Below are 144,179 nucleotides of genomic sequence, written 5' to 3' on the forward strand. Positions count from 1 at the left end.
TTGACATCTTTCCAGATGCCTCGGGTCATGTTGCAATGTCTTATAGCTTATTCCATTTTTTCTATTGTTTCCCTAATAAATTACTGCAAATTTAGTGGCTAAACGCAATAACTATTATTTTATCAGATTCAAAGTCCAAAAGAAGTCTCACAGACATTAAAATCTCAGTGTCTATGTGTGGTGGAATGAGAAGGCTATGCCAAGGTGGCCACTGGCAAGTGAGTGTCAGTTACTCAGGAATGGCTTTGAAACCCACCTGGCAATGGAGCCTGCCTGGCAACAGGCTGTGATTGGTTGGGGCATAGACCGCCCCTTGACCAGATTGGCTGGTCTTGGCTATATAAGATGTTGTTCCAACTGTAATAAACGAGTCTGCAGGCTGCTCCCCTCAAGCCTGCTTTCACCCGACTCCCGAGGTCTGTGTGGTGACTCCGCGCCTCTTGCCCCCACCGCGCTGCTCCTCTCAGAAACGAATCCACTGCAACATTGTTGAGAAATCAATGGCAACATCTATGGATCTGAATTCCTTACTGGAAAATTTTCCTTAAAACATTATTTATTTATTTATTTGAAAGGCAGAGTGACACAACAAGAAAGACAGAGACCTTCCATCAGCTAGTTCACTCTACCAATTACTGCCACATCTAGGGCTGGACCAGTCCCCAGAACTCCATGCTGGCCTCCCATATGGGTGTTAGGGGCTCAGGTACTTGGGCCATCATCTGCTGCTTTCCCAGGTGGGCTGGCAGAGATCCAGATCGGAAGCAGAGTAGCTCTCATTCAAACTGGCACGGCAGTATGGGATATCAATGTTGCAAGTGGTGGCTTAAACTGCTGCATGACAATGCCGGCCCCAATATAATGATTTTTTGAGTGCAAGGTTGAAACTGTTCCTTCTGTTTTCCAGGTATTTGGGAATATTAGCAACTCAGAACTGTTTTTTTTTTTTTTTTAGATTTATTTATTTTATTTGAAAGTCACAGTTACACAGAGAGGAGAGGAGAGGGAGAGAGAGAGAGAGAGAGAGAGAGAGAGAGAGTCTTCCATCCACTGGTTCACTCCCCAGATGGCCGCAACAGCCGGGGCTGAGCCAATCCAAAGCCGGGAGCCAGGAGCTTCTTCTGGGTCTCCCACATGGGTGCAGGGGCCCAAGGACTTGAGCCATCTTCTACTGCCTTCCCAGGCCATAGCAGAGAGCTGGATCAGAAGTGGAGCAGCTGGGTCTCGAATCAGCACCCATATGGGATGCTGGCACTGCAGGCGGTGGCTTTACCTGCTACTCCACAGCGCAGGCCCCCTCAGAACTGTTTTAAAATAAAGTTTCAGATAAGCACCCTCCCACTCCTTCCCACATACTGCATTGAGACAGGTATTTAGACATGCATGGTTAGAACTGTTAATGGAGATTTCATCTCCTCCACCTAGTATATGGTCAAAACATGAAAGTTTCCTGGATGTTTCCCTTCGAGGGGTGATTCTTTTCTCTAGCTCACACTGACACTGAACATAGTCCTTTGTGATCCTAACTCTGTGTAAGTTTCCACTCAATTCCTGGATTCCAACCTTGTCTCCTACCCCCACTCCCTGTGGACTTGTTAGAGGGATGTGCAATTCCCACTTTCAGTTCTTGTTTAAATCTCTGGATCCTTGCTTGTGCTTCATCTTTCTCTTTCAAAGACTTCTGTGACCTTCTTGCGGTTCAGTGATGTGTGTTGCACAATATTTGTTTGTTGTTGGGCCTCAAAAAGGTTCTGCTCCCCTGGTATCTGTACCATGGTACTATCAGCAAGGAATGCCTCTTCATTCCTTTCTTTTTTTTTTTTTTTAACTTCATGTCTCTTTTAGGCACATTAAGAGTCTCACATTGATAAAGGCATTTTAAGTTTTTAATCATAAAATGCTATCTTGATTGGTATTTTACAGTTTACTCTGATTAATCTGGTTTTGTCTCTACAAAGAGGTCTTATCATTTTCATACTGTGTTTCCCAAACTTATCTAGACAATTTTTGCTCAACTAAAGTGTTTCATTTGGGAATTTGCTTCATAGCTAGCATTACCCAGAAGTAACATTTTCTTTTATTATTTTCCTTTTTGGTTTATGGTAAAGGCATAAACTGCCCCAGTTTGTGGGGTTTTACCCTTCCTTCCTTCCTTCCTTCCTTCCTTCCTTCCTTCCTTCCTTCCTTTCTTTCTTTCTTTCTTTCTTTCTTTCTTTCTTTCTTTCTTTCTTTCTTTTTTGACAGGCAGAGTGGACAGTGAGAGAGAGAGACAGAGAGAAAGGTCTTCCTTTACAATTGGTTCCCCTCCAATGGCCACTGCAGCCGGTGCACTGCAGCTGGCGCACCGCGCTGATCGGAAGCCAGGAGCCAGGTGCTTCTCCTGGTCTCGCATGGGGTGCAGGGCCCAACTCCCGGGCCACAGCAGAGAGCTGGCCTGGAAGAGGGGCAACTGGGACAGAATCCGGCGCCCCGACTGGGATTAGAACCCGGGGTGCCAGTGCTGCAGGTGGAGGATTAGCCTATTGAGCAGCAGCGCTGGACCGGGTTTTACTCTTTCATTCCTGGTAAAATCCCCTCTCCTACTAAAAATATAAAATTAAAAAAAAGAAAGAAAACATTTAAGTTAAGCCTCCACTTGCAATGCTGGCATCCCATATCAGAATGCTGGTTCAAGTCCTGGCTGCTCCACTTCTGATCCAGCATTCCTACAAATGAGCCTGTGATACAGCAGAAGATGGCCCAAGTACTTGGGCACTTGCCACCAATTTTGGAGAACCAGATGGGGTTCTAGGCTCCTGGCTTCATTCTAGTTCAGCCATGGCTCTTGCAGGCATTTGGGGAATGAACCAGCAGATGGAGGATCTCTGTCTCTCTCCTTCTCTCTCTTTCTCTCACTCTGCCTTTAGCTTTTAGTAGCACTCTGACTTCAGAATAAGCCCTTAAGGCTTTCTGGTTTGGCTGAAAAGCCCATGAGAGCATTTCAGGCATGGAAAAATGTGGCAAAAAATGTCCTGCATGAAGGACCTCCGTGGGTGAGACCCTATTGGAAATAGCTGGTCATCAAAGAAGGAGGTACTTTTCCCTGAAGGGAGGAGAGAAGTTCACTTTGCTTATGGCCCTGTCTAAATACTGATGGAGTTTGTGGATTCAAAAGGCTTCCATAGCCCAGGCAGCTCATGTCAAGGGCCTTGGGTGATCACTGACGTCATATGTAAGAGTGTTAGTTGTCATATTAACAGGAGTCACTGTGTACAAACTTCCCATGCAGGACCTCTGTCCTCAGAGAGTTATATTATAATTATGTATACTATGTATAAGTGCTTGCGAAAGATGTATCATTCTTGGGTGCTTCTTTAAAGTTACTCAAATTTCTTAAAAAAAAGTGAAATTAACTTCAAGATGCAGTGACTTTGAACAACTCTTGAGTGTTGAGGAACAGTTTTGTGTGTGTGTGTGTGTGTGTGCAAATTGTTGAAATTTTTTACTTAGTATAGAGTTGGTCTTCTGTGTATAAAGTTAATTGAAAATGGATCTTAGGCCGGCGCCGCGGCTCACTAGGCTAATCCTCCGCCTTGCAGCGCCAGCACACCAGGTTCTAGTCCCGGTCGGGGTGCCAGATTCTGTCCCGGTTGCCCCTCTTCCAGGCCAGCTCTCTGCTGTGGCCAGGGAGTGCAGTGGAGGATGGCCCAGGTGCTTGGGCCCTGCATCCGCATGGGAGACCAGGATAAGTACCTGGCTCCTGCCATTGGATCAGCGCGGTGCGCCGGCCGCAGCGCGATGGCCGCGGCGACCATTGGAGGGTGAACCAACGGCAAAGGAAGACCTTTCTCTCTGTCTCTCTCTCTCACTGTCCACTCTGCCTGTCAAAAAAAAAAAAAAATGAATCTTAGTGGAGAATGGGACTGGGAATGGGAGAGAGAGGAGGAGGTTGGTGGGAGAGTGGGTGGGAGGGCAGGTATGGTGGGAAGAATCATTGTATTCCTAAATTTGTACTTATGAAATGCTTGAAGTTTGTATTCCTTAAATAAAATATCTCTTTGGGGGAAAATAAAATAAAAAATAAAAAATAAACAAACAAAAAGAAATAATTCTTCACAATACTCAAGCAAAACAATAAAAGTAAAAATAAGTCTTAAAAAGGAAACATTTACCCTGGTAAAATCTAAACATTCATGAAAAGATAATATTAATGAACTAAACCAATAAAATTTTGGAACAAAAGTATACTCATAAAGCTACTCATCTGTTTAGCTACAGCAGAGGCGGAATAATCTTTAATGTGTAATAATATGTGTTACAATATACAACCAGAGTGCCAATAATGTTAATTAGTATTACTGTGCTTCCTTGACTTCCAGGGGAAAAAGGCGAGGATAAAGCCTTGGACACCAAGTCAGATGAAAGCTGCACACATCTGACAGACAGCAGGTCTGAATTCTGGAGATGCCTACGAGAGCATTAGCAGCCGGGTTGAGTGAAGGATTCACCTATGCCTGCGGGGCCTGCCAAGTGCTTACATGAGCAGACAGTAAATAGGCACTTAGTGAAATTGCTACTATTATCTAGACAGATCCAATTCTAAGTAAGATACTAGAATTTAAAGTGACAAAGATTTCTAGTTAACCTTTAAGTAATGATCAAGATAATAACAAAAACACTATCTACCACAGGAGTGGGAGGACAAAGATCTGTCTTTCTATTTAGGGTTGCCTTTTAGAAACTTTCCAAGACAGTATACAACCTTCACACCAAAGGAACCTGAGGACTTTGATGCAAATGGAGCAAATATGAAATGGGTGTTGTCATTTTCTATAAGTCAGCCAAACAGAAAGATGTAGCAAGAAATCTCGACGGCTCGATTACACAAATTTTGACTAATATTTTTCTTGTACTCAGCTGGCAGCTGTTAGAAAACTCATCAAAATTATTCAAGGTGAATTACTCATATTATTTTCCTGAAACCAAAACTTACTCGCTATAATTTGTAAAGTCATTTTATTTTTCATAATTAAAATGTATCCATCATATAATTCAGCAGTGATAAACTGAATGATGAGAAGAAAGCAGAAATGTAATCAATATTATGGATCATAATAAGCGTGTAACCTATGATAGGGAAAAGAATAAGTGAATATCATAAACACAGAAGATTTACATGAAGCAGAAATATGATAGTTTAGGTTTAAGTGGACACATTTTTCTTTGAAAAATAATATTGTATTAACTAATTAATCAACAAATAATGAACGTGAATAATTATTCAGAATACATAATTTTGAAAGAAATATAATTTTAAAAACCTCTTTATATTTTGCTTTTAAAATATTTAATTGGCACACCATAGTTGCACACATTTATTAGGAACAGTGTGATCTTTTGACATCTGCTTACAACGAGTAATGATCAGATCAGGATAACTGGAATAATCAGCACCTCAGACATTTACCATTTCTTTGTGGTGAGAACATTCAAAATCCCTTCTTCTACTTGCTTTTAAATAAACAATAACTTACTGCTAACTTTTGAAGAATAATTGCATAAATAATCTTATCTGCAAAAAACAAAGGAAGTAGTTCTGCAATGTATAGGAAGATATTTATGAAGATGAAAAATATCAAAATTTTTTGACCTTATCTTCCATTTTATTTTTATTATGAGAATTGCTGTGATCTAACTTCTCTGTCTTTCACTATTAGCTGTATTTTACTTGCAGTCTATATCTTTTCGTTTCACATAATTTTGCAACACCTGTAGACCTTACTCTTTTTCACATCCTGAGTGCTACAAGGTTGTTCTCCTTTTATTTGAATATTTGGGATGTTTTCTGTTGCTGTTGTTGTTGTTTTGCTTTTTGTTTGCTTATTAGTGAATTTTATCTTTTGTAAATATGTTACATTTTAACTATTATTCTTTATTTCCCTCTGATGTTTTATTCAATGTTGATAAAATGGAATTACATGACTTTTTCTATTTCTGAATGTAGTGTTAGTTCGTTTAATTTTGTACATTTTCTTTTTATAAATAGGATGTTATGCATTTCTAAAACAAAATAAACACAAGTTGTTTGCACATACATAAAAATGTGCTAACAGTTTTATAGTGTTTGGTTTTCCTTTCTAAATATACTGTGCAAATAGTGCAAATCACAGCAAACTTTATCAGCATCGGTAAAAAACGTTTCTCAGTGCCCTGAAGTCATAAAAGAATTAATTATATTAATTTACCCATAGAATCAAGTAGAAATTAATACTTATCAATTGATTTTCTAGTGGATTCACATAAAATTTTTAAATTACATACTACTTTAAATTTTCATACTGTACTAGGAAGATACTTCAAAAATTTGTGGAAATGGAATTAAAATATAAGTTTATTTTGGTACAAAAATATTTGACATCCATGCGATTGAGTGGGGTCTTCCAAAAGTTCATGGAAAATGCCTATCATAATAAAAATATACATAGATTTCATATATATGTATATATATTTATGAAAGTACTCCAATTAATAATCCAAATAGAAATGTACATTTCATTTGGATTAAACCATGACTTTTGTGGTTTAGCAAACTCACTTGAATAACTCTACAGACATGATTTATCCAAGTACCTAATTAACAGAGATATTTTATTTTCTAGTTTTTTCTTTATGGTAAGTTTCTGAAATAATATATTGATACTTGAAATGTTTCACTGGACACCAATTGTAAGGCAAAGTTTATGGCCAAATCTCAGTGAAGATCAAGTAATAAATTATACCTACTTCAGAGGAAGCAAGATGCAGATAGTCCCTAATCAAAATTCAACCATCTGCTGCTCACTGAAGGCCGGTGGATGTTCTGTGGTTGCATTTCATAAGAAAAATGGGCTCCAAGTCTAGACGGTAGGTTTTGGATGTTTCTGGCATCACAGTTGGTACACCAGATCTGATTGAAGGTATCACCAGTTTTGCAGAACCACATTTTACAATGAATGCCTAATGGTTCCCAAAAGTCACCATGAAATAGAACTTTTGCTTATCATGGTATCGTCTGATTACCAATTATAGGAGCCCAAGAAGGGTAAGTGTAGAGGTCAAACATGGGTACCATCCAGGTGGATATGCCAAGCATTACCACTGCAACACCCACAATATTAACACCAAGTCCAGCTTTAACCTAGAACAGAAAGAACATAAATGTCAGTCTCCCAAAGACAAACCTAAAGAGGATTTCAAATGCTGTTGTAGAAAGCACATGCCCATTTGACAAGCATTCTAAATGATTAGCAGGAAGTATTTTCATTTCATAAAATCAGGGGTTCTTCCTTCATTCATGTCAAATGAAAATCTGTCTCCAAGTACACATCATTTGGGAGGACAACCTCAGGGAGATTCCCCTTAAGAATATTCCTAGATCATTCTGATTATGGAAAATTCTCCTTAAAAATCAGTCATTTCATGTTAAATCAGAATGAAGATTGGGAATGGGAGAGGAAGGAAGAAGAAGGTTTGGAGGGTTGGTGGGAGGGAGGGTAAATCTGTATATATGAAATACATGAAATTTGTATAACTTAAATAAAATTTTAAAAATTCAGAATTTGAGTTTTGTGGTTTTACACATTTTAAGATTCCATATAATAACTGTATTCTTCATAATCTCAATGATATTATTGGTTTATCCCCCCAGTACTGTTATTGAAACTTCATAATGTCATTTCTATTTCTCTTATTTTTGGGGGGTTGTCATTTTTATAGCTCTTGCATTAATCAAATATTCATTAAACAAGTTCCAGACTGCTTTCTACCCATTAAAATAGAGATTGCCAAGCTATGGCCCATGATCTGTTCTTGTAAGCAAAGTTTTGTGGGCCCAAAAGCACACATATTTGTTTACTTTTGACTTCCTTCATGGTAGAATGGCAGAGTTGAGTAATTGTGACAGAGACTGTATGATCCACAGAGCCTCAAATATGAATTATCTGGCTCTTTATAGAGCAAGTTTGCTTACTCCCTCATTGTCTGTATTAAAAGAGAGAGTCCCAAAGCAAATGGAGGCTACCTGGCCATGATGAATATAGCAGCTCTTCTCTGTCCGCTCATTTATTCCAGAATCCTCTTTCTATTCTTTTCAACATGAGGGACTTTCAAAAAATTTCATGGAAAATATGTATTATTTCTAAACTCCATTTCCATGAACTTTCTCAAGCCTCTTTACACATCTACATAGGGCTTTGCATTCATTGTACTAACTACATTTTGTTCATCAAAAAGGCATTGTATGACTTCTACAGAGAGGAAATGCCACAATTTTTCTTTGTTTTGGTAAACATGCAATAATCGCACATATTTATAAGGGTGCAGTGTGATATTTCAGCACATGTGTACAGCATGTACTGATAACGCTGAGATGATTCACATTTTCATTTACTTATTGTTACTTTATGTTTGGAGGCTTTTAGCTCCTCTCTTCTAGTTCTTCAGAAAATAGGAAATGTGTTACTCTGAAGTGTGGTCACCTGGCTTCTAGTGAACTGTGCTTTGGTACCTGTTATTCTTCCTCCCCTAAACCCTTCCCAGCCTCTAGTAATCACTTTTTGATGTTCAGGCACTTTATTTAGCCTCTACATATGAGAAAGAATATGTATTTGTCTTGCTGTGTCTGGCTTATTTTACCTACAAGATTTTCATTTTGTAGGGAACAGCAATCTCTGTGGAAGGGAGAACGCCAATACTTACCTTATAAGTGCATTTGTACATCAAGGTCATTGAATTTACCTTGGTTACATTCTTACTTCGCTTCATTTAGATGTTGGTAATGAATATTGGGAGGGAAGACTAGAATATTCTGAAGCCAGTTTTTAATATCACTACTTCTGTAGTTGGCCAAAATATGCACACTTCATCTCTCAAATTTGCATCATTGCTTATTTCTCATCAGGTGTCAATATTTGAATCATATGAAAAATAAAGCTTTTTCAGTGGGCAAGCATGGAGCCCAATGTCCTATTCGAGGAATGTTGGCTGCATAAATATTTGTGCTAGTAAAGCGTAGTGTTGTTTTGATGGACACATTTCACCCTTTTGCCTAGACAGGCTGGATCCTGATCCTGACATGCTAAGTTTTAGCTGTTTTGCTCCTCTCCTTCTTCTGGAGAATTACTGATACATTTGAAAGCTCTATATTTGTGACTATATATATATATATTCTAATGGCTCGTTCACTTCTGCCTATTACTCTGAAAAACAATTCTGTGGCTATCCACGCGCAACTTTAGAAACAGAAGTCAAAGGGATACAATTGAAGACATCACAAAAATTGTGCAACGTATGTGACAGTATTCTTTCAGCAACTCACCATGTCAACGACTGTGAGATGGCCATATGAAAACACAATGGCATTGGGTGGGTTTGCTACTGGTAGGAGAAAAGCAAATGAAGTGCAAAGAGTAGCCGGCAGCAGAATGTAAAGAGGGTTCACGTGAATGGCTTCAGACTGTCATAAAAAAGTAAAAGGAAGAAAAGTAAGTGGTTGAGGGTGGGCGTCAACCATCAAAGTGAACAAATTTATATCATAAACACTCCAAAGAAACATAAAATTATTCAGTAGATGCAGTTTTAATTTGAAGAACAGTTTTCAGAGAGTGTCTTCTTGTTTTTCTTAATATGGCCATTGTTCCCTATTTAAACAATGGAGTCCGATTTATTTAAGGAATTATTTGTTTCAGGAACAATGTTTCAGAAACAATGCTAGGTGCTGTGGTGCCTGTTCATATATTTATACATAATACATTGTTATAAATTATAAATAACTCAAATACATGTTATATAAATATTTAAATTTTCACAATAATCTTAGGAGATGACTACTATAGCTCCAAATAACAGATGAGAGAACTGAAGCTCAGAGAAGCTAATAGAACTGATCTAGGCACACAGCTGATGAGCTGCAGAGGAGCTTAGAAGGGGTCTCACTGCCTTTCTCACTCTGGCATTAACTTTCTTGCCTCTGAGATGTTTACTTTAACATTTCTTTAAGGAGCATCACAGAAGTGTTACCACTATCCTTCACACAATTTTCTAACTGTTTCATCTTGAGGGAAAAAGTAGAAAGACCCCAAATGATATTTTACCAATGTAAACAGCCTACATTTATTTTTCTAAATTGAAGCAGCAGCTCAAGCAGACCCTTGAGCTGATGGCAGAACAATTCCTGGAAGACGATCCTTCTTAATTTAAAGTGTTTTCCATTCACCAAGCTCATCCATCCCAACAAGAAAAACATTTAAGCTAAAACTAACTGTTTCTTGTAATTGCTGTTGAGGTGGGGAGGAAAGAAGACAGCCTTTCCCTGTTTCTTCTAGGAAACACACTTCTGACTTTTTTTATTTGTCCCTGGCAGTGGAGAACTCTGAATAAGCTATTTAAGGCAGAAGTGCACGTTTAGCTTTCCCTTCATTTGCAAATCACTTCTATAAAGCACAACTCAGAAATTTGATAACAATCTTACTGAGGGAAACATGTTAGAGATTTAAATATTAAAGTTACCAGGAAATATGGAACCCCAATTCTTACTGTTGGAATTGTGACTCTTTGATTTATTTGCAAGTGAAAAAATTGAATGGGGATTAGACAAATTGTTCACTTAAGAGTCTGCCTCTTGAACATGGTAGAAAACAGTTCTCAAGTCAAGATTTCCTAAACAGATATTAATGCAAATAAAAAACCATTCTGCAAGTTTCTAATAGGAAGTCCACTCAGGCAAAAAAAAAAAAAAAAAGAGAGAATCAGAATTCCTAAGTCAAAATCTACTCTTCCGATGAAGAGAATATAAAAGATAGAAAGAACGTAAAAATCGATTAAATGAGTACTCACCAGTGGAGCTAATATTGGGAAGAGGATGGTAATGGTCGCTGGATTGCTAGCTACCTCTGTCAAAGATGTGACGATCAGAGAGGATATCAAAATTATCAGCCACACTGGTAATGAACCTAGGGGAGATAACTTATCTCCTATCCACTTAGATAGTCCAGAGGCCTAAAAAAAAGCAAATTTGAGAATCTTGGTATTCATTAATATTTTATTTTAATCAGATATAACTTTAATACATAGACAACATTATTTGCTCTTAGAACTGTTTCTAAACTATAACTTTAATCTCTCATTTTTCTGTGGTTTTATAGATCCAGTCAGTTTGATGTGGAAGTGCCACTGCTTAGTCTTGTTTTGGCATTTTCAACATGAATTAGGAAATTCAAATTGTCTTCCCATATTTCTTTTCAATGAAATTTTAATTTTATCTAAATAGAGAATATATGAAGCTTTAAGAAACAGCAGCCAATCTGGTTCACCTTTCCCAACCTCTAAGTTATGTTCTTCAGACAAAAACTTTAACTCTTACTAGTTATGAATAAATCTAAGTATAAAATTAGGTAATTGTATAGTTATCTTTAAAATAATATTCTAATCATACATTTTCCCCTAATTTTCAAATTCAGACATTATTCAGTTCACTGACTTCCTAACATGTTACATAAGGATTCGGGTTTTTTTCAATACCCACCATAATTTTAAAAGTTAGTAGAAACACGATTATAAATTTACTTTAATGAAAAAAAGGTTGACATCCATGCATAATTTTACATAATATACATTTTCAGCAAATGTTTTGATGACCATTATGTTTTCTGTCTCTTCATTCCCTGACACTCACATACCAACATTTCAGATTAAAACAATATTTAAGGGTCCAGCACTGTGGCATAGAAAGTTAAGCCTCCTCCTGCAGTGTCAGCATCCCACATTGGTGCCAGTTCAAGTCCCAGCTGCTCCACTTCCATTCTAGCTCCCTGCTGATGCTCCTGGGAAAGCAGCAAAAGATGGCTCAAGAACTTTGGTCTCTGTATCCTCGTGGGAGACCCAAAAGAAGCTCCTGGCTCCTGGCTCCTGGCTTTGGCCTGATCTGGCTCTAGCTGTTGCAGCCATTTGGGGAGTGAACCAGCAGTTGGAAGATCTCTGTCTGTCTGTCTCACTCTCTGCTTGTCTCTGTATCTCTGCCTTTCAAATAAATAAATAAATGTCTTTAAAAAACAATATTTAATGTTTATCACTATGATTATCTGAATGTTGTTCATCATTGAGTCACTTAGCATACTATTATCATGTTTAGCTTGTTTGTTTTTTATTTGTATGCTTTTGCATGAAATATTTGCCTCATTCTTTTGTTTGCTTAGTTTTCTAAGCATCTATTACTAATTAATCACATTCGCCAGTAAAAGTGGAAAACGCCCCCACGAACAGGCAAATGTATCAGGTAATTTGTTTCTAGGTTCCCTCTCAATGATGTCTATTCTGAAATAGTCCCTTCTCCTCCATCCAGACTGGCTGCTCTTTATGTCTACTCAGTTGAGACCTCTTTTTGCTGTCACCTTCCTTGACAAGAATTCTTCATTTACTCTTTTTGTTGGGAGAGTACATCCATCCACAGCCTTTTGAGGACTGATGCATAAAAAGTAAATTGTTTAAATCTCTTCATTTTTGAAAATCTTGTTTCTTTTAAAAATATTTGTTTTTTTTTTTTGTTTGTTTTTTTGCAAGCAGAAATAGAAGAAAGAAGAGAAGAAGGGCGGAAAGGAGAGGAGAGAGAGACGAGAGGGCGAGAGTGAGAGAGGGCAGCAGTCTTCATTTTTTAAGATTCATTTATTTATTTCAGAGAGAGAGAGAGAGAGAAATGTCCTCTGTCCACTGGTTCACTCCCCAGATGGCCGCAACAGTCAGGGCAGAGCCAAGCCAAAGCCAGGAGCCATGAGTTTCCTCCAAGTCTCCCATGAGGTTGGGGAGCCCAAACAATTGGGCCCTCTTCTGCTGCTTTCCCAGGCAACCACCAGGGGGCTGGATTGGAAGTGGGGCCGCCAAGACTCTAATCAGCACCATACGGGTGGGATGCTGGCATCCCAGGCGGCAACAGACCCTGAGTGAACACTCTGTTGGTTTACTCCCCAAATGTCAGCAACAGCTGGAACCGGGGCAGGCCTAAGCCAGGAGCTGGGAATTCAACCTGGGTTTCCCACGTGGGTGACAAGATGTACTTGATGTTTTTGGGTACTTGTGACATCACCTGCTACCTCACAGGGTACAGATTAGCAGGCAGCTGGAATTAGAATTAGATCTGGGACTCAAATCCAGGCACTCTGACAAGGGATGTAGACTTCTAAAGAGCGGTCTTAATCACTGTGCAAATGCCTGCCCCTTTTTTATTTTCTTTCCACACTGACATGATAGTTCAACATTCGCAGAACTCTAGAACTGAAATAATTTCCACTCAGCAGTTTTAAGTCATTGTTCCTTTTCTAGGGGCTTAAGTTTAATTCAGTTCTTTAGAAACCTATTTCATTGTACACAGAGTAGAAAAATTGGCTGCAGTCAGATTAGAAGTTAAGTTGTTCTGTTTTTTGCACCGAATGGAGGGGAAACATTCTCTTTTGGTGAGATATAAATGAGCTGCTACTTCATGCTCATGAAAAGCTAGGATTGGCATCAACAAAGCTCTAATTATAAGCAATATTTCAGGTTGTGCTTATATATTATATATTATATTACATTAATTAATATATACTATATATTATATAATATAACTATATTATATATTATGTATTATAATATATAATACATATATTGTATATTATGTATAATTATAATATATTATATATTATATATAATATTATATATGTTGATTTGCGTTTATATATAGAGATTTTGCATAAATTTATATACATTTAGTCATTTTTTTTGGATATGACCTTGGGTGAAAAAATACTGTCTACCTTTTAAGCCACATTGAAGACAAACTCATTCTAGAATACATATACTTTAGGAGTGGGTTTTATCTATGTCAGATCAGATGTCGGAAAGATTATATCATACATTACTTTCCCTCTCAGAAGGTCATTGGAAGCATTTCTTCATCCCCAGGGTTCCAAATTCTACATGAAGTACTTTGATAATGGGCGCTCAGTACCTACCTTAGTTTAGAATCTCTAAGTATTCAGTTATAGGAATGATTTTGTATTTTTTTTAAATGTCTGTCCATTCTTTTTCCTCTGTTTCTGAAATTCCATTTAGTTGAGTATTGGATATTTTGGATTGATGTCCTAATTTTCTTATCTCTTTTAAACATTTACCTTCTTTTATCTTTTTGTTCTATTTCTGGAATATTTCAAGCTTCATCTTCTAACACTACTACTGAGTTTTAAAAATTTCAATTATCATATTTCTAATCTTCAGGGACTTTTTTCATATTCTCTTCATATTTGTTTTTTAAAAGCAACATTCTATTTTAGCTTCATGCCCAAGATTTCTAATATCTTTTAGAGATTTCAATGGTAAAACAAAACTTTCTTTTGCTTCATTTATTTTCTTTGCTTTATCTGTGTTGCTTTTCTATTTGTTTTTCTGTTTATTTTTCTAACTAGCTGTTGTATCTAAGGTTTTCTCAGCTGTCTGGCAAGCTTGCACTCCCTACTCATTTTAAGAGGGAAACAGTGAAATGATGATTTAAAGCTTTTTATGTCTGGGTAAGGATTATTGAAAGACTGAGCCATGAGCCATTGTTTCATTGGTTCAATTTTGCTGCAGAGTAAATCTTAATTTTTTATAAGGGAGGAGAGAGAGCGAGCAGCTGCTTGACTGTTACTGGGGCAAGTATCTGGGAGGCTCACAGTTCATTGTACACTTCGTAAACCTTCCTCGAAACTCAGGTCTGCGTTTATTCCAGCTTGTAGAGTTAATCTGCTGCTCCAGTTTCCAAATTTCTCCACGGACTTATGAATACATCTTATTGGCTCTTCCTCTTGCCCGCATACAGATTTCACCGTTCATTACTTTCTATACTTGTTCAAAGCCAGTTATCCCTTAAATATCTTCTATCTTCTAAGTGTTATCAGTATCTCCTGATTTTATTGACTTTGTCATATAAACCTTGCCTTTATGGATTGACATTTCTGTTCAGTTCTTGCCATTTTAGTGGATATATCAAAAAATATAGTGCTAACCCTTCCAAGAAGACAATTTTTGAGGAATGTGTGAAAGGAGAAATGCAGCAGTTATTCACTGTTAGAATTTTTAGAGTGACTACTGGCTCCTATGAGATCAACCACATTCAACTAAAATGGAGAGGGTTTGAAATAGAGGTAATTGCCATGAGGTGAATGGCATGATAACTACCACCTCTATTCTCAGAAGGGTTATCTGCTTATGGATAACTGCCAGAAGTTTTGAACAAAATGTTTATGATTTAATTTTTTTTACAAATCTTTGTAAAACCAGGTTGCGGGGGTATATTGGTTCAGCCCTATGGCGTCAATCTGGTCACTTAGGGGTACGGTAATTTTATGTGTCCTGTGGAGATCTGGTGTTGTGTGCGAGGATTTTGGAGCAAGATAGGCCTGTCTCCTGGTTTACCTAATTTTCCCACTGAGAGAACCTGGTGCATCAGACTGTGTCCACATCTTTTTATTGCCTTAGATTTTGCTACTCTAAAGTCTGGCCAAGTCCACAAGTCTATGGTCCAGTCTAGACAGATATTCTGGGGAACAGAGAAGAGCCAAATTCATAACAATGCTAGACTTGCTGATTCTGAGTTCCTCACAATACATATTAGCAAATAAGAATGGAAATCATCTATTCTGAAAATCCATGTCATTTCTTATGAAAAGGTAGAAAAGAAAAGTATATTTGTCTTATATTTCTACCACTCTTACTTGGACAGTCAAATGAAGACCTAAAACAATGGGACACTGGGAACTGAGACAATTTCCAAGATTTTTTAGCTATTATTACAGACTTGTGCTGAAAGCCCAGTATCTAAATATTATGTCGAACAACACAATAAAGTTGAAAGCAAATAATAGTTTCCTGATAGGTTATGAAGAAGAGGAGAGAAGAAATAGCTATTTATCTTGAAGCATAATAATTTAACTTCTTCCTTCAAGAGCTGGGCACAACATCTTTTTTGTGGTTCTTTTTCATTTGATGGTTAAGGAAATGAAACAGCCAAAAGATTTGAGCAGTTTGCAAAAGGCTGCAAAATCCAGAAATGAGATGCTTTTAATTAGTCTAAGAATAAAGGATTTTTATGGGGCTTTTGAAGATGCTTTTCTTCTAGCAGTCCTACAATGGCCAGTGCAATGACAAAGGAGAAGGACCTCCCCAGGCTGCTGTGTTATATTAGTTAGATAGGGAGGTCAAAGAAATAGCTAGCTGTATTCCTCATAGTGTTTCATGTCTTCCTAATATAAAACACAATTAATTTATTGACACAGTTATGTAAAATTTTCTCTATTCTTCATTCAATAAATATTTATTAAATGCTAGTATTATTTCTAATTTTCCTTTGATAATAGAAGAACAAGAAATTTTAGAATATTAGAGTTACTTATATTCATCAGGAAATAAAATAAAGGTATAAACAAATAAAAAAATTCCATGGAGCCACTTTGCGTATTCCTTTTATGCAAGATTTTTCTTACTGAGCTACACTTCTAATACTATTTCATGGATTAAAATGGTTAGTCTTTGCATTCATTCTTTTCTTATGTCAGTATACCTTAACTATTATATTGTATGCTTACAGCCTGTAAAAATTCTTGAACTCTGAACTTGCCTCATCTGTGTGGTATGTTCACAGCACAACTGCTAAAATCTGCATCATTGAAATGACAGGATAAAGGTGAACATGCCAAAAGCTTGAAATATCCTTGTGTTCTTTAAATGGTCTAGTTAATTGTTAGATGTCGTATACATAGAGTATTACCTCACAGCCATCTGCCAGGGCAAACCCTCCACCAACAAGAATGGCTATATCCCAGGGCATGAAAGTCTGGAATTCTTTCCAAGTAATCAATGGAGAGTAATCAAAAGCAACTGTAAAACAAAATTCTATGGTTAAATGTTGCTTAACATATCACAATGTGACTTTATTTCACCATCCTATATAACCATCTCACAGAAAATTTGTAATATGCCTGTATTATTTTTAAAGAGGACATTCTCCAAGACTTTGAGTGATATCCACCTGAACCAGACGGAACATTACACAGCAGTCCCTCAGTATCTTTGAGGGATCAGTTCCAGGAGTTCTGCATCTCCCTGCAGATAGACAAATCTCCAGTACTTTATACAAAAAGGAATTTTCTGGGGCAGGTGCTGTGGTGTAAAAGGTTAAGTTTCCACCTATGGTGCCAGCATCCCATATGGGTTCAGATTCAAATCCAGGCTGCTCCATTTCTGATCATACTCCCTGCTGATGGCTTGGGAAAACAGTGGAGGATGGCCAAAGTGCTTGGACCCATGCACCTGTGTGGGAAAAGAAGATCCTGGCTCTTGGCTTTGGTTTCAGCCCAGCTCCAGCCCTTGTGTCCACTGGGAGTGAAGCAGCAGATGGAAGGTCTCCCTGTCTCTGTCTCTCTCTCTCTCGTTCTCTCTCTCTCTCTGTAATTCTGCCTCTCAGATAAATAAAATAATATTTGGAGAAAAATAAAAAAGGAATTTTCAAAAACCTTTCGACATACCTCTCTATACTATAAAGAATCTCTGTTTCACTTATAAGACAATACCATGTAAATGCTTGTTAATAGTTGTATTCAGGGCCAGCGCTGTGGTGTAGCAGGTAAAGCCACTGTCTACAGTGCCGGCATCCCATATGGGTGCTGGTTTGAGTCCTAGCTGCTCCACTTCTGATCAGCCCTCTGTTATGGCCAGGGGAAGCAGCAGATGGCCCAAGTCCTTGGGTCCCTGAACTCCTGTGCACTCATGTGGGAGACCCGGAAGAAGCTCCTGGTTTCTGGCTTCGGACTGGTGCAGCTCTGGCCGTCGTGCTAATTGGGGAGTGAGCCAGCGGATGGAAGACTTCTCTCTCTCTGCCTCTGCCTCTGCCTCTCCTTCTCTCTCTGTGTAACTCTGACTTTCAAATAAATAAATAACCCTTTTTTTTATCCAAAGTATGCTTTTAATTGTATTTTTAACAAATGTCTTCTACATATTATTCATTGTTTGAAAGGCAGAATGAGATACAGATGAAATGGAGATCTTCCGCCCACAGGTTCACTCCTTTAATGTGTCTAATATCCAGGCCTGAGCCATGCCAAAACCATGAGCCAGAAAGTTCATTAATGTCTTCCATGTGGATGGAAGGTACTGAAGTACTTGAGCCATCATCTGCTGTCTCTCAGGTTGTGCATTATTAAGAAGCAGGAAGGAACTGGAGGTGGCACTTGATCCCAGACATTCTAAAGGGCATCCCATGTAGCTGCTTAATCTATTGTACCACAAAGCCTGCCACTAAAGTATATTTTAAACCAAAAGTATAAAAATAGTTGTTGTATCCCATTGTTTAGGAAGTAATGACAACTCAAAATGTCTGTACATATTCAGTACAGACATGGTTTTTGTTTTTTTCTTTTCCAAGTGTTTTCTATACATGGTTGATCAAATCTAGGTATGCAGAACCCATGGATACAGAAGGCCAATTGTATTAAAGAAAAGAAAAAAAAAACTTATATTTTAGGGGAAATCCTTTAGTTAATATTAAAAAACACATTTATACAAGGTATAACACTGTCACTTGCAATGCCATTAATCAATTCATTCTTTCATTAATTCCACCAACATCATTGCTTAATATGAATAATAGTGCATTGGACCATGCTATTTTTTGGTATGCACAATGTCTGTAATATTTCATTGTTTCCAACAGTATTGATGTAACATTTTCATTATTATTCACTAATATTTTTCATGTTTTATATCATTTTTAAATAATAAAGAGGGTCATAACAGATTCATCAAGATTCCAGTTTAAATGTAAATCAGAGTAAATAACAAGTATCATTTGTGAGACTCTTGAAATGCTCATAAAATAATTTTTGTAACTAGTTTTCTCGATATTTGAGTGCTGAGCTCTCCATTGATTTGTTGATAAATAAGTTCATTTAAGATCACATTATGGCCAGCTCCGCAGCTCACTAGGCTAATCCTCCGCCTTGCGGCGCTGGCACACCGGGTTCTAGTCCCGGTCAGGGCGCCGGATTCTGTCCCAGTTGCCCCTCTTCCAGGCCAGCTCTCTGCTGTGGCCAGGGAGTGCAGTGGAGGATGGCCCAAGTGCTTGGGCCCTGCACCCCATGGGAGACCAGGGTAAGTATCTGGCTCCTGCCATCGGATCAGCGCGGTGCGCCGGCCACAGTGCGCTGGCCGCGGCAGCCATTGGAGGGTGAACCAACGGCAAAGGAAGACCTTTCTCTCTGTCTCTCTCACTGTCCACTCTGCCTGTCAAAAAAAAAAAAAATCACATTATGTCTACTTAGCACTTGTATGTAATAGACAAACTTCTATATGGTGAGATTTTAGGATTCCTAATAATCCTGCTTCCTATTTCCAACACCTAAACCCAAACCAAACCTACTTTTTCTCTGATTACTGAAATTTTGATACCAGTTTCCTTCCTTGCGTGAAGGCTATATATCTTGTTAAAACATCTCTGTAAAGCACCTCTCATCTAAAATTTAGCATATTATGTTTTTTATTCTTGAATTTTATTTAGGTTATACAAGTTTCATGTGTTTCATATACACAGTTTTAGGAACATAGTGCTACTTCTCACCCTACCCCCAACCTGTGCTCCAACCCTTCTTCCTCCTCCCTCTTCTATTACCTCTCTTAAGCATGTTTTATCTGATTTTTAATGTAATATGACTGAGGTTATCAGAGAGAACATGTGTCGAAAACTGATGAGAGGCCGGTGCTGTGGCATAGCGGGTAAAGCTGCCCCCTGCAGTGCCAGCATCCCTTATGTGCGCCAGTTTGAGTCCTGGCTGCTCTACTTCTGATCTAGCTCTCTGCTGTGGCCTGGGAAATCAGTAGAAGATGGCCCAAGTCCTTGGGCCCCTGCACCCACGTGGGAGACCTGGAAGAGGCTCCTGGCTCCTGGCTTTGGATTGGCTCAGCTCCAGCCGTTGTGGCCAACTGGGGAGCGAACCAGTGGATGAAGACCTCTCTCTCTTTCTCTCTCTGCCTCTCTTTCTCTCTTTGTGTAACTCTGACTTTCAAGTATATAAATAGATCTTTAAAAAAAATGATGAAAGAGAAACATAAAGAGACTCAAGCTCTTTCTGAGGGAATCACATGGGAATCAGGGACGTTTAGCTAAGCATTGTTTCCCCCAATTCTTCCTACCGCCAGGCCTGAGGGCTTTGATTGCAATGGTCAGAGCCTTCAGTCTAATAGAAATCAATGCTTCCGGCCCGCGCCTCGGCTCAATAGGCTAATCCTCTGCCTGCAGCGCCGGCACACCGGGTTCTAGTCCCGGTCAGGGTGCCGGACTCTGTCCCGGTTGCCCCTCTTCCAGGCCAGCCCTCTGCTCTGGCCCGGGAGTGCAGTGGAGGATGACCCAAGTGCTTGGGCCCTGAACCCACATGGGAGACCAGAAGCACCTGGCTCCTGGCTTCAGATCAGCATGGTGCGCCGGCAGCAGTGCGCCAGCCATGGCAGCCATTGGAGGGTGAACCAACAGCAAAAGGAAGACCTTTCTCTCTCTCTTTCTCTCACTGTTCACTCTGCCTGTCAAAAAATAAAAAAATTAAAAAAAAAAAATCAATGCTTCCTAGATGCAACATCTTCTTAACACACACTGCGAGCTCTTATTTCACACGAGGATCAGAAATCATTTTATGATACACTGCTCATTCATGAATTTGACTCAAGAAGTCAGAGGGGCCGAGATGAATGCATGAATGCAAGTTTTACCCCAGTAAACAGAAATACACACACACACACACACACACACAACTCTATTAGTCCACTTCCCAACAATTATAAACCATTTGCCCCATATTGACAACAGAGACATGTGACCACTCAAAACATGCTGCATGGAAAGGATTCTGTATGGGTGGGGGGAGGCTGGATTTCCTCAAGCACAAATGCATGCTTCCTTCCTCATATCTTGTAAGTGAAGCGAATGCTCCCACTGAGTACTTTTTTAAATAGTGACTCTACATTACGATACAGGGTTGATTTACGTTTGCTTGGAACACCATCAGGCTGTAAATCCTTTTTTGTCTTGAAATTCTTCGCCTTTTTAGATCCTCAGGATTTATTACCAAGGGCTCATCTTAAAGCATTGCCCTCCAAGTTCTTGTTTCTATGTTTGCCAATGGTAAAATTAATTCTGCTTATGGCAGGAGAAGTGTTTCCATAGATCATATAATAACACTCAGCGGTGCCCTGACTATGGTGCATAAGAAAATCCACTGAGTTCTGCAAAGTAGGATGATCTTTCCTGTGGGTGGAGACATGTGCTAGCTGAATAGGCCACTGTATTGTGAAAATAGGACTTGCTAAGTCATGGATTATGTTGGCATGACCTTTGTTCTGTTCTAAATGCAAACTGAAACTAATGAGAATTTATATATGGGTGTTTCTTTTTGTTTCCTGTTTTTTTTTTCAGATTTATTCAGAAATATAAATGATACTTAACCAATTTTTCCTGTAGGTGTAGTTTTAGTCAATATCTTAGCTGGGATAAGAAAGAATAGGAGTCCTACAAGTAAGGCAACAGTTGAATCTGTAGCATAACCAGGGTACCTGAAAAAGGACAAACGTGTATATTAGGAAAATTTCATTAAGAACTTACAAGAAGAACATCTTTTGACTATGCTATAGCACATAAATAGTAGTGGTGGTATAGGTTATAGATTCTGTATAATCTACTCTAAAACCTATAGATTTCTAACTAAATGACATAACTCCTTATAACTAATAATCTCAGATCACATGCCCATTGTTTCTATATATTTCTGCTTATTTTAATTAGAACATATACACATGCCAACCTATTGGACCACTGTGGCAAATCTCCCTCTTAGGTAAACTTACAGAATTGCTAAACAATTTTTTCTTTTAATTATTCCTTTTAATATTATTCTTAGAAAATCGAGGTTATAACAATTATTAGACTAAGCAAAACCCTATACAATTGATTTGTAACATCTATTGAATTGAGGCAAGGCATGATGTTTCCAGAGTCCCCTAAAACCCTCCTGTAAATTGTGAAAAGGAATTGATCTGTTTCCTAAGATGCAACACCTGCTTCTGCAGTTGTAGACCCTAGCCATGTCATACAAATGAAATCAACCCATTTAATACTTTGCCCCTTATGAAACTCAATCAAGAATATTAATGATTGGGATGGTCTATGTGATTCTCATAAATGATAACTGTACAAATTGAGAGTGATTCAGGAACAGATGGGGTCTTAGAATCACTAGGCCATTCAAGCAAATGAGACAGATTCCCAGAAGCCCAAACAGTTAAGAAGCACCTGGAGACCAGACACCAATGAAGCAGGCATCAATAATCAGGATCCTGCTTTAAAGTGAGCAATATTAATGAGGATATTAGTGTAGCCTGAAAAGAAAAACTATACTCTCTAAGATTATTTGGCTATTTCATAACTCAGTAATGAATAAGTACTATAGAAGATTCTATATTCCTGTATTTTACATAAAAATTAAATAATCAAGTAAATACATTATCTTTCTCTGTTGAACATGTTTAAAGCAGACTGCTTTTCTCAAATGGTTTTTTATTTTTGATTAAAAATCTACCTCAGCATAATTTATTAAATAAACTTGTCCAATGTTTATAATTTTATTGTTATTTCTTTTATTTATTTCAGTTGTAATTCTTGGTTGAATTTTTGCCAATTTGGGCACCATGTAACTGGACTTTGTTTTATGTGAAAAGACACATTGAATTCATTCCAATTTCAAACAGATGGAATGAAAACATTAGGTGGCAGCTACAAATCTTGATATATCATGCTAACTTCAGAAATTTTTGATGTCTAAAACATCTATATATCAAGAAAGGCATAAATACTAAAATAATTTAGCTTTCAAAATACTTTTAAATTTTTATTTTATGACTTTTATTTTAGTGTATTATGAATTGCTAAGTTGTATCAGGATTACAAAATAATAGTTATGCAATTTTTATTTGCTTTGGGTTTGCTGATTAAATTTTATTTCCATAATCTATCTTTTCTCAAGTCTTTGTTTCTTTTACTGTTGCTCTTTCTTAGAATTCTAGGTAACATGAACGCCTGCCCAAAGCAAATACACTGTTTTCCTGCTACAAACAAAACATGTTCTGAATTACATTTTCCTCCAATAAGGAACAGAAATTAGAAGCTGATTAAATTGAATTTTCTATTGGGATTTCTGCCTGGTTTTTATTAGCTATTGTCTGATTTCATTTAATTCTTACATACTGGTGTTTAGATAAAGATTTTCCCTACTTAGGATGATAGGAGATGGATTTTGAAAATGGAGTATAATTATTTTATGTTGGTTTGGATTCTATTTCAAAACCACAGAACACTAATCAACTATTAAACTGTAACTTACTTTGACTAATTGGGTGATGCCTTTTGATTAGACCTCTCAAAATGAAAACTTATACTTCTAAGGGAAACAAAAAGTTTATAATGCTAAAGCAGACTGTTTCTTTGTTTATCCATTTATTTCATTTGAGAGACAACAAAAAGGTATCTCCTATCCACTGGCTCAGTCCCCAAATGCCTGCAATGGCCAGGACAAAGCTGGGAGCCGGAAGTTATTCTGGGTCTCCTATGTGGATGGCAGGGACCCAAACAGTTGAGCCATCACTGCCTGCCTCCTAGAGTGCACAGAAAGAAGCTGGAATCAGGAGCCAGAACAAAGTCTTGAACTCAGGCATTCTTACATGGGATGCGCATGTCCCACATGGTATCTAAGCCAGGAGACCAAGCTGATCTTTTGAGGTGGGTATTGTGCTGCATCAGGTTAAGTTTCTGCCCTGCATCTCACACTGTAGTGCATGGGATGGAGCCCCACCTCTGCTTCCAACCCAGCTTCCTGTTAATGTGTTCAAGCAAATGATGGCTGAATTATTAAGTATGTGCCATGCACATGAAAGATCAAAATGGAGTTCTTGTTTCCTGGCTTCAGTCTGACCCAACCTGATTATTGTGAGAATTTGGGAAGTGAGCCAGCAGACAGAGATCTCTCTCTCTCTCTCTCTCTCTCTCATTGTGCCTTTCAAATAAATAAATATGCATTTTGAAAAAGCTGATCTTTTAAAACATGCTGCCACATGGCATTACTTAACTTGTGTGGTCACTAAAAATTTAGATTCATATTTTGCACCTGCTTATAATGCATGTTGGCAATATCTACAACAAGTGAAGTTTCCATCAAAGGGAGGAAGAAATTTCTTTACTTCTATGTGGGAAGAATACATTTTTTTTTTTTGAAAGGTAGAGTGGACAGTGAGAGAGAGAGACAGAGAGAAAGGTCTTCCTTTTGCCGTTGGTTCACCCTCCAATGGCCGCCGCGGCCGGCGCACGCTGATCCGATGGCAGGAGCCAGATACTTACCCTGGTCTCCCATGGGGTGCAGGGCCCAAGCACTTGGGCCATCCTCCACTGCATTCCCGGGCCACAGCAGAGAGCTGGCCTAGAAGAGGGGCAACCGGGACAGAATCCGGCACCCCGACCGGGACTAGAACCCGGTGTGCCGGCGCCACAGGGTGGAGGATTAGCCTATTGAGCCACGGCGCCGGCCGGGAAGAATACATTTTAAAAACTATTTATTTATTTATTTCTTGAAAGGCAAACTGGCATAGAGAAGGGGAGAGACAGGGTGAGTGGGAGATATCTTCCATCTGCTGATCAACTTTAAAATGGCCAGGTCTGTGCCAGGCTGAAACCAGGAGCCTGGAACTCCATTTGAATCTCCCACTTGGGTGACATGAGCCCAAGCACTTCTACCATCTCGTATTGCTTTCCCAAGCATATCAGAAGGGAGCTGCATCAAAACTGGAGCAGGGGCCGGCGTTGTGGCTTAGAGGGTTAAGCTGACACCTGTGATGCCAGCATTCCATATGGGTACTGATTCGAGTCCTAGCTACTCCACTTCTAATCTGGATCCCTGCTGTGGCCAGGGAAGGCAGTGGAAGACGGCCCAAGTCCTTGGGCCCCTGCACTCACGTGGGAGACCCAGAGGAGGATCCTGACTCCTGGCTTCAGATTAGTGTAGCTCCGGCCGATGCGGTCATCTGTAAAGTGAACTAGTGGATGGAAGACCTCTCTCTTCTCTGCTTCTGCCTCTCTATAACTCTGACTTTCAAATAAATAAAAAAATATAAAAAAAAAAACCTGGGGCAGTTGGGACTTGAATCAGTGCTCATATGGGTTGTCAGCATTGCAGGCAGTGGCTTAACCCACTGTTCCACAAAGCCAGCCTTGGGCAGAAAGCATTTAATCCCAAAATTTTGTTTTATGATCCCAAAATACATGGATTCTTGCTGAATATTATGTGACAGGAAGCCCAATCAGATACCTAATGAATTTAAGAATTACAGTGAAAGATAGATTGGGAACACATATCTCAATACCAGATTATTTCTATGGACACATAGGATGGTCTTTATTTGGAAATGGATGCTGTAATCTTCCCTCTTTCTTCAGATGACTCAGCAACAACCTACTTGCATGTATGACAAGAGAGAGAGAATTAAACTCTGACTTGGCTTCTAGCATTAGCTCTTCTTTTTTTTTTAAAGATTTATTTTATTTATTTGAAGGACAGTTACAGAAAGAGGTAGAGTCAGAGAGAGAGAGAGAGATCTTCCATCTGCTGGATCACTCCCCAAATGACCATAGCAGCCAGAGCTGTGCCAGGAGCCAGGAGCTTCCTCTAGGTCTCCCATGTGGGCGCAGGAGTCCAAGGACTTGGGCCATCTTCTACTGCTTTCTCGGGCCATAGCAGAGAGCTAGATTGGAAGTGGAGCAGCCGGGTCTCAAACCTGTGCCCATATGGGATGCAGACACTGCAGGCCAGAGTTTCAACCTGCTGTGCCACAGCACCAGCCCAGCATTAGCTCTTAAAATCCATCTTGTTACTTATCCAGGAATTCTTTATCTACAAAATCGAGGCTGACCTGCATTTGTAGGGAACTGGTGTAAAAATGCACATAAATGTAGAAAAATTCATAATATTGAATCAAATAAATAGTTCTCCATAGAGGTAAAATATGATGGTAAAAAGATAGAAAATGAATTCAAATCAGATTATTAGGAGGCAATGAATAGCTTCTTCTATTTCACATGATAAACATTTAGTAGCACTTCCTGTAGGGGAAGCACCGCACTGTTCTAAATACTGCTGTTGTCTTCATTTTACAGGTTAAGAAACAGAGAGCTAGGTGACTTATCCAAGCGAAAGAGCCGGAACTGGATCCCAAGCAGTGCAGCTCCCACAACTCTACTTCTAACTGCATAGAGCACGAGCTGTCTGCACATTACCTTTCTGCTTTTGAACGGATGGGACTCGCTTTGTGTAATGGGTCCTGGGTTTTAGCTGCATTATTATTCTTTTTGTTGTCTCATCATAAATTTAATTCCCTACAATGCCTTCCTTTTTTTTGAAAATTAAAATTATCTTTTCAGGGCATGGTGTTAAACCTAACAGTTAAGATTTTCATGAACCTTATCAGAGTCAGTTCTCGACTCGACTCTGAGTTCCAGCTTCCTGCTAAGGCAGAGCCTGGGAGGCAGCAGATGGTGGCAAGCAATTGGGTTCCTGCCACTCACATGAAATACCTGGATGGTGTTCTTGGCTGCCTGGCTGCTGAAGGCATTTGGGTCTGAACAAGCTAATGGGAGACATTGCCCTTTTCTCTCTCTCTCTCTCTCTCTCTCTCTCGCTCTTTCTCTCTCTCACTCTCTACCTCTCTCCTTTCTCTCTCAAACAAGTAAATAATTTAAAAATATATTCATGGGAAGGGAAGAAAAAAATATCATTCATTTTTTCAGATTCATAGGCAGCACCTAAGAGGGAAGCAGAGTGGAAAACAGGAAGGAACAGTAGACATAACATATAACACTTACTGTGAAAAAAGCACAGACCAACCAGAAATAAACCCGGGCTCCCGGGTAAACCACAGCAGGGCCATTATAATGAAGAGCACCAAGGTCACAATTTCTTGATACCTGTAGAGAAATTCCAATGCTATCAATTCACATTTTCTCAGGACATTTGTAGAAACCACACGAGCTGTTGTCAGGAGCAACCTTAGCAAAGCTCTCAACCCTGATGAGAACTAGGTATGCCAATAATTGGAGAGCATCAGTACCCGTGGCAAAGACCCTTTCTGCTTTGTGGGAACTCTCAGCTGCTTCTCCTTCTGCTTGGCAAATTTTAGTGGGCCATTGGTATGTATTTTGCCATGTTTTGTTATATTCAAAATCTTGGTGAATTGGGGGCCCTGAACAAATGTTGTAAATACCTTGTAGATAATTGCCCCCCCTCTCTTTTCTTTTTCTTTCTTTTAGAAACTACTTGTGGTATAAGCTGCACGTATCTGTGTGTGTGTGTGTGTGTGTGTGTGTGTGTGTGTATGCGTGCATGCACTTGCAAGGACGTGTATTTCTTACCTCATTGGTCCAAGCTTTTGGTATTCTTCCTTAATCACATTAGCACAAGCTTTTTCTTTGGCTGTTCTGGTTTTGCCACATTTGAACATCTCTTTGAAACTGAAAAGAATAATTAAGTCTATTAATCAAAGTTGTCCTTCACCACAACCCTGTTTTACCAAAGATTGTTGTGAAAATTCCATAAAGTATGAGTTTTCTCACTGATTGTAGGAATCTGTGTTTTTCCTTTTTTTAAACCTTATTTAATAGATATAAATTTCCAAAGTACAGCTTTTGGATTACAGTGGCTTTTTCCCACCATAACTTCCCTCCCATCCACAACCCTCCCATCTCCTGCTCCCTCTCCCATTCCATTCACTTCAAGGAAATCTGTGTTTTTCATCAATGCCTCCATCCCCTCTGATTGTCCTCTCTCCTCTTTTCCTTGCTCACTTTTCACTGCTTACTTTTTGTTGCATATTTTTCCTGACGTCATCTACTGATTATTTTTTCCAAGTCCTTTTTTACCATTAGAATTCTGCCATGCATCACTCATCTCTCAAGAGCACTTTGTTATATATTCAATTATTTTATTTTAAAATACATTTATTGTATATTTATTATATATCTTGAAGTTAATTTATTGCACTTGTTAGGTAACAGATTAGTAGATGGCAGGGACAGGGATAGAGCCATGGAGGATGTTTTGTTTGGCCCAGTATCTTTAAACACTGGTATACAAAGTGAATGCTTGTTTTATAAATTCAACAGTACCTTTGACAACTTTCTGAGCCAGTTGGAGTCAGATTCATCCATTTTCACAAAGTACCTAACTTGAGCTGTACCTAACTTGGGCTGGGAAGTCACATATATTGATCATGGTCAGAGTCTATATTAGGTCTATATTCAGAAGTAAATGCATTCTATTACATTTTTTTGTTTTTCCATTGCTATATCCTAATGATAATCTTCCAGATTTTTTTTGTGTGTGTAGTAATTTCCACTCTTTATTGCTTCTACCTGAGTGGTTTGTGATCTCTCTCCCCTGTGACCAATCTTTCTGTCCTGAAGTCCACTGCTTCCAAACTTTGAACAGTTTTTATGAATCATTGCTCTGGATGTAGAGCAAAAAACCAAATCCCTCCAGAGGAAGAAATAAATGGCAAAGGGACAAAGTTCCTATGGCTTATATCTTGAATGTGAGCAGCTCAGTTAGTTTATGTGTAGGTACAGGAAGCAGGGAGGGCTGGCGCCATGGTTCAACAGGCTAATCCTCCGCATTGCAGCGCCGGCACACCCGGTTCTAGTCCTGGTCGGGGCACCGGATTCTGTCCCGGTTGCCCCTTCTTCCAGGCACAGCTCTCTGCTGTGGCCCAGGAGTGCAGTGGAGGATGGCCCAAGTGCTTGGGCCCTGCACCCCATGGGAGACCAGGAGAAGCACCTGGCCCCTGCCTTCGGATCAGTGCGCTGTGCTGGCAGCAATGCACCCGCCATGGCAGCCATTGGAGGGTGAACCAACGGAAAAGGAAGACCTTTCTCTTTGTCTCTCTCTCTCACAGTCCACTCTGCCTGTCATGTCTCTCTCTCTCATAGTCCACTCTGCCAGTCAAAAAAAAAAAAAAAAAAAAAAAAAAAAAAAAAAAGAAGCAGCAGGGAGAATTTTTCCTGTAAAATCACTGGGGTGAACAGAGTACTTATGAGGGAGTAAAGAGTAAGGATGGCACAAGGAGAGGGCAGTTATCACATAGAAACACATGAGATGTTTTGCTGTGTTTTCTTCCCTGTTACTCTGCTGTAAAACCTTGCTTGGGCTGGGGTTCCCTTTGAAACAGCAAAATTTCCAATACCCTCAATTCTTTTTTGTTAGATATTTGTGGACTATTTATGGTAACTTTGCTGTATTCAGTGGGCTGTTTAATGTCCAACACAGCTAAAATCCATGACATTTGGGGACATATTTTCCAGGAAACATTTATATTTAAAATATTTTAAGATAATTATATTTATTAACTCCTAAAATAATTTGAAAAATTTTAACTGATAAATAAAAATTGTCTGCATTTATGGAGTACCATGTAATATTTCTACGTATGTATACAGAGTGTTATATCCAAAGAAACATACAGTATATAATTGTTATCTATAATCCCCGTATTGTACAATAGATCATCAGAATTATTACTCCTATCTAACTGTAACTTAACAGCCATTTATCAACATTTTCCCCATCAATCACTCCCCTCTGCTCTCCTCAACTTCTGGAAACCACTATTCTCCTCTCAAATTCCATGATATGAATTTTTGAGATGACATATAGGTGAGCTCATGTACTATTTGTCTTTCTGTGTTTTGTGTATTTCATTTAATCTAATTACCTCCAATTCCATCTTTGTTCTTGCAAATGACAATATCCCACAAATACTACTCAAGGCTGAGCAGTATTCCATTGTGTATATGTAACATATTTCCTTTATCCAGTAACCAGTGGATGGGTACTTTGGTTGTTCCTATTTCTTGACTATTGTAAACAGAACTGTAACAGACATGAGAGTGCAGATGTCTCTTTGACAGACTGATTTTATTCCCTTGGATATACACCCAATAGTGAGATTGCTGTGTTATATGGTAATTCTATTTTTAGATTCTTGAGGATCCTCTATACTGTTTTCCACAATGTCTGTGCTTTATATACTCACCAACAGTGGACAGGGATTCCTTTTCTCCATATTTTTGTCAGCACTTTCATCTTTTGTCTTTTTGACAATAGCTATTCTAACTGGAATGAGTTGATATTTCATTGTGGCTTCAATTTGTGTTTCTCTAATGATTAGTTATGTTGAACATTCTTTTCATATATTTTTGATCATCTTTATGTCTTTTAAAAATAACTTTACATATAGTCCTCATTTTCAAATTGGGTTATTCAGGGTTCTTTCACCATTGGCTTCAATCCCTTTATATTCTTGTCAAATGTATAACTTGAAAATAGTATCTCCTATTCTATAGGGGTTCACTCTGTTAATTATTTGCTTTACAGGCAGAAGCTCTTTAGTTTGATGAAATCTCATTTGTATATTTCAGCTTTTGATTTTGGGCTTTTGGGATTTGATCAAGAAAAATAAATCCCTGGATATTTGAAATGCCCTAAAGTGTCTCTCTTATGCTTTCTTCCAGTAGCTTCAAGGTTTCAGGTCGGGTCTCACACACTGGTGCAGGGGCCCAAGGCCTTGGGCCATCTCGTACTGCTTCCCCAGGCCATAGCAGAGAGCCGGATGAGAAGGAGAGCAGCTGGGACTCAAACCAGCATCCATATGGGATGCCAACACTGTGGGTGGTGGCTTTACCGGCTAAGCCACGGTGCCAGCCCCAAGAATGTTCTTTCCTTACTCTTTCTTTTTTCTTTCTTTCTTTCTTTCTTTCTTTCTTTCTTTCTTTCTTTCTTTCTTTCTTTCTTTCTTTCTTTCTTTCTCTTTCTTTCTTTCTTTCTTTCTTTCTTTCTTTCTTTCTTTCTTTCTTTCTTTCTTTCTTTCTGACAGAGTTAGACTGTGAGAGAGAGACACACACAGAAAAAGGTCTTCCTTCCGTTGGTTCACCGCACAAATGGCTGCTACAGCCAGAGCTACACCAATCTGAAGCCAGGAGCCGGGTGCTTCCTCCTGGTCTCCCATGTGGGTGCAGGACCCAAGGACCTGGGCCATCCTCTACTGCCTTCCCAGGCCACAGCAGAGAGCTGAACTGGAAGAGGAGCAATCAGGACTAGAACCCAGCTGGTGCTGCAGGCAGAGGATTAACCAAGTGATCCATGCATGTTCTTGTCATCTTTGTCAAAAGTTATTTGTCAAAAGTTATTAAATACTTATTCAAGAAGTTATGTGTGCATTTTCTTCTAGGCTTGCTATTCGATTCCAGTGGCCCATAAATCTGTTTTTAAAATGCCAAATCATGCTGTTTTATTTACTGCAGTTTTCTAATTTAAAGTCAAGCAGTTTACTACCTCCTTCTTTGTTCTTTTTGTGCAAGAATGCTTTGGCTATTCAGGATTTTTGTGGTTCCGCATAATTTTTAATACTGATCCTTTTATTTCTGTGAAAAAGGCCATTGGAAATTGATTGGAATTGCATTGAATCTGTAAATCACTTCAGGTAGCGGGACATTTTAGTGATACTGATTCTTCCAATCCGTGAACATGGATGTCTTTCCTTTTCCTCGTGTTCTCTTCGGTGCTGCAGTTTCCATTTAGTGTTCTTTTCCCTCTTTGGTTAAATTTATTCCTGGTGCTTTTTTTTTGTAGCTATTGGAAAATGAGATTGTTTTCTTGATTTATTTTTTCAGAGAATTTGCTCCTGCTGTATCACAATACCACTGATTTTTGCATGTTGACTTTGTATCCTGTCACTTCTCTGAACCCATAAATTACTTTTCATCATTTTCTGACTAAGTTTTTGGAGTTTTCTATCTGTTAACAGTAATAATTCGACTTCCTTCTGTCCAGTTTAGGAGTCGTATATGCCTTTCTGTTGCCTAATTTCTCTGACTAGGATTTCTGGTACTCCATTAAATAAAGGGTTGAAGATGGGCATTCTTTTCTTGTTCTGGATCTTAGATTTTTCCTATTCAGTATGATGTTAGTTTTTGCCTTGCTATTTATGGGCCCTGTGTGGTAAATTCCACTATGCCTAATTTGGTCAGGGTTTTTTCTTTTTTCCGTAAAGGGACATCAGATTTTATCCAATATGTTTTCTATATATATTGTGATACACATGTGATTTTTGTGCTTCATTTTGTTGATGTGTTTCATGTTTATTTAATTATGTATGTTGAATCTTTCATTCATTCTGGGATGAATCACATTTGATCACGGTAAATAGTATTTTTTAAGATTAAAAATTATTTATTTAAGAGAGAGCACATGCTTCTAGATGCTCATTCACTTTTCAAATGCCTGTAATGGCTAGGGCTGAGCGCAGGCTGAAGTCAGGTGCTAGAAACTCAGTCCAGGTCTCCCACGTGGATAGCAGGAACTCATCTATGTGGGTCATGACCTAATTCTTCGCAGTGTGTGCAATAGTGGAAAATTAGAATTAGGAATGGAGCCAGTATTTGAAACCAGGCATCTAGGGATTACAAGTGGGCATCCCAGTCAGCATTTTAAATGCCAAGCTAAATGTCTGCCCCATGATTAATTCTTCAATATGCTGTTGGATTCAGTATTTTGCTGAGGATTTTTGTACCTATATCCATCAAGGATATTGTCCTGTAGCTTTTTATGTTGTGCCTTTGTCTGGTGTTGTTATTGAAGTAATGCCGGTGTTATAAAATGAGTTTGGAAGAACTCTTTGCTCTTCTATTTTTTGGAAAAATTTAAGGAGAATTGATGTTGATTCCTCCTTAAGTGTTTGGTAGAATTCATCAGCAAAGCCATCTGGTCCCAGACATTGCTGAAATGGGAGGTTTTTTGTTATTGACTAAATCCTGTGATTTTTTTTTCTTCTATTGAGGTATTCTATTTCTTTATGATTCAATTATTGTTGGGTAAGATATATGTGTCTAGGAATTTGCCCATTTTTTTCTAGGCCATCAAATTTTTGCTTTATAATTGTCAATAATTTCTAACAATCATTTGTATTTCTGTGGTATTGGTTATAATGTTTCCCTTGTAATCTCTGATTTTACTCATTTGAATCATGCCTCTTTTTTCTTAGTCTGTTAATTTTAATTTCTCAAAGATCCAGTTCTCTGTTTCATTGTTTTTGGTGTGTGTTGGTTAATTTTCAATTTTATTTACTTATGCTCTGAATTTTATTATTTCTTTCCTTCTACTAATTTTGGGGTTGATTGTTCTTACTCTTCCAGTTCCTTGAGAAGCAGCAACAAGTTGTTCATTTAACATCCTTACTATTTTTGTTGTAGGCATTCATTGTTGTTAGTAGTGTCTATCTATGTCCTGTAAGTTTTGGTAGCTTGTTTTTCCATTTTCATTCATTAAAGTCAATATTAAATTTCCTTCTTAATTTCTTCCTTTACCCATTGGTTGTTCAGAAGTAAGTTCTTGCATTTCTGTAGTTTTCCATTCTGCTGAGATATCTGTAGTCAGGCAAATTGGTGCCTTTTTATTTTTTTATTTTTATTTTTTTCTCATTCAGCTTTGAGAATCCTCTATTTTAACCTTGGAAAATTTTGATTATAATATATCTAGGGATAAATTTGGTTGAGCTGAATCTGATTATTGATCTTCCTATACCTGGATAGTTGTATCTTTTTTAGGCTTGGATACTTTCCATTATTATCTCTTTGAATATGCTTTCTATTTCTATGATATTCTTAAATCCCTCTTGAGTCCCAATAACTAATATATTTGGTCTTTTTGTGCTGCCCTAATATTCCTTAAACTTTCTTAATTCCTCTTGATTCACTTTTCTTTTTCCTTCTCTGACTGTGCATTTTCAAACTGTCTGTCTTAAACCCAATGATTGTTTCTTCTGTTTAATCTATTTGGCTATTGATGCCTTCCACTGCAATTTAACTTTTGCTTAGTGCAGTATTCAGTTGGTGGATTCCTGTTCAGTTCTTAAAATTGCTTCCATTTGTCAAATCTATTATAATATTAAGTCATTTATCTATATCCATTTGAAGTTATTCAAATTTCCTGGCAATAACTATTTTAAATTCTTTATTTGAGCAGCTGAAAAGCCACTTTCTAGGTGGTTGGTTTCTGTACTTGTTTCTGCTTGTTGAGTGAAGTGATGTTTCCCTGAAAGTTCTTAATGCTTGAAGGCATGTGTAGTCACCCGTGTATTGAAGGATCAGCTATTCTCTTCTGTTCTTTGTTGTTCATCCTAATCTGTGGGTGTCCTTCCAAAAATTATACTCATTTCACTTATTTTCTCTAAGCCTGTGAGCACTCCTGCTATTTCAGCACAAGACTGTCCTCCAAGTAGACATTTGCTGCAAGCCCACTATTGGTTTGCTGTCACTCTTTCACTCCTAGAGGATATCACATGCTGATTCTTGCATCAAATTCATTCATAGTTGGTGTGTTGCTTAAAATGAACTGGAGAATGATTTATGAATGATTCCTACAAGCCGCTTCCTGGGGCTTAGATATATGTGCTACTGAGAAGGATGCATAGCCCAAGGCTAGTATAACCAGCTGGCTAGTATGTAAATATGATCAAGTGGAGCCACAAGACTCCATTTGGCACTGAGGCAGGTTCACAGTCTCCATCCACAGGTAATAGCCTAGGGGTGGTGACCAGTAGGATCTTCTCAAGGTTGGGTTTTATTATCTCAGAACTGCATTCTAAGGCACTGTTCTTTGGTTCTGTCTTGTCTACCCAAGTTTGGGATGGGGATAATAAGGGCAACTTTTTCTCTGCCCCATTGGGTAGTAAATGAGGTCACATTTGAGTATCACGGTCATCAGACCCTATATAATCTTGTAGGTACATATCAGGCCCATGTGAAGCAGGCAGTGACATATGCCAAAACAAATCCATACCACCAGTGTCCAGATTTCTATCTGACACTGCAGCAAGTCTAGATCACCTGTCCAGAGACGTTGACCTAGGGACTGGGACAATTAGGATCTGTGCAGTGTTGAGTTTATAGACTATCACTGAGTCTCAAGATTCAGCTTTGTTGTTCTTGCTGTCTCCCCAAGGTTGGAAGAAGGGAGTTAAAGGTAGCTCTTTGTTTGCCAGACTGGAATTAAGTTGGGTCACATCTGGGTGTCAGAGTAACCAGGCATTGTGCAATCTCATGGGTGTACATCTGACCCACATGAGGCTGGAAGTGATATACACTGAAATGATAATGTCCTACTGGGACACAGGTCTCCTCCTGCTGCGGAGAAACTCACATAAGCTGTGTCTGTGAACACTAGTTTGGGGTAAAGACATTTGAGCTTTATCTCATGCTAACTATAATAGCAGTAGGACTGGCTCCAAACTTCAAGGCAAGATCATAAGCTCCCTTTCCTGCCTCACTCCCAGGGGTAAAGTCTTGCTCCATTGTCTGCTGTATTTTGGGGGTATGGTTTTGGATGCCTCCCTGAGCATCATGGCAAAGGAGAATTAAGCCTCAGTCTGCAGGTATGAGCCTGATGCAGTGACCATGGTGCCCTCTCTGGTACTATTTTTAATCATGGTGGGCCTGAAACTCTGTTTTAAGTCTGAGGTCAGGATCTAATTCCCTCTCCCTCTTCCAAGAAAGAGGTAAGGCCTCTCTTTCACTATGTTCCACTTCTTAGAGCTGTGAAAGGGGAGGTATGGGAAACTCTTTCATTCTTGTTTTCTTCCATTCAATTGCTTTTTATTATATTAAACCAAGCACTGTGGTATGTCACCTGGCTTCCTTGGCTTTTGTGAAGAAGACTTGGTACATTGAATTACTGTTCATATTGGTGTCTGATTAGGAAGACAATCCCTGGAACAGCTTAAGTAATTGGTCTTCCTCTGTTTCCAAATTCCCTTTATTATGAAGCTATACATTACATACATTCATAATAATTCTCATGCATGCATCTTGCTACTGAATGTAATTAGATATATGTTTTTGGATTTATGATCAAGGCATAAATATTTTTAGTTTAAATTACATTACTGTCTAGTGCTAGTCTTGAAGTTTTACCCATTGTCAAAACATTAATACTGCTATCTATTACAAGAAACTAATCTATGATCCACCTTGAAATATACCTTTAGAAAAAGATATGAAAAGAGTATCTTTAGAAATTATTTTCCATCTATGAAAATGAATATGTTCTTTGTCATTTTGGTGGTAGAGAATAAATAGTTAAAGCCAAATTGGCTTTGCTTGGAATGGGGGTTAATGCCTTCACGAAGGAACTGATGAAGCATATGACAATGTATCAACCTCTCCGCTTAAATAAGTTCAGTGGCACTGATAGATGAGCTTCTCTTTCCAAGTATGTTGGGGTCATTTATAATGGGTGAGTTAACTATGTTAACAGTCAACACACTAATCAAAATGTGTGGTAGCCTGCCAGTGGAATGGCTGATGATTTCTGCTTGTCGATCTAAAACCTCTCGAGGTAAACTCCCTGGCAGACTAAAAAGGACACACAAAAAAATTAAGCTGGAGCATGGAGCTGTGCCATGTCTAACCAACAGTGGACAACAGGAGGATTGTTTAAGCATGCCGTTGATCATGATTTATGGACTTCGCCTAACAGGTACTTCACAGTATCCTTTTCCTCATAGAGAATGCATTTAGAAAGCTACCCTTTATGTCTTCTTTCTCCTTTTTAGGTGGTAGGGCATTTTAAAATAATGAAAGTGGTTACCCATGTTTTTTATAAAGTCATTATATGCAGCAACAAAGAGTGAAAACAAATGTGGGCCTGTACTGGATACTTTCCCCATTGACTTGGGATTGCTATCCTTTCTACTCTGCATTGCAGCCCGAACAGTTGAACTGACCCCCAAAAGCTTGGGCTTCCTGGGAGGGAGCCTTAGTATGCAGTTGGCCTCTCCACACTGATGCCCACCTGCTGAAGTCAGTGACATTCCACACATTTGTTTCAGCAGGAGGTGCCACATGCTGCTCTCACAATCTGGATAGAATTTTTTTTTTTTAATCGTCAGAATCATCTTCCCAGTACTAACAGAATTGTGACAATTCTGGAGAAAAACCAGGAAGAGGAATCAAAATGGAGAAATGTCAGTTCTTATGTTATTTGGCTTGGAAAATGTGGGCACAGGCATGAAACCGCATCTAACCATAGGTAGTGTTTGTTTTTCAAAGGAAGTATAAATAGCTGACTTCACTCTTCCAGGCATGGTAGGTAACATGCTGTTTTACTCAGAGGTCCTTGAAATTATTTAAACAAACCCTATAAAAATGAATTTGAATTGCTTCATTTTTTTCAGGGAAAAAGATTCTCAAGGTTTGCTATATTGCTATTTCCTCTTTATTTTTGGAGTATTGTTAAATGCATTGAATTTATAATGTTGCATTTTAGATTTTATTGAGGATCCCTTTGTAATTTTCAGTGCTGGTAGTCATCTAAATCATGTAACTCATTGGGACTTACAAAATACCAGCTTCACTTTCAGACAAGGTACTCTGCTGAAATTCTCTTGATTATGTGCATTTGACATTTCAGTGACATCAGGAGTACTTTATTGATCAGCATCTCCTACCTCTACTTCTAAGCATTCAACTTGGGCCTATCCATGTTAGAAGTGATCTTACTGAGCTTCTGAATCAATTCTGTCATTTTATAGTTGAAGGCACTGAGAGATTGAGTGAGGACTTGGAAAGCTACAATTTTATACCTGGTGTCTTGATTCCTAATCCAGTATTCTTTCCACAGAGAATATTCTCAGATCTTTATTATGTTTCATAGTTTGAAATTGCTATCAGTCTTGGTGTTAGCATGAAACAGGAAGTATTACAGTTAAAAGTAATCCAATAACCCAAATTATAGTTACAGTTAAAAGTAATCCAATAACCCAAGGAAGTCCCCCATTAAACCAAGTGCAGTAGCAAAAGCTTTTAAAATTCTACTCTAGCAAGATAACCTTGGTCCTCATCACAATGTGCTTCTTATGCCCTTCTGGTCTCGTTATACCTCACTGGCTTGGGATTCAAAGGATACCTTGATGTATTTGCTTTCTACAGATCTCTACCATAAAAGTTATTTGAATGAGATTCTAGCTTATCTTTAAAATACATATTTGTATGTATCCTTTTATGGATAAGAAAAATGCTGAAATGCAATATGCACAACATACATGAAAAACACTGGATAAGGAACTAAGAACTTGGAACCTAGACAACATTATTAACACATTTGTATGGAATGCTTACTTGAATCCTAGGAAAAGCCACTGGAGCCAGACCCAGGTCAACAGTAGAATTATAATGGCAGCCGGGAAGGAAAACACAAACCATGATCCAAAGTTGAGGCAATGACATCCAGGGTAGCGTCTGTGAAAATATGAGTAAGTGTTCAGGGAAGGAGCAACAATCTCTGCATGAACATTGGGAAGCAGCATTCCACTTGTGCGTGTGTGTGTGTGTGTGTGTGTGCTGCTGGCCAACAAGAAAGACCTTCTTTATCATTAAGTAAAGTAGTTAGTTTTACTCCTTGTCTCCATCTTGATTCTGTAACTACATAATTATTCCTCCATCCCACATAAGCAAGACTGGGCTTGTTGTGATTTTTGTTTCCTTTATTCAGTCTCTAAAGAAGTGCTTGTGAAAAAAAACCTGGCATACTAACTGATATTCTGATCTTCATTAAATGGAAAAGTGAGAACTGTGTGTTTAGTGTTACTACGCAAATCATCCCTGTATGAGAGAGGAAAGATAAACAGGCAGGCCTGCAGACAGGGACTCAATGTTACCATTTCACATTAGAAGTTGGCATCACTGGCCGCTAGGAAAGGACTCTGATCTAGCCCGTATTTTCTCTCATCTCTGTTTTTCCCTTTGTTTCTTCTGTCCCAAAGCACCGCAACCATCTAATGGATACACCATAAGCCTTTCTTCTTTTAATTAGTCAATGCTTTGGGTCTCAGTAAATGTAATAATCTCTCCAGGATCAGAATAAGAAAAACTTCTGTAGGGCTGGTGTTTGATGTAGTGATAAAAATGTCAGTTGGGATGTCTGCATCTAATATGGGGATGCCTGAGTTGGAGTTCTGCCTCTGCTTTTGATACAGTCTCCTGCTAAGGTACACCCAGAAGGCAGCAGGTAGTGGTTCAAGCACTGGGGTCCATGTTACTCATGTGGGGGACCTGGATTGAGTATTGGGCTACTGGCTTCAGCCTGGCCCAGACCTGGCTGTTGTAGGCATTTAGGGAGCAAACCACCAGATGGAAGATCACTCTCTATCTCTCTGGTCTGACTCTCTGTCTCTGTTTACCTTTCAGATAAAGAAAAAGAAAATAAATAATAAAAAAAAAAAACTTTCAAAAGTCCTTTGGAAAAATATCAACTCTATTTCTCAATTTTTGAGAATTATTTTCAACTTTTTAAACTCATTTAAAAACCAAATAGCAACAAGAAAATATGATCAGATACAAGCACATCTTCTTTGGTAACCTTGCACTCAATGTTCTAAAATGTAGTATAAATAAAAAATAAATTATTATGTAATCATCCATTTTATAACTGGAAAAACAATATATCTTAAACTTTTTTCTAGAGGTAGTAACACAAAGGGTTGGAAATCTGAAAAATACAGAAATACTGAATATATTTGTAATATTTTGTATCACAAAATACATAAAACTTTATGGAAACAGTTTCATTTTTGCTCTGTTTAAATCATACGTGGTATTTTGTTAATTCAAAAGGTAATGGAAATAAGTGTTTGTAGCAAATGTATGTACTTTACAGAGTTCCTTCTTCTATTTATACATGTTTCCTAACTGATATAAAGAACTAAAAAGAATAATGCTTTTCAAAACTCTAGATTTCTAATGTTTTCTACAATTTTCACTGAACCCCCCCACCCCCAAAAAAAAGATACTGATCTCCCTGGGCCCTAGAGCTATTGTTGTTAGTGATTTGAATTTTTTATCTATCCTGAAGGGATCCAAAGATTAGCTAATATATTTATAAAATTAGAGTTGGCAAATTATGGTAAGAAATGTTTTAATACATTCATGAGACTCTTGAAAATTGCCCATTTTGGACAGAATATTTGTTGTCTCCAACTAGAAAACACAAAGAGGTGGAAAAGGTTTAATTTGGGTTCCCATCAATTTGTGGGATTGTTGGGATGATGAACATTATTCTATGCTGCCTAAAGACACTTAGAAATGCTATTTGGAACAGGATCAGTGCATGTCGCCAAGCCTAACTTCCATTTTCACCATCTGCAGCTCATACCACCTTATTTTCCCCACCCACTGGAAATAATCCTACAAAATTAGTTTGCCTGAAGTGGGGCTTTTCAGAATTTTTGCCTGGAGGAAGAGGTCTTTAATTGATTAATTGATGGCAAAATTAATTAGGTTACTGCCACCCACTTGGGAGAACTGTATTGAGTTACTTGATGCCTGCTTCAACCTAGCCTAAGTCTCCCTGGCTGTTGCAGGCATTTGGGGAGTGAACAAGTAGATGGAAAATCCCTTTTCCTCTGACTCTTCCTCTCCCCCTCTCTCTTTCTTTCCCACTGCTCGCTCTCTCTCTCTCTCTCTCTCTTTCAAATAAATAAATAAATAAAGCATTTAAGGAAAGAATTAGAGAGAAACTGGCAATGTATTTGAGGACACTGAGTATTAGACATCAGGCAGAGAGGTAGGAATGAGAAGATGAACTAAACACAGTTCATTCCAAAAAATTCTGTGAGGAAACACAATATTTCCACTGTATATAAGAAGAAACTGAGTCTCAGGGCTTACGGTGTGTTTCTCAAGTTCATAAATTGAGTAGCCAGGCTGAACTTATAACCCAGCAGGAATCTGGATATAAAACAACATCTTTCATTAAAATACTGTATCCTCAGCTCTGGTTCCTGGGTAAAAATAGAAAATTCCACATATACTGAGAAAATCTATAAGCTGGAGTATAAACTTTATGTTTTAACGACATTTTAAAACAACTGCATAGATGATTGTATATAACATAGAGACATGCTTTGATCCAAAGCACATGTGTGCTTTAATGTTGATACTTAGGAAGATAACATTGTGATTGTACTTTTATAGTCAGCTACAAAATAAGGAATAACTTTAACACTGAAGAAATATCTAGAAATAGCTTTAAAAGAATGGGTACAGTCATGGAAATTTGCAAACTTGTAATGGATTTGGCCATTAGGACTCACAATAAGCTAGTGTCCACACTGATTATTGTCCTTTTCATTAAAAGCTGTTTTGATTACTTCTGAGGCAAAGCCACTTTTCAGCTTCATATTTGTGTACTTCCAGAGATTTCTTTTCAAAATATTATTAGCTGCTTGTTATTCATGAACTAGGCTTAGATTTCTAACAGCAATAGCAAAAATAGAAGTGGTGGCAATAACAAAGCTAGCATTAATGACAAGTTACTCTGTTCCAGGCTTGCGGCTAGAGGCCCACAAACATCATGCCATCTAATCCTTACAATAATGGTAGAAGGTCTAATATTGTCTTCATTTTTCAAATGAGGAAATTGGTGTTCACAGAAGCTAAGATAATAAGTAGTAGGTTTAAAATCTGAATCAAGATCTGAATCCAAGCTCCATAATGTCCAAATTTCTTCTATGGTATTTGTGAGAGAAATTATTTCTAAGAAACATATAGTGTTCAGTTCTGCAGGTGATCATGGTAACTTTCGAAGCTAGTTATTGCTAGCAATTGATATACATCTGTTCTGGTTAATAAACAAAGAAGAGAGGCTAGAGAGATGGACTTCGAATTTAGGGTAATTACGAACACTTCTCTGTTTGAATCCTTAGTTTCCAAACCTACAGAATGATAATCGCCCCCCTCCATTGATGGTTTTATTTTCTGTGTTTCAGGTACACAATGGTCAACAGATGTCCAAAAATATTAAAATATCTCAAAATATATTTTAAGATATTTTAAAAGATATCTTTAAGAAAATTCAAAGAATGAATTCGCATAAATTTTATTACTTTATAAAAGTATATTGTTATGATTATGCTGTTTCATTATTCATTATTAGTACTGTGCTTAATTTATTAATTAAATGTTACCAATGATATGTATGTGTAAAAAAGTCATAGTATATTCAAGTTTGTACTATCCAAGGCTTCGGCCTCCAGTTGGGGTCTTCAAACACATCCCCTATGGATATGGGGGGAGGCTACAATAGTTATTTAACACATAACTAGTAACATTGAGTGGAGTGTGCTAATCATTGATAATGCAATTTTCTTTCAAGTTGCTTTCTATACCCTGCATTAAGCTTACAAACTGAATACTGTGCTTTAATAATCAGAAAGTTATTGTTTACTTTTGATAATCTTCATTCTTTATCCAGTGAATCTTTTGTGTGTGGATTTCAATAATAGCTATTGTGTTTGTTAGATGTTATTGATGAATCAAAACTACTCTATAATAAAAGAAATAATTGTCCTCAATAATGTTTCCCTACATGAATTTATTGTGATGTCAAAAGATTATTTAGATGACTCCTAAGAACAATTAGCACTTCATGTATACTTTGGCACAGTTCCTCTAAATTGATGTTTACTGATCATCTCCTTGTGTCCCTTGTGGGCTAAAATAGTAAGCTACGGATTCACTCAATCTTTACAAGCTTACAGTCAGTAAAGATGGTAGTTGTGTTTTGTCAGAAGACAAATTAATAAAATAATAATAAAGTGTTAACATAGGATATGTTAAGAGAAGAGGGAATGGTAGTTAAGAAATAACTTCACAAAGTTCCAAATGATATAGTATTCACAAAATGGAGCAAGATGTTGATAAGAACTGGCTGCTTTTTCAAGAACAAGAGTAGGAAATAATGAGTTAATTATAGGGTGCTGTTTACTAAACATAGTATAAGTAGACAATAAGGTAGCTCCTGGAAGAGCTTTTCAGTAGAGCAAAATGGTCAGGTAGAGAAAACTGAGCAACTGTAGCTTCCTTAAAGAATAGTAAATAAAAACCTAACAAATCTGTAGGATTGCAACAGGAGGTGCAATCTTTCTAGAAAGTCCTATTCCAAGGACTTCTCAAGGTTAATGGTGAATTAATCACAAAGAATTATAATATTTTTCAGAATCTATGTACCATATATTTCATATTATAAGATCAAGAACACAAGAAATATTGTATACTTTGTTATTTTAGGTAATTATCTCAGACTTTTTGGTGTTATTCTGAAATTCCACCTTCCAAGCCAAACATCGTCAGCTCATGAGATTGACAACAAGGAAATGGGTTAGTCTAAGTGCCTCATAACCAACTCTGCAACCATTTCAAACAATACTTATTATGTGTACATATTTCTATATTTTAAATATCTATTTATTTACTAGGGAGGGAGAGAGAGAGCGTGGAGAGAGAGAGACAGAGAGAGACAGAGACAGAGAGAGACAGAGCACTTTCACCTGCTGGTTTACTCCCCAAATGCCCATAATCAGTCCAAGACCAAAGTGGCAACTGAGAATTAAATCTTAGTCTCCCACCTAAGTGGCAGGGACTCAGTAACTTGAGTAATCACCTGCTTCCTCCTAGGATATGCATAAGTAGGAAGCTGGACTCAGAACCCAGACGCTGGGTGTCCTAACTGGCAGCTTCACCTCTAGATCAAACACCTGTCACAATGTTTATATTTTAAGAAAAAAAATGCAGCAAGAGAATGTGAATACTCATGTAGTCCTCATGTGTTACAACAGAAAACCTACTCCTTCAAAGAATTTGCCCACATGGCCCCCATGTTGTGCCTGCAGATCTGTGAGGCAATGAGATTACAGAATGGCTCTGGCCACCTGCCTTGTCCTTGCATCTGAGTAGTAGCCACACCTTAAGCTTGCTCAGTTTCATCTGTAAAATGAGGGAGCTAGACCCAGGGTCTGAAATTCCTGTGTCTTCACTCGTTCTCTGTCTCTCCTGTTACCATTGAGAAAGACAGGTCCTTCTTTTTTTCAAGACCAAACATTTCCAGCATTGCTTCTAATGCCATTGCATTTGTTTTCATCAATACTCTAGTTTTTTCTCACACCCTCACACTGTTTGTACAGTCTCTTTCTCTCCAGTGTTAAACCAAAATGACACCTCATTCTTGTTCTTTTCTTATTGTGTTGAATATGAAAAAACCAAACTTGATGCCTTCCCCTTCCTACGCCTTAACTCTTCTTTGAATTCTGCCCCACCTTCTTCCCTGCCACCAAAACTGCCCTCTTGGAGAACATGAATGACAGCCAAATGCTTTTTATCAGCCATCACCTACGGACTCTCTTCCATCACACAGCCCCCATTCTGAAAAGGCTCTCCTTTGGCTTTCAAAGCCACATCCTCCTTATTCTCCTCCTATCATCTTCCTTCTTGTCACTGTTTGCTAAGCTTGTATCTATCCCAAGGTTTGAAACATGTGACTACATATATACTCAAGAATTTAACTTTCATTTTTATATATGTACATGATAGCCCTCCAATTTATAACTACCTCAAAAACATTTGTAACCCCTTGCTGAAAATCTCCTTGTAGATAGATTCTGAAGGCCATGTCCAAATATCCTGAATCAAATTTATTAATTTCTTCAGTGAACCTGCCCTCTCCTTGTCTTCTCTCGAAGTTCAGGGCATCATTTTCTATCTAATCATATGCACAAACATCTTACACCTTCTCTTCAGACCTAATTGCTCATGCAAGACCTCCTGACCATGAAGAATCTTGAGTCTAAGTCTTCCTATCACTTCAAAACTAGTTTAGTTCTTTCTTTCCTGGTATTTTGAGCACTTTGATGAGATTCCTAATTGATCTGCTGTCTCCAGTCTTCATGTAATGCCAATCAGTCTGCAGACTGCTATTCTAAACTCTGCAAAATATGGGAAGACTACCCCACTCCCTCCCTAGAAAAACTGTTACAGATTTTTGGTATAATGATTTTGTAAATTGTTTACACTCATTTTGTCCAAAAGTGTTGCATGTGCCTCTTCTAGGATTGTTCCACATTGTGTGGACAATTTTCTCTAGTGATCAAGAGTTGTAGCACAAGCTACATCCTTCTTTTTGTTTCTGAGGAGGTAACTTTCTGAGGAGGCAGCCTTTGTTGTCTGATATTAGTTTAGTGCTCAGTACACTAAACTGAAACTTAACTTTCTCAACTATAGTAGCAATAATAATCAACATTTACTGACCACATGCTCTGTGATATGTAGTATTCTAACTGCTATTTATTGTATATAAAACTCAAAACAGTCAGGAGAGAGAGAGAGAAATAATATTTTCTGGAAAGGTAGCAAACTTGGAGAACTTATGTAGTTTGTCCAAAGTTATACCACTGTTGAATAAAAGAGCTGAGATTTGAACACAGATATATCTATAAGATACCTCTGCAGCAAGGATCTCTAGAATATGCGCACTCTATAATGAATGTAAATTATCTAGCAAGGACTTATTTACCTTCTCCTATGTGTCAAAAAGTAAATGTTATTTTTAAAACATTTTTATTAGTTTTCACATTTGTATGCTTTGTCTACACTATAAGCTGAAATATTCTTCCTGGCAGGTTTTATTCTTTGTGTTCTCCAATAGAATTCTAAGCCATAGATTGAACATTTGTTAGTCTTCTAGAAACATTTATTGATTCAGTGACTGAAGAGGTCTGCTTTTACTAACACTGAATAAGTTTTAGGTTTCTTAGATGTCATTGTTCTTTTATGTGTGTTGAAAAGAGATGAAAACAAAACATGCTTTATGCACATATATATTTTATATAGAGACATTATATATAAATGTATTATATCTATCAACTATTAATATTAAGCTTCAAAATATATTCTTCAGTCTCTTCCTACAAAAGTATATTTGTAAGATGACATCTTTCTCTAAATGTCAATGATAGAAAGACATGGACATTCAGATTTCATGAATACTTTAGAACTGAGAGTGACCCAAAACAAAACTGTACAAAATAGCATTGGTATCACTCAAAATGATGGCAAGCAGTGTCAAAAGAAGAAGCTGTCTTTGTATATAAAGTGCAATTTATCTCTAGCTCCAAACACCTGCACAAATGATATAATTTTCTTAGCAGTTTTCAGCTCTTAGAAAATTTTCCAATAACATTAAATGTATTCTATACCAGTGTTACTTTGATATGCTATTGTATTTCATAAGGCTGCATTTAAGAAAGTTTATTAAATATTTACCTTATTTAATAATATCGGTTATGTTTTTCCACATTTCTTTCCTTCTATACCAGTATTTTCTATCAAAAGAGGACTCTCTTGAGTTTTTTTCTAATTATAATTTCCATAAATTCTAATATGATGGCAACCTCATGAAGGAAAAATAATCACAAATTTTAAAGTACTGCTAAAACATTCTATGAATTGAAAGGGCTTTTTGGCCAACTTTCTATGAGGATTAGAATATTAGACACACTTAAAATAGTTACTAAAACATTTTGTTCAGTATGTTACTGTGCTTTCAATCTATTTTAAAAGGGATTAATGCATTCAGAGTCAAGAGAAAAGTTTAAGAGAAAAGAAACTAGTTGATACATTTTGCAAAAAGACAAACACCAAAGACAAACTAAATATGGATTATTTCAACTGTAGCAAGAAATTTCATTGGAATTTTCTATACCATCAGTTTACTAACACCAAAATGTCAAAACAATAATAATCTGGTATAAATGTTAAAAAATAAGTTTATAGAGTGGATTAAGATGTGAAATATCTTTCCCTGGTTAATCCTTGCTCAAGGATATATATCTGGTTTTCAGAAAGGGAACAGGTACATTTTCTGTCTTTACAGAGTAGTCATTGAATAAATGCATTCTGGCAGTGTGAATTTTATGTTTCCCACTTAATAAACCAAACGTCTTTCAAAGGCCTATTCCTACGTCGATTGTTGGAGTATACATGACTAATTTTTATTCATAGAAACAGTAACTTACTGTACATGGAGGAGTCATTAGTATTGATCTGAAAATTCTATACCAGTGTTCTTTGTGCATACGAGTCTATTCATTCTAGAACATTCTTCGAATTTTGTATCTTTTGAAATTATTTCAAGTTCAGTCTCTGTGAATCTGCTTCTTAGACTATAGGTTTTCTGTTTTCAACCCCATTTTTTCTGTGAGAAATACCTAAACTTTGTAACTTGTCTTCCTCAATGCTGTTCATCTAATCAAAACTCTAACAAATGTCTACTATCTTAATACTTGACATATACCTTGCTTGAAATTTTTCCTTTGCACTTCTGCTAACTACCATTGGCAGTATTATTTGCAAAGAAATGCTTCTACTGTTTGAGTAGATTGGTCATCCAGGAGTTATCTCCTCTGCACTGACCTGAAGAATCTGCAGGCATTATGAATTTATTATGCTTTTTATGCTTAATTCTCAGTACAAAGAAAGATTGCTAGATCTACAGATGTCCTGATGGGAAACAAAGAAGAATTTTTAAGTCAACATAGCATTTCTTACCTTGGATTCTCTGAATCAAGAAATAGTTTTTTTTTTTTTTTTAAGTAATCTATGTGTTTGTTATTTGTTAAATTACAGTCCAATAATTCTACTTACACATTGAAATGCTCAGCAAAGATTAAGTTAGTGGAGGTCCCAGTGATCGTTGTTAGTCCACCAATGGTAGAAGAGTAAGCAATACATAAACACATAAGTTTGCACATCATATGGTCCTTCTTTGTTCGATATTTGGTTCCTGTGCCTGAGTTCTGTTCAACAACAACAACAACAACAGAAAAAACCTGTATAAGAACTACTGTCTTTGTGGTCAGACAGGCAATTTCAGTAGCTTTATTACAAATCTAACCTCCTGGGGACAGCATTGTGGTATAGTGGGTTAAATCACCACCCACAAAGTTGGCATCCCATATGAGTGGTGGTTCAAGACCTGAGTGCTCCATTTCAGATCCAACTCCCTGTTAATGCACCTGGGAAAGCAGAAGATGGCCCAAGTGCTTGGGCCCCTGCCACCCACATGGGAGACCCAGATGGAGGTCAAGGGTCCTGGCTGCAGCCTGGCCCAATCCCGGCTGTTTGTGGTGATTTGGAGAGTGAACCAGTTGATGCAAGATCTCTCCTCATTCCCCTCTGTAATTCTGCTTTTCAAATAAATAAATAAATAAATATAAATTCTTTAAAAAATCTATTAATGCTCTTTCTTGCCTTTTTGAATGGTAATTCAAAGTTTATCAAAGTTATAGCTTTTGATAAACTCAACTATTGGCTCTCTTCATGCTGTGTCAGTCTCTGAGCAGCCAAGCACTGGTGGTAAAAATTACACACACTGTACAACATATTGAATTCCTTATATCCATGATCACAAATATCAACTGCTGCAGCATGTTGCCCTTCTATCCCACTGTGATTCTCTGACCAAATTACTTTGTCTCCCCCCAGAATTTTAAAACCTTCTTTACTCTGTTTACACCTCTCTCTCAAAATTCTTTCTCACTCTTCACAGGTAGCTCTGCTTCCTACTTCACAGAGAAAAACATAGAAGCCAACATATGAAAGTATCACTGAGAAACTTCAGCATCTACTTGCATATGCCACCTTGCTTCTCCTTCTCTAACTACAAAACAGAGTCAATGTCTCTTCTTCAACTTACTGTTTTGGAACCCCATTCTCTCAGGTCTTCTCAGAAACCTTCCATCATGGATTACTGGAATTCTCACCAACATTTAATCATTTTCATGTTTGCAAATAGAAAAAAGGAAGGCCTTCCTAACCCTTTTATCAATTAAACTACCACTCTGCCTCATCTCTGTTCACACAGGAAAATTCTGAACAGACTCCATTTCCTTAATTCCTACAACCTGCGTTCTATCTCCTTGTTCCACCCTAAGTGCATTTCCTACATCCATCAACAATTTCAGAATGATTAAACTCAACAGGTCCTTATCAGTGCTGATTCTTTTGAAGTCTCAGAATCACCTAAAATAATAAACCACTCTTTCTTATGAAGCAATCCCTGCTGAAGGTTCTCTTCTGATTTTTCTTCTGTTTTTGTTCTCTCTCTCTTGCCAGTTCTCTTTCCTTAAAACCAGAATTTCTTGAAATTCTGTCAGAATGCTTTGTGTCTTCACACTCACACATCTCCTTGGAAAACTTCATATTTTCACAGGTTAAGTGAATATTAATATTAATTAGTTAATATTAATACAGCAGACCACTGAACTTCTGTCTTCATCCAGGACTCTCTCTTCTGGGCTTATATATCCAATCATCTGTTCAATATAATTTAAAAATTTCAACCCAAAACTGTTCCCCAAATGCTTTATTCCTTCTTCAAACCCAGGATCACCTATCCAAGCTAATGGCATCACCATCACCATAATAACAAATATTTATGGTATGCTGAGTAGATAATTAGCACTGAAAATGAAGTAGGTGTTTTAATTTACTTAATGCTTATGACACAATGAGATAGATAGTGTTATTATGACATTTTACAGATGAAAACCTGAAACACAGAGAGGTTAAGTACATTGCCACAGGTTACAGAGCCTGAAAATCATGGACTTCAAATTTGAACCACAATATCTTGCTTCATTGCCCTTATTCTCTGCTCCTGTGCTGTATTGCTAGTTATCCTTGAAAATATTCTCTTCCTTATCTCTCCAGATTCTGTCAATTTTATCTACTTCAATCTATCTGAATTCGGTTCCATCTCCACTGCTGTTGCCTTGGTCTAGGTCATTGTTATCTCTGACTCAAATTATTGTAATATCTTTATGAGTCTGCATCAATTCCTGTCTATTTCATGCCTGCCTTACCCATGCTGACTTTTAAAAATATTTAAATGTATTTAATAAATATATGAAATTTGTAATCTCTTATCTTTTTATGTTTGTATATTTTGATAATATATTTGGATTTTTTCTAAGGCTGTAGTATGAAGGATAGGTCCTAAATAGGCAAGAATTAGCATAAGGAGGTCTGTAAAGAGGTTATTAGAGTAATCCAGATGATATTTTCTCTACTCACGCTGTGATGAACACTTAGATTGTTCCAATATCTTGAATATTGTGAATACTTCTGCAATGAACACAGGGGTGCAGATAGCTTTTTTATGTGTTGATTTCATTTCTTTTTAGCATGAACTTTTTAAAGTACCCTTATAAGCCCACCAGATCAAATGGTAGTTCTATTTTAATGTTTTGAGGAACCTCCATGGTGTTTTCAGTAATGGTGCTTCCAAATGACATCCCCACTGACAATGTACAAGGCTTCTTTTTTTCTGGAGGATAAATGGAAGCATTGCACTGCTCTGCACAGATAAGCATGCTGTCTGTGGCACTGGCACTGTGAGATACCTTTGCAAAATCATGATAAGGAAGAAGCGTCTACTCATAAAAAGTCATCATGGATGTGGGTATGGCATTTAGCATGGCAGGGTCAGGTGCTTTGGGTTGGAATTTGCCTTTTACTTTCTAATTAACTTAAAGGTCAGCCCCTAAAGGGTTTCTTTGCCCAAAAGAAGCAATTTTACAGATGTCTCCTTTAGCCTTATGCTTCTACATAGAAATAATGTTTATTTACCATATAATAAAATTTTCCAATGAAAACTTAAACATAGTGTGTAAATAAAATATCAAAATAAGTTTCAAACTTCTGGTGAGTGATACAATATGACAACTGAAATTTAGGGCATAAATATTAAATATTTTACAATGAGGAATACTTCAATACAAACCAGAAAGTGATGCATAATTTAGATATTATGAAACTTGAAATAAGAATGAAAATTAAAATATCTACTATAAGGCAATTCAGAATGGTCATAAAAATGAAATTAAAATATAAGTTTATTTTGGTGCAGATATTTTTTATATTCATGCTTATAAGAGTACTTCAAAAAGTTTCTGGAAGGGGAGTATTATGATAAAGCTATGCATGTCATTTGAAATGTTTTTATTTCAAAATAAATTTACTTTTAATTGACTTCTAGGAACTTTTTGAAGTTCTCTAATATGTGTATACTTTCTTATTTACATATTAATTTTCAAAAATACAAATAAAGAACAATATCAGCTTTCATATAAATGCTAAACTTCAAATATGTGTGCATATATCAGTAATTATTAAGTATGTCTACTTAAATATACAAAATTATGTAATATTTAAATTAAAATGTTCATGTACATATATGTGCCTTGAGATAAGTAAGGCTAAAATGAAATGTCTTAAATACTAACAATGTTTTTTTTTTTTCTTGGTGATGAGATTAGAGATATCTACTGCCTTCATGATAAATTTTGTATCTCCTGCAATCATAAAAAATTATAACTGATAAATGAATCAACAACTCTTAGACAGGTTTTTAGAGATTAGATGTGGTACACTGATCTAATTTTTCAGAAGAGCGTTATTATATAACTCTTCACTGCAGAATGAAACAGGAATCCACGTATTTGAATTCCCTCATAGTAGTTTCTCCCTATACCATCTTGCCTTACACAACAGTTTTACTTATGTAAAATTTAAAACCTACATATAAGACTACCTTCGATTACATTTCATACTACTTTTACTACTATTGTTCCCTGTCGTGTTTTCCTTCAATCCCAGTTCTGACTTATTTCATGCACATATATGACACGCAACACTCCGTGAGTATGCCTTCCACATCCTCTTCCAAGTAACCGGACAAATGTCTACTAGGAAATAACCAAACGCAGAATCCGATGACATCATCACACCCACACACCAGATCAGAAATCCTTTAGGCCCAGCTATAACTCGCTATTGCCACCTGGTGGCAGTGATTGCCGATTTCAGGGGCAAGTTACAGGTTTCCAGCCTCCAGGGCTAAAAATGCACACATGAATCAGCATTGGCAAAACCTGTGATCTTCATAGATTGTGAAAAATAATTCACTTGTGTGGCATAAAAACATCAGGGACTCTGTTTATATCTAAGTAATTATTAAAGAACAATTGCAAAAGCATTGGTTTCCACAAACCATTTTCAGCTTGTCCGAGAGAGCCAGTTGAACATTTTTCAGCTGGTATTTGGATATTTATTTAACAACATTCATATGATGCCATATCTTGATTATTCAGTTGTAGGCATCACAGTTAATTTTCCAGCATGTTAGATGACAGAATTTAGCTTTCTTTCACAGCTTCCTTCACCGAATATACTCATCCTTGTAATGTCTCCATCGTCCTGTTAGGGTTGTATCATAATTTTGCTTACAGCAAAAGTTCTGTGTTTAGAACATTGTCTAGAGCTATACTAACAGCTAAGTTAAATAATATATATTTTCCATATCCTCCCTCAGAGTTAGAAAATTTTCTTTTTCCCCACCTGCTTGTTTTTTTAAGTACATTCCATGGGGTCTATCCTAAATATCCCCTGTTTAAATCCGCTTAGAACACTCAAGTAATAGGAGATTCGGTCAACATCAAATATCTTACCAGTTTTCTTGTCTTGGCAGCCTCTCTTGAAGGGCCTCCCTGCCTGTCCTATGTCTAGCCATGTTTTTACCTAGAGCTGCAAAGAGGATCAGTCCTAAGTCTACTCTCTCACTTCATGGACACATTGGTTGAGTATTGATTCCATGGTGAAAATAAATGTTTCTCAAAACGTTGAAGCATTTTCTGTATTGTTTCTAAGCTTCTGATGCTGCTGTGACGTGTTCAGCCATTGTCAGAGCCCTTCTAAGGCATCGGGTTTTACATCTCCTTGAAAGCTTTTAAAGCTTTTCTTTACTCACAGTATTCTGAAATCTCAGAGATTTCAAAATAGATGTGTCCTGTGTAGATCTGTTTCATCCATTGTGCTGGTACCCAGCGGCCCTTTGAATCACAAAAAATATATTTTTCCATTATGGAAAGTTTCTTGAATTTTTATTCTTTTCCTAAAAGTCTTATTATTTCTCTTATTCTTGTTTTTTCCTAGTTTGTCTACTGAATTTTCCATTTCTAATATATTCTATATATTTATATTTATACCTTTCATATTTGTTTTACATATTTTATATTTTATCTTGCTTCTCCTTTTTAGAATGCTATTAATATTTCATGAATTTGATGTCCTTCTTTACCTCTTTGAATACATTAATGACATTTTCTTCTCTCCTGTTTTCATCTTCTTCCTCAGCCTGTTTCCTGCAAGTTGCTGTTTTCTTTTTCTTTGAGATTCTGTCTTTCATGCCTGAGCCTCTCTTTGGGTATCCAGGAGGTTCTGGCTGTTGACTCATAGTTAAGGCAGTGAAAAGTGCTTGGATGCATGCACAGGTGTTCAAGGACTGCCTTGGAACTTTACTGTGCTACCACCTAACTGGACCATTTTTTGAGAAAATGCTGAAGTCAGTAGCTTTTCATCTTTTCTCATGTATTGAATGCATCTGCCAGGAAAATATGTTCTGACCCTCTCTCTGCTGACACCTGGAGGACATAGAACTGGCTACTGGGGCCCAGTAGGTAAAGGAAATGTTTTCGACTTTCAGCACAGGAACTTTCAGTGAATGCCCCTATTTTCTTTGACATCTTCCTCCTATCTGGAGCTCAGTCATTATCCCATTTTGCCATATCTATGACCATATTTCTTCTTGGTGGAGGAGGAACAGTCACATTTATGTGGAGTTGGGAGAGAAAAGTGAGGATTTAGAATGGACATTTGGTCTAGTGGTTAAGATGCCCACGTCCTACATCTTAGTGCCTCGATTCAATTCCCAACTCCAGCTTCCTGCTAATGTGTACTTTGAGAGGCACAGTGAAGGCTCAGTTAATTCCTGCCACCCAAGTGGTAGATGTGAACTGAGTTCCTGGCTTTATTCTCTGGCTGTTTGGAGTATTTCAGGAGTGAACCGAATGGAAAATTTTCTCTCTGTCTCTCTCTCTTTCTCTCCATCTTGTCTCTCTGTCTCTGTCTCTGTCTCTCTTCATCTGTCTGCCTCTCAATTTTTTTTTTTAAAGGGAGAAATTTGGGCATTGAATTTCTTCCAAACACTTTTTCCTCACTCTCACTTCCTACATTTTGAAAAATTTTAAAGGTGTTGTAAATTACTTATCAGTTTTTCTCACTACTGATTTAGGATTCACTTTCTTTTTCTTTTTCTTTTTTTTTTTACAGGCAGAGTTGACAGTGAGAGAGAGAGACAGAGAGAAAGGTCTTCCTTTGCCGCGCTGATCCGAAGGCAGGAGCCAGGTGCTTCTCCTGGTCTCCCATGCGGGTGCAGGGCCCAAGGACTTGAGCCATCCTCCACTGCACTCCCTGGCCACAGCAGAGAGCTGGACTGGAAGAAGAGCAACCGGGACAGAATCCGGCGCCCCAACCGGGACTAAAACCCAGTGTGCTGGCAACACAGGTTGAGGATTAGCCTATTGAGCCACGGCGCCGCCCAGGGATTCAGTGACTATAGGATAACTGATTCACTTCTTGACCCAACCCTTTAATTTCCATCTTCCAACACAATTTTATTCTAATCTTTTCTCTTGACATTTATAGAATTGTGATTATGACTTAAAAAGTCTATTTGTTCAGGGCTGCCATTGAGGCACAATGGATTAAGCCATAACCTGCAACACCGGCATCCCAAATGAGCACTTGTTCAAGTCCCAACTGCTCCACTTCCAATCCAGCTCCATGTTAAGGTGCATGAGGAGGCAGAAAAAGATGGCATAAGAACTTGGTTCTCTGCCACCCACGTGGGAGACCTGGGTGTTGTTTCAGGCTCCTGGCTTTGGCCTGGCCCAGCGCCAGCCATTCAAATCATTTGGGGAGTGAAACAGAGAGAGAAAATGGAAGACTTCTCTCTCCCTCTTTCTCTTATAACTCTGCCTTTCAAATAAATAAATGAATAAATAGATTTTTAAAAGTCTATTTGTTCTTGCTTTATAGAGATTCAGTATAGAGGGAGGTAAATGAGCTGTTCAATATGCCAACTTAATGGAAGAGGCCATATTTATCTTTTTGCATTAAATAAGAATTCAGTGAATCTTTACTAATAATTAGCATACAGGTTGCCCTAGATGTTTTTATGGTCTATAGGTGGGTGGTTGATGTTGATAATAAGGGGAGGAGGGGAAAGTGGAAGCTCCGTAGAGTTAGAGGTATTGAGACAGTGAGGTTTTACCTTTTTTGCTTGCATAGTAAAGAATTTTGTTACACATTGTAAACTGAGGTATCAGTGTATATAATAATAGTGTGATGAATAAGAAATATTTAAAATTTAGCAGTCAGGGCATGCAAACTCTTAATAAAATCTCTATTCTCTTGAGTTCTCCAGCTATCAGGGAAATGCAAATAAAAACCACATAAGGTTCTACTTCACTCCAGTTAGATTGGCTATCATCCTAAAATCAAAAAATAATAAATGCTGATGAGTATAAGGACAAAAAGGCACCCTAATACACTTTTGGTGGGAAAGTAAACTAGTCAACCTTGGAGATTCCTCAGAAATCTAAAAATATATCTACCACATGACCCAGCCATCTCACTCCTGGAAATACACACAAAGGAAATGAAGTCAGCATATGAAAGCATGATCTGTACCCCACATGTTTATAGCAGCTCAATGCACAATAGCTAAGATATGGAATAAACCCAGAAGCCCATGAACTTATGACTGAATAAAGAAAATGTGGTATATATACACAATGGAACACTACTCAGCCATAAAAAAAATGAAATCTGTCTTTTGCAACAAAATGGATGAACTAGAGGCCATTATATTTAATGCAATAAGCTTGACCTAAAAAGACAAATATCAAATGTTTTCTCTGATCTGTGGTAGCTAATACATAGAGTACAAAAAGCAATTAATATATACAAGTGAAATTGACATCTTGGGATTTGATTATTGCTTATAGCCCTTGTCTATACTCCTGTAGAATACTGGTTTTTCTACTTTATACTTGCTAAACTATTTTTTTAGTGGAGGGTTATGCCTGTGTTTATAAAGTAAGTTAAAAATACATTATTGCAATATTAAAAGAAAATTGAAGAAAGGAAAGAGGATGGAGACAGAGAGCAAAGCATCATTATATCCTTAGAATTATATCTATGAAATACATGAAATCTCTTTATACCAATAAAATGGTCTCTATACTCAACAATGAAGAAAATAATGGTTATATCCTGATTTAAATATAAAATTGTATGATCCTTAATGTTTACATTTTAGAAGCTTCCTCTGAAAATTCCTAATGAAGAAATGTGTGTGTGTGTGTGTGTGTGTGTGTGTGTGTTTAAGACAATATATGGGAAATATTTTTCTTTCTATAGAGATAAAATGAAATAACACATAGGTAATATAGCATATTTATCTATCTAGTAGAATGACCAATATAGTCCCTGTTAAAATTCTGTTTATTAAAAATAATCTCTTTGGATGTAAAGACTCCTAGGGCAGATAGTTGATCCCCAACAGTCTGTGACCGCAGGAATCCTACATCATATGACTGTGGTAAACCTGGCACTGTGCAATAAGCTGAGATAACTCCATGCTCACACTACACAGCATATAGAGTCTTTGTGTAGTTCACACAAATGAGTGAGTGGGGTGTGCAGGCATAGGGAGGTTTACCTTGGCACAGAAAAGGGCAAAGGTGGGGAATGATCACGCCAGCCAGGGTGATAATCCCCTCTGCCCTACCAACTACAGCGGAGAGCTACCGCACATATTTTGGGTGTTGCCCTGAACTTTAGCCTCACCCACAAATGCTGGCCAGAGCTCCCTGGCCCCCTCTCTGGATATTCCCTGAAGGTACAGCATCACATTATGCCTTGGATCACATTCCCAAAACAAAGACTTCAGAGGAGGTACAAACAAGTGTTTTTCCTTTATGCATAAAAATCATAGAAATATAAGAAATATGAACAAAACAATATAAGTCCCCAAAAGGAACACAATAATACTTTGAAGATGAAGATATTGCAGAAATTCCTGAAAAGGAATTCAATAAATAGATTGTAATATTTCTCAAAAGCAAAGAGAAACATTATATAATTTTAAAAAATTAATGAATGACATGGATGAGAAACTTAGCTGGGAAACTGAAATGTTAAAGGACAATCAAATTAAAATATTATACACGAAGAAGTCAATGTCAAATAAAAATACAGTGGAAAGCCTTAAAAACAGACTCAGTGAGGACAAAGAAAGAATATTTGAGCTAGAAGACAAACCTTGTGAAATATCACAGTCAGACAAAAAAAGGAAAAAAATCATAAAAAATAAAACAGTGTTCAGGATCTATGGGCTACCATCAAATGACAAAATATATGTGTTTTAGGCATTCCTGAAGGATTGGAAAATCAAAATGACTTAGAAAACTTATTCAGTGAAATAATACTAATTTTTTTTTCAAATTTGGACAGAAATGGGCATCCAAGTATAGGAAACACATGGAACCCCAAATAGACATGGTCATAAAAGGTCTTCACAATGACACAATATATTCAACTTTTTAAAGTAAAACATAAAGAAAATATACTAAAATGTACAACAGAGAAACACTAGGTTATCTTGAAAGGATCTCCAATCAGATCTCCAATCAGATTTCAGAAACCTCATGGGCGAGAAGAGAATGGAGAGATATAATCCAAGTTGTTAGAGAAAAAACCACAATACTCCATACAACAAAGCTTTCATTTATAAATGAAGGTGAAATAAAGACTTTCTAAAGCAAATAAAAATTGAAATAGTTTGTCACCACCCAGTTGACATTACAAATGATACTTAAAGATGTATTACACACAGGTACGAGAAAGACAACCAGCATCATAAAAAATGTGAAGGCAGAAAACTTCCTAATGATAGTACAAAGGAGATCTAAAACAAAAAAATGAGGATATTTACAGAAAAATGGCAAGACCAAGTTATCACTTATCAATAATAATTTTCAATATAAATGGACTAAACTCTCCAATTAAAAGATACAGATTGGAAAATAGAAATGAGCAGGAGTGGCTATCCTAATATCAAAACAAAATAGACTGTAAGATGAAAACTATCAAAAGAGACAAAGAAGATCATTACACAATGATTAAGGGATCAACTCAACAGGACTATACTAAATGTCTATGTACCCAATGCCAGAGCACCCAGTTATTAAAACAAATGTTAATGAATATAAAAGGAGACATAGGCTCCAATACAATAATAATGGAGAACTTCAACACCCCACTTTCATCAATGAACAGATCATCTAAATAAAAAATCAACAGAGAAACAACAGAACTAATTTATACAATGAACCAAACTGACTAGTTGATATCTATAGAACATTTCATCCCACAGCTACAAAATACACATATTTTTCCTCGTGGCAGTGAACTTTCTCTGGGTTAGACCATATGCTATGCCATAAAGCAGTATTTAACAAATTCAAAAATATTGAAATCATGCTATGTATCTTTTCTGACCACAGTGGAAACAATCTGGAAATTAACAACATAAGAAATTCTGGAAAATTTTCAAGCACATACAGATTGAACATCATGTTTATGAATGAATAGGTTTTAGAAGGAATCAAAAGAAAAATCAAAAAATTTCTCAAAATGAATGAAGATGGCAACACAATTTATCAAAACTTATGGGATACAGTAAAAGCAGTATTAAGAGGAAAGCCTACATCAACAAATTGGGAAGGCATCAAATAAATGAGCTATCAATACATCTCAAGGACCTAGAAAAACAAGAATATACAAAATTCAAAGTTATTAGGTGGAAATAAATAATTAAAATTAGAGAAGAAATAAACAAAACTGAAGCAAAAATGATATAAAAATTGACAAAATGAAAATCTGTTTTTTGAAAAAATAAACAGCCAACTGTTTCAACTGGTTCAACTAACAAAGACAAAATGGGAGAAGACCCAAGCTAATAAAATCAGAGATGAAAAAGGAAAATGTTACAATGAATACCACAGACAAAAAGAACCCATCAGGAATTATTACAAACAGCTATAAGCCAACAAACTGGAAAACTTAGAAGAGATTGATAGATTTCTGGACACACACAATCTACCAAAATTGAGTTGTGAAGACACAGAAAACCTAAACAGACAAATAACCAAGACAGAAATTAAATCAGTAACAAAAACCCTCCCAACAAAGAAAAGCCCAGAACTGGATGGCTTTACTTCTGAATTCTCCCAAACTTTAAAAAAAGAAGTAATTTCTATTCTTCTCCAACTATTCAAAACAATTGAAAGGGAGGGAATCCTCCCAACTCCTGTTAGTACAGCAAACTTAATTCCAAAGAGTTCTTGCAAAAGATCCCGGAAGTACAGATAATAAATGTGAAAGTAGACATTTATTATCTACCTTTTGATTACATTGAGCTACAAACTTCTGCACAGCAATGGACACACTCAACAAAGTTAAAAGGCAACCAACGGGATGAGACAAAGTATTTACAAACTATGCAACTGACAAAGGGCTAATAACCAAGATCTATAAAGAGCTCAAGAAACTTAACAACACAAAATAAACGACCCAGTTAAGAATTGGGAAAAGGACATTAACAGGTACTTTTCAAAGGATGAAATACAAATGGCCATCATCCATCATACGTGAAACAAATGATCAGGATTCTTAGCCATCAGGAAATGCAAAAAAAAAAAAAAAAAAATGAGGAAAAGATGAGGTTTCACCTCATTCCAATGAGAATGACTATCACTCAAAAATAAAAAAAATAGGAAATGCTGGCAAGGATGTGGGGAAAAAAAGTACCCTAATGAAATAAGCCAGTCCCAAAAAGACAAATATCATTTGTTATCTCTAATATGCATTAGCTTACAAAGAACACAAAAATGTATAGGATTGATGCAGCCATCTTGTGATTTAATTGTTGTTTCCATCTTATTTATACTCCTGTGGAACTTGGTCTTTCTACTTCTTGCTTATTAAATATTATGCCTAGTTTTGCATTAAGCCTATGATTATAAAGTAGACTGAAGCTATGTTTTTGCAAAAATTAAAAGAAGACAAAAAAGAAAGGAACAAAGGAAAGGGATTAAGGATTGAGGGAGGGAGAGAAAAATGGTTATCTTCTTAGAATTTTACCTATGAAATACATGAAATTTGTTCTGTTTATACTAATAAAAATTTAAGAAAGAATGGATGCCAATGACAGGCGAAATATATGTCAATGTGCAAATAAAATATAACGGTTGATCTAGCAGTCTGTAAAACAAAAATACACTTCAATAATTATAAAGACCTTTCTATTAAACAAGATGAAGAATTACTCTATAAAATTATAAAATATTAATTTACCAGAAATAAAAAACCATTTTAAGCTGATTCTACATAATGTAATCTCACAATATATAGAAACTAAAATTGACAGCCCTGTCAGGAGAAAGATACACACCATAGAGGGAGATTAACAAAAGAGTTTCACCTATCACACAACTAAGCAGGTAAAAATTGCTTAGGTCACAGATTTGGAGAATACAACCAGAAAACATGATCTGACACATCATGACAGGGTTCTGGAAAACATTGAACTCAGTATGCTGAAAATGTATTATTAATTTGAGAAGTTAATGAAAATGAAAAAATAATGTATCACAGTTAACCATGTACTAATTCATAAGTTTTGAAGAATTTATAGAACATAGTATCTAACCACATTAAATTAAGTTAGGAAGCAGAAAGAAAACAACAAAAATAACTACAAAAGCCTCGTTTATTTCAAATTTCAAAAACATTTGTAAGGAGCTGTGGGATCTAAGAATCTAGTATAATGGAAATCAGAAATCACAAAGAAATGAAAAAATAGGAAATATTGTTAAAGTAATAGAAGAAGGTTAAAGTTCTTAAGTCTTTTTTTTTTTTTTTTTTTTTTTTTTTTTTTTTGACAAGGCAGAGTGGACCGTGAGAGAGAGAGACAGAGAGAAAGGTCTTCCTTTGCCGTTGGTTCACCCTCCAATGGCCACTGCGGCCGGCGCGCTGCGGCCGGCGCACCGCGCTGATCTGATGGCAGGAGCCAGGAGCCAGGTGCTTTTCCTGGTCTCTCATGGGGTGCAGGGCCCAAGCACCTGGGCCATCCTCCACTTCACTCCCTGGCCACAGCAGAGGGCTGGCCTGGAAGAGGGGCAAGCGGGACAGAATCCGGCGCCCCAACCAGGACTAGAACCCGGTGTGCCGGCGCCGCAAAGCGGAAGATTAGCCTAGTGAGCCGCGGCGCCGGTCAAAGTTCTTAAGTCTTTACACACAAAAAAGAAAGAAAACTCAACATGAATAAGGCAGATATTTAATTAAAAAGTTAGCAAAAACATATTGAACAAAATAGTAAAGAAATTGGAAGAACATAGAGTGGAATGCATATGAAGTAGAGAGAGCGTCAAAACAACCAGAAGTCAGTTTTTCAACAAGACTTGTGAGATTAATGAAATAGACATATTTTTGACAACATTATTTGGGAAAAAATATAAAAGTAGATGTAAAAATGTTAAAAATGGAAAGAGGTATAAATATATACTAGTATATATAATATATAATTATATACTATAGAAACTAAATTGACAATAAATGAATATTCATAACCACATCCTACTAAATTTGGGATGGAATCTATAAATTCTAAGAAAAAATCTAAAGCAAGAACAGAAAATTTTAAGAATTCTAAAGCAAAGAAAACAACACAGTGGTTTTCTAGGTATGTATGCTCTATCCTCTCCTTGCTTGTCCTGTTCCTGTGTGGGTAAAGGGAGGCAGGTGAGGCAGCCATCTTGAACCACAAGTTCTGGTGTGGCAACTGGCAGAGCAGACACAGAAGAGTGAAGTCATCACAATTGTGGGACCACCACCCCATCCTATTCCTCTCTTGTTGACACTTTAGCTATTTTGAGTGTTTGTTGTAGTGGCCACATCATAACCTAACTAGTCAAAGTGATAAAACTGAAAATAAGAGAAATGCTAACACAATTATTTAGACTGTGGTTGACTGTGAGGGAGTATGAGTGGGTCACTGTGATTGTGTGAGAAAGGTAAACAGAACCAGAGAGATTTCTAGAAATTGTTATGCCTATTCCTTAAGGGTATGGTATATGTAGTTTTATTATCCTTTAAAATGTTAGATTTTATAAATGTGCATATGTATATAACATTTCAGAACTGAAATATATTTAAAAATTGGGAAAAAGCAGCATTGTGGAACAGCAGGTAAACCTGCGCTTGTGATTCGCATCCTGTTATCACAGTGCCTGTTCAAGTTCTGGCCACTTTGCTTCCCATCTAGCTTCTTGCTAACACACTTAGGAAAGCAATGGAAGATGGCCTAAGTGCATGGGTCACTGCCATTGCCACCCATGCGGGAGACCATGATGGATTTCTTGGCTCTTGGCTTTGGCATGGCTCAGGCCTAGCTGTTGCAGCCATTAGGAGGAATGAACCAGCAGATTCTCTCTCTCTCTCTCATCTCTCTGTCTCCCTCTCTCTCTGTTTCTTTGTCTTTCAAAAAATAAATCTTAAAAAAATACTTTGAGGGGGTCTGGCACTGTCACCTAGCAGGTAAAACTACTACCTGTGATGCTGGCATCTCATCTGGGCACCAGTTTGCGTCCCTATTGCTCCACTTCTGATTTAGCTCCCAGCTAATGGCCTGGGAAAGCAGCAGAAGATGTCCCAAACGTTTGGGCCTCCACCACCTACATGGGAGCCCCAAATCAAGCTCCTGGCTCCTAGCTTCAGCCTGGCCGAGTGCTGATTGTTGTGGCCATGTAAGGAGTGAACCAGCATATGAAAGAACTCTCTCTCTCTCTCTCTCTCTCTCTCTCTGCCTCTCCCTCTCTCTCTGTAATTCTTTCAAATGAATAAATCTATTTTTAATTCAATAACATAGAATGTAAAGAGCTACATCTTAGTAACTCAACAGTAAGCAGTTTCTTTAAGAACAAAATATTTTGTGGGACCACAACTATGTATGGCCATTAATGAAGCTAGATCTTTGTTGTAATAAAGTGGAAGTGTGGTCATGTTCACAGACTGATACTGAGATTCCAAATGGTATGGTGGTCACCCTCTCTCTCCCTGTTCGCCTGCTCTATAAACATCTTCCATAAACCACCAGGTGTGGCTGCATGTGTAAAAGGAGGCACCTTGGTTGTGTCCAGTGAGGTCTGGGCAGATCTAATAATTGTCTTCACTGCCCAGTGTCACTAGGCAGAGTAGTCAAAGAGAACAGACTTTGGTTTGCAGTAACTATGTGCAATAACTAAATTGACTACCTTTTTCATATTTGTCCTAGGGACCAGTAAGATTCAAATAAGAAAATGAAACACTACTTTGAGAACAGAATTGTATCTCTTTATACTGCATTAGCTAATCCCCATCACTGGTATTCCGGTTAAAGGAAAAAAATAATGATGCTGATTTTCAGAACCAAAAGTAGTTCCTATCTGGTTGTCAGTCAGTCTACCCACAAAAACTTACCAAACCTTTAGGCTACACTTTCACTTTGTCAAATGAAACAACTGATAGGGAAGCAAGTGACAAGTTTCAAAATAAGTACATATCTAACTGTAGCTCTAATATAATGTCATGTATGCTGATATAGAAACAACCAAATTTAATGTACCTTTTCCACCTCTGTCTTGCTTGAATTTTTTTCTGCATCATCATTACTGTATCTGAAAAATAAATTGACTTAGTTTATAATTTCATTTAAATGTTATTTAGAAAATCTTAATCAAAATATCAATATTCTTTACCCTGGAACTGATTTTGTTTTCTCTTTACTCTCATTTATTTCATACACAATAGCAGTTTCTGCAAAACATTAAATAAAAGAAAAATAATTTAAATAAAAGTTTATCATTAGGTTTGAATGTATGTGTGTGTATTTATAACTTGAAAGTACAAATAAGCAAATACACTTTGAACTGACTTAACATTGACCTTAACAAAGTATTTTACAAATATGAATATCCTCCAAACGTTTTCACAGCAGCATCAGAGCAGTTCATCAGAACCAGAAATCATCACAATGAAATGTGGTGCTGCAGCCAAACAGAATGCAGGAATTAAAAATCTCTAATGTTCTATTGAAAGGTCATTTCGGAAAAGAGTAACCTGGATCTCTACTGATATAGACATGAGATGTTGCTCCATCAGACTGGCTGGAGGATAGGAAAGGCATTTTTCCCTTTTTGCAAAAGAATACAAATCCAACAATTGATTTAAGGTAAACTACTAGTATCATGTAATTCTTTTGTATAGGTGTTTGAAACTACAGAAAAGGAAGGTTGAATTAACATCTTTCATGTAAAGACAGTTAATTCAAGATATACCCCAGAATTCTGACTTAGTATCTAGTGACCAAATGACTGGACTCCACTGTGGCTACATGAACACATGATACCATCAATTTCCAGTCCGGGGTTGGAAGCTCCTTGGAAATTAGTCATCTGAGTGGCCTCCGCTTCTGCTTCAGCACTGATGATCTGCTGTGCTACAGCCTCCACAATGGGCATCACCATGGCAGCTGTAGAGGTGTTGCTAAGCCACATAGACAGGAAGGCAGTACTGCTCATGAACCCCAGTGTGAGCCTGCAAGGAGACAGCCTTTACTGTGGAGCCATGCTCTCTAGCTTAATTAGCTCTGTCTTACTTAACTGAAAAGGATAATGTGTGTGAGCTGACAATTAAGTTTTTCAAAATGAGGAGGTTAAGTTTTCACCCAAATGATGAACCCTGAATATAATCACAGCCAGGTAAAAACCAATGTAACACATATAAACATTGAGTTCTAAAGATATTTATCTCTTAGGGAACCATAAAAATCTTCTTTCCAAAAAAAGATAAAAGTTTTAACTTATAACCAAACTGCAATTGGGTACCTGGCATAGCAGCTTATAATATTGTGCAAATACTTGAATGCTCTTTACAGATGACTGCTTGTCTTCAGATACCAGCAACTTTTGAATTCAGATTCTTGAGAAGGCACAAGACAAGGACTAGAATTAATATTTATAAATCATTTTACTTGTTTACTTTTCTATTTCAATAGAAGATGGGTAGAAAAATGGTCAAACCCACTTGCTAAAATGGGATTCAGAATTTTCTGTAGATCCTATTATTTATAATCTCCTGGATTTGACATTCTTCCCTGTTGTCTGGCACGTGTGTGTGTGTGTGTGTGTGTGTGTAATTTATGTTATTTGAAAGGCAGAGTTAGAGAGAGAGGGAGAGAGAGAGAGAAAGAAAGAGGGAGAGACACAGAGAGGGAGAGAGAGTCAGAGAATCTTCCATCTGCTGATTCATTCCCCAAACGGCCACAATGGCCAGAGCTGCGCAGATCCAAAGCCAAGAGCCAGGAGCTTCTTCTGGGTCTCCCTCATGAGTGTAGGGGCCCAAGCACTTGGGCTGTCTTCCACTGCTTTCCCAGGCACGTTAGCAGGGAGGTGAATTGGAAGTAGAGCAGTCAGGACTCGAAATGGTGCTCATAGGGGATTCCGGTGTTGCAGGAGGTGACTCAACCCACTAAGCCTCACCAGCCCCAAGAACAAGATATATTACATTGTTTTCTCTTACAGATAGAGTATCTCTTCAGAGTATCTCTTCTACTTTAAAAATGAGACAGAGTATCTCCTCTTCCTTAAAAATACTTTGCCTGGTGTCCGTTTTGTGACCCATCTGTGATGCTGGCATCTCATTTAGGGTCCAGTCTGAGTATGGGTTGCTCCCCTTCTGATACAGCTCCCTGCTAACATGTCTAGGAAAGCAGAAAGTGGTGGCCCAAGTGCTTGGGCCCCTGCACCCATGTGGGAGATCTGGATGGACTTCTAGGCTCCTGGCTTTGGCTTGGTTCAGTTCCAGCTGATGTGATCATTTGGAGAGTGAACCAGTGGATATAAGATTCTCTCTCTGTAATTCTGCCTTTCAAATTTCAAATAAATCATTTTAAAAATAAAGTAACATCACAATTGCTTTATAATTATAATTACAAACACACAAACGAAAAGGTTAAATCAGGTATAAAATAAATAAATATAAAAATTAAAAAATGTGCCTAAGACCATAACATTTTAAATAATGACTATAAATCTGCAAAATTACACTTAGGAGAAAGCATGATCTGTTTTAGGTCAGAGACCCTAGAAATCATTGGAAGGAAATGTTTCATGTAGAGTCATTTACGACATTCTTTGATTCCCTTTTAAAATAGACTACAACAACAATTCTGTATTACAATTTTTAAGGTGGATATTTTCTATAGAAAAAGCAAAATAAACTTTAGGTATCGGCCGGCGCCGCGGCTCAGTAGGCTAATCCTCCGCCTAGCGGCGCCGGCACACCGGGTTCTAGTCCCGGTCGGGGCGCCGGATTCTGTCCCGGTTGCCCCTCTTCCAGGCCAGCCCTCTGCTGTGGCCAGGGAGTGCAGTGGAGGATGGCCCAGGTGCTTGGGTCCTGCACCCCATGGGAGACCAGGAAAAGCACCTGGCTCCTGGCTCCTGCCATCGGATCAGCGCGGTGCGCCGGCCGCAGCGCGCCGGCCGCGGCGGCCATTGGAGGGTGAACCAACGGCAAAGGAAGACCTTTCTCTCTGTCTCTCTCTCTCACTGTCCACTCTGCCTGTCAAAAAATAAAAAAAAAAATAAAAAAATAAAAAAAAAATAAATAAAAAAAAAACTTTAGGTATCGATAGATACCTACTTAAGCAAGAAATGTCTCTTAGAAAACCTAAAAACATTTTTTAATTTAAGGCATCCGCAATCTGTGAAATCTTCCTATTAGAAAACAGACTGGAATTGGGTAAGCTTTCATATAGTGAAAACACCTTAAATTCAAAGTCACTTGGTGGCATGGTGGATCCTGGCCCCACTATGCAGTGCTTTGTCCCATCCCTGGGGTCATTGTGCAGGTGATCAAGGAAAATAGATACATAGCAATGGTACTCTAAGAGGCACAGGGCAACATTTGAAATGTGAACTGCCTTAAATTTGCTATAAAATTTTTAAGTAACAAAATTTAAACAAAATTTGTCTCATCTATACCATTGTGTTTTCTTGTATATATCAAAACAGTTTCTTCCACAAATGATAAACACAGGTGTGGTGATGCCCTACAATGAAGTATGCAGCAGAAGCCAATATAATTTTTTATTAAAAAAAAATCTGAGAAGGAAACAGCCACCTCAGTCATTAAAGCAAAATGTTATTACACAACAGATTGTGACTCTGGAAATTTTTTTAACTTAAATTCATTTCTTAACAAGAGATGGAATAAAAATCAACCAATTAAAGTAATAAAAGCATTCCTTTAAGTTGGAAAAAAGCAGTCCAATGAGTGATTTCACATTCTACCGATGAAACTTCTTAATTGATTGTTTCAATTTGCAACAGTTGATTTCAAAAGAAAAATGTTCACCTTGAATTCTTCTGCCTACATTTGTATTTTGTCAGTATTTTTTTTTGTCTTTGGTTCTTAACATCTTCCCTGATGATAAAGAATGCTTTTAAACAGGTTTTGAATGTGTAATCAGCCAAGTAAACAAGGTAGGACTGAAATCTACTCTTAGAGTTATCAGTCTTGTGTGTGCTGAAGTTCAAGACTTCTCTCAGCTTTGACTCCTCGGGCACATAAAAGCTTATTCCAGTCTCCCTGTTATTAGACCTGCAGTGAATAGAAAGTTGTTTTCCCCTTCCTACTACTCAAGAGCACTTTATAGTGCTTTAATATTTGCAGAGGGGAAAAAAAAGCCATGAATTACACTGAAATGCAAGCAAGTCCCTGGATGTGCATTGCTTACTTGGTTATTTGTTCTGCACAATGATTATCTGTTCAGAATGTAAACTGAAAGCAGTGGATGCAGTCCTTACCATGCCGGGTTCACACCCACCATCATCACCATTCTCAGAGCAATCCTCTTGTGCAAATTCCATTTTTCTATCGATGTTGCTAAGCAGATGACTCCAATTAGCAGCAGGTGAAAATCTTTGAAATAAGCCGATGCTACCTGAAATTACAATTACACCCATGATTATTTACATTGATGGGAAAAATAGCATTGTACAAGAAAGACATTATTATGCTGCTCTTAACTTTGACCTTCAACCACATATCTTTCTATTTGAGAGAAATGTAGATGTGTTTGAATACCAATTTAAGGATGTCTATACTCTGCCCTAGAGATAGTTGTGCTAAGAAAAAATATGTATACAGAAACAAAAAATGAGCACCCAGAATATTAGATTTTTAAATATCTGAGTAACAGCTGGCAAGTGTCTTCTATGCCTTAATTTTCCACATATAAACTAGGATTCATTTGTTTATAGCCATTACTGAAATTTGGGGAATTTTGAATCAAGTACTGACCTGCCAATATCTTCATCCACACCATTTATCCCATAATTTCAGTCACTCCTTTGAGTTTTGAATACTTTGCTTTCAGAATTATTTATTATAAAACAAGTACCCATTTTCAGCTAATGAATTCAGGGATTAGGAAAATGTCCAAACACTTTCAGCAAAATCTTGCAGTGATATTTCTAAAGGATGCTCTGAAATATGTTAGGTACAACATTTTTTAAAGGATTATGTGATTAGTTCATCTTAGAAAACATGAGATATTTAAATACAAGAATTTCTTGCTAATAGGCTTTACCAAAATCTCTAAATAATAGTTCATAATATCATCTCTAGAGTGGGATACTGTGTTCTGCATGTTTCTCAGGATTAATAATACAAAATTTACTTTTTTAAATTTTTAAGTAGAGCACCACATGTGACTGGTATTTGATAGAACTAACTTTAGGAAATGATTGGCTAAACTAAATATCAAGGCTGTGCTGAACAGGGCAGATTGTAAGAGAAAAGATTCTATTGAAAAAGCAAGTAATGTCTGGTAGAAGAAATGAAAGATTTGGAATAAAACTGTCGTATTGTTATAAACTTCAGAGGAAAAGGAAAATCAATTCTGATGATCATTTTGCTGTTAAATTGTATCAGCACTCTGTAATTAACACACAATTATTCTTAGGTGTTTAAATTTTAACTGAAAAGTGATCCCTGTTAGGAATTTGGAAAACATTATGCTGAATGAAATAAGCCAATCCCAAAGGGACAAATACCACTTGTTCTCCCTGATAGGTGACAACTAACTGAGCACCAAAAAGGAAACCTGTTAAAGTGAAATGAACACTAGGAGAAACGGTGACTTGATCAGCCCTCACCCTGACTGTTGATGAGCAACTTAATATGTTATCCCTCTTAGTATTTTTTTTGTTTGTTCTACTTCATACTTTTGGTTGAATACTGTAATTAATACAAAATTATTCTTAAGTGCTGAACTTAACTGAAAGTGATCGCTGTTAAATATAAGAGTGGGAATAAGAGAGGGAAGAGATGTGCAATTCAGGACATGCTCAAGCTGACTTACCTCAAATGGTAGAGTTAGAAACATACCAGGGGATTCCAATTCAATCCCATCAAGGTGGCATATACCAATGCCATCTCACTAGTCCCAGTGATCAATTTCTGTTCACAATTGATCATAATGATAGGACCAAGAACCAAAGGGATCACATAAACAAGACTAGTGTCTGCAAATACTAGCTGATAGAATAAAAAAGGGAGAGAATGATCCAACATGGGAAGTGAGATACACAGCAGACCCATTGAATGGCAGATGTCCTAAACAGCACTCTGGCCTCAGAATCAGCCCTTAAGGCGTGCGGATCCGGCTGAAAAGCCCATGAGAGTATTTCAGGCATGGGAAGCCAAGACACTCTGGGGGAAAAAAAAAAAAAAACCTACATGAAAGATCTTCACGAGTGAGATCCCAGTGGAAAGAACGGGTCATCAAAGAAGGAGGTACCTTTCTCTGAAGGGAGAAGAGAACTTCCACTTTGACCATGGCCCTGTCTAAATATGATCAGAGTCGGTGAACTCAGGGGGCTTCCATAGCCTTGGCAGCTCATGACAAGAGCCTAGGGTGATTACTGATGCCATAAACAAGAGTGTCAATTGTTAAGTCAACAACAGGAGTCACTGTGCACTTACTCCTCATGTAGGATCTTTGTCCTTAGGGTGCTGTACATTGAGATTTAATGCTATAACTAGTACTCAAACAGTATTTCTCACTTTATGTTTCTGTGTGGGAGCAAACTGTTGAAATCTTTACTTATTGTATGCTAAACTGATCTTCTGTATATAAAGAGAATCAAAAATGAATCTTGATGTGAATGGAAGGGGAGAGGGAGTGGGAAAGGGGAGGGTTGCAGGTGGGAGGGACTTTATGGGGGGGAAGCCATTGTAATCCATAAGCTGTACTTTGGAAATTTATATTCACTAAATAAAAGTTAAAAAAAAAGAAAAAAATTGTATCAGCACTTTAAACACAGCTTATCAAGTTTGACTTGGTTTAATAAAAGGCAAAAATTGTGATAATTCCCTTTAGAATTAATAGCAGACAAGTGGACTTCTTTATGTTTTATGAAATGTTAATTGTTTTTCAAAGTTTGTATTAATCTCTTTACATTTGGTAGCAGTTGAGTAAGAGAAAATACTCTTATTAACTTTAATTCTTTGGTTTATTAAATTTTCTAACACTGAAACAGCATTTACCATGCATAAAAATATTATAGGAGCAGAGACACATTTTTCCTTTTTTGTATCTCCTTAATTCTCAGGTAGCAGGCCTTCATTTTAGTAGGTTTTGCTCTTTTTCTGAGTTCTGTTCCTTTTCTTCCTAAAAATATCACATCACGTAGGTTTACTTGTTTGCTACCTGTCTTGCCTATTATATATATGAGGAGCAGGACTGTATTGCTGTTACTTATCTGGCATCTAGAACAGTTCAGCCACAGAGGGAGGAAGGGTTGGGACATTGAATAAGCTATGGTCTCTGAATTCCTGAATTCCAAATGTCCATATTCTGTCCGAAGCCTCCTATCTTCCTAAATCTCAGTATAAAGATTTCAATTTTTCAATTTACTAGTGTTTTCAGTCTTGTGAATCTTTTTATACTTCTAACTGATTCTATTCCTGCTTCTGAATTTTTCTACTTGGCTTACTTTAAAAATTTGTTCTCCTTGTCCTTCTCTTAAATGCTGATAGTCTACAGGCTGACTATCAAGGATAGTCACCTAATGGTTAACTATCAAGGATTCAACTTTTCTCTCTGTATGATAAAAATAATGCCTGGTACATGCATAGTAGGCAACAAATTCATATTTGTTGAATGACTGCTCAATGCATCAAGGTCTTTATATCCAGACATTTTTTTTTTTAATTTCCAGCCTGGTTTATCCAACCAGAAATTTCTGTTTGAATTTTCCACAAACAACTAAAACTGAAAGCATCCGAAATGATGCTCTCATCCTTTCACTACTCATTCTTTAAACATCTCCTTCCTCTTTTATAATGAAATGTCTAAATGCTCAGTAGCTCAAACCTGAAATCAGAGGGTCAGTCATGATTTTTTTTTCACTTCTAATGTGTGTGTATTGGTCTCCAAGTTCTATAATTTCTAGATCTTCATATCTTTAACTTTATCTATTTTTTCTATTCAGACACTACTATCTTATATAAACTCCTCATAATTTTCACCTGGCTACTGTATGGTTTTTCTTTTTAATTTTTTTTTTTTTAGATAAATCAAGGTATTCTATCCCTTAGTTTGTTCCTCAAATACCCACCATAGCCAGGGCTGAGCCCAGCAGAAGCCAGGAGCCAGAAACTCAATCCAGTTCTTTCATGAGGGTGGCAGGAACCCTATTACTTGAGCCATCAACTGATTCCTCCCAGGGCCTGCATATTCAGGAAGCTGGAGTCAGGAGTTAGTGCAGAGTATTGAACCCAGGCACTCTGAAGTGGGAAGTGGGCATCCTAACTACTAGCCAAATGCTTGCCCTGATGTCCTTTTTCCAGTCCACCCATAGCCCTCTGAGTCATTTTTCTAATTGGTCTTCCTACACGTCTTCAGTGAATCCCATGGCTTCTAAGACCAAATTCAATAGTCCCAACTTGTTGCAGTAGTGCCTTCATTATCTGGTGCTGTATCACCTCTTCAGTCTAATCTCTTACCACTCCAATCCACTTCTTTCTATATTTGTTGCATAGTCTCCCGATCCATAAATTTTTTTATTTATTTTTTATTTAGTAAATATAAATTTTCAAAGTACAGTTAATGGATTACAATGGCTTCCCCTACCCATAATTTCCCTCCCACTCGCACCCCTCCCATCTCCCACTCCCTCTCCCATTCCATTCACATCAAGATTCATTTTCAATTATCTTTATATACAGAAGATCAATTCAGTATATATTAAATAAAGATTTCATCAGTTTGCACCCACACAGAAACACAAAGTGTGAAATACTGTTTCAGCACTAGTTATAGCATTACTTCACGTTGGAAAACACACTAAAGACAGATCCCACATGAGAAGTAAGTACACAGTGACTCCTGTTGTTGACTTAAAGAAACAGTCAAGAAAGTGAAGAGGCAACCAACAGAATGGGAAAAAATATTCACAAACTATGCAACAGATAAAGGGTTGATAACCAGAATCTACAAAGAAATCAAGAAACTCCACAACATCAAGACAAGCAACCCACTTAAGAGATGGGCCAAGGACCTCAATAGATAATTTTCAAAAGAGGAAATCCAAATGGCCAACAGACACATGAAAAAATGTTCAAGATCACTAGCAAACAGGGAAATGCAAATCAAAACCACAATGAGGTTTCACCTCACCCCGGTTAGAATGGCTCACATTCTGAAATCTACCAACAACAGATGCTGGAGAGCACGTAGGGAAAAAGGGACACTAACCCACTGTTGGTGGGAATGCAAATTGGTTAAGCCACTATGGAAGTCAGTCTGGAGATTCCTCAGAAACCTGAAGATAACCCTACCATACAACCCAGCCATACCGATCCTTGGAATTTACCCAAAGGAAATGAAATTGGCAAACAAACAAGCTGTCTGCACATTAATGTTTATTGCAGCTCAATTCACAATAGCTAAGACCTGGAGCCAACCCAAATGCTCATCACCAGTAGACTGGATAAAGAAATTATGGGACATGTACTCTATAGAATACTATACAGCAGTAAGAAACAACAAAATCCGGTCATTTGGAACAAGATGGAGGAATCTGGAAAACATTATGCTGAGTGAATTAAGCCAGTCCCAAAGGGACAAATATCATATGTTCTCCCTGATCGGTGACAACTTACTGAGCACCAAAGGGGAAACCTGTTGAAGTGAAATGGACACTATGAGAAACAGTGACTTGATCAGCTCTTGTCCTGACTGTTGACGTACAATGTAATACTTTATCCATTTTAGTATTTTCTCTTTGTTTTGTTTTAGTACTATTGGTTGTACTCTGTGATTAACACACAATTATTCTTAGGTGTTTAAATTTGAACTGAAAAGTGATCCCTGTTAAATATAAGAGTGGGAATAAGAGAGGGAGGAGATGTACAATTTGGGACATGCTCAATCGGACTTGCCCCAAATGGTGGAGTTAGAATCATGCCAGGGGATCCCAATACAATCCCAACAAGGTGGCATGTACCAATGCCATCTCACTAGTCCAAGTGATCAACTTCAGTTCACAACTGATCACACTGATAGGTCTAAGAGTCAAAGGGATCGCACAAACAAGTCTAGTGTCTGCTAATACTAGCTGATAGAATCAAAAAGGGAGAGAACGATCTATCATGGGAAGTGGGATACACAGTAGACTCATAGAATGGCAGATGTCCTAAATAGCACTCTGGCATCAGAATCAGCCCTTAAGGCATTCAGATATGGCTGAAGAGCCCATGAGAGTATTTTAGGCATGGAAAGCCAAGATACCCTGGAAAAAAAAAAAAAAAAGAAGACCTAAATGGAAGATCTCTGTGAGTGAGATCCCAGTGGAAAGAACGGGGCCATCAAAGAAGGAGGTACCTTTCTCTGAAGGGAGAAGAGAACTTCCACTTTGACTATGACCCTGTCGGAATAAATCCATAAATATTTTAACACTTGATTGTGATTTAACCAGGAATGACCTTCTGCCCTTGCTAATGTTATCTCTAAGTTCCCTTTATGAATGAACACAGATAGCAATTCTTCAAAGATGTTTTTGCTGAGTTTGATTGTATTTCCCTTTATGTTAGCACATTTTAATCTATCCAGTGATTGTTTACTTGTCTAATCATTCCCTTCACTGGCTTAGATACATATTTGAGTGCAAAATAAGCATTCGTGAACACTGTTGTTATGAACTTAGTATATGCCTGACACCTATTGGCACTCGATAGCTGTTGAATCAAATTCCTAAACTTGAGGAACTTACAAGTTGTTAGATGAGAAAAACCTAGTTAACAAAGAGTGAAATAAAATATCATAGATATATTAGAAATACTTATCCAAGTCATAGCTGAGTTTCAAAAATAAGTAGAATAACTACATTTTCCTAAAAGGATTTGGAAGTCTTCCTTCAAGATTTCATACTCAAGTAGATTATTGAAACAAAAATAGTCATTTCAGTTTTTCTCTTCCCTTATCTCGTTTTCCATTGTGTTCATGGAAATTTCTGAACATCTCACTGTTGGTGTGCCTTCTCCCAAATTCATGTTAGAATCTAATATGATCCTAATATGTTCACACCACCACATAATAGGACTAGTATTTTCATGAAAGAGGTTGGAGGGAGCTCCCTTGCCCCACATGAGGACACAACAACAAGTTGCCATTGATGGAGCAGAGGCTGAGCCCTCATCAGAAACCAAATCTGCCAATACCTTAACCTTGGATTTCTCATCCTGCAGAATTATGAGCAATAAATTTCTGTTGTTTATAAGTTACCTATGTTAGGGTATTTTATTGTAGCATTCCACACAGATTAGAATATTAACCATGTTTCACTTACACTCTGAGAATTAAGGAGAATAATTTCAGAGTTACTTTAAAAAATTCAGCAACTCATCATACAGTTCAATTTCTGTGGTTTCAGATGTCTGCACTCAACAGTGGTCCAAAAAAAAAAAAAAAAATGGAAAGTCCAGGAAATGATTCATACATTTTAAATTAAACATCATTCTGAGTAACATAATGGAATCTCACACCGTTCTGCTCCATCCTACTAAGAACGTAAATCATCCCTTTGTTCAGTATATCACTGCTATCTGAACTACATGCACATTACTCAGTGGCTATCTCGGTGATCAGTAACTATCACATTATCATCGTACTTGTGAACAAGTAACTCATTTTATTTAATAATGGCCCCAAAGTACAAGAGTGGTTATGCAAAGGAGGCACCAGGGCATTTACATGAAATGGCAGAGGAAGTCTGGTAGCGTGTGGCAACATTGCAGGGCATATAAGAAAAAAACACAGTGCAGGTGCAGAAAGAAGTCCAGGAATATGAGATGTTCTTGTAATATATTTATGCAAGGAATTTTCACATTCTCTGTTTTCTATTACAGTACTCATTCTTTGGTTTTTACCAGTCAGTGTAGTTGTAGAAGAGCATTACCCACAGGTAGATGTGTTTGTTTATAAACTACTTGTCCAAGAGATAATAGAAGAAAGTGCTATTAGTTCGTATATGACAGAACAACTATAGCTATTTTTGAGGCAAAATTGATATGTCAATAAAATTTCTAATGAAATTTGAAATATATTCATGAGCTTAAGGTAATGATTTTCCATCTCAAATGGAATTTCATCAAAAAACATAGACTTTCACAATCAGAGCACATGGGTTCACTTGGGTCTATAACTTTCAAGTTAAATGAACTTTCTACACATCAATAAAAAGTTGTAAAAGTTAAATAGTACCTCACATCAACTTTGCGAATTAAATTACACAATATTTTTAGAAAGTGGTAAAGTGATTTTTTACTTGTATGATTATTTTTAAGTATTTACAGATTATATCACTAAATCCAATGATAAATTTTCATTATTACTATTATTCAATATGTAGAGAGACATAGACAGACAGATTTCTCATCCACTGGTTCACTCCCCAAATTCCTGCAATAGCCAGAGTTGAGCCAAGACAAAGCCAAGAGCCAGAACTCAATCCAGATTTCCCCACATGGATATCAGGGACCCAACTGCTTAGGCATCAACTGCTGCCTCTTTGCACCTGCATTATTAGGAAGCTGGAATTAAGAATTGAATCCAGGCCAGTGCCGGGGCTCATTAGGCTAATCCTCTGCCTGCGGCGCCGGCACCCCAGATTCTAGTCCCGGTTGGGACGCCAGTTCTGTCCCGGTTGCTCCTCTTCCAGTCCAGCTCTCTGCTGTGGCCCCAGGGAAGGCAGTGGAGGATGGCCCAAGTGCTTGGGCCCTGCACCCGCATGGGAGACCAGGAGAAAGCACCTGGCTCCTGACTTTGGATCGGTGCAGCGCCGCCCATAGTGGCCATTTGGCGGGGGAACCAAGGGAAGGAAGACCTTTCTCTCTGTCTCTCACTGTCTAACTCTGCCTGTCAAAAAAAAAAAAAAAAAAAAGAATTGAATATGGGCACGCTGATACGGGATGAAGTCATCATAACAGATGTAATGGCCAGGTCAAACACTTCCCTGCAGTGATCAGTTTCTAATTTTCACATTACCTGACTTTTCAGCAGATTTGACACACGTGATCACTGCCCCATCCTTAAAACACTTGCTTCTCTTGAATTCCACACCCTCCTTAATTCCCTCCTCTCTCAATTGCCTTTTCTTCCCAGTTTCTGTATCTAGTATTTTCTCTTCTCAGTGGCTTCTTAATGATGTGGTTATCCTGAGCTCCTTTTTGCCTTTCTGTTTACACTTACTCATTAAATGATCTCATCAAATCTTATGGTTTTAAATACCATCTATATTATGGCAGCATTCGTGCTTATATCTCCAGATAAGCACTCTCTCACGTACTCTGGATCCATATGAATCTGACTGCTCACTCGACATCTTCACTTAGGTGTCTAACAAGTACTTCATAACTATGTCTCCAGGTCTAAACTCCAGGTCAACCCCTCTCCTACAATAAGCCTGTTCTGCCCTTATTATTTCCCATTTCACTTGACAGCTTTACTCCATTTTTCCAGCTGGGAGGTCAAAAGTTGTGAGGCATCCTTGACTCTCTTCTTCCAATCACAAGCCTTATCTAATCAATCATGAAAGCTTGTTAATTTTTCCTTCAAAAAGTATTGATAACATATTCAGTATCTCTATTACTAACCCTGGTCTGAATTGCCATGGTTTCCCACCTGCATAACTTTCTTGCCTCCTTCTTCCTATCTTGTTTCTCAACACCAGCCACCGAATTATCCTTATGAAAGGAAAGTCAGAACAATCATGTTACTCTTCAGCTCAAAACTTTCCAGAGGATCCAAGTACATTAAGAGTCCCCTGATCTGTGGTAACTAGTAGAGTACAAAAATTAAAATGTATAATTATTTGCATTACAATCTACATAAAATCATTTCTGTGCATAAACTGTGAGAGGAAATGGCTTAAGTCTAAATGAACTTAATTATTGTCTTATAACCACACAGAAAATATTTAGATGTTACATTTTAATTTATTATATTTCACTGAAAGAAATTATGAATGAATAATTGACAAAAAACTGGGTGAAATGGTCACTTTTCCATTGAATTATTGTTTATAACCATTGTTTATATTCTTACTAAACTAGGGTCTTTTTGCTTTTTACTTGTTAAACTTATTCAGTGACATATTAAGCCTTTTTACTGTAATGTAAATTTAAAATATGTTATATCAAAAACTAAAAAAAAATAAGAAAGAAAAGTAGAAGGAAAGATGGTAGGAAGGAGGCAGGAAGAGAGGAGGGAATATCATTATGTTCTTAGACTTGTATCTACAAATCATATCGAATCTGTCAAAAATTAAAATTAAAATTAAACATGAAAAACAAGCAACAGAGATTTGAAATCTTACAGTGGCCTTCTCTGTTCCCAGGTGGTCCTCTCCCTATTACATTAGTTCTCTGATATCTTCTATGATTCTCCCCTTCACTCACTCCGTCCCAGTCACAGCTCCAGGCATGCACTGCCTTAAGGACTTTGCCCCCTCCCCGCCCCGGGGGGTTCCCTCTTCTGCAATGATCATTCCTCAGATATTCAAATAGCTAAGCCTCATGACCTGCAAATCTTTGCTCAGGTATTGCCTGATCACCCTTTTTAAAACTGCCCCTTCTCTGATCCTCATAATCCTATTGCATTTGTCCAGAGCACAAATTGTCTTTCTGCCTGACTATGTAATTTATCTGCTCATTGTATTGTTTATTTTTTTTGTTCCCTCAGGAAGATAAGGGATTTTCATCTGTTTTTATTCATTGATGAGATGCTGAATGCTTACCCCATATTTGTTGAATAGTTGAGTAAATATGAAAGGTAACATCTATATATACATATATATGTATTTTTGGCTATTTTGTAATATGAATTGGGTACATTCTAAATATTTAGCACTTCAGTTTAATTGAACTGACATGAGAAAAGTTCAATATTTGTTGGCATTCTTCAAATTGCAGATAATTACTCATCAAGGTATAGGTATTTATCACTAGCTTAATAAACAGGTGAAAATCAGATTATAATCATGATGGCTGAGAAATATTTTGGGCTCAGACCTTAGATGAAGACATTAATGACATAATGTCTGGCTCAGTGATAGATTTCAGATTCAAAGAAATGCAATAGACTGAAATTATAGTTCAACACATTCAAAATTGAATACAAAAACTTGAAAGAATACTTGACAGTTTGCGTCATTGTTTCCCATATGATTTAATTTCATTATTAAACTGATAAGAACAGATACTACACTTGATCTTAGCCAAAAGGCCAAGAAGCGATTAATTTCATTATTAGAATGATTCTCAAGTTGTGAGGCATTTTCATGTCCCACCCACAGAAGATAAAACTATAATTTTAAAAGGACATATCAGGATCACATAAGTAACTAGTGATAAATATTAGTTGTTAGGTTTAGACTTTGTAACTAAATTTCTAGCTGTTTCCATCATACCCTGTAGCTTTGACCAGTTATTTATGAGTATTTATGAGTAAAATGTCAGTTGCCCTATCTGAATCAGAATTACCAGATGAAGAACAGCTTTGTCCATTAAAAATCCTAAGGGCAAACTATAGTTAAATTTATCAGGTGAAGAAAGTCACATGAAATTTAAAATGAACTTAGGGGGCAAAATCAGGAGGGGATTGATAGACTTATTTACTTTTGCCGCACTCCAAATGTTTCTTGGGTGATCTATTCACTTTTTTTTTTTTTTTTTTTGACAGGCAGAGTGGACAGTGAGAGAGAGAGAGAGAGAAAAGTTGGTTCACCCTCCAATGGCCGCTGCGGCCTGCACGCTGCAGCCAGCGCACCACGCCTATCCGAAGGCAGGAGCCAGGTACTTATCCTGGTCTCCCATGGGGTGCAGGGCCCAAGGACTTGGGCCATCCTCCACTGCACTCCCTGGCCACAGCAGAAAGCTGGCCTGGACAACCGGGACAAAATCCGGCGCCCCAACCGGGTCTAGAACCCAGTGTGTCGGCGCCGCTAGGTGGAGGATTAGCCTAGTGAGCCACGGCGCCGGCCCAATCTATTCACTTTTGTCAGTGTACAAATAGTAATAATATTGGGGCCTGTGCCATGGCTTACCTGGTTAATCCTCCGCCTGCGGTGCCAGCATCCCATATGGGCATCGGGTTCTAGTCCCGGTTGCTCCTCTTTCAGTCCAGCTCTCTGCTGTGGCCCGGGAGGGCAGCAGAGGATGGCCCAAGTGTTTGGGCTCCTGCACCTGCATGGGAGACCAGGAAGAAGCACTTGGCTCCTGGCTCCAGCTCTGCAGCGCCAGCCGTAGTGGCCATTTTGGGGGTGAACCAACAGAAGGAAGACCTTTCTCTCTGTCTCTCTCTCTCACTGTCTATAACTCTACCTGTCAAAAAAATAGTAATAATATTAACTAACATATATTGAGTGTTTACTGTGTAACTGATTTGCATTTATTAACTAATTTAATCCTTAAGTATCATTGACAAACTAGAGTTAGTTCCTGGAAAAAAGAATAGGAGGACAGTGGTGATTGAGTGAGAGGTAGTGGGTTTGAGTATGGGGGTTGAGGTCTTGAATCCATAAGGCTGGAGGTGGGAAGTCATAAGGAAATAATGATATTGATTTTCTTTCTATTTTATTTTTTTGACAGGCAGAGTTAGACAGTGAGAGACAGAGAGAACGATCTTCCTTCCATCGGTTCACCCCCCAAATGGCTGCTGCAGCTGGCGAGCTGTGCTGATCCAAAGCCAGGAGCCAGGTGCTTCCTCCTGGTCTCCCATGCAGGTGCAGGGCCCAAGGACTTGGGCCATCCTCCACTGCCTTCCCCGGGGCCACAGCAGAGAACTGGACTGGAAGAGGAGCAATCGGGATAGAATCTGGTGCCCAAACCAGGACTAGAACCCGGGGTGCCAGCGCTGCAGGCGGAGGATTAGCCAAGTCAGCCGTGGCGCCGGCCAATGAAATTGATTTTCAAACTTGAGCAACATCTGCATGGAAAAGAAAGGTGGAATTTATTTGTGGAATCCTGTGTGTTAGGCAAAAGTTTAATAAGCCAAGGTGATTGAATTTCAGACTTGAGCTCAATAAAGTTGCTGCGTTTCAAAAGTTAAAACATTTCAAAAAGTATGGATTTCCTTATGGAGTATTAGAGACTTACATGTGTTGAAAGTCTCAAGATATTTCCTGATTTATTCCATCTGTGAAAGAGATCAGGGAGAAGACCCTGCCCTGGGTGTGAGAATCCAGAACTCCCTGCCAAGTCTACGATTCTATGACTATTAGAGTCTGAAATTGACACCTTCAGAGATAAAGTACTTCTGTGATGCCAGAGGGATGCAACTGCTGTTGGTACCAACAATTTTGCTGCCTCTTCTTAATCCCCAACACACCACAAAGAAGGAGAGACATACAGGTCTATCTTTGGCAGCTCCCACAAATCCAGGTCTCTATGAGTGCTTTTTTACCTCCTGTTGTCTCCCAAAGGAATTTGCTATAAAATACCCTATGATTCCAATGAACCTCACTTCTACCTCTGCCTCTTTTAAAAAGTCAATTTCATTATTATTAAGTTATAAGAGACAAATGTGTAATGACTAAACTATTTCTGAAGATGTAACAATCCAACTCAGTAAGACATGGGTTAACGATGTGATATGCTATTGCTAAAAATTTATTTTTATTATTTTGTTTGTTTAAAACACAGAATGACAGAGAAAAGTGGGAGACACAAATACAAGGATCCAGGAAATTGGTCTGAGTTTCCAACATGGGTGACATGGAATTAGGTACTCGGACCAACATCTACTCTCTCACAGGATGCACATTAACAGAAAGCCGTATCAAAAGTGGAGACAGGACTTGATCCCAGGCACTCTGATATGGGATATTTCTCAAGCAGTGGCTTAACCTGCTATGCTAAAACATATACCTTTTGATACCCTACTTTTGAGAAATTTTCAAATCCTTCTTTTTATATTCCCTTGATTGAGAGTCATATAGCATGCTGACACATATAACAAACTGTTTCAATTATAGACCTCAGATTCCATGGGGCAGTAGGACATCTGTCTGGGGTGAGAGAATCTGAGGTCAGCCCTAGCTATGCTCTCCAAATCAGTGGTGACCAGAATGAAGAGTCTGGGTGAGGGGGAAGGGATAAACACAGTAAGAAATGAGGAGCAGAGAGAATCAGAGATGCAGAAACATGGGCTCCTGCATGACATGAAGATAAAGGAGCAAACAGCTCCCCAAACAAGAAAAACTGTAATCAAGGGTTAAAGAAGAAAAATCTCCACTCACATTAAAGACAGGTGAGCCCCCAAGAGATCAACACTGCACTCAGGCTGAAGACAGAAGTCCCAAGGTGATAAACTGCCCTGACTAGCATCTTGAACGTGACATCTGTCCTGAGCATGTTGTAGCTGTGGTTAGGCAGTTGTTTTCTGTGTGGCTGGAGACTGTGGGGAGGTAGACATTCTGGCTTCAATGCATTTCTTGCTCTTAATGGGGAATCCATTTTCTTCAGATGGGTACTCTTGGATTGTATCAGGGTAATAAACGGCTCCCAGCAGGAACAATCTCCTCTCAGCAAGAACAAAATAGAAATATATGTACAAGTTAATTTGGCTTTATGTTTTGAAATGGCAGGTTTCTGGAAAAGAAAACAGGGAAGACTTTTCTTTATGAAAAACAAAAATTGTTTTTCCAGCACTGTGGAACCAATTCCACATTCCACAGGATGTGACTGAGTTGCCTCTCTGGTCAGGAGAGAGGCACCTGCCGTAGATGTCAGCGAGAGGAGATTGGACACTCATCTCCTACAGACTCATGTGATGCTGGAAGTCACAGGCTGTTTTTATTCCTGAGATGGGCACAAGCAAATGGCAAAGGGGGAATAACTGGAAGGTCATAAGACTCACATGGAAGGCTCATAAACAGGATTATTGCTCCCTTTTAAGGGTACTCTTTGGGGTTGGTATTTGGCTCACTGGTTAAGTTGCTTCTTGGGATGTCTATATCTTGTAACTGAGTATCTGGGTTTGAGTCGTGGCTCTATTCTCTATTTCAGCTTCCAAAAAATGCATACTCTGGAAGGCAGCAGGTAATAACAGGTTCCTGCCACCCATGAGGGAGATCTAAATTGAGTTCTCTGCTCCTAGATTCAGCCTGGCCCAGCCCCAGCTATTGTGAGCATTTGGGTAGTGAACCAGCAGATGGGAGGTATCCATCTGTCTATTTGCCTTTCAAATAAATAAAGTGAATAAACAAATATTTTTAAAAATAAAAATAGAAACTTTTTTCTTGGAAATCTCAGCACAGCATATGGAAGCTAATTATAAGAAGCATTTACAGAACTTACCTTGGTAGAAGACATGATCCCAAACAGAGGGAACATTAAACCAGGCAGCAAAGCTGTTACTGACAGAGGCAAAGCCTCTGTGAGCCAAAATACAGCCACAACAAAGAGTGTGTAGGCACATTCTGCTTCCTGGAAAGAAGAAAGAGAAAACACAAGATGTAGTAATGTGGCTGGGGAAATCATTGTTCAAATCACAACCACCTTTACTGAATGGAGCCATGTCACAGAGAAAGCAAGAAGTTCTCAATATCTCTACATCTTTGAGTTGCCAGCAAATAGACATTTATTATGGGTTCTAAGAGTCAAAATTTAATAAATGTGAAAATACAAAAACAGGAAAAATCTTCATTCATCAAGTTTTTCACATTTCCTTAGTACTTGTCTTAGTGTGGATGGATGTTTATTCCCAGCTTAAATGACCTAAAAGTACATGCCCAGTACCACTGGAGTGCAGAAACAGACAAGTTACATACAGCCTTTTCCCTAGGGCGGGATAACTGTCTTTAATATTTTTTTAACTTTTAAAATTCTAGATTAATATATAACACTTGTATAATTTTAATGGATACAATGTTGTATTTCAACATGTATACATAGCACAGTTGTCATATTGGACAACTAAACTGGTTATTTCTTTATCTTTCCTTTGTGTTTGGAGACCAACAGTTCTTCTCTTCCAGTTCTTTATGCAGAATATGACACATTATAGTGAGCCATACTTACCCCACTGTCCTGCCAAACACCTGCACCAATCATGTTCATCCTACAGCATTTTTGCATTACTTAGAGCTTGGGTGGGTGGGACATGTGCCTATCCACCTCCACTCTTTCTAATTAAAAGGAGGACATCCACCTAGAGGAAATTTTGCTGCACTTTGTCTTCGAATAAAGACAATTGTAAGTCATATGATGCTTGTGAGCCTAAATATAGTCTCTAAGGGACATTGATAGAAGGCAAAGAGCCTTCTTCCCTGACTAAGACAGCTAGGAGTTACTGGGGAGATACAGAGAGACTCAATAGGAACCTGAATTTCAGTACAATCTGTTGCATAGCTTAGTATAAACTCTGTTTCTGTTTTTGGACATTGTTAAGAAGGGATTGAACTGTTTCATTATCTTTGACTTGTAGAGATAAATTTGATGTGAAATTATTTGGAATATTCTAAGTGTGCAGTAAAGGCTAGCATTTATCTTAATGACTTTGTTTCCCCCTCATGCTGCTTACTGTGCAAATGAAAAGTTATATTTGGAAAATTTACAGAAACTGCCTTATGGTGCTGATGAGGTCTTTTACTTAAGGTTTATACAATTTCTAGCTCTGCTGCCTTCTGCTTCACCTACCTCAAGGTGAATTTTCTGGACTTGGCATTTCCTTTTCCAGCATCCCTACACCTTCCCTGATTTCTAAGAGATCCAAGTAAGTCAGGATTATGTCTTATCTTTACTGTGATATCTCTTTAAAGGGAAAAGAATAAAGGCATTTTGATATTGACACTTTTATACAGAGTCTGCCTCTATGTCTTCACAAACAATAAAACAGCAAAATAAAATTGGGCCTTGGCTGAATTTACCTAAACTTCTCTAGAGAGAACTTATAAATACCAGCTAAATTTAAAATGGATGTACAAAAGAAAGGTTGTACATCTTCCCTGAATGAGGATACCTAGATAAATCCAAAAGTTTCTCCAAGATTTTGTTTTCTATTATCTTTGTAAGAACCTAAGGGCTGGTGCTGTGGCATAGCAGAAAAAGCCACCGCCTGTAGTGCCAGCATCCCATATGGGCACCAGTTCAAGTCCTGGCTGCTTCATGTCCAATCTAGCTCTCTGCTAATGCACCTGGGAAAGCAATGGGAGATGGTCCAAGTCCTTGGGCCCCTGTGCTCACATGGGAGACCCAGAAGAAGCTCTTAGCTCCTGGTTTCAGATGTACAGAGCTCTGGTCATTGCAGCCTTTTAGGGTGGTGAACCAGGAGATGGGAGATTCTCTCTCTCTCTCTCTCTCTCTCTTTCTCTGGCTCTGCCTCTCTGTAACTCTGCCTATCAAATAAGTAAAAAAAAAATTTTTAAAAAAGAACTTAGGTATCAAAGGTCAAAGAAACTCTTACTAATTTTCCCCTTTTCTACAGTCAGCCACTCTCTCCATCCTATCCTCCTGTGGTTTTACCTTTCAAAGCTGCTCCTCCACCTCCAGCCACATCTGCAGGGCTGGTCCAGAACCAATAATTTTCCAAGAATCCATTTCGATTTTGTCATTCTCTTGCATAAATTATGTATTTATTTTTTAAAAGATTTCATTTATTTATTTGAGAGGTAGAGTTATAGACAGTGAGAGGAAGAGACAGAGAGAAAGGTCTTCCACCCGTTGGTTCACTCCCCAAATAGCTGCAACAGCCAGAGCTGCGCCGATTGGAAGCCAGGAGCCAGGAGTTTCTTCCAGGTCTCCCACATAGGTGCAGGGGCCCGGGTACTTGAGTTATCTTCTGCTGCTTTCCCAGGCCACAGCAGAGAGCTGGATTGGAAGAGGAGCTGCTGGGACTAGAACCGGCGCCTATACGGGATGCCGGCGCCACAGGCAGAGGATTAACCTACTGTGCCAGGATGCCGGCCCCTCCCTTGCATAAATTATAGCCAGAGACAAGCAGCCCTGATAATTTCTGGAGCACCACTCTGTAAGAGTTTACTAAAACATCAGAAAAAATAAACCCAATACATGTGCAAGCTAATTCTGGTCATCGCATATAACCTGTTCTAAGTGTTGAAATTCCATATCACCATGGGTCTAATTTGACTAGTTGGTCACAGTCTGCTCTAAAGGTTGAACTGTGGAGACAGAATAAAAAGCAACAATTCAAATATTAGATTGCCAGCTTGCCTGGACTAGTTTCTTTAACTGCCTGAGCTCTGATGTTAAATAATCAAGCTACTGACTGTCAGTTGTTTATGGAAAACTTCAAAATCTTCATCTTGCATTCAAAGCCATCTTCACTGTAGAAGATTTTCTCTGACACTTTCATTGTCTATTTCCAGGGATCTTCTCAATAGCTTCTTGATATTTGGTTTCTGACCTCTCCTTCTCATCATGTGCCCTTTTTCTGAGCTTTAACTTCTGATGTTTAGTGAGGCGATACACCAGTTGGCCCCCAGTTCCTTTAATTTCTACCTACTTATGCCTGTATTCTAGATCCATTGACTTTGAGTATTTCAATGAAGTAGTTGCAATCTAATGGCCAAGTTTAGCAAAAAAAAATTCCATTTATTTGACTGAAAGTGTTTTGTGTGTGTGTGTGTGTGTGTGAGAGAGAGAGAGAGAGAGAGAGAGGGAGGGAGAGCAAGTCAAGACTTACAAACCAACAGATTTCATATTAACAAAAACTCTAGGTGTGGGTGTTTGCTGCAGCAGTTAAGACACTGTCTGTTACACCCACAGCCCCCATTGGAGTGCCTTCTCCACCTCCAGTTGTAGCTTCCTGCTGGTGCTCACCCAGGGAGGCTTGAGTCCCTGCTACCCACTTGGGAGACCTGAATGGAATTCTGGGAATTCTGGGTTGCTGCAGACATTTGGGGAATGAATCAACTGATGGAAGATTTGTGTCTGTCTGTCTTTGTCTCTCTGCCATTCAAATAAATAAGAAATAAGCAAATTTTTTTAAAAATAAAAATAAAGTCTAGGGGCTGGCACTGTGTACTGCCTGCGGTGCGGCATCCCATATGGATGTGGATTTGAGTCCCAGCTGCTCCACTTCCCATCCAGCTCTCTGCTACAGCCTGGGAAAGCAGTGGAATATGGCCCAGGTCCTTTGGCCCCTGCACCCATGTGGGAGACCCAGGAGCTTCCTCCTGACTTCAGATCAGTGTGCTCCAGTCATTGTGGCCATCTGGGAAGTGAACAAGCAGATGGAAGACCTCCACTCCCCACCTCTGCTGCTGCCTCTCTGTAACTCTATCTTTCAAATAAAATAAATATTAAAAAAAAATGCAACCCACTGCCCCCATCCTCCCACCTGCTCCCATCCCTTCCTCTCCCCTTTCCTGTTTGGTATGAGAAAGAAAAGGAAAAGAAAAAGAGAGAGAGAGAGAGAGAGAGAGAGAGAGAGAGAGAAAGGGAGAAAGGGAGAGAAAGACAGAGAGAGGGAGGGAGGAAGGGGGAAAGAAAGAAGGAAGAAAGAGGGAGGAAGGAAGGGAGGGAAGGAGGGCCCCTACTTGTAAAATAGAGCCACCATACAGCATCACCACCATTACATACTACTACCATCAGAACCGCTGCTACTATAAGAGACCAGTGACAAAGCAGGAATAAAAGAAGTGGATTGTCAAGTAAGTGAGTCAGTGACTGAATTGTTTTTTCCCTCCCAATCCATCTCCCAGTCCATGGAAGTCATTGAAATATTTCATGTCTTTATTACAGTGAAATGTATACCAAGTAAACATTTTAATCAAATTCTGTTCTGATAGAAAAAGTGCTTTAGTATTATGAATTCTTGAATAGAATGAAAGCAATGAAAATAATGTTTATTTTCATTTCATTTACTTTCTGTAAAGGAAAATACAGAAAGAAAAAAAGATAGGGAATATAAGTAACACCGACCTTTATAAAATTCTGATTTCTCAGAACTGTAAACAGAACAGAAGTAAAAGAAGGAGGAGAAGGAAAAGAAAAAGAGAGAGAGCTTCCTAAAAAGTAAAAATACCACAAGTCTCATAACAAATCTTTATACCCCTACTGGCTTCAAAAATCATGTCAAGAAACCAAGCAAACAAACCATAGTTAGCCAGGCAGAAGCAGTTGTGTATAAGACAGATGACAAGAATTCTGTTGGACACATGAGGTGCAATGTTGCTGGTAGCTTGCTCTGGTTGTGTACATTGCACCTCCTTGGCTTAGTACAAGCATGGGACAGTGATGTGGCACAGTGGGTTAGGCTGCTGCTTGCAACACCAGCATCCAAGCAGTATAGGTTGCAGTCCCAGCTCCTCTACTTCTGATCCAGCTCCCGGCTAATGGGATCAGCACAGCTCTGGCCATTGTGGCCATTTGAGGAGTGAACCAACGGAAGGAAGACCATTCTCGCTGTCTCTCCCTCTCTCTGTCTGTACTACCTCTCAAATAAATAAATAAAATCTTTTTTTAAAAAATCAGTTATTTGGGGGCTAGTGTTGTGGCACAGCATGTTAAATCACCACTTCCAATTTGTCATCCTCTACTGGAACACCAGTTCAAGTCCCAGCTACTCCACTTCCAATCCAGCTTCCTGCTAAAGCACTTGGGAAATAAGCAGAACATGGCTCAAGTAGTTGGGGCTCTGGACCTATGTGGGAGACCCAGATGTCGTCATCTGGGATCGGGTAGCTTGGGTGAAGCCCTTCCTGACCACTGAGAGGATGAGTGGTGTCGCTTCCTGTAAACCACCTAGTTTAGTCCTCCTTGTCTCTCATAGCTTTGAGAAAACTGATTGAAAGCTCTTAGTTTCCAGTATGGAGCCTGGAGCACATTAGACCATAGGTTCTCACTTCTGTGGCACTTGTTTGTTTTTCTGAGCTATTCAGATCCACAAAAATATTTGCTTTGTATTTAGAGCAGAGAAGGAATCTGGTAGGAGAATTCTAATTGTATAAAACCCCATTATGGGGGCTGGCTCTGTGGTGCAGCAGGTTAAGCTGTTGTCTACAGTGCCTGCATCCCATATAGGTGCGAGTTTGAGTCCTGGTTGCTCCATTTCTGATCTAGCTCCCTGTTAATGTGCCTGGAAAAGCAGAGGAAGATGGCTCAAGTGCTTGGGCCCCTGCACCCATGTGGGAGATTTGGAAAAATCTCCTGGCTCCTGGCTTCAGCCTGGCCCTGCCTTGGCTGTTGCAGTCATTTGAGAAGTGAACCAGTGGATGGAAGATCTCTCTCTGTTTCTCCTTCTCTCTCTGTAACTCTGCCTTTCAAATAAATAATTAAATATTTAAAAAAATAAATCTTTAAGGAAAAAAGTTCATCATGAATATACTTACTAAATGCCAGCTACGATACTAGGTTTTCCACAGAACCTCTTTTATTGAGTTCTCACCAAAATTTTATGGGGTGGGTATTATAATTCCATGTTGAACTAAGGTTCAATGAGAACAAGGCACATTGAGTTGGGATTCAATTCAAGTACAAACTTCAGGAAAATGTTTTAAATAAAAATTCACTGCCCTATTCTCTGCACTTAAAAGAGTTCTTGGCTTAGGCAAGGACACTTTAAAAGATCCATGTAAAATTTAAATTAAGAAATAAGCTTATTTTAGTATAGAACCCTTTTGAAATCCATGCATAGTTTTATTATAATATACATGAACTCTTTAAAGATCGTTCTTATTCATGGATTTCAATAATTTTTTGAAATCAAATAAACATTTTTTAATTCCATTTTTATTACCTTTCTGAAGTTTCTGCATAAAACTGAGTATGTGCCAAGTAGTAATTATTGAGTGAATGAAGTTCTTCACTGTGTTTTTTCCTAGTATTGCTCTTATTCATACATCTTGGGCTCCATATAGAACATCCAGTCTCCGTCCTAACCATAAGATTCCTTAGAGTAGGAATCTTTCTCTTTGCCTTGTTGCCCTTTCCCTTTTTTTCCTCCTTACTTGTCTGGCTATCTGGACCCTCACCACATTGAGTAAGTCTTTATATTTTCCCCAGAGCCCCTGCAACACACAGGAATTGAAACTAAAATGTTTACCTACATAGGTGAATTCCCATGGCTGACACCCTCCCACTTCCCCAGTGCCCATTTAACAAAATCATAGTCATGTCTTTATTGAACCACCTCAGCTAAGTGCAGCCAGGGCACTTGATGAAGACAGAGAAAAGGCAAATAAAGCTATGACTAGGTAATTTGGATAATGACTTTTTTCCCCTCAGAAAATTCTTACTGTCAAATTATCTTGGGAAATGTGGCTGGTTATGTTTAAAAATCACCTTTGTTCTCTTTTAAATTATAGCTCTAGATAAAACTGAAATATAAATTTGGCTTTAAAATGTAGATTTGTTCATTCCACCCCCCCTTTTAATGACACATGGACGGATATTAGGGAGTAATTTGGCTGATGAATTGGTATGTATATGGGTACGATTTCCTCTGCGCACAGTTTGAGAAAAACAGGACCAATCACGGGCCTCACTCAATGCAATTGATTTTCTAAAGAGAATGAAACACAATTAAGAAAGTAGAAAAATCATACATTCTAAGTCTGTGTGCTGTAAGAAAGCATTGTTACTTGACACAGCCTGTAAAGAGTTTTGCAAGGCTCATAGTGCACCTCCCCTTGTGTGGCAGTAATTTCTCCAATTCAATCCCTATTCATCACAAAGTTAGAATGCTTTGGAATAGACTCATCTTGGAAGACAGAAAGTAAGAAGGAGCTTAGCTACAAAGGGAGGGAAATAATCAGCATTTGTTGTTGTTACTTTTTATACCAAATGGGCTGCAGGGAAAGGCAATTGGTGGCAACACTATACCAATTACAAGGTGATTTTTGGATTCTTTTCACTCAAACTCCATACCTAAGCAATACCCTGAATGCATTGTTTCACAGGCCCCCACACACTGAGAAACCGGAAATAACTGCAGAGATCATCTAGGTTTGCAACTATGCGTTAGGATGTGGTCAAATTGCAGTCCATGAGTTCACAACTTCACAATTAGCTGGGAAATTTGCTGACTGTGTGGCCTTCTGTGTTTTGCCCCCAGAAGTTGTGATTTAGAAAAGCACCACAGGGGGCCGGTGTTGTGGCATAGCTGGTTAATCCTGAGATGCCAGCATCCCAGGAGGGCAATGGCCCATGTCCTGATTATTCCACCTCTGATCAGGCTTACATCCAATTGCCTGGGAGAGCAGTGGAAGATAGCACAATTGGTTGGGCCCCTGCCACCACCGTGGGAGACCTGTAAGAATCTCCTGGCTCCAGCCTGGCCAAGCCTTGGTAATTATAGCCATCTGGTAAGTGAAGCAGAGGATGGAAGATCTCTCTCTGTCTCTCCCTCTCTGTAACTCTGACTTGGAAATAAATAAATAAATCTTTTTTGTATTTTTTTAAGGTAAATCTGGGAAAGCTGACTCACCTCTAAACAACATGTGAAACTTCTTAAAGAGGGTGTTGCTCATTTTCTAGAGGAGGAAATGAGCCAAGGGACAGTATATCCCCTTAGGGCATTTTTCAGAACAGTGGGGTAAGGCAAACAGAACATGGTTAAGTCAGGACAGGCTAAGGTATGCTACAGCAAAAGCTCCCAATCTCAGAAGCTTAAATGACCAAAGTTAAGAGTTTTCTTTAAAAAAGTAATACAAAAATTTAAAAAAAAAAACAGATAAAAATTGCTCATATTTATGGGTACAATGTTACTGTTTCAATTCATGGATTGGTTGCATAATGTCTAATCATGCTAAATACACACACACACACACACATATTCAGATATTTAAGATTTCTTGATGGTGAAAACATCCAAGATCCTATCTTCCGCTTGTTTTTAAGAGAGGGGGCCAATGTTGTGGTACTGTGGATAACTTTGCATCCCATATTGGAGCACTGGTTCAAGGCCTGGCTACTCCACTTCCAATCTGGTTCCCTGCTTACGCATTTAGGAAAGCAGCAGAAGATGACCCGAGTACTCGTACTCCCGATGTCCTTGTGAGAGATCCAAGTTTCTGGTTTTGGCCTGGCCTGACCTGGGCTGTTGCAGCCATTTGGGGAGTGAAATCGAGGATGGAAGATCTCTTTCTGTGTTTCTCCCTCTCTGTGTCTTTCCTTCAAATAAATAAAATAAATCTTATACAAAAAAATAAGAGATATATATGCAATGCATTAACATTATGGTCACCCTACTGTGCAATAGAAGCCCAAAACCTGAAGTTTGTTTCTTTCTTACATTCTTTGTCCATCATAGGTTAAGATTATTCTGCAATCCAGGATGGGAGGGGCCTCATCTCAGTGTGTGCTTTATAGTTGCAAGTGCAGGAACAATGGGGTAAGGCAAACTGAGAACCATTAAAGAATCAATGTTATTTATGGACTTTGGTTTTAGACAGGCTTATACAAGAGTACTTCAAAAAGTTCATTGAAAGCAGGCATAAAAGTCAAGTTTACTTTGGTGCAATTGTTTTTTGAAATCCAGCTATAGGCGGGATCTTCAAAAATTTATGAAAAAATGTCTACATTAGAAAGTCCTGGCATGGATTTCAAAAGTTTTTGCACCAAAATAAACTTACCTTATTTTAAAATTTTATTTATTTGAAAAGCATAACAACATAGACAGAGAGACAGAGATCTATCTGTTTGTTCACTGCCAAATGCCAGGAACAGCCAGGGATGGACCATGATGAAGCCAGGAGCTGGGAGCTCTGGCTGGGTGTCCTATGTGGGTGGCAGGAACATAAATACTTGAGCCATCATTTGTTGCCTATCAGCCTGTGTATTAGCAGGAAACTGGGTTGGAAGTGGAATCAAGACTTTATTTCAGGCACTGAGAGGTGGGAGCCCAATCCAAGTCCCCAACCTGGCTCCAATTACTTGAGCTATTACCAAGGGCCCCTACTGTCTGCAGTTTCTGCATTGACAGGAACTTGTTTTCAGGAGCTGCAGCTGGATGTCAAACCCAGGTACTCCAAAGTGGGACAGTGGGATGCAGTTGTCTTACCACTAGGCTAAATACTTGCCCCCTACGTGAACTTCTGGAAATAACTTTGTAGATACCGGTGTTTTGGGATTGTTGTTAGGACAAATAAATAGCAATACATTAAATATGTATTAACCTATACAGATTATTTTAGAAATGTGTCGCTCTGTAGGCAAAAGGGAGCCATCAAATAAGTTTGATTTGGGCTTAGCAGGACCAGGTTGGTCTTTTAAAAATGATGCTCCAGCAGGAGACTCCGGGAAAAAATATGAAAACAGCCCAGAGAGATAAGCAATGTTAGTAGGAATGGAGAGGGGGGAGTGGATGGGGTGAAGGAGATTGAAGAGGGTATGGGTTGAGAAGACAACATATTCTGAGTTGTGGGTGCTCACGGGTATCTGAAGCATCCGAGATGACACACAGGTTTCAGGACTTCAAATGGGTCAAGGGGAGCAATATTCTATTAGATGCAGAAAATAGGAGCAAAAAGTCATTGGCAAGAGAGACTGAGTGTGGTTGACAGAAAGCAAAGGCTGGAGGATGATGAATTCTTAGCATTTATCCACTTTTAAATACATGCACATAGCATAAATTGTATGTTTCAATCATGTTGCATGCATTTATATACCAGCTTCTTGTGTGATTAATACTTTCTGCAATTCTGAAAGCTATGGGAAAGCAGAAACAGTAATTTAAACTTCTGCACAAATCCGACACTTCCCCAGTAACAACACTTTGGGCTCTGAAAGTTCTCATAAAATATTTGGAAAGTAAAAATGGCTACAATTTTAATTCTCTGGTTTTGTGCATCTAACACATAACTATTAGCATGATTTCTGAGGGTTTTTTTTGTTGTTGTTTTTATTGCCCTCCATCATCTAAATACCTTTCATGTCTAAAATGTTGGCATGCTTGGAACTTATAACATTTTTTTCTTTTATTTTAAATCCATATGAAAATCAATAATTATCACAATATCAATAGTTTCTATAAATATATTTCATTATTTGATTTTGCTCTTTAAAAATTCTTTATGTTTTCCTTGAATTTCTCCCATCTGTCTTCTCTCCCTGGTATTAGTTTTTAATTCCTTGCTATTCATCTACATTTTCTTTGACAGATTTCTCAACCTACCACCTCCCCCTTTTTTAGTAGATCCTTTATCCCTTTAAGTTCATTTTACCTTATAATCATTATATTTCTACCATGTTTGCATTTTTTAGATTTAATATCATAAATCTCTCATTATGTATGATTTATTTAATTATGATTCTTATTCTAACTTTGAAGGTCATGATGTTTCAAGTGAATATATTGTGAAGAAGACATGGTAAGCATAGGACAGTTGCAGAAATACAGGCAACCCTGTAAGCTGTACCCCCATGCTCTCTGTGAGGCGAGCGTGATGACCGCTACACCATGGAAACCTTTCCACCCCCATGCTCTCTGTTTCAACACTTCCACTCTTTCTTGGTATTAAATATTTTCTAGATAAATCTAGAAATATCTGAGAGAATTTTTGGAATCTTGTTTTGGTTTTATAAAACATCAACTGGAGAATGCTGCTCAAGACTCATGTGGTGGTTTCCTTGTCCCCTTATCATGAAGAAAGTCCTAATTAATGGATAAACCAGATAGAATGAGGCATTCCTGGAGGCACCCTCTACAAAGACATACTGCATTAGCCATCAATTTCCAGGTGTTCTGTATACCTCTGATTCGACCAACTACAGACTGAAAATATTCAGGAAAACAATTGTATCTGTTCTACATATGTACAGACTGTTTTGTTGTCAGTCTTTCCTAAACAATACAGTACAGTAAGTATTTACAAATGTTTACACAGTATTAGGCATTAGTAATCTGGAGATGATTTAAAGTATACAGGAAGATGTGTGCATGTGTTACATGGCATTTCATATAAGGAACTTGAGCACCCATGGATTTTGGTATTTGCAGAGGTCTTGGACCAAATTCCCCATGGAAATTGAGGAATGACTGTCTATTGTTGTTCAAGTTTTTTTTCTCTTATGACTCCTCAAACAAACCTGTCCTTATTTTCATCGTTTTTTCCCGTAAATACAAATACAAAGAAAAGCCAGGAACTGGTAAAATAAAGGAATATTAGAGTACTAAAAAGAGTAAAAATTAACAAAATGCTGGAAATAGTGCTAAAACAACGGTTACACAGATGATATAACTGGAGCCATGGTGTATAACGAGCCAGTTTTAGGAAGTTTTATATAGGAATATTTAATAGTTTTCCTCTTCAAAGTGGAAAAAATCCAATGTGATTGTTTGTTTCAAATACATAGAAATTACATCCCAGGCATGTTTCCTGATCACGAATTCCTTAATGTGGAAGGATTAAGAGTCTTTTATGTTGAAGGGATGGTTTAAAAGAATTTCTGGTATTTCAGTATGAATTAAAAAGAAACATAGAATTTCATCATCAAAGTGAGATCTCGGTCAGTGTATCAGTAGTATACTTTTACCACCATGGAGGCTATAAAGACAGATTTGCAGTTGTGATTCAGATCATTGACTCTAATGACAAATGGATGTTCACTGAAAACATTTGTGTCTCCAGATTTTGGCTTTTTTCTCCAGAAAATGGCCCAAGTCCTTGGGCCCCTGTACCCACGTGGGAGGCCTGGAACAGCCCCAGCTGTTGCAGCCATTTGAGGAGTGAACCAGAGGATGGAAGATCTCGCGCGCTCTCTCTGTAACTCCCTCTCTCTCTGTAACTCTAACACAACATACCTGTAGAAACCCTTGTTTCCCCATTTTCTGTGTGCCAAAGCACTGCTCCAAATAAGTCCCTAATGAGTGTTTATTCACTGAATCCTCACAGCAAGCATCTTAGTAACCGCATCTTACACAACAGAAAACAGAAACACAGAGAGGTTAAGGGTAGGGGGTTGGAATAACCTAAGACTCTCTCTGCAAGTTAGTAACTTGCAAGAGGTAAACTTTTTCTTCCTGTCATCTAACTGAGAGGCCATAGAGCAATTCTGATTGAACATTCTATTCAATTAACCAAGTTAATCATACTGAGACTCAACAAATGTTAACAATTAAAATGAGAAAAAGGGAAAACCACAACACACAACTGTCATGTTTTCAGGCACCAAGTATCACCACTCAGCCAGCTATGAGCCAGACTACTGAACAGCAATACATTCAAAATAAATCAGAAACTCCACTAGCCCATGCTCCTTATTCACTTACCTTTTGGCGCAGAATGAGAGGAAGTGGCAGTAAACCCAACACAGTTAAGACTACGAGAAGGAGCCGGCGATACAGCAAAATATAACTGAGGAGTTTCATTGTCCTGAGCAAGTGCCTTTGCTCCTGTCCTTCTCAAAATAAGGCTGATGTTAAATAACCAGCCCGGATTAATATTTTTCCAGCCCATCATCTCCACTCACTTTCCCAGACTGACCAACATTGGTTAAAATTAAATCTCATTTTTTATTGCTTTACTATCACAATGAAAATGAAGAGATAAGCTCAAGAGTGTTTGTGGAAAATCAAAGACCATTTGCTCATATGGTCTTTGAAAAGTAAAACTGCTCTTTCTTGACTTGCTTAGCTCATGTTAACTGGATTACAGACAGCAGAAATCCAGGAGAAGGCAAAACCAGGACGATGGCAGAGCTTGCCCACCAGGCGCTCCTCCATTCCTTAATACTCTGAATTCCAGGCTCCCTACCTGGAGCACTGACCGCACGTGCAGGAGAGGCCAGTGAGTCTCCACAGATTGCCTCTAGCATACTCTCTAAGGAAGGTTATTTTCAGTGTATAAATAGAAACAGAAGCTCCAACACTGAGGATTTCAGTGTATGACAGTGTGAGGGGCTTTTTTGGGGGGCACTGATGGATTTTTCTGGAGCTTCTCAGATAATAGATGGAGGTAGAGTTTTGCAAAATTTATGATAAACTTTCTCAGTTATTTGAAAGCAAAGTTATATGCTTTTCCAGGATTGTATTGCCTCTTCTGAAAGGAAACCCAAAGTAACAATATAGTCTTACATAAGCCCTTCCCTTTAAGACCTTTGCTAGCTTGGCTCGATACTGTTGTGCTGATATTGATTATGGAATCATAAGGGAGTCTGCACAGAGATGAGTCATTAGGGCCTTTCAACTGGTGCGTGTGTGTGTGTGTGTGTGTGTGCGTGTGCACATATGGGAACACATCTGGAGACTGCTCTAGTTGTGATGTGGAGGGAGGATGTGTTTTGAAACTTCTCAGGGTTAGGAACTGGTTTGTTTCTTGTTTACTTGGTAGTGAATCATCCAATAAACCTCACCTAAGCGACTATTCTGCATTCAGTGCTATGTATAAACAAAATCAATTCTGAACCATCCTGTTATTTATAGTCAGTTTATCATAATGTTTACTCTTATGTAATCTATGGTTAGCATTTAGATTTTACTTCTAATTCTATATAGATGCAATTGTACTTTCTTTTCCTGTCGAGAAAAACGATTCTTTCAGCAACACTCACTTGTATTAATGTAAATGGGGGGACTGGCACTGTGGCACAGCAGGTTAACGCCATGGCCTGAAGCACCAGCATCCCATATGGGCGCCGGTTCAAGACCTGGCTGCTCTACTTCCTATCCAGTTCTCTGCTGTGGTCTGGGAAAGCAGTGGAGGATGGCCTAAGTCCTGGGGCCTCTGCACCCGCGTGGGAGACCCAGAAGAGGCTCCTGGCTCCTGGCTTCAGATCAGCGCAGCTCCAACTGTTGCGGCCAATTGAGAAGTGAACCATTGGATGGAAGACATCTCTCTCTCTCTCTCTTTCTCTCTCTCTCTCTGCCTCTCATCCCTCTGTGTAACTCTAACTTTCAAATAAATAAATAAGTCTTTAAAAAATATAACTGGGAAAGCATTTTTCTTCTAAAACATATTTTTGTAAATATATATTATATATAATGAGTCAGAAGAATCAGAATAATATATAAGAAACAAGTTTCCAAACCAGAAAGTCACATTGTGTTTTGAATTTCTTAGATGAAAGTAAGGGTAATTATAAATAATAAGAGGAATAGTGAGTGATAATAGATAGTACTAATAAACAGGGCTAAAAGAAAACATTAAAGGAACTGAGTTACTCATGCTGGTTGCCATACTTATTTCTTTTCCATTAGCACACTGTACAGTCATAGCATTTTTTTTTCTTTTTAAACTACTTTTTGAAGAAGTCATTTCTGTTCTCAGATTTCCTTAGGCCACCTGGTGAGACCATCCGAACCTCACTTTCTTATCTTGGAAGATTTTACTTTCTGAGATAAAACCAAAAAGTAAAAAGGCATTTGTGTGACATTTAATAGAAATGAGGGCCTAAATGGATAGAAGCAGTGGCACTTAAGCCCGACAGAGGTGAAAGGAAGCACTTGACATTTGTCAGTGCCTCTATCCTGGGCAATGCTTGCTCTCCCAGGGTGCCTGTTTCTCACCAGATGAAGGTTCACAGAACCCTCTTCTTATGGCCTGAGGCTCCTGCCACTTCAGTTTCCGTGGGTGCCCTGAGTTTTCTCTTTACCTGTAGCCAATCTCCTGCTCCTCAGAGATTTTCTCTCCACTGTCACAGTAAGGGAAGATCTGATAAAATAATTCACACTAATTGCAGGTGACTGGTATAAGCTGAATGCCTCTGCAGGTCCTCAGGGAATGAACTCTAAGAGACTTTGGGGGGGTCGGTGCTGTGGCTCACTTGGTTAATCCTCCGCCTGCGGTGCCGGCATCCCATATGGGCTCCAGGTTCTAGTCCTGGTTGTTCCTCTTCCAGTCCAGCTCTCTGCTGTGGCCTGGGAGGGCAGTGGAGGATGGCCTAAGTGCTTGAGTACCTGCACCCACGTGGGAGACCAGGAGGAAGCACCTAGCTCCTGGCTTCAGATCGGCGCAGCCTGCTGGCTGTAGCGGCCATTTGGGGGGTGAACCAACGGAAGGAAGAATCTCTGTCTCTCCCTCACTGTCTAACTCTGTCTGTCAAATAATAATAATAAAAAAAGAGACTTTGGGGGCACCTTCAAAACAAATCTTGAGGTACCCTTTGAATCACTTCACATTATTAACCATATCCATTTCTAAGATAATTAGCCACAACTGTCAAATTTTACCTCTTCTTTGCATAGAAAACACATAAATCTCTCTTAATACTTTTGTGTAAGGTTTTATTTAATTGAATAGGGTTTTCAAAAAGTTCATGGAAAGTGTCTATTATAAAAAACTATGTGGATTTCAAATTTTTTCTTGCATCGAAATAAACTTAATTTTATTTTTTTTACATGGCATTTCGAAATACTTTCATATAAGGGGCTTGAGCATCTGGAGATTTCACTAATGATAGAAACTTCTGGAACCAAGTCCCGCCAGATGCTGAAGGATGACTGTATTACTTTTATTTATATTTTGTAGATTAGAAACTAAAATTCAAAGAGGCCAAGTAAAATATCCCAGGTTTTATAACCATCCCTAAGTAAATCCCTAAGTTTTATAACAATAATTTGAATCCAGTTCCTACTGGCTCTTAAGGCAATGTGTATACCATTATAAATATCCATTTGACACTAGAGACTAATCATCAAATCTAGACTTCTGCTGTATGCACATAATTTGGTAAGCTTCTGGATGTGGGTGCAGGATTTGTCACTGACTTTTAACAATGGTCATCAATTAATGGTAAAACTAGTATTCAAATATATTAGACCCAGGTTGAAGCTCATTGGGATACAAGAGTCCTTGCATGTGTTAAAGCAATTGGATAGTCCAAGATGCTTGATTGTGTGGATAATCAACATGAGGAGAACAGAAACTGGATTGGTAGAGCCATCTCAGGTCTGTTTTCTATTTGTTTCTTTTCTTCTTTTTTTTTTTTTTGCCACATTAACTCATAAATTGTGCTTTTCTTCAGGCCTTTTCCTTCTCGAATAATACACTTCCTTGCTCTAACTTTAAATCTCACTCATCCTTGAAGTTTGACCTCATAGACTCATTGCAAATCTGCTGCTCTCTATAAATCCATTCTGAGAATTCCAGTCCTTGAACAAATTCCCGATCCCTGACTTTTCACCACCACACCTAGAGTGCTCCTTGGGCCAAGCAGAGCCAAGTAATCTGGGATGCTTAATAAAAATGCAGATTTCCTGCCTTATTGGATCAAAATGTAGCATATGATTCTTCATGCTTAGTTGGTTCACTACATAATACTTGTGCATATTAAAATTTGAGAATCATTGACTCAGTATCTTAAAGATACATTTGGACACATGCGTAAATTGACTTACATTATTTGCTATTTTAACAACACAGGTAAATCTTAAATCCTCAAAAGATTCTTAAACTTTTGAGTACAGATGACACTAATTTGTTTTCCCTTGCATCATTCATATCCCTAGGAAAGGGCTGGTAAAGTAAGTTCTCAGTCAATAGTTTATCTAAGCTCACCTCTGGATATAAATAAATGGAAATCAATTAGCCATATTGCATATGTAGTATGACTTCTGAGGGCAGTTTGTCAGTGGGGTAAGTAGTTTCCCCTTACCTTTGTGGCATATCTAATCGCTGATGTATGCCTGAAACTTTTGGTAGTACTGAACCCTATGTATACAGTAGTATGCTTTTTCCTATACACATATCCTTATGAGAAGGTTTAATTTATAAATTAGGCACAGTAAGAGTTTAGCAATAACTAATAAAAAATAAGACAGTGATAACAATATATGCAATGAACTCACCAGCATACTACTTTTGTACTTTGAGGTCATTATTGAGTAAATAAAATAAAGGTTACTTGAACACAAATGTTGCAATACTGAAACAATAAATCTGATAACCAAGATACCACTAAGTGACTAATAAGCAGGTGGCGTGTGCAACATGGATATGCTGGACAAAGGGACGTTTCCTGGCTGGGGTGAGTGAAGCATGAATTAAGATTTCATCCCACTAATTACAATAGAACATGATTTAAAACTTAAGAATTATTTGTTTCTGGAATTATCTGCCTTATATTTTCAAATTGTAGTGCACTCAATAACTGAAACTGCAGAAAATGAAACCATGGATAAGTGAGGACAGTTACATTTAGGCATGCAAAGAGATATGGCTTTTCAATGAAAAATATTTGTTCCATTGCAAATTTAGCTGTAGATGCTTAAATGAAAAAGTGTGTATATTCAGTGTATATATTTTAAAAATATTTATTTATTTATTTGAAAGAGTAACAGAGAGAGAGACAGAAGGCAAGATCATCCATCCACTGGTTCACTCCCTGAATGATCTTTACAGCCAGGGCTGAGCCAGGCAGAAACTAGCAACCAGGAGCTTCATCCAGGAGCAGCCTGGACTTGTACTGGTACCCACATCAGATGTCAGCATCGCAGGCAATGGCTCTACGTGCTATGCCACATACAGGCCCCAGTGCATCCTTTTCTCAGGGGTTAAAACAACAACTGGTTGCTGCACTGTGGCTTAACAGATTAAGCTGCCCCCTTACATCACCAGCATCCCATATGGGCACCAATTCCAGTCCTGGCTGTTCCACTTCCCATTCAGCTCCCAGCTAATGTGCCAGGGAAAGCTGCAGAAGACGGCCCAAAAGCTTGGGTCCTGAACCCATGTGGAGACCCAGAGGAAGCTCCTAGCTTTGGCCTGACTCAGCCCTGGCTGTTACCACCATTTGGGAAGTGAACCAGCAGGTAGAAGAGCTCTCCCATTCTCTCTGTTTCTCCTTTTCTCTGTAACTCTGCCATTCAAATAAATAAATCTTAAAAAAAAAACCCTGAAGACAAAATGCTTTTTCTGTTGGTGAAAACAGCCAGCTGCATCAGCACATTAAAAAAAACAGTGCATTTGCTTTAGTTATATGTTTCTATTTTCATTCTTAGAGTTTTTGGAGTTGAATAAATGCCAACTTTAGTCAGATAAAAATGATTGAGGTTTTTGTCACACAATGAAAGCCAGATTTTTTCCTTTTCATTTATTTGTTCTTTCTTAAATGACATTTAAAAAAAATTATTTAAAAGATAGATTGGGAAAGGTAGAAATCTTAAATCTACTGGTTCACTCCACAAATGCCTGCAACAGCTTAGGCTGAGTCAGGTGGCCTACCCTTGGATTCTGGAACTCAATCCAGGTCTCCGATCCAGGGGACAGGGACCCAAGTACTTGATCTGTCACCTGCTACCTCCCAGGGTGTGCACTGGCAGAAAGCTGGGGTTTTAGAGTGGAACCATGACCTGAACCCAGACATTCACAAAATTATATGACAGTATTCCAAGTGGGGTTTTAACTGCTGCACCAAATGTCTGCACTTCATTTGTTCTCAAGCCTCAATCAGTGTTGATTCTGAAACATACTATGGTGCATGCCTATTTATATATTCTGTTTGCCTTCATAAATCCCATGACTTTGAGGCACTGTATAGCGAAGGGAACACTCTTGGAGTGCTGTATGTGAACTGAGCTGCAAAATATTTTTAGTTGTTATTAAAATTGAGATGATTTTTTTATCCCACCTAGCATCTAGCAGTCATTTAACCTTGATACTTTAAAACCTTTTAATTTCTTCATGCTCATCTCTCTATGCCTCAAAATGATGAATCCTCTGGATGAAAGCAAAACATATAAATAACGTAAAAAGTGAAATCTCCAGGCCCACATGTCAACTACCTATAACAACTTTTAGTTTCATTTTTCAAAACAGGTAAAATAATTACCTCAGACCAGATAATCTACTCTAGAGAGTGTAGATTCATAGACAGATCCCTAAGCACTGTAGTTGACATCGTTCACTATTAACCACGGCTTCAGTAACAATTTTCCAGTGTCATGAAAGTAAATGACTGACTGAGTAGGATTGAACTGTGTCCTAACATGTGAGGACATGAACTGTGATCCCAGAAGTGAAGCAAATTCCAGAAGAGGAGGGCCTTCCTGTACTGAACACAGAAGCTACAGAAGGCCCAGCACTGGAGCCAGTGCACAACTGGCCACACTCTCCCACAGGCTGGGAGGGGTAATTTCTGTTGGCAAAGCCTTGCCGCATTTTATCTTGGGTTCTCTGGGAGATGATGAAAGAAAATTCAGGGATGGGAGGAAGGGGGTAGGATGTAAAACAGAAGAGAGGCTGGCACCGCAGCTCAACAGGCTAATCCTCCGCCTAGCGGCGCCGGCACACCAGGTTCTAGTCCCGGTCAGGGCGCCGGATTCTGTCCCAGTTGCCCCTCTTCCAGGCCAGCTCTCTGCTGTGGCCCGGGAGTGCAGTGGAGGATGGCCCAGGTGCTTGGGCCCTGCACCCCATGGGAGACCGAGAGAAGCACCTGGCTCCTGCCTTCGGATCAGCGTGGTGCGCTGGCCGCGGCAGCCATTGGAAGATGAACAACGGCAAAGGAAGACCTTTCTCTCTGTCTCTCTCTCTTACTGTCCACTCTGCCTGGTTAAAAAAAAAAAAAAAAAAAAAAACAGAAGGGAAGAGGAGAAAGGATGTTATGTGTTTTTATTAGCATACCCCTAGATGAGGGAATAAATAGTTCATAAAGAGTACCTTTTGTTTATAATCAATTTATTTGAAGAGATAAGTAAATTTGAAGATACGTAGAATTTAAGGAAGGTCATCCTGTTCCCTTGGGGTCTCTGGTTTTGTGACTTATAAACACAATTAATTGTTCTTTACTTAAGTACATAACTCTGCAGTGTTCCTAGGTAATAATATCAACAGATCATGTGCGATGCTTGGACAATTGATGTCCTCTATAGCAGTAAAGTGTGCTTAAGAGATGTCATTTATTTGCTATTGTGTTTAGTATACAATAGGCCATTCCCTTCTAAAATAAAGTTATGCACCAAAAGGAAAAATGATCTCTATCACAATATTATATTCTCTTAGAAAACAGTCTAGCAAGAAGAGTTACAGATTGAAATCAGGCGTGTTTCTTTCTACTTCTTATGGCTGGGTATTTTTATTATTAGAGAAACAAAGACTTGTTTATTTTGTACTCTCAAACTGACCGTTTAATGCCAAATTTTATTTTATTGTGCAGTTTGACGTGCTGCTAGGTGGAAGGAAGTTGTGCAAATCCTCTGTGAACATGTTTCAGTGGAACATTTCATGTTGTGAGTCTAATAAACATCTGATATATGAATGGGTGGATGGATTAATGGGAAAATAAAATAGGTCCAGAGTGAGAGAGCAAGGAGAGAGGGATGGATAGATGGATGGATGGAGGGGAAGGAAGGAAGGAAGGAAGGAAGGAAGGAAGGAAGGAAGGAAGGAAGGAAGGAAGGAAGGAAGGGAGGAAGGGAGGGAAAATTGAATAAAGTTACCCTAAAATGTACAGAACACTTTTCACTTCTTTTCCTCCTCCTGTTTGCCTCCCATGCCCTTTCTAGACAGCTTGTGAAAAGTTATGGCCCAGAAGTCTTGAGACATGGGACAGTCCTCTAGTCCCTGTGAGGACTGAGAAGACCCTCAGAGATGACCCTACCTCTGACATGGACCAGATCAGGGAAGGCAGGCAACCTAAGTCCAAGGTGCTCTGAGCAAACCTGGTGATCTGGGCTGCTGAGAAATGGAAGCCCAGGATCATACAGGACTACCATACGCCCCAGAAGGGTCAGGTGTTCCCTCCTCCTGTGAAGTCAAAGGTGTCTACAGAGTCCCGTTAGTCTGTCTGAAATTACCTTAGACGATAGCTACGGAGACTAGTTTAAAGAAACTAATGAGGTAAACATTTTCCTCTGGTCATCTCAGTTCTGCTACACATGCACTGTTTCTCACAGCCAAATGTGTCCATTTTTCTCTCTCAGAAAAAAAATTCTTTCACACTTTTTAGTACCAAAAATATTATCCCTTTGGAATAATTCCTGTTCCTGATGATAATGGAAACAAAGAGTTAACATAGTTCCTAATGGTGACTCCATTTTAAGTGTAGTGATTGGCCTTGACACAATCTGACTTACCGTCAAGCTGACCTGGTCTCCTCAGAGATTTCTTTTTTACCTGAATGTGGAATATTTCACAATATGTAATTAGCATAAATACAGGAACTTAGCCAGGCTGCCCCCTTGCAATAGTTTTCTGTTGGCATAGCTACAGTATTCTCCACTCCTCACCACCGGGCTGCTTTGATTATTTGGAGCTAGTGGTTTGTGGAACAAATAGTTGCTTATAAAGGAAACGCAATGCTTAAAGGAAGGAAATGTATTCTTACAACCTTATGTAGAAACGTGCCAATATTCACTCTTAAAGGTCAAAATCACATTCATTTTGCTTCATTTTTTATCATAGATTCACAGAGGTTTATTTTCAGAACAACAGTTATCATATTATATCATAGTACAGATAAAACACCTTAATTGACAGGCCATGAGGACACAGCTTAATTTCTACTTTTAGGTCTGGATGAGCAAATTTTAGTTGGCAGGAGAAGTCTGACCTCTGGGAAATTTAAAAGAAGGGCAATAAAACGGACCTAAATAAAAATAGTTCCTTTATGTAAATTAATGTGAATAAGATCTGAGCCTTGACAAAGGGAACACAGCCTGCATGCAGCAAAGAACTCCCAGTGAGTACAAGACAAGTACCTTTGGCAGGCAATTCATTCTGACAGCTCTTTTATTGTGTATAACAATCTCTACCTTCAGTAGTTCTTAAAACAATTAGCTATAAATCCCAGAGGCAAGAGTGTTGACCTACTGTGGTTTTCTGGATTTTTTTGGGAAGTGCAGGGCCATTTGGAAAATTACTTTAGACTCCCCCATAAAATATCTGTGCCAAAGAGACCTTTCTTTCTCTGTCCATTCTTGAATACCTTCTAATGATGGATGAGCCATCTTTCTTTTCTTGTTTAAACATCTCCTCACTTTTCTGTTAGAATTGATTTTCCTTTGGCTAGCAATCTGACTCAGTCACCTCCTGTAAGACTTATAAGGACAGAGAAAAATAGCTACAGCTCAGGGGCAGGTGCTGTGGCATAGCTGGTAAAACTGCTGCCTGCAGTGCCAGCATCCCATATGGAGTTCCCGATGCTCCACTTCCTATCCAGCTCTCTGCTGTGGTCTGGGAAGGCTGTGGAAGATGGCTCAAGCCCTTTGGCCCCTGCATCTGCATGGGAAATCTGGGGAAAGCTCCTGGCTCCTGGCTTCGGATCCACGCAGCTCCTGCCATTACGGCCACTTGGGGAGTGAACCAATGGATTGAAGACCACCCCCCACCCCGCCTCTGCCACTGCCTCTCTGTAACTCTACCTTTCAAATAAAAATAATAAATCTTTAAAACAACAACAACAACAAAAAATCTACAGTTCAAAACAAAGTTGGAAATTAATGCTGAGTCAGCAACTATTTTTGAGACCATGCAAGTAATTTCTGTGAACTCCAATGATGAAGGAATTTACCAGGTTACCTGAAATCCATCACATGACTTATACAATGAGATCTGTAAACTGACTGAAATTTCTGCACGATAAAACACTTCTCAGCCCTTCTTGCTATGTCTATGTGTATATCCCAGTGGCTGCTCAGTAGCCATTGTGCTTACCCCATCTGCATATTGTGCAATTGTCTATTTCAATCCAATAGGAAAGTGACTATGATAAAGCCGATATCATGGTACTTTGCTTCAACACACTGGAGTTCCACTTGGAGAAACCAAATAAATGCTTACAATACTGAAAATCTTAACACCTGAACCATCATTAAGAAATGTTAGTTGTATTGACAGATGTCATTTTCCCCTTTTAAGAAAAATGCAATCAGTCTTTACACATCTTCCCCAAAATTATGGCATGTGTTTGAGATTTAATATTCTTTATCTTATTATATTAATGATTAAATCTGGAATCGCAATTTCAAGATTCTCTCCATATCTAAAACATTCATGGCACCTATCTGCATTTCCCCCATTTCCCACTATCAGAAACAATATTTACTTAAGTTGTTTCTTTAGATTTTTTTTATTTATTTGAAAGACAGAGTTACAGAGAGAGGTAGAGACAGAGAGAGAGAGGTCTTCCATCCGCTGGTTCACAAAACAGATGGTCGCAACGGCCAGAGCTGCGTTGATCCAAAGCCAAAAGAGCCAGTAGCTTCTTCTGGCTCTCCCATGCGGGTGCAGGGGCCAAGGACTTGGGCCATCTTCTACTCCTTTCCCAGGCCACAACAGAGAGCTGGATCGGAAGAGGATTAGCCAGGACCAGAACTGGCGCCCATATGGGTTGCCAGCACTACAGGCCAGGGCTTTAACCTGCTGCACCACAGCGCTAGCCCCGTAAGTTTTATCTCTTATTGTGAGTCACCTTTGTTTGACAGTTTCATCTTAATCTTGCTTTCTACTTTCTCTTGGAATAGCTAGTATATTATTTTGACAGCTATTAGGGCAATCAACTCTTCTGTATTAGATAAACAATGCAGTTGCTTACTTAGAATACAATTTCTTCAAATATGTATTGTACTGAATAGTTACTTCAAGTTTGAAATTTCCTTCCATTTTTCAAATATTTCAGATTCTTGGTTCTACTCCCCTACCATATTTCCTGCTACATGATTATGAATATATGAGCATCTTCCCGATAAATAACCTTGACTTTGTAGGTTTCCTTTTCCTCCCTTTGAAAATCAAAGATTTATGTGGCATGATCTCATATCTCTTTTAGTTCTTATATTCTGTATTTAAAGTCTGATATTTATTCAAAGAATCTTTTTTCAGGACATACATTGAAATTTCCCTCTAAATGCAGAATTGTCAAAAATATTGGGAACTATCTAACCTTTCAGGCTATGATTCTCCTAAAGATAAAAAATATTAGTAAAAATATTTAAGGCACTACCTAAAGTCAGTTCAAACAAGTAGTCAAAGGAATTTGCTGCATAAAACAGGTTTTAGCATAACTCACTGATAAGGCCTCAGGAAGTCCAGTCTACATAAAGGAAATTTTAAATTGATTTTTATGCAGACATACTCCTCTCAAAGAACCAGTGGCTTATTAGGATCACATATCCTGGAAGACATTTTCATAGATGTTGAGTTCAACTGACTTCCAGAATTGACTTCATTGTCATGTGTTTTCATTAATTATATCACAGTGATAGCTTTGTCTGGGAATGTGTACTTTGAATTTGGGTTAAAGGCACAACTAATCAGACTAACTTGACAGCAAGAAAAATTGGGGCAAAAGTAAAACAAATTTGACAAGGGTACCAAAACCATTCAAAGGTGGAAGATTACAGTCTTTTCAACATATGGTATTGAGAGAAGTTGATATTAACACACAAAGAAAAGAAGTTGAGGGGCCGGCATTGTGGAATAACAGGTAATGCCACCATCTGCAATGTCGGCATCCCATATGGACACCTTTTGGAGTCCTTGTTGCTCTATTTCCAATCCAGCTCCCTGTTGATGTACCTGAGAAAGCAGCATAGGATGGCTTCTGTATCCACATGGGAGACTGGTGAAAAGCTCCTGGCTCCTGGCTTTGGCCTGGCTCAGCCCTGGCTGTTGCAGCCATTTGCGGAGTGAATCAGCAGATGGAAATTCTCTCTCTCTGTCTCTCCCTCTCTCTCTCTCTGTAACTCTGCCTTTCAAATATATAAAATAAAAAAAATTAAAATAAAAGAAGTTGAACCCCTACCTCACATTATATACAACAATTAATTTTAAATGGATATCAGGCCTAAAGATAAGAGATACACTATAAAACACATAGAAGAAAAATAGATTTAAATTTTTATGATCTTGAATAAAATAAAGTAACAAAAGGCTAGACAAATTGGACCTCATTACAATTAAAAATTTTATGCTTCAAGGAAACAATCAAGAAAGTGAAAAAGTAACCCACAGAATGAGAGAAAATACTTAGAAATCATACATCTCATAAGGATCCAACATGTATACTATATGATATTATAATGATTGCAACTCAATAATCAAAGAAAAAGAAACCACTTAAAAATTGACACAAGAAGATACACAAATGACCAGTAAGCACATGAATATTCTCATAATCATTAGCTATCAGGGAAAGACAAATAAAAACACAATAAAATACTTTTTCATACCCACTAGAGTAGATACAATGAAAAAGATAGACAATAAAAAATACTGACAATAACGTAGGGAAATTGAATCCTAATACATTATTTGTGATGAAGAAAAATTGTGTAACTTTTTTGGAAAACAGTTGCAGCATTCCTCAAACAATTAATCATATACTTACCAAATGACTCAGCTCTTTTACCCTTAGGTATTATATTTCAAGTGAAATAAAACACTCCTATACACAAAAACTCGTACATCAATGTTCATAGCAGCATTATTCATATTTGATTAAAAGCTGGAAAAAACTCCAATATCATTAATGAATAAATCAACAGTGTGGTATATCCATACAATGGAATGCTATTCAGCCATAAAAGAGGATGAAACTCTGATATATGCTTCATCATAGATGGGCCTTGCAAACAGTGAGCTAAGAGAAGTTAGACACAAAAGGCCACATATTGAATGTTATCATTTACATGAAATGTCCAGGATAGGTAAATACAGAAAGTTAAGTAGTATATTGATATATTTAAATATATATGTATGCATACACATATACATACACACATATGTACTTACATATTAAATTATATATGTGGCATATTTTTCCTTTATTCATTTACCTGTTGGCAGACATTTGTGTGGTTTTCACATATTTTCTCTTGCAAATACTGCTGTAATGAATATAGCAGGGCATGCATGTCTTCAAGATATTGATTTAATATTTTTGGATATATGCCAAAACGTGGGGGATTACTGAATCATATGATAGTTCCTATTTTGTTTTCAAAACAACATCCAAACTGCTTCCCTTGTGACTGTACTAATTTACATTCCTCTTGTAATTTTTAACATAATTTTTTCTATTATGTCAGTCTGACTGTCTGCCTGTCTGTCTATCTATCTATCTATCTATCTAGATACCCAGCCAGCCATCTGTAAAAAAAAAAAAAAAGCCTATATTTTAAATCCAACTTTGTTTGGGAACATTCATCTTTTATGAAGGAATGTGCAGGGGAAAAGACAAGAGGAGAGAAAGAGATGGAAGACCAGTAAAAAGAAAGTCTTAAATACTGTTTTCCCTAAAAATCATGCAATAACAACATTCAAATAAATTCTAGTACTTTATGAGGCTTTTTTTTTAATTTTCCAGGTGTTTGATTCGTGCTTAGGATATCAAAATGAGTAAGAGTAAGACAGGATCACTATCTTCAGAGAGCTGAAGTGTAGCACAGAATATCAGAATATGTGAACAAAAGTGAGAAACTGTTGTAAAAACATTACAAGCTCCTTAGGGGACAGTTCGGACACAAAGGAGGGAGCAGTCAAGTGTACTGGAGGAAGGAGTTGGAGGACAGAAATGCTGTGAATGAAGAGGTAACTGAAACAACCTTGTTAACTGAGTAGACGTGTCCAGGAGGATGCTTGCAAGGAGTTTGCAGACAAGGACCAGAGATTCCGGCCCCTATGGTGTTATAGGGAGGCTCAAGGAAGCACTTTCTGGTTATGGGGTGTAGGTGGGATGCTCTGAAAGAAGTGAAGATGGAAGAATTAAAAGTAGTATGTAAATTCATTCATTCATGTACTCAGTTATGATGTGTAAGCTTCATATAAAATGTCAAAGACTGTGCTGGCAATGGGGCTATCAGGATGAAGAGCAAGTAACCCTCATCTTTGAGAAGCTTTATGTGTAAGGAAAGGGCAAAGTCTAAAGAAGCAGTTTCAGCAATGTGATAGGAGTTAGAACAAAGATTTGCTGGACACATTGTTGTAATACAAAGAGAAGGAAAAAATGCATTATTCTGCCTAGGAGGAATAAAGGTTGGGTGAGCTAGTACATGAAGAAGGCTTGGGCACTTACTGAGTGGACGGGGTGGATCTGGGGACAATTCAGGAATAGTACTAAAGAAAAAGGCACAAACAGGGTCTTACATGATGGCTGGTATGCCTGAATCAGGGTCTTTATAGGACATGGGTGTGGGACTTTTTTTTTTTAACCAAGGATCATTTGGATATTTACAATATCATTTATGTGCCATAAAAAATTAACAGCTTCAAAATTAGCCTGCTGGGGACCAGCGCTGTGGTGTAGTAGGCTAAACCTCCTCTTGCAGTGCTGGTATCTCATGTGGATATCGGTTCATGTCCCGGCTGCTCCTCTTCTGATGTAGTTCTGCATTGGCCTGGGAAAGCATAGAGGAAGGTGCTTGAGCCCCTACATCTGTGTAGGAGGCCCAGGGGAGGCTCCTGGATACTGGCTTTTGATCGTCACAGCTCCAGCCATTGCGGCCATTTGGGGAGTGAACCAGTGGATAGAAGACCTTTCTCTCTGTCTCTTCCTCACTGTGTAATAAATAAATAAGTAAATATTTAATTTTTTTAATTTAAGTTATGCAAGTTTCATGTATTTCACATAAACAGATTTAGGAACATAGTGATAGATTGCTTTAGATTTTGTGAATTTTGAGACCCACCTATGTTTGCTTCAGCAGGGCCAGCCCAAACAATTTTGCAAACCTTCTACAGCCTATGGGCTGGTTCTCCCCACCCCTGTTATAAGAGAATTGTAGCACAAAAGGAAAAGACCATAAAAGTCAATAGAATCTAAATGGCAATGGGCCACAAGTGGCAGATTAAGGAGTATGGACTTTATTCTGCAAGCAATAGGGATCCCTGAGGAGTTTGAGATGTGGAGTGAGATTATCAGATTTACCTTTCAGAAAGATTACACTGGGGTTTATAAGTCTAAGGTGCAGGAAAATGTAACTGACTTTTATGGAAGGTTACTGATGCTTCTTGGAACCCTTGAGAGATCTGAAGATCTGGGATCAAGGCACTTTGACAAACAACATCCCCACTCATGCTTGGAAAAGTCCAAGAAACAGTCGTATGCTCTGAGATACCTCTTCCACTGGTGCTGCATTGTGTTTTCAGAACCTGACTTCCTCCCATGCTACTCACAAATGAATCAGAATCCACACAGAGCTTCTTCCAATCTATTCATTTCTGAATCCAAGTGTTGCATAAGTAAGCCCAATTAGTAGAGCCCCAGAATCATGTCTATGCACTTGCCTCTGAGAAGCCCAAGAACGTAGAATTCTGTGTTCTACCTTAGGAAGATGGGGTCCACAATGTTGGAAATTCTCCTTGCATAGCAGTTCCAAAGGTGCTGGACTGTCATGGCAGATGGCCCCGTCCCTGGCAATACAGTTAATGACAAGCTGGAAACAGGCTATCCTGAGAAGAGTTCAAATTATTCTGCACAAGTTTAGATGGTATGTGAACTCCAATGCTAACAATGGGAGTGGAAAAAAGGAAGCAAAGCTAAATATAGAAACTTTTATGGGTGTAATTTATAGAAAAGAAGGCATCATGGGTTAGAGATCTGAGAGAGAATACGATTATATCTCTTGAGGGACAGGGAGAAATCTAATCTTGAGTAGAAATGGAAGAAAAGAAGGACTATATTAAAGGATGATAAGGGTGAGAAGAGGGGAATACACATACATATATATTATATATCTTATAAATATATCATATATATATATATATAAATTAGCTTTCAAGGATCTAGAAACTGGCTTTTTGAAAATTTTGTTTCTCATCAATAGTGACCAAATAAGAATATCATATATTTATTTTTATTCTATTATAAATTCTATTTTAATCTCTTTTAAAGCACTTTTCAGGTGAACAAATTTCATGTATTACACAGAACACATTTAAGAGCATAGTAATACTCCAACCCTACCCTCCCTACCACACATAATCTCACCCTTGATTCTCCTTCCTTTCTTATTCTTTCTTTTAATTTTTACATTTATCCAATTATAGTTTATTTTATACTCATAAGATTCACTCTACACTAGTTAAGTAATTCAACAAATTGTTCAAAGTAAAAAACACTGATCTTCGTCAGTGGAGACAAGGACTATAAACAATAATCAAATCTCAAACTGTCAATTTGGTACATGTACATTACATTTTTGGAACTCTATTGGTTATCATAGATCAGGGAAAGCATATGGTATTTGTCTTTTTGGGACTGGCTTATTTCACTGAATATAATGGTTTCCAGTTGCATCCATTTTGTTGTGAAAGATAGGATTTTATTCTTGTTTATGACTGAGTAGTATTCCATAGTGTATATAAACCACATTTTCTTTATTCAGTCATTCATTGATTGATGGACATCTGGGTTGTATAATTTGTATCCCTTTGATTTATTTTTTTTTGCCTAGTTGTCTTGCTGAAACTTCCAGGACTATCTTGAACAGAAATGGTGAAAGTGGGCATCCTTGTGTGGCTCCATATATTAGAGGAATGGCTTCCAACTTTTCTCCAATCAATATGAGGCTGGCTGTGGGTTTGTCATAAATTGCCTTGATTTAATTGAGGAATTTTTCTTTCTATACCCAATTTGATTAAGGTTTCTTATCAGTAAATGATGATGTATTTTATCAAATTCTTTCTCTTCATCTATTGAGGCAATCATATGCTTCAATGCTTCAATTTATTCTTTAATGTGATGTATCATATTCATTGATTTGCATATTTTGAAATATTCCTGAATACCAAGGATAAATCTCACTTTGTCTGGGTCAATAATCTTTCTGATGTGCTGTTTTATTTGATTACCTAGTATTTTGTTAAGGATTTTTGCATCTATGCTCCTCAAGGATATTGGTCTACACTTCACTTTGTTGTAACTTTTAGTGGTTTTGGAATTAAGGTGACTCTGGTCTCAAAAAAAGACTTTAGAAGGATTCCTTGACTTGCAATTGTTTTGAATAGCTTGAGAAGAATTGGTATTAGCTCTTTAAATGTCTGGTAGAATTTAGCATTGAAGCCATCCTGTCCTGTGCTTTTTTTTTTTTTTTCAGTAGGAGAGTCTTTATTACTGATTCATTAGCTGTCTTGATTCTTGTCTTTTAGGTTTTCTATGTCTTCGGGGCTCAATTTTGGTAGGTTGTCCATGTCCAGGAATATTCCACTTCTAGATTTTCTAATTTGTTGGCATAGAGCTGTTTGTAGTAATTTCCTATTATTCTTTTTATTTCTGTGGTATCTTATTACATCTTCTTTTTATCCCTTATTTTATTGACTCTAGTTTCTCCCTCTTTTTTGGTTAGCTGGGCCAAAGTGTATCAATTTTGTTTTGTTTTTTAATCTCTTCATTTCACTGATCTTTTGTATTTGTTTAAATTTTGTTGTGTCTTCTCTCTAATTATTTCTTTCCTCCTACTAATTTTGGGTTTGGTTTGTTGTTATTTTTCTAGGTCCTTGAGATGCATTGATAGCTCATTTATTAGATATCTTTCCAATTTCTGAATGTAGGCACTAATTGCTACAACCTTTTCTCTTAATACTGCTTTTGCTGTATCCATAAGTTTTGTTATGTTGTTTTGTAAATTTAATTCATTTCCAGGAATATTTTCATTTTTCTTTTGATGTCTTCTATGACCCACTGTTCATTCATGAGCATATTTTTCTTTCTCCATGTGTTTGCATATTTTCTAGAGATTCCTGAGTTGTTGGTTTCCAGCTTCATTCCACTGTACTCATAAAAGATGCATGGTATGATTTCAAGTTATTTGAATTTGCTGAAATTTGATTCATGGGATAGCATATGGTCAATCCTAGAGAAAGTTCCATGCACTGATGAAAAGAATGTGTATTCTTCAATTTGGGATGAAACATTCTGTATATATAAGTTAATTTCATTTGGTCCATAGTGTAAGCTAGCTCTGCTGTTTCTTTGTTGATTATCTCTCTACTTGATCTGCCCATTGATGAAAGTGGGATGTTGAAGCCCCCTATTTCTATTGTATTGGAGTCTATGTTTCTCTTCAGATCCATTAACATTTTTAAATAGCCCAAATGCATTAGCATTGTGTGAATATACATTTATTATAGTCACATCTTGTTGTTGTATTGATCATTACATAATGCTGTTCTTAGTCTCTCTTAAGAGTTTTTGTTTTAAAGTCAATGTTGTCTAATATTAGAATAGCTTCTTTTTCCTTTTTGTTAGTGTGGAATATATTTTTCTATCATTTCACTTTCAGTCCATGTGTATCTTTGTTGGTGAGGTATGTTTCTTGTAGGCAGCAAATGAATAGGTTTTGTTTTTAATTCTATTCAGCCAGTCTGTACCTTTTCATTGGAGTACTTAGGCTATTAATATTCAAGGTTACTATTGATAATTAACAACTTGATCCTGCCATTTTTTTTTCTGTAAATGTTCCTATTGTTAACTCTGTATTTCCTTTGTACTTTTACTAAAAGATTTTCTGCCTTAACATTCTTTCATAATGATGGCTTTCATTCTCTGCTTCTGTGCATAGCACATCTTTAAGCATCATTTGTTAAGGCTAGACAAGTGGTGACAAATTCTATCAATGTCTATTTGTTATGGAAGGTCTTTATTTCACCTTTATTTATAAATGAGAGCATGGCAGGGTACAGTATTTTAGGTTGACATTCTATTCTTTTAAATCGAAGTCTAAGTCTCTCCTTTCACTCCTAGCCTGTAGGAATTCGATGAGAAAGATGAGAATTCAATGTCAGTTTAATTCGAGAACCTCTGAAGATATTCTGACATTTCTCTTTTGCATATTTTAGAATATTTTCTTTATATTTTCCTGTTGAAAATCTGTCTACAATGTGTTGTGCTGAACATCTTTTTGGGTTGTATTTCTACCTGTTATTGGATAGTCCTTCTCTTTCTCCAAATTAAGGAAGTTTTCTGTTATATTTTCCCTGAATAGACCTTCTAATCCATTCTCTGTTTCCACACCTTCAGGAACTACTAATACCTATGTGTTGTTTCATTTGATAATATCCCATAAATATCAAACATTGCTTTTAACTTTTCTCATTTCATCTTTTTTTTTGGTTTGACTCAGATAATTCCAGAGATTTGTCTTTTAGTTCAGATATTATTTCCTATGCCTCACCAAGTCTGTTTTGAAGATTTTTTCACAATATTTTTATTTGACATATTGAAATTTTCATTTCTAATATTTGAGCTTGATTTCTCTTCAAAATCTCTATCTCACACACACAAAAAAACCTTTCATCCATGTAATGTATGGATTTCTTCAACTCATGAATTTGCTTCTCATTGCTTCTGACTAATCCTACAATCCTTTTTTTAAACTCTTTTCCAGGCATTTCATCAATCTCTTCATCTGCACAGTCTAATATTGAAGTGTTGTTGTGTTCCATTAGGGGAGTCATGTTGTTTGTATTGTTTTCATTTCTTGTATTTCCGCATCTATTTTCAGGCAGTTGTGTAAATACTTGTTGATTTTCTCCTCTGATGGGTTTTGTCCTTGAACTATTCTTCTGTGGCTTAGTTTAATGTCTCCTCCTTCAGAGGCATGTTCCAGGTCGAGCCAGGGAGCTCTGGTCAGCGCTCAAGGGTGGGGTAAAAATCCAAAGTTGAGTGTGGTAGATATCCTGTGTTATAAGCAGGGAAGAGGTTATGATCACACCTGATGGCATAACCACAACCTCACCTCCTTTCTTCCACACGTGATCTATGACAGGGGTAGTCCACACTGGGTACAAAACCCACTCTCACAGGCACATGAACCACACACATTTGTAGTACACATCTGTACAGTCCTCTGTGTGATCAAGGACCCCTCTGCAATGACCCACACCCAGGCCATCAGGGAGCTTTGAACCCCTGATACCAGACATTGTGATTGCCCAGAGACCCAGCTACATCCTGAGCTCTATGGTACAGTCACAAAGTTCCCACAGTCACAGCACACAAGTCTTCCACAGTCACACAATACAGAGGATCCACTCAGCCCCCACTGGCCTGCCCTAGAGCAGAGACGTTCCCAGAGCCAGCTGCCGGTGGATGCTCCAGCTTGAGAGTTTGACCTCAGAGCCATTGATATGTTGAGAGGATGGGGGCACCTCACAGTTCCTAAGTGAGTGCCTATCCCGCTGTCAACCCTACCAACCAGACACAAAGTCAATGGAGAATGTGGATTTTTCCCTTTAATAAAATCCCATATTAATGTGCACGCGAGAGCCACCACAACCTCTACTTTTATCAAGATGGTGCCTTCACCCTGCTGGTTGCTGGGAGGCATGGGGAGAAACAAATATCCTTTTGTTTCACTAGATTAGATGGGTACCCTGTCCCCAACTAGGGCTCCTGGCCAGACTCAAAGACACCCACAAGGTTCTCCCTCTGGCAATATCACTGGTGGCACAAGCTGCCACAGTCTGCTTTCACCTCACTCTCAGAATCTGGAGTCTCCTCCATTCACATCTGCTGCACATCCACACCTTCCATGCTGCTCCACAGAGTCCCTCTACCTTATGTAGAATTTCTGCTGCAAACTTTTTTCCAACTTTCCCCTAGGAATATACTTCCTCTGCTTTTCTTCTGCTATTCTCCCCTGGTCAAAAGCAGCACATCTTTTTCCCTGTTCAGTCATCATGGAATTGCCAGCTCATGAATTTTACTCATTCTTCCTTCTTTCAAACCTGGAAAGTCCCAGGAACATGGACCCCCTCTTCAGGACACACGGGGAGCAAAGTAGAGAGTGTGGGATTGGAAAAGTCTCTGGTACCTGTGACCTCTGAGGGTGGCTAATGCAGAGGTATTGAAAATCATGCATTAAACTGTTGAAACCTTTACTTAATGCACACTAAACTGAGAATTGAAAATGAATCTTGATGTGAATGGAAGGGGAGAGAGAGCAGGAAAGGGGAGGGTTGCGGGTGGGAGGGAAGTCATTGGTTGGGGGGAAAGCCATTGTAATCCATAAGCTGTACTTTGGAAATTTATATTCATTAAATAAAAGTTAAAAAAAGAAAATCATGCATTTATAGTACATTTGATTATGTTCAATAAATTGAGGTAATCTCCAAAACGCAAACCTATTTGGCATCTATTTTCTTGAAAGCATACAAATTATAATTTTGAAAATTTAGGACATAGAAGTATTAAAGAATTGCCTTTCTCAACAGGTAATCAAATGTTACTTTTCCTGGCATTTAATTCTGATAGTTAGCTGTTGACTAGTCAGTGGTTTACTTATTTAAATACATAGTTTGTGTCCCAATATAGTATTTATAGAATACATTTTTTTCCAAATCATTTTATGGTGATAGCTATTATAATTAAACCAGTCTTGCTTGTGAGGTAAATAAAGTGACAAGAAGGGTCAATTGTTATTCATCCTACAAACCACTAAGCAAATTTCTTGTGGGTGTCACTGGGAGAAGGTGGTGGCCCTGGTCTTTCCACTCAAGAAGTCTTGCAGATTGTAAACATGGACCTGGGCCATGTGGAGACAGCTTTGATTGGCAGGTGCATCTTTCCTCCTGACCAGATACATAGTTAGAGGAAGGCCCGGGAGCAATGCAAAGGACTTCCTGTACATTGTCTTCTTCCTGACTGCTCCTATGTACTCCACTGGGCCTTTGTTTTATAAGATGAAACTCCTTCCTTTTCATCAATGGAGTTTGGACAGTAAGTATGCTTTCTTTTCATTACATTTGAGCTTAGGGGTTGTAGGTATTCATATTCTCTTCCAAGCAGAGGATGTGAATAAGGTCTCTCAGCTCAAAACAAAGATTTATCTTCATAGGTTCCTTTCATCTAGACAGTTCTACCTAGCTATTGGTATACGGCCCGAAAAAAAAAGAACTATCCTTCATCTTTTGATTTTGTCTTTGGCATAAAAGCGACAGCAAACTGAAGAGTGTTCCACATAGCTTTGTACTGTCATACAAGATAGACAAATAATTACACATTTATCAGCATGATCTTTACATAGCTGCACAAAATATACATTATCAAGTAAGCTAAGGTATTTGTTATAATGAAATGGAAAGAGTCTCAGGTGTGAAGTCACCAATCCTGAGTTCTAATCTTGGTCTTGAAGACTGATTTTAAACTGTGTGAATTTGTGCAAGCCAACTAATGTCTTTGACCATTATCTGAAATACACAACTATACTGAGGGCACTGAAGTACTTGTGGAAATAATGTTTTAACTTACAAGAAGTAAACAGATGTATCACTAGTACAGCACATAAAAATAAGGGATGTGATACTCTCAGGACCCAAAACAGCCTGCAAGGTCCTTATTAATTTGACCACTCTCCTTCCATCACTGGCCCCTAACTCATTGTGTCTCTGTCAAGCACTGACTTTAACACAACAGGATTCTGAAAGACTGTTCTCTCTGCCAAAAAACTACTTGCATTACACTCCCACTTTTGCTAACTGTTTCCTGACCATCCTTCTAGTTACAGCATAAGTGCAATCATGCATTGCTTAACAATACATTCTGGGGTATGTGTCATGAGGAGATTTTATTCTTGAGCAAATAGCATAGAGTGCACTTACATAAATCCAGATGGTATAGCCTACTCTACAGCTAGGCTATATGGGATAGCTTATTGTCCTTATGCTATAAAAATTTATACATGTTACTATACTGAATACTGTAGACAATTATACCATAATGGAAATTACTTATGTACACTCAAATTACAGTGTAAAAAATAAAAAAAAATGGTACACTTGAATAGGGGACTTACTCTGAATAGAGCTTGAAGTACTGACAGTTGTTCTGGGTGTTAGTGATTGAGCGTTGAGTGGATGCAAAGGCCTAGGACATTTCTTTGTACTACTGTAGACTTTACTATGAACCATTGTATACTTAGGCTATCTTAAATTTATAATTTTGGTCTCTTTCAATAATAAGTTAGACTTAGATTACTGTCATTTTTTATTTCATATAGGCTTCTTTATTTTTTAAACTTCTGACTCTTTTGTAATAACTCTTGACTAAACACAAACACACAGTATAGCCTCACAAAAAATATTTTCTTTCTTCATAGTCCTATCCTATAAGCTTTTTCCTACCTTAACATTCTTATATTTATATTTTTTAAACTTTGTGTTAAAAATGAAGACACAAGCACACACATTAGCCTAGGCCCTGCAGGGTCCATGGTCAAGATAATCACTGTCTTCTGCCTCCATATCTTGTCCCCCTGGATGGTTTTCAGGGGCAATGATGAGCATGGGGCTTTGCACTCCTGCAATAATAATGCCTTTTTCTGGACACCTCTACAGGACCTGCCTGGGTTCTTCCTGCCAGTGTGTCACTCTTTCCAGAACTAGGTCTCTGGTGATTTGCTAGCTAGGTTTCTTTTTTTTTTTTCCATCATAGATTCGTTTAAAGCAGTTAATGGATACAAAGTGTCTTCTATATTAATGGACACCTTTCAGTGCTGGAGTTCGTGTTTTTTCATGTTTTATGGGGCTTGTTGAAATCCTCAAATCTGCTGTACCCTTCACTATGAATTTTTGGGGAGAACATTCTCTTTTTTCTTGAAGTTTCCAATTGCCTATTCCTTAGCTATGCACTGTCCTCATTGACCAGTTCGTCAGGAAACACCCCTAGGAGTTCCTCAATGCCATCCTCATTCACATTTGGATTAAAGTTCGTGATCATTGACCACATCCTTGCTGATTTTTGCAACCTCCCCATCCTTAGAAAATCTGGTGAAGTCATGGATGAACCCTCTTGTCTTCCTACAGATATCATTCAACACTCCTGGTGACACCACCACCAACTCAAGGTACAGAATTGTATCACTGTCTTCTCAGTATCTTCCTCACTTACAGCAATGGCCTGAGCCAGTATCTTCCTTAAGGCGTAGGCATTAAGAATCCTTGAAACAGTAGTTGGATCAAAGAAGTGGTACTTGGAAGGAGAAACAGCACTTTGATATTGAATTGAAGACCACCAATAGGAGGAGGTTGTGGGGGATCTTTATCCTTTTTTTTTAAGATTCATTTATTTACTTGAAAGTCAGAGTTACACACAGAGAGAAGGAGGGGCAGAGAGAGAGAGAGAGGTCTTCCATCTGCCGGTTCATTCCCCAGATGGCCGCAACAGCCAGAGCTGCGCTGATCCGAAGCCAGGAGCTAGGAGCCTCCTCCAGGTCTCCCAGATAGATGCAGGGGCCAAAGAACTTGGGCCATCCTCCTCTACTTTCCCAGGCCACAGCAGAGAACTGGATCGGAAGTGGAGCAGCCAGGACTCAAACCAGCACCTATATGGGATGCCTGCACTGCGGGCGGCGGCTTTACTTGCTACGCCACAGCACTGGCCCCATGGGGGATCTTCATCAAGAGTAAGCATTACCTTGAAATAGTGTTTCTCCATTTGGCCAGCATAGAAATTCAGGAGGGCAAGCTGGAAATGGAGCTGGGCCGTCCGTGATATCTTCCTGTCTGGTGATGCACTGGAAGTGTGTGCTTATTGACATGCCTGAAGACTCTAGACTACCACTGTACCAGATCACAAAGGGTTTCGATTTGTAGCCTGAAAAATTTCCCCCAAGACTTAAAACTTCAAACCTGGTATGGACTTTCCCTCTACCAAAGAAATTCCTTTTAGACATTTGTTTCCAGAATGCAGAGTTTTCTTCCATGTTGAACAATTGCTCTGGCAAGTAATTTTCCTCCACAATCAGATTAAATAGAATTTCTAAAAGTTCTTTAGCTGCCTTCACATCAATACTCACAGAATCACAATTCAATTTCACATTATGTAATAAATAATGATTCTTGAATCATTTAAACTGCCCAGAGCAAGCAATAAATTCAACATCATAGACAGGTCCTGACACTCCTTTCAACACTGCCAAAAAAGTTGCTTTGGCTGTGATTTCCTGGTGCTGAGAAGGAATATGCTTCTGTCTGGTCTTCAGTGCAAGTCATTAGAGGTTTCTCTATATCTGATGCTGGCCCTTCTCAATTTTTTTAAAGTCTCGCTGTCTTCAATGAATCAAATCCTTTAAAAGCCCCCATCAGTTTGTTCTTGTTCATCAAAGCCATGGCTATCACAGAATGAGGGCATTCCTGACTGACGACAATAATTATCACTACTTTTCTACCATTGTAGTAATTAATTATTTTTAATTGTGCTTACAGGTCATTAACTCTAGGTAGCTGCTTCCTAGTCATATTATTGGTAGGGGTTATGATGATGTTAAAACAGTACACCAAGTCAAGCACAATAGATAATGATGCAATCAAGAGGTGATGAATTTGTGAGATATGCTGATCTGCAGCTGATGCTGGCATAACGGGCACAGTGTTTTACAGCAGGCTTTTCTTTGTAAGTAAAAAGAGTGCACTCTAAAGTAGTGGTAAAATGTATAGTACAGTAAATACATTAACAAGTGACATAGTTCCTTATTATACCATACCATACATAAGTAAGTGTATATGCTATATATACTTTTATATGACTGGTAGCCCAGTAGGTTTGTGTATACCAGCATCACAATAAATCTATCTGCAGTACATTGTACAATGATGTGAGGAGCACTACTGTATCATTAGACAATAGGAATTTTCCAGCTCCATTATAATGTCATGGCACATCTATCATATATCATATGCAGCCTGTCATTTACTGGTTGTGTGCCACATGGCTGCATCAGTTCTTTAGACAAAAATTCTTGGTTGACCAAGAGTGAGTTAGGTCTGCCCAACTGGATGCTCATAGTCCCTATGTTTCTTTTTTTTAACTTTTATTTAATGAATATAATTTCCAAAGTACAGCTTATGGATTACAATGGCTTCCCTCCCCCCATAATTTCCCTCCCACCCCCCGCTCTCTCTCCCCTTCCATTCACATCAAGATTCATTTTCAATTCTCTTTATATACAGAAGATCAATTTAGCATATACTAAGTAAAGATTTCAACAGCTTGCACCCACATAGAAACACAAAGTGAAAAATACTGTTTGAGTACTAGTTATAGCATTAAAGCACAATGTACAGCACATTAAGGACAGAGATCCTACATGAGGAGTAAGTGCACAGTGACTCTTGTTGTTGACTTAACAAATTGACACTCTTGTTTATGGCATCAGTAATCACTTTAGGCTCTTGTCACGAGTTGCCAAGGCTATGGAAGCCTTTTGAATTCGCCAACTCTGATCATATTTAGACAAGGTCATAGTCAAAGTGGAAGTTCTCTCCTCCCTTCAGAGAAAGGTACCTCCTTCTTTGATGACCTGTTCTTTCCACTGGGATCTCACTCACAGAGATCTTTCATTTAGGTCATTTTTTTCTTTTGCCAGAGTGTCTTGGCTTTCCATGCCTGAAATACTCTCATGGGCTTTTCAGCCATATCTGAATGCCTTAAGGGCTGATTCTGAGGCCAGAGTGCTGTTTAGGACATCCGCTATTCTGCTGTGTATCCCACTTGCTGTGTTGGATTGTTCTCTCCCTTTTTTATTCTATCAGTTAGTATTTGCAGACACTAGTCTTGTTTATGGGATCCCTTTGACTCTTAGTCCTATCATTATGATCAGTTGTGAACAGAAATTGATCACTTGGACTAGTGAGATGGCATTGGTACATGCCACCTTGATGGGATTGAATTGGAATCCCCTGGTATGTTTCTAACTCTACCATTTGGGCCAAGTCCGATTGAGCATGTCCCAAATTGTACATCTCTTCCTTCTCTTATTCCCACTCTTATATTTAACAGGGGTTGCTTTTCAGTTAAGTTTCAACACTTAAGAATAATGTTTCTGCTTTATATCTTTTCTCAGAATTGTCAGTTAACACTCATTTATATAATTAATGATATAAAGTCAGTATTCAACACCAGACCATAACTTCTAAAGAGCAAAGGTGGTTTTTGTCCACTTCCTGAGATCTAGTTTATAGTTCTTGCAGATTAGGATATGAAGGCATTCGACTAGGATATAAAGGCACTCAATAAGTGCTTGCTTAGTGAAGAAATGAATGAACCTACTCCGTGCCCTCACACTTTCATGTTTATGCATATCCTGATGCATTGGATGGGAGAGCCTTCTCACTACTTTTTCACTACATGAATCAAATCAGGGCTCCCTCCCTCCAGCATGCATTCTAGGACCCCAGTCACTCCTAAATGCTCAAACATTTATATTTCCTTCCTCACAGAGGCAGTGCTCTAGCTTTATCAGGGTGTCATGAACAAATGCTAATATTCAGACACCCTCCCAAATCAGTTAAAGAAAAATCTCTCAGTTGGAGGTCAGGATCATCATTTCTTAAGAGCTTTCTGATACTTTTATTACGAATCCAGGGCTGTTACTGATTTAGAGTGCATGTTGTGCTACAATAGGATAAGGTGTCACTTGGGAAGCCTTCATCCCATATTGTAGTGCCTGGGGTTGAGTCCTGCTTCTGCCTCCACTTCTGAACCCGCTTCCTGCTAATGCATCCTGGGATGCATGGTTGGTGACCCAAAAATTTCATTTCTTGCCACTCACATGGGAGATTCAAGTAGAGTTTCTGGCTCCTGTCTTCTGTCTGGTCCAGTTCCAGCTTTACAGGCATTTGAATATTGAACCAGTAGCTAAAAGGTATCTCTTTCTCTCTCTTTTTTTTTTTTTTTTTTTTTGACAGGCAGAGTGGACAGTGAGAGAGAGAGAGAGAAAGGTCTTCCTTTGCCGTTGGTTCACCCTCCAATGGCCGCCGCGGCCGGTGCACCGCGCTGATCCAATGGCAGGAGCCAGGAGCCAGGTGCTTTTCCTGGTCTCCCATGGGGTGCAGGGCCCAAGCACCTGGGCCATCCTCCACTGCACTCCCTGGCCACAGCAGAGAGCTGGCCTGGAAGAGGGGCAACCGGGACAGAATCCGGCGCCCCAACCGGGACTAGAACCCGGTGTGCCGGCGCCGCTAGGCGGAGGATTAGCCTAGTGAACCGCGGCGCCGGCAAAAGGTATCTCTTTCTCATTCTCTCCACTCCACCCCTTTCAAATAAATAAATAAATAGATCTTTAAAACAAACAAAAAACAATTACTGATAACTATACAACATCCTTAATATCTATTCACATTTTGTCTTTAAAAAAGATTATTTATTTATTTGAAAGGCAAAATTACAGAGAAAGGGAGAGAAACACACACACACACACACACACACACACACACACAGATCTTCCATCTGCTGGCTCACTCTTCAATTGACAGCAATGGCCAGGCCTGGGCCAGGCAGAAGCCAGGAGCTGGGAATTTCATTTAGGTCTCCCATATAGGCCTCAAGAACTCAGGCCATCCTCTGCTGCTCTCCCAGGCACATTATCAGGTAGCTGGTTAGGAAGCAGAGCAGCCTGTACTCACTCAGCCCCCATATAGGATGCTGGCATTGCAAGCAGTAATTTGCTCCACTGTACCAGAGTGCCAGCTCCACTTCTATTCACAGATCTGTCTCTACCAGGAAGCTCAGCTCTTTGAAACTAGGACTTTTCCTATTGTTCCATGGAGTGCCTTAATAAAGACAATGACTTCTAATACTAACACCAGGGCTTTCTCTATTGAATGAGAAAAACATAAAGTGACCTATTATTGACAAAATTCAAGATATTTCTTCCCTCCTGGATAATACAATAGCATTTCAGAGCTTTCCAAGAGGATTGGGTTTTGAAAGAATAATTGGATTGAGAACTATTGTGAATTGAAGCCAACACATATAAGAGTTACACAAAAAGCGCAAACACGTCAATAGAGCAAGCTTGTGTTTTCTTTTTAGCCCTAAATATAGAGCAGATGAACAGAATCATGTTTAAAGAAAAAAAATGAACAAAGTACAGCTTTCCCTAAAATCAATAGCCAAGATCTACACTGTTTCATCACGGCGGGGTGGTACTTCTAGACAAAGTACAAATAAACTGTTAATGTGCAGGCATTCTGCTTGCCAGCAAAAGTTGGAGCTTTCCATATTTTAAGGGAGGGTTTTATAAACTCCTGGAACTCATGTCCATATGAATATGTACTTTTTCCTAGGAAGGCAGAATATAATTTACAACACAGTCTTGAATTAATCTGTTTTCCAACTTACTGGAGGGAGTTTGGGGTCCTCACTGACCTCTGTGGCAATTTCAGTCAGATGTGACCTCATTCATATCACTCACCCTCATTGTCAAATATGAAGATAATAGTAGTTCTTCCAGATTTGTATGCAGAAATAAGTAACTTAAAACAATTAGTCTGCCTATAGTAATATAATGTTATATGACTTATTAAAACAGCTATATTATTTTTATTAGTTTATTAAAATAACTGCTTACTATATTACAGGCACATTTGGAGATGTTTTTGTTTTTAAGTCCCAGATCTAATTATCACTTAATTATATACAGAGTCTATAAGCTTCTAGTCTTGAATATAATCAAAAGAGAATCTGCCTCATCATGTTAAAAACCTTAGATAACCCTGAATATAATCCATTTTCAATAAATTTTGATTATTTTCATTATAATTTCCCCCCAATGAAAGAGACTGTTGAAAAAAATCTAACAGTCTCAAGGAGAGAGAACCCTTCATTTAGTGAGAGGCCTGAATGGTCAGGGCAAACCAAGTGTTTCTAAAGGTCATGCTGAATGTTTAAATGTTGAGGTGGATTCGTTCTGAGAGGAGGAGCACAGTGGGGGCAAGAGGCGTGGAGTCACCACACAGACCCCGGGTGAAAGCAGGCCAGAGGCGAGTAGCCCACAGACTCGTTTATTTCAGTTGCTACAGCAGCTTATATAGCCAAGGAAGCCAACCTGGTCAAGAGGTGGTCTATGCCCTAACCAATCACAGCCTGTTGCCAGGCAGGCTCCATTGTCATGTGGTTTCCGAAGCCATCCAATCACAGCCTGTTGTCAGGCAGTTTCTGTTGCCAGCAGCCATCATGGCATGGCCTTCTCATTCCACCACATGTAAAGATACATTAGAGAGCTGGATTTAGTTACCAGACTTTGAGCCCACATAAGGACAGACTCTGAAGTAGAAACTCTCAGCAGACATGGACATCCTCTGGATGAACGGTGCTCATTTTCTTCAGAATCATGAACTTCCTGTGAAAATAGCCTGCCAGAGATTTTGGTCTTTAGGTTGACTACAGAAGTTAAACTTCATTCTAAGCCTGAGTGTTTCTCTCTCTCTCTCTCTTTTTTTTTTTTTTTTTTTTTTTTTTTTTTTTTTTTTGACAGGCAGAGTGGACAGTGAGAGAGAGAGACAGAGAGAAAGGTCTTCCTTTGCCGTTGGTTCACCCTCCAATGGCCGCCGCGGCCAGTGCGCTGTGGCCGGCGCACCGCGCTGATCCGATGGCAGGAGCCAGGAGCTTTTCCTGGTCTCCCATGGGGTGCAGGGCCCAAGCACCTGGGCCATCCTCCACTGCACTCCCTGGCCACAGCAGAGAGCTGGCCTGGAAGAGGGGCAACCGGGACAGAATCCGGCTCCCCGACCGGGACTAGAACCCAGTGTGCCGGCGCCGCAAGGCGGAAGATTAGCCTAGTGAGCCGCGGCGCCGGCTTCTCTCTCTCTTTTTTCCCCTCTCTCCCCTCTCTCTCCAAACCAGACTACAGGGTGTGAGTTTCAGTACATTTGTTTATAGTTCATAAATGGGGCTTGATTTATTACAGGAAAGCACCTTGCTTAAGAGTTACTTTCCTAGCACTTCACTTTTGGAGATTTGTGGGCAATTGGAGTGTTTTGAGTAATATGACCTAATTTTTTGCTAGCCTGAACTGCTATGGGTCCTTTTTGCAACAACCAAGGTTTCCAGGTATTTCCTTTGGTTTTTGCAAGTTATCTCCCAAGCTTAAATGTATTACCTATTTTTTGGTGTAACTATTTTGTCTAACTCTTAAGACATCCCTTGGGACACCAGTATCCCACATTGAAGTACCTAGGTTTGAGTCCAGCCGTGCTTTCAGGAGTTTGAAAGAGTTATTCTGTCGTGAGTTCCTTCCTGTTTTTTCAAATTCTGGAATTTGAAATGCTGTCTACTCTATATTAAAGTAAATCTACTGTATATTGGCATGGATGGGATCTCTCCAATTAAAAGCAGTGATGCTGTGAGAAGAAATGTAAATACAAAAGACAGAGTGTTCATGAAATCTTTGTTCATGTGAATGCTGCATTTCTAAATTTGTTCTCTATCTCTTGGATGGGCAGAGCCTGTACAAGCAAGATTCCAGCTCTCTCCTTTATCTTGTTTCCTGCCCTTTCTTAGACCAATTTGCTTCTGGATCTTGCCATCATTCTTTCAATCTGAGTTCCTATTATTCCCATATACCTCTATTTTACTTAGAAATAAGGTCGGTTATTAAAACATAAACATACCACATAATTTTATTATCCTTTATTACATAATAAAAACCATAAGCACACCCACACACTTTTACCACATTCTTTGGTTATTGTTTATTGCTTATTGAGAATTCACTGTGATGATTTCACATAACTTAACAGTAGGAAATTTGGAACATCACCAGGAAACATGACTCATTCAAATTTCCACTCCTGGATCGTCTAGTAAAAGACCTTATCCATAACAATTATTAATGTTTATTAGACAAAATTACAGTAGAAATATTTCCCACATGCCTTTTCTACCTATTTCCCCTAGATATTAACAGTGTTGGCAGTTCCCCTCATTTGGTGAGAATATTTGCTGGCAGAATGTGGCATCAGACAGATTGTGGCTAGACCACTGAGCCACGAAATAACATGATGAAAATTTTAGTGTTTTCCAGAATTGGTGTGACACCCTGTGAGTTTGCTGCAAGAGATTAACAAATACACTTTCTTTTTACCAGATAATGGTTCCTTCAGAGAAAACCACTCTCAAGTCTGCCTGGATTTATCTACTAAGTATATTTTGATCATTTTCCACATTTCCCTTACCAACACAATCACTATCACCCTAGTCTAAACTACCTGTTTACCTCCTATTTATCTTTCTTAACTCATTCTTATGAACTTCCAATCTGTTCTCCACGTTACTGTATATCTGATCACTGCCCTCTCTCCCTCTCACTGATATTCCCTTGTTCTTAAGGAAAAAGCACAACTACCTAATAGCCTACAGATCATTGGTACCTCTTCCCCCAACTCCCTCTCCAGGCCCTGCTCGCAGTGTGGTCCCTATCACTTCCTGCTCGTGTATCAGTGACTTTGGTCCTTTTTTATTTCTCTAGAGTCACCTGGCACAGCATTTACATATACTTTTACTTATTTCCATAATGATAATAATATGGTTCTCTCCCATGTACTCCACAATCTCAATTCATTTAATCGAGGAAGACTTCCTTGGTCAAAGAATCTTACATTCATCTGTGAACTCACCTTGTGAATGTCTATCCTTGACAAATACGTAAATTTTATGAGAAATCTCCATTTACCTCAAAAACCTAGAATAGAAATATGTAATCAAAATAGTTATTAAATCCATGAGTAACCCATGACTGATCCTTCAGTTGCCTAAGTCTTGGGAGGGTGTGGACGTATAACGTATATAGCATGGGCAGAACAGGACCCTAGCAGCTGAGAGCCTCAGCACCAGCTTTGGATAGTGAGCTGGGATCACACTGCAGCAGCCCAAGCCACTGGCAATAAGGCTGTGGGGAAAGCCTGGCATGAATCCAGCCTGGAGCTCTGTGGGGGACAGTGTACTTGCCAACCTAGAGAAAAAAAGGAACACGTTTCTTTCTCTTTGACACCCTGACAATGGTGCCTTGCAATTACCTGAGAGAGGGTGGGTGTTGTTTTGGTCATACATAACAGCTGCACCAGCTTGTGTCTGTGTGCCCAGCAGCCAATGGAGAGGAGTCACCTAGTCTGGCTAAGAGGATTGACAGGGGGTGGGTGCCCATGTAGGGCTGCAAGGTGCCCCAGCCTCCCAATATACCTCAGTCTCTGGGGCTTAGGTTGCATGGGCAGAGTGCCCACAGGTGGCCGGCTCTGGGAGCAGTTTCTGCCTCTCTGTGGATGGGATAGATTGGAAGGGCAGAGTAGATCTCCAGCACCCTGTGACAATGGGAGCCTAGTGTACAGTGACCGTGGAAACACTGGCTGCATGGGAGGGTGCAGGGTGTGGCTGGGTCTCTGGGCAGTTGCTATGGGTGGCCCCTCATGTTCAGGACTCCCTGATTGCATGCAGTGGGTCATTGCTGTGAGATCTGTGCTCATACTGAGGACTGCATGGATCCTTTGTCTGGTTGTTGTGGCCGCGGAGATGAATATTGCACCCACTGTGGCTAGTGCACAAGCATCGGTCACCTTGGAGTAGCTGATTAAACCCTCCCTTCCGACCAAAAAAGAGATCCACCACACCCAACTTGGGAATCACTTTGGACATTCCCCTTATCCTGGAGCACTGAACAGAGCTCCTTGGCCACACCCAGCACACACTTTTGGGTATTCACTAAAATAGCAAACACTCCACTAACCCAGAGAGACATAGTCCAAATATAAAAGCCATCAAAGGGGAAAAAAACCAAGAAGTATCTCCATAAACGCAGAAATTCAAGAAACAGAAATAAGGAAGACAATATGATGCCCCCAAAGAAACACAACAACACTGCAATACTAAAATATGAAGAGATTGATGAAATGCCAGAGATGGAATTCAAAAAATTAATCATAGAATTACTTAGAAGTAGTCAGAAGCAAATTGACAAATTAAATAATCCATACATAGCATGAATGAAATTTTTTCCCATGAAACTGAAATTTTAAAGAGAAATCAAAGTGAAATATTAGGAATGAAGAATTCAATAGATCAAATAAAAAATATGGATGACAGCCTTAACAACAGACTCAATGAGGCAGAAGAAAGAATATCAGAGCTAGAAGAAAAACATCTGTAAATTATCCAGTCAGACCAAAAAAAAAAGAAGAAGAAATTATAAAAATTAAAAAACATGTTAGAGATTTATGGGATATTATCAAACAACCCAACATATGGATTCTAGGAGTTCCTGAAAGCATGGAAAGAGAGAATGGATTAGAAGGTCTTTTCAGTGAAATAATTGCAGAACACTTCTCCAATTTGGAGAAAGAAAGGGATGGCAAAGTACAGGAAGCACATAGAGCTCCTAATAGACAAGACTAAAAAAGGTCTTCATGACACACAGTAAACTTTCCACAGTGAAACATCATCCCTAATCTGTGAAAACTAACAGAGGGAGGAGGAAGAATGGTGGAAGGGAGAGTAGGGTGGGAAGAATCACTATGTTCTTAAATTTTTATACATGAAATGAATAAAGTTTGTATACCTTAAATAAAAGGTTTCTAGGTTAAAAAAAAGAATACATAAGAATTCCTTTAAAGAGCTTTTCCTCTCCCTCTCCACCTCCTTCCAATTCTTATGTATTCTAACAACCCCAACTCAAGCAATCTCTGGGCAGACTGCAAACTGCTAATGAGAAGGAATCCTGCTCTTTTCAAGTCTGTAATTCCCACAAGGCCTAAAAATGTTTAGAATGTAAAGGTGTAGCATGTAGTAGATGCTGGCTGGCAATGACTTAAGGGAAAGTGTGAATGAATGTGTGACCTAATTCATCTCCTCTTTTTCCATTACTCTGATCTTGGCCACTTAATTTGACATACAGTTTTTGCTCTCTGGTATGTTTCTAATTTCTAGAATAGCAAGACATGTCACATAATTTACTCCAGCTTCTTGATCTACATCTTGGTTTGGGAAGATTCAGAGCACATATTTATGCAAAGTGAACATACCCATCCTTTATACTTCTCCAAGGCACAATATCCCTGTTCTGGCCATGTTATTTTTTGATGCTCTTCACAGCTATAATGCTCCTTTTTATATCTAGTGTATCTGTATGTATTTGTGTTGATGAAATGCCCTCCATCTTCGCTCTTACCTGGTGAAATATGCACACACATTTTAAGATTGATTTTATGTACTTCATCCTGCTATAAAGCTAAGGTATTCATTTCAGTAATATGTGTACTCATTTGTGGTCAGATGAAATTCATGTGCAGAGTCTGACAATGCTAGTTCTGAGACCATGATTGAATTACATAAACCACTTTTAGACCCAGTATTCTTATATATAAAATGGCAACAATACTAATATGTTGTTTTCTGTTTGTAAGTAATAATGATAAATGTATTGTTGTGGGAATTAAATCCAAGAAGCCAAACAAAGTGCTTTGCACAGTACTTTGTATGTGGTGGGCACTTAATGTTCAATAAATGCTGATCATTGTTATAATGAGTGCCATTGATAGTAATACATTTAAATTTGTTTTGGCTATTTATTTCATACTTCTCTCTCCTTCCACTAAATTGTTATTGTAGTAAGAGTCAGCTCTAACCATTTGGTCTCAGTGTTCTCTTGTTTCATATGTCTAAATTTTGTCTCACCAATTCATACAGGGCACCTGCCACAAAGGCAACCACATAGTAGGGATGTTGTATGAGCTTGCTGATTGGCTGATGGGGTTCATCTCCAGGCTGCTGAAATAATACTTAATAATGTCAAAAAGGTAAGCAGTTCAGATCAGAAGCGGTCCCTTTCTGAATCCTCTGTAATCTGATTTAGGAAGAAAGTTTCTATTGTAGCACCAGACACAACACAAGAGGAGGACAATTAACGTCCTTGCTAGAATCAGAATGGGATCAACTGCTTGTATCAGATGTCCTGAATCTGGGCTCCTGAGCACCAGCGAAGCTGTTCATGCTTTAAATGCATTATCTGTTCTGCTTTTATAAGCATACATTTGTCTTCATACTGAAACTCTCTTTTCTGAAGCACTTGTGGTATGAACACTTCTATCATTCTGGAGACAATAATTGTGAATGCTATAAACAGAGTAGAGCATGACCCTATATATATATATATATATATATATATATATATGTGTGTGTGTGTGTGTGTGTGTGTGTGTGTATTGAGAGAGAGAGAGCATGACCCTATATATATATATATATATATATATATATATAGAGAGAGAGAGAGAGAGAGAGAGAGAGAGAGAGAGATTGGGTCACTTTCCTTTCCTATCCTTTCCTAGCAAACACTTGTTTAAATTTTCCTTTCCCAATTGCTGATACCACCATCATCTACCATCCCCCATTTGTTAGGCTGCCCTATCCAGCTAAACCTACTTTCGTCTTACATGTGCCTTCAATAATTCACTTATATTTTCCCTCATTATCTTACCATATTTGTCCTGGCATCTCCAAATTCCATCCTATATGAGTCAGGATTATCCAGAGAAACCGGGCCAGAAGAATAGATATAGGTATAGATAGATATAATTAATTAAGCTGCCACTCAGTACTGTAACGTTGGAGTGTTGGTTGAACACCTGCCTACATTGCTTCCAATCCAGCTCCCTACTAGTACACTTGGGAAAGCAGCAGATGATGGCTTATGATTGCTTATGGTAGGTAATGTGGGGGACCCAGATAGAGTTCCTGGCTCCTGGTTTTGGCCTGGCTCAGCCATGACTGTTATGACCATTTGGGGAGTGAACATGTGTGTGTGTGTGTGTGTGTGTGTGTGTTCTATTTTTCAAATAATAAACAAATATTTTTCTAAAAGCCAGCTGGAAAAATAAACAATGGTGTACTTTCTCTCAGGGAAGCAGATATTTTTAACTCCCCATCTAAAGCTGAAGGCCTGAGAATCAGTGGAGTAGGAATAGACGCTGGCCTAAGTCTTGGAGTCTGAAGGCCCAAGGCCTAAGAGCTCTGTTGTCCTAGAGCTGGAAAAGATATGATGTCTCAGCTGAATAAGAAATAATTTGTACTCCGTCCACCATTTTGTTCCATTCAGGCTCTCAAAAGACTGGATGATTCCTGCTCACATTGGGTAGGAAAGGTCTTTTTGCTCATCTACAGATCCTAATGCTAATCACTTCCATAAACACCTTCACAGATAACACGCAAAATATTTTTACCAGCTACTGGGGACTCACTAAGCCCAGCAGGTTGGACACAAAATTAACTACCACAAGTCTATACCTTGTCAACTAGGCACCCATGCACTTCTCCTTAAACCATTCTGAATCTCCAGATAAAGACAATAAAAATTCACAATTACAAATAACATGATAAAACTACCCTGAATATAACTGAAATTCATTAATACATTTTGCAGAAAAGAAAGTCTTTGACTGATGCTTACCCCTCTCTTTATATTCTGTAACGTAAATACTATGATGTGAAATAAACAAGGACCAGCACTGTGGTGTAGTGGGTAGAGCTGCTGTCTGCAGTGTCAGCATCCCATATGGGCACTAGTTCGAGTTGTAGATGCTCCATTTCCAATCCAGCTCTCTGCTATGGCCTGGGAATGTAGTAGAAGGTGACCCAGGTTCTTGGGCCCTTGCATCCACATGGGAGACCAAGAAGAAGAAGAAGGTCCTGGCTCCTGGCTTTGGACTGGCACAGCCCTGGTTATCACAGCCATCTGGGGGAGTGAACCGGTGGTTGGAAGACCGTTCTTTCTCTCTGCCTCTTCCACACTGTAACTCTGCCTTTCAAATGAGTCTTCAAAAAATAAAATAAAGCAAAACTTAAATCCCATGACATAAAATCAGTATATCTTGTGTTACTTGGTAAGGGAATAAGAGAAGAAAGGAAAAAAAAATATTTGCTTAATTTAAGTATAAGAGTATATATACCAAACATGTTTATATCAAAATATGGAGGAAATACAATAACTGGCCACATGGTTGTATCTGATATTTATTTCTTCTACTATGCACTTTATATTCTCTTTGCTTTCAGCAAGATCCTCATTTTTTTCTTGAAGGGTGACTCAAACCCTCATTCCTGAAGGTTCTGGGCCAATTTTAGTCCTGCCTAGATTCTGTCATTTTAGTTTTCTACTGAGTATGAGACGGGGCTCATTGATAGTACCAAGAGATACTCTAGGGATATCCTGAATTCCGGAATGCTTTTCCTCATCTCCTTTGTGCAGTAATAGTCCAATTTTTCCTTCGTAGATCAGATCAAGAACCCCAGTAAACACCATAATTCCTTTCTTGACCTGTTGACTCAGGTATGAGGAACACAAAGTGGCTGGGTAGCAGTCTTAACTTCCAGCTCAATGTTGTATATACCGGTGGGAGCATTCCTCTTTCTGTAACTAATACCTGTAGACCAATAGGGTACAAATCTTTAGGGACAAAAAGCAAAATGTTTGATAGTGGGCATTATAGTAATTAGTGCTGCTCCCATCATTACTACCCCTTAATTCCTGGACCATGAATCCTGGATATCAGAAAAACAGAATCATATGTTCGGAAGGAATTTAGAGTATATCTAGCCTTCTGCAGCATCTTGTCCCAAATCTACAAGCTATTGCCACCTAGCTGATGTTATAACGGAGCTTTTTAAATTTTATTTTTTAATTTTAATTTTTAATTAGTTTTAACAGATTCAATAGGGTTTATAGATATAATTCTAAGAATATATTACCTTCCTCCCTCCCTCTCCCTTTCTTACTTTTTCTTTATTTTTGAGATAACATTTTTAAAAATTTGTTATAGTAAAAAGTCTTAATACTTATAACTGAGTTTTTAAAAAGCCATTCCACCATTCTATCAAGCCAATTAATTCATAATGTTGATGAATATGGTAAGACTAATTAATTCCATGGGTCCATTGCTACACATATTTTGTTGTGAGTTCTTTGCCAAAATTAATGTTGTGTGAAAAGCTATGATGGTGGTAAGGCATTCTGTGTATCACAAATGGTAGCTTTGGAAAAGCATTACACTCAGGGAAGGCAAATCCATATCCAGAGTAAGTGCCTAGCACACCAAGGACAAAGCACTTCTTCCATGATGAAAGCAGTCCAATGTGATCAAGCTGCCACCAGGTACCCAGTGGATCACTGTGAGTAAGGGTACTTCCATCCATGAATCAGTATGTAATAGCACATCTAGCCTTTCCTCCTTCCAAGCAAAGAGCACATCCCACCCACTTGGAAAACTTCCTTTCACCACTAGTTTTCAGGAATACTCCAGAAAGGGGCTGTGGTTCTGCAGCTGCCACTGTCAGATAGTGCCTGCATGTCACACAAAACCATCTGAAAGCCAGGACCGCATCTTCTCTTCCTCTGTTAATTATTGTAGGGAACTTCCCCCCATGAAGCCATAGTTGCAACCTCTGCAAGAGAAGGCAGTGCAGCAGGAGTGGTGGGAATTGTAGGAATTTATATTACTTCTTCATGTAAACTTCTTGACCTTCATAGCCTGCCCAGACCTGATCACATATATAACTCTTCCATTTGATGATGAAGTACTCCCTTTCATGCCAAACTTTATGAATTGTTGAGTCAGATAATAGATCATGATAAACTGTCTAGGTTTCACGGTATCTTGGTGTCCCATGGTCAAGAGTTCAGTTTCTATCAAGGCCCAGGAACCAGCCAAGAGCTATCTCTCCAAAGGAGAGCAGTTATCTTCAGATAATGGCAGGACTAGACTTCTAATGGCTTAAGTTGCTACCTACCTATGAGAGCCCTCCAAAGGGTTCAACCAGTGTCCATATCTGTTAGCTACACTTTCTTTTTTTGTGTGATTTGAGTTAGAATTGATTACTTGACATGGAACTTCTACTTAAACAGATAAAAAAAGAAATTAATTGACTTCACCTATTTCACTTCACTTTTGGAAACATTATGATTAACTAGCCAACATCAGAGGCCTACATAATAACTACACCCACAGTTTCCTTGTCAATTGAGTACCAGTACTTGGCTCCTGCTACCCAGGATTCAATTACTCTCATTGTACTTCAGCCTTCAAATTTTGTGGCTGAAGTTCTCACAGTGAGGTCTAGCCTACAGAAAAGAACAATCACAGAGCACTTCAAGAATAGTGGAGTGGGGCAGGCACTGTAGTGCAGCAGGTTACGTCAAAATTTTAAATACCTGCATCCAATATTGGTTTAAGTCCTGAATACTAGAAGCGTCCAACCCAGCATCCTTTTAATGCATCTGGGAAGTAGCAGATAATGGCATAAATATTTGTGCTCTTTTTTATTTTATTTATTTATTTATTTTTATTTTTGACATACAGAGTGGACAGTGAGAGAGAGAGACAGAGAGAAAGGTCTTCCTTTGCCATTGGTTCACCCTCCAATGGCCGCCGCAGCCGGCGCACTGCAGCCGGCACACGGCACTGATCCGAAGCCAGGAGCCAGGTGCTTCTCTCGGTCTCCCATGGGGTGCAGGGCCCAAGGACCTGGGCCATCCTCCACTGAACTCCTGGGCCACAGCAGAGAGCTGGCCTGGAAGAGGGACAACCGGGACAGAATCTGGCACCCTGACTGGGACTAGAACCCAGTGTGCCGGTGCCGCAGGTGGAGGATTAGCCTATTGAGCCACGGCGCTGGCAAATATTTGTGCTCTTGCCACCCATATGGGAGACCCGAATAGAGTTCTGGATTCCTGGATTTGCCTGGCCTCAACCTGGGTGTTGCACGCAGTTAGGAGAGTGAATCAGTGAATGGAAGATCTTTCTGTTTATGTTTCTCCCTCTCTCTCTCTGTCAATCTGTCACTCAAGTAAGAGACCTATAAAAAATGCTGGAGCATCCCTCACAAATTTATTTTTTTAAATTATTAGTGAAATATATATCTTCTGGGATGCCTGGGTGGGTAAGAAGATTTAAATGACAAATTATCTTAACATCCCTGAGCCTGTGGATCCCTTCTTCTAGATTAAACCAAGGAAGATTAAACATTTCCAATTTGCTCATGATTGGCCATTTTTGGTTCATTTTTCAGCCACCTAATCAAACACATTAGAGTCCTTCCTTTTCCTCCAAGCTAGAGCATGCATCCATATCAACAAATTCAGTTTAGCATTCATTATGCCATTATTCCACACTCAAATTATCCAATTCACACACATCTCTTTTATTTCTATTAATTGGAAAAGTCAAGTAATTCTTTGGGTATATAGTGTTCCTCCTTCTGAATTCTTGTATTTCATCTTAAAAGCCCACTAGAGGCACAATGTTGTGGTACAGCTGGTTTAGCTACTGCCTACAACATAAGATCACATATCAAAAAACTGGTTAAAGTCTTTCCAGCTCTTTCTGGATGCAGCTCCCTGCTGAAGCATCTGGGAAGACAGTGGAAGATCATCCAAGTACTTGGACCCCTGCACCCATGTGGGAGATCCAGATACAATTCCTGGCTCCTGGCTTCAGACTGGCCCAGCCCTAGTCTTCATAACTATTTGGGGAGTGAAACAATGGATGAAATATTTCTTTCTCTTTGACTGTACTTCTGAACCTCCCTCTGTCAGTCTGCCTTTCAAATAATTAAAACAAGTCTTTAAAAAAAAAGCTCACTAGAACCAAAGTCTAGTTATATGTTTCAAAGAAATGAAGGGTAACAGGGGTGAGTCCTGAGGAGAGTTAGTAATGATTTTCATGGAAGCTCTTTTCTTAGGCAATATGATTCAATACCCTCACAGGTGGAAAGGCCTAAATCATTGAAGGTGAGGAGGCTACTTCCACTGGGATTAAAGGTCACTGTGTGAGGGTCTGCTTTGGTTGAGGGGCTTGGGAGGCCTCTTTCACTAGCCAAGCAGACTTATCAGATCTTAGGGACTCATCCCCAAATTCATCCAGGAATTCCCACATGATCCCATCTCAGTTTACAGGATTCCTTGCTTTCCCAACCAATCCCTTCATTTTCCTCAAATCTTTTCTCACCACATTGAGGTTGAGAGTTCAGATCGTATTGCAATTCATAATGAGGTCCTGCATTTGACTTTCAATTTCAGCCCTAAAGCTACAGGAAATAAGGCTCTCCCCCAGGACACATTTAAAAGCTTTTAAGTCATTTATGTGGTTCTTAAACTGGGAATTTGTGTCCCTGAGCTGATTTTGTCCAATGACATTAGGAGCAACCAACCAACATTATTGTGTTCCTTAGCTTTCCCAAGTTAGTTAAAATGATTACATATAGCATTACTTAGCTCCTTGCTTCTTATACATGCTTGATTGGGAATATACAACTTGCGTATTTTGTGTATTCCCATAGTGATTTCACATCTTGGTCTATTTATGCTCTCTTTACTATTGGAAATAGAATCGTTAACATCTCCAAATCTAATCAGACCAGAAAGCCAATTCCAGAAACTACAAAGCCAATTCAGAAAACTTATCGTTAAAATTCAGCTCCTCTAGAACTACTCTCTGTACGAAATTCTGTTTGTCAGTGTCCTCCAGGGAAACAGAATCAATGGGACATGCATAGATATTTATGAGGATATTTATTATAAGAAATGAATTTCATGATTACAGACACAGAGAATCCCCATTATATCCCATATTCAAGCTGGATATTCAGAAATACAGGTGATATAACTCAGTCAGAGGCCAATGCCAATTTGTGCAGGGAGATGTATATGTGTATATGGCAAATGGGAAGGGAATCGTAGGAGTAAGTAGCAGAGTTCAAGGCCAAAAACCAGGGGCTCAATGTCAGAGATCTGGAGAATATAGATGTTTTGTATTTTCAAGAAGACAAAGAGAATTCATTGATCTGCTTTTTTTTGTTCTATTTGAACTATCAATAGACTGGATGATGACTGCACACATGGATGTGGGCAGATCTTTCTTAAGTCTATATTCTCAAATATTAATCTCTTCCAGAAACATCCTCACAGATATATCCAAAACCGATATTTTATCAGCTATCTAGGCATCAATTATCCTAATAAAATTAATGAAAAAATTAATCACATGATAATCTTAAATTCTAGTATCAACATGTGTCACATTTCTCAGTGAAGTTTGTTGGACAATCACTTATTAAGCATGTTCTATGTGTGTAATACAGTATGAAACACACAGATAGAACCCATTTAATACCCAAGTTCAACTATAAACCATTCTAACTTCCTCTCTGCAAAACAAAGTTGCTCATCCCTATTCCACATTAGCCATTTGCCACTTCCACTAAATGTCATCTCCTACAATGGCAGGCACTATTTCATCCACAGCATCCTGAATTTGGTGCTTTATCCACTTGGGCTGCCATTAACTCCTTATATTGTTTTTCTTAACATCTGCTCATATTCTATGAGTTTGCTTTTCAACCCTGTTCATGTTTTCATCATTTTCTCTTTTTTGATCCAGTTACTCAGTTTCAATGATGTGTTACTCTATGATTGGCTCTTACAATTCCTTTCTTGCCACTATCCCACACTCAACCATTCTTGATATTTTGGCATTCTAACCCTTAAATATCCATCACCAACCTTTTCTGCTCCTATGTTCCCAAAACATATGTTATTGTAAAGTCATTTATCAACTGAGAAGACTTGAATCCTTATACAAAATAACAGATACATTTGTTCAGCTCTTTCCAACCTCAGCTGTGCTCTTGTTGCTGCTTGGAAATTAATGGCCACACATAAAGTCAAAAGTAGTAGAGTTTCAACATCTTTGGATTGAGGAAATAAACTACCTAAAATCTGCACTTTTATATAAAATATAATTTGTTAAAATATATTTGTTAACTGATGCTGTGGTGTAGTGGGTAACACCGCCACCTGCAGTGACGATATCCCATATGGGCACCAGTTAATGTCCCAGCTGCTCCACTTCTGATCCAGCTCTTTGCTATGGCTTGGAAAAGTAGTAGAAAATGTCCCAAGGCCTTGGTCCCCTGAGCCTGTGTGGGAGACCTGGTAGAAGTTCCTGGCTCCTAACTTCAGATAAGTCCAGCTGTTGCAGCCATTTGGGGAATGAACCAATGGAGGAAGACTCCTCTCTCTCTCTCTCATTCTCTCTCTCTCTCTCTCTGCCTCTCTGTAACTCTGCCTTTCAAAAACAAATAAATAAATCTTTAAAGATATATTTGCTACAGAAAAACGAATATGAAGCATATTATTTAATCAGCCGATAGGCAACATTTTATGTTTTACATAATTGCAGTAACTCTGTTGCACATATTGGAAAAAAAAACACTGGAAAATGGAAAATAAAAGTTATTTAGTATATTATTAATTGTCTCAGGTTATCTATTTCATGTGCTTATTTCATACTTCTTCAGCTATAGTAAGACTCTTGACCATGAAAAAAATAGGTTCATGGGCGCCGGATTCTGTCCCGGTTGTTCCTCTTCCAGTCCAACTCTCTGCTGTAGCCCGGGAGTGCAGTGGAGGATGGCCCAGGTCCTTGGGCCCTGCACACACATGGGAGACCAGGAGGAAGTACCTGGTTCCTGGCTTCAGATCGGCGCAGTGCACCGGCTGCAACACGCTGGCCGTAACACACTGGCTGTAGTGGCCATCTGGGGTGTGACCCAATGGAAAAAGGAAGACCTTTCTCTCTGTCTCTCTCTCTCTCACTGTCTAACTCTGCCTGTCAAAAAAATAGGCTCTGGAATCAAAATTCTTTTTATGAACATGGAGTTCAGTACCTACTTTCTGTGTGTCCATAGAAAATTTATTTAACTACTTTATAATTCCATTTAAAAAACAAGAAAGTATGATGACAACAGTAAGATTATTTAACCTATAAGGTTGTTGGGAAAATTAAATGACCTAATTGCATAAGGGTACCCAGTATATTACCTACTACATGATAATTGTCAAATAAATATTGCCTCGTGAAAACACTATTAGTAGTAGTAGCAGTGAGCCAACAATGACTACTGAATAGTACAACTAAGTTGGAATGTAAAATTATCTACTTTCCTCAAATCAGCATAGCTCTACTATAGTCAGGATGACCCTTGATTATGTATAATTTTTTAATCCTAAATGGGATAGTTTTGAGATCTAGAGTATATCCTTTAGTATTTACACTGGAGGGCAGATGTTGGGACACAGAGGGTTAAGCCACTTTTTGAGACACCTGCATCTCATATTAGAGTGCCTGGGACTGACACCTGTCTCCATCCTGATCCAGCTTCATGTTAGTGTGTACCCTGGTAGACATCAGATGATGGCTCAAGTACTTAGCTCCCTGCCACCCTCATAGGTGGTACAGTTGTAGTCCAGGACTCCTGCCTTAGGTTTGGTTGTGAGTGTTTGAGAGTGAACTGGCAGATGGAGGATCTCTTTCTCCCCCCCTCTGTCTTTCAATAAATAAATAAATAAATAAATTTTAAAATTAAAAAATATGCTGGAACAGGAAGACTATTCTGTATTTGCCTACTTAAAGCCAGAATCTGTGTTTACTCTATCATAGGAAACATTTTTAGTGTTGTTTTCCAATAGTTCAATTTAATAGCTCTGTGTTCCTCCTTTTCCAAATTGATTTTAAAGATAAAACCACTTAACAGCTGACCAGAACTTAACATTATGTATAATTGTATTACCCAACATAAATTGCAGTGCCAAATTATTAACTCTAAAATTAGGAACTGTTAACTGTTATTTACTCACTGGTTTTTTTTTACAATCGGTAGCTGTTCATGCATGTTCCCAGAGTGTCTGGGAAAGCTATGGTGAATTCCTAATCCAGTTTCAGGAGGTCCAGATTTCTGTCATTATTCATGCTTGTTATACTCTGGAAGCATCCATGCATGTATATCTTAATTTCATATTCCTCCTGCAAGTTATTTTTATCACTCTAGTATTTCTTTTTGGATTAAATCTCTCCTTGATCATAAAAAATCATATCCAGGAAAATAAAGGTATTGACCTGTGCTCCCTAGTTAGAGTAGAAACAGAGGCATGTTCATGTCAAATAGGGATTCATTAGTTCTGTCTTTATTTCTTCCCCACACCTTACAATTCTATTGCTTTAAGTGCAAAACATAATGAGGGGTTAAAATTTTTGTTAATAAACCATCAAGTTGGCGTTTGAAAAAATTTTCCTTAGGAACATTAAGAAACACAATCAACTCATTCTGCCTTGTTTTCTGTAGAATCATTTTCATTCCTGTCACATTGAATGAATAGAGCAATGAATTCTGTGAGTTTCCATACACAATCTTCCTAACGGGGCATTCATTTACAATGCCAAAAGTGAAAGGAAAACAAATGATTTTTCTTATAATGGCCTACTTCAGAGAGTGCTTAAAGGCCATTTCATTTTAACTAGTAATTTTTAAATTTTGAAAAATGCCTTACCTCTTCCCACACCTCCTTTCGATCCTGACTCCAATTCCACCACTGCCAAATCAACAAAAAGGAGAGAAAATGAATTGCAGCCTTTGTTGCAGCTCCCCGTTCCTATTCCTGCCATCATTGCTAAAGTAGGTAATGAATTTCCTGCTCACAACTGATATTGCCATGAGGGATAGTTTAAGCTTTCTACGGGGCAAAAATGCTTTGCAGTCCCAATATAAGGAAATCAGATAGGACTGATGTGTGTTTCTCACCAGCTTCTTGTAGAAAAAGATCCATCTTCTGCTACCAGGGTTAAGGATTATCATCAAAAGCAAAAATGTATGTTTTTATATTTTAAAATTAATAACAAAATATTTTTTTTCATGTCTGGGTAGATAAACCCAGGTATGGAAAGCCACTGCTATGGTTTGACCATGTTTCCCAAAAAGCATGTTTTTGAAACTTAATCCTCAAAACCATAGTGTTTCAAAGTGGGCCTAACAAAATGTGTTTAGGTCATAATGGTTCCACCTTTATAAATGGGTTAATCCCAAATTTATGACAGAGCTTAAGGTTGCTAGTTTGACACCTGGCACTCATCTTCACAGTCTCTTGATCTCTGGTTTCCACTACCGGATGATGAAGCAATGAGGCTCTCAACAGATGCAACCTCTTGATCTTGGCCTTTCCAGACTCCAGAATCATGAGCCGGTAAATTTACTTTCAGAAAAAATTGCCCAGCCTCAGGGCTGGTGCTGTAGCATAGTGGGTAAAGCCACCATCTGCAGTGCCGGCATCCCATAGGGGTGCCAGTTCAAGTCCCGGCTGCTCTACTTCCGATCCAGCTCTCTGCTATGGCCTGGGATAGCAGTAGAAGATGGCCCAAGTCCTTAGGCCCCTGCACTCATGTGGGAGACCCAGAAGAACCTCCTGGCTCCTGTCTGTGGCTCCAGCATAGCTCTGGCTGTTGCGGCCAATTGGGGAGTGAACCAGTGGATGAAAGACCTCTCTCTCTCTCACTGCTTCTTTTTCTCTCCCTGTGCAACCCTGACTTTCAAATAAATAAATTAATCTTTAAATTTCCCAGACTCTGGTATTCTGTCATAAACACACAAAACTGAGTAAAACAGTCACATTCCCAGAGTTGTCTTTACTTACCGCATTGTGGCCCTCCCTCAAAAGCCTCTTTTGGGCTTCCCTGGTGGTCAACTGCAGAGCTTCCAAGGATAATGGCTGGTTATGAGGCCACTGTGTAAAAAGCCAAACAGACAATTACACACTGTGTTCACAGCAACCCCTCAGCACTTAAACTCTTCAATGCTGTTATGATTTGTGAATAATAAGCAGGTGATACTTGGACCAATTGAAAAATCTAGGAGAAATAAATACAAATAAGCAACCAAATTGTCACTCACAAACCATAATTTTCCATCTTGAAGACAATAAATTTTACATCTAAACATACTATATCTTGGTAAGAGTGACAACCTTATTCTTTACCAATGCATTAACTTTTCATGTAGATTTTGACATGCAGTAAGGTCTTGATAAATATATACGGAAGTGAGATGAGAACTCACCCCCTAAGAACAACCCCTGAACACAGCTCCATCCATATTCTCA

At 38.4% G+C, this 144,179-nt stretch overlaps 1 protein-coding gene and 1 non-coding gene across 3 annotated transcripts; both read right to left on the reverse strand.

Moving 5' to 3' along the window:
* Positions 1–5,533: 5,533 nt before the first annotated feature.
* Positions 5,534–96,002, reverse strand: SLC13A1 (solute carrier family 13 member 1). Of its 2 annotated transcripts, XM_008258262.5 has the most exons (15): positions 95,835–96,002; positions 82,958–83,086; positions 67,900–68,036; positions 64,440–64,627; positions 63,790–63,847; positions 63,657–63,708; positions 47,672–47,823; positions 38,318–38,437; positions 27,506–27,604; positions 26,960–27,061; positions 21,506–21,612; positions 16,787–16,896; positions 10,852–11,013; positions 9,335–9,472; positions 5,534–7,156 (listed from the first exon to the last, which is right to left on the reverse strand). In XM_008258262.5, exons 1-15 carry the CDS (start codon positions 95,931–95,933, stop codon positions 7,019–7,021), a joined length of 1,791 nt encoding a protein of 596 aa, XP_008256484.1. In that variant the 5' UTR covers positions 95,934–96,002; the 3' UTR covers positions 5,534–7,018. The 2 variants fall into 2 exon arrangements, with proteins under 2 accessions (XP_008256484.1, XP_089185617.1); XM_089329491.1 differs by lacking the exons at positions 63,790–63,847; positions 64,440–64,627; positions 82,958–83,086; positions 95,835–96,002 and having other exon boundaries at positions 67,900–68,038.
* On the reverse strand, positions 78,707–78,896 carry LOC127491936 (U2 spliceosomal RNA). Its single transcript, XR_007920859.1, has one exon. It is a non-coding gene; the product is annotated as a U2 spliceosomal RNA (small nuclear RNA).
* Positions 96,003–144,179: the final 48,177 nt, after the last annotated feature.

The sequence above is a fragment of the Oryctolagus cuniculus genome, chromosome 3, assembly GCF_051225735.1.
Source record: "Oryctolagus cuniculus isolate XC-2025 breed Fujian yellow rabbit chromosome 3, ASM5122573v1, whole genome shotgun sequence".
Lineage (NCBI taxonomy): Eukaryota > Metazoa > Chordata > Mammalia > Lagomorpha > Leporidae > Oryctolagus > Oryctolagus cuniculus.

Excerpts from the sequence above, each read along its gene's own strand:
- SLC13A1 (XM_008258262.5), bottom strand. The coding sequence starts at position 95,933 with ATGAAACTCCTCAGTTATATTTTGCTGTATCGCCGGCTCCTTCTCGTA. Across the intron at positions 83,087-95,834 it reads CTCTCATTCTGCGCCAAAAG|GAAGCAGAATGTGCCTACAC; the intron begins GTAAGTGAATAA and ends TCTTCTTTCCAG. Across the intron at positions 63,709-63,789 it reads AAAACAAAATCAGTTCCAGG|ATACAGTAATGATGATGCAG; the intron begins GTAAAGAATATT and ends TTTATTTTTCAG.